This window comes from Leuciscus leuciscus (genome assembly GCF_965113295.1).
Source record: "Leuciscus leuciscus genome assembly, chromosome: 8".
In the NCBI taxonomy this organism is placed as follows: domain Eukaryota; kingdom Metazoa; phylum Chordata; class Actinopteri; order Cypriniformes; family Leuciscidae; genus Leuciscus; species Leuciscus leuciscus.
Window position 1 is genome coordinate 38,457,644 of NC_138732.1, and position 144,179 is coordinate 38,601,822.

Sequence of the window (144,179 nt, forward strand, 5' to 3'; positions counted from 1 at the left end):
CCGGCTCCCCCTTGGTCAGTCGCCACACCACCTTCGCCACGGACTTGCAGATCTTCCACTATGCTCCGTTCCTCCAGCCCTACTGCGGCAGCGGGCTCTTCCTTCCCTTCGGGTATGCCTCTGTCCTCCATCACACCGGCATCGCCTCAGTCCTTGGGCAGTCTGGCTGCTCCTCAGACGATCGTCACCCCGGCATCGCATAGGCCTTCCGTGCCAGCCGCCTGCACCCTGGGATCCATCGGCTCTGCCTCCGTCCATCGTCCCCCAGTTGACGTTAGCCTCTACTCCACCTTGGCTCCTCCCTCCCTCAACTCGGCCGTGGGCTGTCTATCATCATTCCTCCGCCACCTGCCATCACCATCCCTTCACCATCTCCTGTTACCATCCCTTCGCCATCTCCTTTTATCATCCCTGCACCATCTCCACACCCTCCTCCTAAGCCACCTCCTTCTCCTCACCAAGTCGCGAGGTCACGCCTTCTCAGGAGGGGCGTAATGTCACATTTATGTTCCTTTCAGTTGGTTTTCATCAGTCACATGTGTTCGTTGTCTTTGTTTCCCGCGAGTCATCAATTGTCATGAACACTCATCAGATCATCACACCTGTTCGTTATCTATTAATTAAAAGGAAGTAAACAGTGTAACAAACAAGGCACTCAGCCATCTGGCAAATTTGTGGCACTGGGAATTTTATATATAAATAGCAACATGCAATTGCCCAGGATTAATTGTTAACCTCGGGTAAATTATGAGCAATATGAAAACTGAAGCAAGATAACCCAGGATTCCCTTTACCTGGGGTTTAGAATGACCCGGTAGTTCAAGTGTGAAAAGCCCTAATAAGTGCATTTTATCAAATCATTGATTTAAATGTTCATACATATCCATGAAAGACACTTAATATAAAGTGGGTTTTACAAAAATTTTGATTTGTAATTTTGTGAAAAATATTTTCAAATAAATAAATGTTTATGCAGTCAACTCTAAAACTCAGGAATTGCAAAAGAGTCAGTCACTCATCACTGTGTACTAAGACACCGTACGCCCACCGCAGTGTCAGCTGATGCAAACAGTAACAGCAGAGGACAGCCGCCCATTTTACACTACTCCAGACAACTGACAGATGTGTAGACAAGGTATGCACAAACACAAAGTAGAGCGTCTTGCACATGTGTGGGCCCAGGAACATTTCAAGAAATATTTTGGCTTAAGAAGTTCTAGACTTCTGACAGACCACAAACCACAAACTCCTGGTGTCACTCATCCATAGACAATACCTGGAGAATAGTCCTATCAGATGTTAGACGCTGTTGATTAGGCTGAAGTGATTTAGTGGAATGACACAGAACAGTGTTTCCTAACCCTGTTCCTAGAATCCATTAATTACATGGAAGCATTTTCAAAGAAAAGCCTTACATCAACAATCTAGAACTGAAGTAAGAGAGAGAGAGAGGAGCATTCTGCAGGTAGTCAAACTGAGTGATGTTAGCTCAAGGTGAACAGTTCAGATGGACACCTGCTATGGGCACTCAAGGAAATTTTCCCCTGCAAAGTTTCACCAGACCATTTGCAGATGATACAGCTGGGAAAAATGAGCTCATTCGTAGTTTTGCACAAACACTGTTGTTTCCCAGAGCAGTGAGGACAATCCAGCTCACTCTAACTCTAGTTAGTCAGTCAACTCATTCGTTTTGTAAGTTTGCAATACACTTCAGAAAGAAGAAAATAAGGAAGAGAGTGCCATGATTTTGATTTTGTGGTGTAGTGGCTAATGTTCAGTGCTGGAAACCTAAATGGTTGTGAACTTTCTCCATCGTGCCCTTGATCAAGACACCTCGGATCGCTCCTTGGGCCTCATTTATAAAACGTGCGTATGCACAGATTTGATCTGAGGGTGTGTACGCTAAAATTCATACGTTCATATTTATAATGTCTTTGACGTGGAAAAGTGCTTAGCGCCATATCAAGGTCTGAGCAGACGTACGCACTTTTCCTTGTGGCAGAGAGTCGGAGTACTGTTAAGGAAATCTAAGCAATTCTTGCTGCTTGCCGTTCTCAAGTAAAGCATGGGACGTTGACTGGTGCTCTTTTATGTGTAAGTGACATTTATTAGGCACAGTTTACAAGGTGGAGAATTGAATCCATTCATCTGCGCACAATTTCAAGATCATTTGTGATTTATAAACGTAAAATCTGGAAGATAGGCGTACGCAGGTTTTTTGTGCATACGTTCTTACGTTCGCAAATGTGCACTGACTCACATGTGCACATTTGAGAAATTATTGTATGATCACATGTACGACGGTTTCTCCTCAACATTTTATAAACGAGGCCCCTGGAATACCGTCCCTGTACTTGACATAATTTCTAGATGACAGCGTGTGGTAAACAACTACTTACTTTGTAGCGTTGTATATTTGTACAATAAATAAAAATAAAATCATTTGATTCTCTATGATGGACTGGCCATCTTTACTGGGTTTCCCCCCACCTGCGGCCTGGGTGGCTAGATGGGGTTTGATTCCTTTATTTGAATTGCTTAACAGTTCAACTGTATATTAATGCTGACTTCACATGCTATCAGAAATTTCCTCCTTCCCACTTCTTAAGTCGTGATTACGAGCTTGTTGCGTTCAAGTGCTTTGTTGTCGGAAAGAACAGAAATCATGGAGGACACCAGGTTTATACTTGCCTATTTATTGGGAAAATCTTATTGAAGCCAAAATGATATTTAGCGTCCCATTCATTGACAAACATATAAACATTTGCCACACTATCTAGATAATCAGCTTGCTGGTGTTTCTGGAATTTCAGTGAAATACAGGCTATGTAAGTTGTGTATAAAACATACAATATGATTATTCATTTATGTAAATATGCACTATTGTAAAGGCAAGACAAGGCGATGTAGCTGTTGTGGAAAAACTGATAAAGTATAGCAGTCACAGCAGCAATCGTTCTCCCCTCGTCATCTTGGAAACGTAGGTATCAAAATTATCCCCAAGCTTCCCAGTGGTAAATACGACATGAGAGGGCGTTCAGGTCCCATTTTTAACTAGTAAACTTGTATTTACGGGTAAATGACAAGTAAAAGTGTATGGAAAACAAATAAAAGAAATGGAAAATATGATAAAGAAATACATGTGTCGAGTTTTTAAAAATGCATTTGTTTTGTATGGTTGTGAAAAATGTTTACACAACTTTTAACAAGTTTCAACAATTCAATGAATCCAACTTTCTTTTTTTTCCAAGAATTGCATCCTTTTAATTGTATCCATCCCCTGGAAAATATCAACATGGATTTCAAATCAGAAATAAAAAAAAAGCATGTTCAACATAGAAGAAGTCATTGTGTGTATGAAAAAATATAAGATCTGGACCAAAGAAATAAATGTCTTGTCAGTGATCCTAAAAGCAGTTTACACCCAGCACTCTGTCAGAGCCACTTACACCACAGTACTCCTGAAGAGCAGCGGTTAGTTGAGAAGAGCCACTGCCGTTCTTGGCTGATGTTTTGTGGTGACCGTCTGCAGCGCACTATACCACTCCTTTCAATGGAGACAGGGACATAATTAATAACTTTAGCACGAAACTCGCGAGCTGACAAGAGCACACTCCTACTAAAAATACATGTGTGGCCATGATAAACATTCCTCTTTTTCATCCATCAGGTCAGTGCTTTTTGACAAGCCAGAGTTAGAGCTGGCTGTGGACGTTCTCACAGGGGTGGCTGGCAGCTTCCATTGTGTACTTTGTAACGCAGGCCTATTAATTTATTGCACCTTTCTGAAACAGCTGTGAAGCCGCAGCTATGAGCAGCAGGAGTGGATGATTTTGAGCAGATTTTGGCGGAGCTGGTGAACTTACGAAGGGTGAAGAGGATTGGAGAATCCTGCTTGGTGTTTTCTTATTTGTGTTGCACTTTCCAGTGGCATCATGGAGCTTGACACAAGAGTCTTTGACAAATCTTTAATTGTTGCTCACCAAATATGCAAGTGAAACTAGATGCTGAGGGTTTCCACTTGCCCTGTATAGACCTGGAGTGAATTAAATAGGTTAACTAGGCCTCCATTTAAACATCTCTAAAAGCAGGTCTGGGCTTCTCAAAATAAAATGAAATGTAATGAACAGATGAAAAAAAAAAAAAAGGGAACAGGTGGAAAAATGACAACAGCTCAACAAAAAGGGGGAAAGGGGTTAGTTCAACTAAACATGACGACAGCATTTAAAAACTGCTGGTACGGCCACATGAAAGGTTGCTGACGGCATATAAACACTGATGAGAGCTCCTTACGCACATGGAAAGAGATATTAATAGACAGCAGACTGGAATACGCTGCATTCATGCAATAATAAACCAGACAAAAAGCAAATGGAATATTAATTATAGAACACATCATTGCTTGGCAGTTTATGGAAAATTAACCTTTCATCATAGCTGATTAATCACGGCATCTTTTTTTGGTTTTTATTAAAAGACAAACTTAGATCAACAGACATCATTTGTTGTTTTTACAATCAACACTGGAAAGAAAGCACAATTTTTGATGCAGAGATATCCACATTTTTTATTTTGCGTGCAATCTGACTATATGAAAAATAAAAGGGCAAATATGCACTGATGTATGTTTGAACTTTGCGTAATAAAACTTGGATGGATGCCTCATGTGAGTCAGTACTGTGCCACAGTGTGATTAGTGTCTAATTTTTACATTTTGTGAGAAGAGTCTGCATGTGTGTCCGAAAAAAAAGAGGCAACAGTTCCCTGGTTCACTAGAGGTATCTTATCTCTTACTGCATCTTTATCTGAATTTTATAAACATCGCCTCAAACATGGGAATGAAAATTTCTCCAGGATTCTATAAATCACTTTGGCAGTTAAACAAAGGCCATTCTCTGTTATTTCCAAATCATCCGTAGTGAGGGGAGGCTGCGGCTGATCATGTTACCCACAGTTACCGGACAGACAGAGCCAAAAGAGAATCCTGTCTATCCTCGGCTGAGATAGTCACTCTTAATTGTGCAGTGCTTTATAGCAGGAGTGTGAGGCAGAACTATTGCATAACTCATTGCCCTTGATGCAGGGTTGCCTACATTGTCTACGCAACAAACAAATCGGACAAAACCAATCCAAAATAGCCCAGAAATAGTCCAATGGTATCTTCGAATCTATGTGTTATATTTAAAACGGACGGAAAAAAATCAACCTGCTGCAACAATTTAAAAGTTGCCCAATTCCGCGACAACTCGGCAACACTGGCTTAATGTCAGATGACCCCAGCAAAAACTGTTGGGATTAAATTAATTTATCATATCAGGTGTCATCTTTCCTTTCTATTTATTTGAGCAAGTATGTTTTCGGTTGATGTACAATAAAAAATGTCATGTTTCCTTTTTTTGTCCTGTCTGCTATTAGGCCGAGTCAACTTATCCATATAGCACCTTTCAAAATTCACAAGTAATAAAAGTGATAAATGTACCTTTTAAATGTACTTTTAATAAAACAAAAAGAGTTCAAACATCATAATGGGGAAGAAATTAATAACTTTCAAAACAAAAGTTAGCATCAGCCCTGTTACATTCAAAATATTTTAAGGTTGAATATTACAGGGTTGCAAAAATTGCTAAAAACTGGTTTGAGTAGGAAATATCACACCACACTGTTTCATTGTTTCATTTTGAAACTTCCTTTCCATTGCATACCAAACAAATGTGATAAATGTATTAAATAGTGTGACTAAGTTCAGTATCCTGTAGGTATATTGGAGCAAAGTCATTGCACCACTATTTAATAAGGCATGACACTGTTTTCTGAGAACCGTTTTTTCCCTGTTAATTTTCAGTATTAGAATTGGTTTCACTTTATTTCACTAGTCCACTTTAGACAAACTTAACTTTTCTACAAACTATAACTTTGCAACTACATGTCAGCTAACTCTCATTAGTAGACTGTAGTAGGTTAGGGTTAGGTGTTAGGGTTAGTTGAATAAGTTGACATGTAGTTGCAGAGTCACTTACAGTCAGTAGAATGTCTGCTGGGGAGCATCACAATAAAGTGTTAGCAGATAATAAGCAGACAGTCTAATAATACTCTAATGACTGCTAGTTTACATGTAGTAGCAAAGTTACTTGTAGTCAGTAGAATGTCTAAAGTGGAACATCGAAATAACATGTTACCGTAGAATTTATCAGTCCAGTTGTGAATTAAAATATTTTGATTACTCTTGTTATCAAAAGGCCACACTATCTTGCGCCATATATTCTCTTACTATGCTCCACTTGAGAGCAGACAGCACAGAAAAGCACTGTGTGTCCTGAGGTGAAATATTTGTATTAAAAAACAACTTAGATGGGGGAAAAAAAACTGATTCGAGAGTCAAAAAGCTTCTTTTCTCTGATGTTCTATAGTTGACCACCCATTGATTGGCATTGAGGAATGCAGTTTTAGTCTAGTAAATATGAAGCTTATTAAGACACTATTGACAAAGCATGCACCACCATCCTTGTTATCACAAGCATTTATGTAAAAATATCCTAATCTTTTTGTTCGCGGTCTTGAAACAGGCCAGTCAATCCATCAGAGTCAAACAACAGGTGCCTTTGTCAAAATTTAAGGGCTAGAAAGAGGCAGCGGGGCTTAGAGTTTCACTCTTTGAAAGTGATACGGGCCGTACGTCTCCCCCTCTGAATGTAGTGCTGAAGGACAGACCACCCAACTCTCAGCACTTAAAGCGGGAGTAGACGGGCTTTCACAATACTTACTCCCGCACATCATGACCCCACTCTGAGGAAGTCATTCATTTGCAAATGACATACTCCCCTCTTGAGCTAGAGAAATAAAAATACACAAATCCAACGCAGAACAAATCATTGTAAATGCATGTATCCGCATGGGCATCTTAAATCAAAATTTTTCATCAAGACATTTTTTTATGGATATTTAAACAATGGCAGAGACTCTCGCCTCATCCACTGGCATGGATGATGTTTTTGGTGAGTGTTCACTGGGTTTGTCTGAGATGTGTGCTAGAGGGACTGTGGTGAGCTGAAGGGCGTGAGTCTATTGTCCCAGCCTGATTCTGCAGTCGGCCAAGATGCTCTCATTCCACTGGCTTGTAAAGTGAACTTCCATTGGTGACGAATGACTGTGGCATTTTCAACTCTGGCCCTAGAGGCTCCTAGGGGAACCTTTACACCATTTACAGTGAACCGTGCACAGGGCAGAGACCCATTATGTAGCTCCACCAAAAACACTGCATGTTAGAGAGCTCCCATTTATGTCCAAAATTTTCCATATGTAATCAAGTCACTATGTGGTATATACAGGGAATATGTGTTTGTCTGAACAAAATGGTGCTAATATTAAAAAGTACAGTTGTGGTACTAGAAGCAACATTTTGGGAGCAATTATTTAGGGTTATGATTCATTAGATTTCATCTGGAATGTACTGTTTAAAAAAAAAAAAAAGAATAAATACCATCTAAATAAATAAATAAATAAATAATGTATATTTTGCCATTCTGCAAAGTTAGATAGATAGCAAACATGGTTCTCATGGCTCTTCGGAGCAGCAGCAGTACATATGTATTGGCGATAGATCGGCTGTTGTTTATGAAACATTCAATGACAATTGCATTAATTTTCCCAGAAAATCAAATCTGATATCTCCCATCCACACCCAGTCATCTTCCTTTCAGCCAATCCAACTCCTGGTCTAGTTATCACCACACCTGCCACCCATCACCTCATTAAGGACTCATTAAGGACTGCACTTATAAGGACTACACAAACTCATCTTCACTTTTCTGTAGAGTTATTACCTTTTCTCCAGTGTTGTTATACTCCAGTGGATCTACTTCATTGTCTTCTCAATTTTTTTCTTTATCGTTTGGTTCTCCTCATCTCATGTATTTATCCTCAATAGTCCCAAGGCTGACATACCTGCAAGGACATTACCGTCACTCACCAGCTATTACTTTTTTTTTTTATGGAACTGTCACTTACCTGTGTATCACCATTCTGTAAATTAACTCCCAGATATTGGGTTCACTCTCCTGTCTCTTTGTGTAATTCATTACAGAAGAACAAACCTTCAAAACAAACCCAGTGGGAGTTACTTTTCTCACTGAGTGAGAGCCATTAGAGTGGTACGTGAGGGAGTTTCTGGAGATTTGTAACCTAACTACATAGACTGATGAGAGAATGGATATTCTGTAGGTGCATATAAGGTGTGAACTGAATGATTCCCTTTTTATTCCTATGCCTATGGGAAACACCTCAGAGTCCTTAGTCAATTACATTTCCTATGCCCTTATATTAGATGGGTCCTCCTTCATGGTGGGTGAACATAAGGAAGACAGCTTCCCTGTTGGTCCAGAGTCATCACAGCCCTACCAGTCTCCCCTGTACACACTCCATTCTATCTAGAACCTCCAGAATCTATTTCTATTTTCGGAGCTCAGTCTGGAGTCCATAACAGCCTCGGAGCTCAGTCTGGAGTCCACAACAGCCTCGGAGCTCAGTCTGGAGTCCACAACAGCCTCTGAGCTCAGTCTGGAGTCCACAACAGCCTCGGAGCTCAGTATGGAGTCCGCAGCAGCCTAGGAGCTCAGTCTGGAGTCCACAATAGCCTCAGAGCTCAGTCTGGAGTCAGCAACAGCCTCGGAGCTCAGTCTGGAGTCCGCAGCAGCCTCTGAGCTCAGTCTGGAGTCCGTAAAGTCTGGAGTCCGCACCAGCCTCAGAGCTCAGTCTGGAGTCTGCAACAGTCTCAGAGCTCAGTCTGGAGTCTACAACAGCCTCGGAGCTCAGTCTGGAGTCTGCAACAGCCTCGGAGCTCAGTCTGGAGTCTGCAACAGCCTCGGAGCTCAGTCTAGAGTCCGCACCAGCATCGGAGCTCAGTCTGGAGTCCACAGCAGCCTCGGAGCTCAGTCTGGAGTCCGCAGCAGCCTCGGAGCTCAGTCTGGAGTCCGCAACAGCCTCGGAGCTCAGTCTGGAGTTTGCAACAGCCTCGGAGCTCAGTCTGGAGTTTGCAACAGCCTCGGAGCTCAGTCTGGAGTCCACAACAGCCTCGGAGCTCAGTCTGGAGTCAGCAACAGCCTCGGAGCTCAGTCTGGAGTCCGCAGCAGCCTCTGAGCTCAGTCTGGAGTCCGTAAAGTCTGGAGTCCGCACCAGCCTCAGAGCTCAGTCTGGAGTCTGCAACAGTCTCAGAGCTCAGTCTGGAGTCTACAACAGCCTCGGAGCTCAGTCTGGAGTCTGCAACAGCCTCGGAGCTCAGTCTGGAGTCTGCAACAGCCTCGGAGCTCAGTCTAGAGTCCGCACCAGCCTCGGAGCTCAGTCTGGAGTCCACAGCAGCCTCGGAGCTCAGTCTGGAGTCCGCAGCAGCCTCGGAGCTCAGTCTGGAGTCCGCAACAGCCTCGGAGCTCAGTCTGGAGTTTGCAACAGCCTCGGAGCTCAGTCTGGAGTCCGCAAAGTCTGGAGTCCACAGCAGCCTCGGAGCTCCGTCTGGAGTCTGCAAAGTCTGGAGTCCGCAACAGCCTCGGAGCTCAGTCTGGAGTCTACAACAGTCTCGGAGCTCAGTCTTGAGTCCACAGCAGCCTCGGAGCTCAGTCTGGAGTCTACAACAGTCTCGGAGCTCAGTCTGGAGTCTACAACAGCCTCGAAGCTCAGTCTGGAGTCCGCAACAGCCTAGAGTCCGCAACAGCCTCGGAGCTCAGTCTGGAGTCTACAACAGCTTCGGAGCTCAGTCTGGAGTCCACAACAGGAGTCTGCAAAGTCTGGAGTCCGCAACAGCCTCGGAGCTCAGTCTGGAGTCTACAACAGCCTCGGAGCTCAGTCTGGAGTCCGCAACAGCCTCGGAGCTCCGTCTGGAGTCTGCAAAGTCTGGAGTCCGCAACAGCCTCTGAGCTCAGTCTGGAGTCTACAACAGCTCAGTCTGGAGTCCACAGCAGCCTCGGAGCTCAGTCTGGAGTCTGCAAAGTCTGGAGTCCGCAACAGCCTCGGAGCTCAGTCTGGAGTCTACAACAGACTCGGAGCTCATTCTGGAGTCCGCAGCAGCCTCGGAGCTCAGTCTGGAGTCCACAGCAGCCTCGGAGCTCAGTCTGGAGTCCGCAAAGTCTGGAGTCCGCAACAGCCTCGGAGCTCAGTCTGGAGTCTGCAACAGCCTCGGAGCTCAGTCTGGAGTCCGCAGCAGCCTCGGAGCTCAGTCTGGAGTCTACAACAGCCTCGGAGCTCAGTCTGGAGTCTACAACAGCCTCGAAGCTCAGTCTGGAGTCCGCAACAGCCTCGAGTCCGCAACAGCCTCGGAGCTCAGTCTGGAGTCTACAACAGCCTCGGAGCTCAGTCTGGAGTCCACAACAGCCTCGGAGCTCAGTCTGGAGTCCGCAAAGTCTGGAGTCTACAACAGCCTCTGAGCTCAGTCTGGAGTCCGCAACAGCCTCGGAGCTCGGTCTGGAGTCTACAACAGCCTCGGAGCTCAGTCTGGAGTCTACAACAGCCTCGGAGCTCAGTCTGGAGTCTACAACAGCCTAGGAGCTCAGTCTGGAGTCTACAACAGCCTCGGAGCTCAGTATGGAGTCCGCAGCAGCCTAGGAGCTCAGTCTGGAGTCTACAACAGCCTAGAAGCTCAGTCTGGAGTCTACAACAGCCTCAGAGCTCAGTCTGGAGTCCGCAGCAGCCTAGGAGCTCAGTCTGGAGTCCGCAGCAGCCCCGGAGCTCACCAGCCCCAAGGCTGCTGCGGACAGTTCCTTTCTCCAGCATCTCAGCCACAGAGCCTGTTCCTCTCTCCTCCTTCATTGTGGCCAGAAGGGCCATCCCTTGGTTCCCCGAGTTTCCTGTCATGATTACGCTGCCACAGCCTGTCCCAACTTTGACATTTCCAGCATGGTTTTCTATTCCATCGGCTCCACCATGGTGGGTTCTCCACCGTGGTCTCCTGCTCGACCATGGTGGTCTAACGTTTTGCTGGTCCCCCCGAGGTCCTCAATGGTTTGATGTATTTTTAATTGAAGCAGGAAGTCGAAATGTACTGAGTTTGTCAATAGCATTAAAGCCGCACTAAAGACATTGCAACAGCCACAGATAAAATAATAATAAAAAATTGTCTAATAATGTCTAATTGTCTCCTATTACAGTGGTTCCCGAACTTTTTCTGCCGGGCCTCATAAAATAACCCAAATAAAGACACATGACCTTGCTTGAAAAATTATATAGGATTTATTTGAAACATTGTAATTAATAAAGTACAACAATTTCTGCTTCACAATATCAAATTTCTAAAAAATTATAATAAAAAAGTAGGCTACTTCAAAATTTCAGTAGAGCATTGTGAGTCATCAATTTTATGATGGTATTATCATATATCATATTCACTGAATGCAGTTTATCATAATACACATGCTTATTTTCTAAAATCCAACATTTAGAATTACACTAACATGTCTGAGCCATATGCTTGTGGTCAGCTGTTCAACATAGGGTTCAGTATAGCTTCAGAAAAACCTTATTTCAAGCTCAAGGTCCTTTACCAAACCTGTTCTCCTGTCTCTTCCAATTGCTTCCAGTCTCTTCTACACTGTTCTGTCAAAAAAGGCAAAAGGTAAAAAATACAACTTAAAAAATAGACTAACATAGAGATGAACTTGAAGATAATAGGATTAAATTAAAAGCAACAAACTTCTAAAATGTTCAAAACCCTGATTTCATGGGAAAATGTGTAAAATGCCCTTGCACTAGTCAGTGACATTATTCCTTACAAATCACATAACATAGCTATGTAACAAAAATAATCAGCTGCTATGCGAGCTGCGTAGTGATATGGTGAACAGGTGTTTTGTGTCATAACTGTTACTATATTGTGTTTTTAGTGTGACTGGAACTGTTTTGGAATTGACTGACCAATGACAGTGAAGCACAAATCAGTATAACAACTATTCCATTATTATATATCCTACCATTTTACAACTTGACATACTGTGTGATAATCATGGAAAATATTTGCTTTCTAGATAGGCCTAATATATATAGTAAGCATCACACTATATATATGTGGCATTTATTGGTGAAGAGATGAGACACAATGTGAATGACTTTGAATAACTATGAGGTGCTTGATTTAGACAACAAATTAGGTGAAAACAGAAATCTCATTAATATGGTACTACTGAAAGGACACAAGTGAATAAACTGGGACATTAATCACTGGCATGAAAAACGATAGCTTTGGTCATGGAAAGTCATGTCCATGATTCATTTTTTTTTTCTTTTTTCGCTTACCTCACCATATACTTTGTTTCTTACAGCAAAAACATCTGGCTGACAGGTTTCTCTGGCTTTTAAAACGTTTTTTAAAGAGTCATTTTATTCCACTAAACAGGGAGAGGAAGGTACAAGATCTGCCAGAAAGGACTACAATCAATGATTACATCACAGTTTTGAGCCTTTGTTAGACAAGAAGTCAGAAGAACAAGGTTAAGTCCTGAAGACAGTAAAGTAAAACTTTAAAAGCACTGAATCTTCTGAAAATCTGTTTCCATTAATCTTTTCACCTGATTAACCTTATTATCGCAACTTTCACATGGTGAAACCATCACATGGATGCCAGCTGTGACTGTTTGACCTTAGATGAGACTTGTGTGTAATACACTCAAACATGCTCCAGGGAATGAACTAAGTGTGTAACATCAGATAAAAGTGACTTCAAACTGAAACAGTGTTGTAAGTATGTCTGCATGAAAAGAAGCAGTTTTCAAGCAAAACATTTTAAATGCGTTTTAAATGATATAATAGACCTATAGTTGAAAATGAAGACAAAACATGTTGTGACACCTTGTGGTTTTGAAACATTAGTGGAACATGTTCGCAATGAATGTGATGTACTACACCTGTGGTTACTTTGCCATCCGCAGATTTTTATGTGAAAGCATGGATTGCACAAAGCACAGACGTTTTTATAAACAAGTGTCCATCGATTTAAAGTCCCTCACTGACAACAACAAAGAAATTGCAATTACAAGTTAATTTCCTCCTTATCTAACGATATGGAGTGTGAGTTTTCAGTTCCCTCGTGCAAATGTTAATGAGAACTACCAGTACACACAGAACAATGTTAATACGCCTCATTTCTGCTCAACATCTGACATCCCGACACCTGCTGCAATGATCCGTGGCATCCATTACATAAGGAGCAACCTTTAATATCCACCACCTGCCTTTAAATGCTTGAAATCTTTTCATCTAAATCGCGATGCATTAACACTTCACTTTAATATCTCTCAATTAGCAAAGGTTACAAAATAAGGAAATGCTTAGACTTACATAAGAGCATTAACAAGAAGCAACATGGTATGTTAAGTACAAACTATGAAGTAATGTCTGTTTTTGATGCTGAGTTTTATCATAATGCCCTGGTACAATGGGGGAAATAATGACTCTTATTGAATATATTCACCCTCACCTTAAGTTCATATTCATGGAATACCATATTAAATCATTCAGTATCATGGTATATTAAACTACTATGGTATATTGTCACTGTACTATGGTTTCACCACAGTACTTTTGTTAGGGATATAACATATATCAGCCAAAAAGACAATCATGTGGATGTGTCGCATTTTCTATAAATGTACTTTCAACGAAAATGTAAGTTTTAACTTAATTTTTGCTTTTTCAGGAGACAATAGGAGTGGTTGTGGCCTATACAAAGCTAGCCACCATGATGCTATTGATTAAGGGTGATTGCAAGCATCAATTTGAAGTATGATTGCTTAGAAAAGTAATATCACCCAAAACATTAAGCGTTTGTACTCAAAGAAATGAATCGCATGTGCGTTCAGCTCAGATAAGGAGATCCTGGTGAGGAATCTACTTAGATCAACATCAAATGAAGAAACAGCTGTCTGAGTCAGGTTGTAGGCAGTGGTTAAAATGCTGAAGTGATCCAGGAGAGGCAGGACGCCGCAGATTGACCTTGGCTCTGGTTCAGTATTGTGGAACTTTGAATTCTCTAAAAATAAAAGGCAACATGAAAAAAAAAAAAACACAGACTTACATCACCCTTAACCACACTGAACATTCAAGTGGAATTAACTAATGCGTCTCTATTTGTCAAATGTTGACAGTTCATGTTTTTTGGGCAGCTTGAGAATTTGATTTATTTTTGTACAAGTCCTGAGATAATTTGCACCCTCTAGTGTCTGAGAGTCAAGTGTCAGGCAGGTTGAGCCCATATAAGGTAGAGCGAGTGCTCAGAACAGATGCTATTACCTGGAACAATGAAAAGCTTACTATTTCAAGTCTACTTGGACTGAAGTCAATTACATTAAAAGAAAAACTTTTTAAATATGTATTTCATATCCATGTAGTAGGGTCATGCGAAATAGTTTTGCTGCATATTTTCATTCCCATTAGAAAACAAAAATAAATTCTAGTTCAAAAACAGTCAAGATCCCACCACAACATGGACAGGAGGACAGAAATAATTTCAGGTTATTTTATTTATTTAGTTACAAATGTCTCAAAAAAATTGAAGGTGTGAACACTAAAGAGGTGCAAAATATTCCTGATTGTGTCAATTGATATAGACATCACTAATCGTGTTCTACACAATGTGTAGATCGTGTTCTACAATCTGTTCTACACAATGTTCTACACATCAGCTTTTGTATTAAATAAATATTTTGTCTTATTTAATTATGCTTTTAGAATCCATCCAAATGAAATGCAAATTCGGCCATTATGTATGCAGCCTCGTGTCTTTTTCCCGTGGAACACAAAATGAGAATATATGAAGGATTTTCATACAGCTCTTCTGTATACATAAACAGTTCATATTGATCACGTCGCAAGCTTCTAAAAGAATAGGAAAATGTCAAAAGTAGTCTGTATGTTATATGATAGTATTGTATGAGGAACAGAACCAATATTTAAGTATCTCTGCTTATCAAATGCAGCTGTCTGGTCAAATAAACACGTCAGCTCTGATATCAAAGGTGTTTGGTCACTAGACATAATGGCTGGTTCTCATACACATGATTTTGGGCTGTCCCAGACGAAAGATGACCAATCATGGTGATTTCTGATTTCTGTGGTCGTGGCTCTTAAACAGTGACTAGTGGCGTAAAGAAATATTTAAAGCCAAAACAAAAATTCTGTCATTAATGACTCACCCTCGTTCCAAACCCTTAAGATTTTCACTGATCTTCGGACTACAAATAAAGATTTTTAAAGATTTCAGTTTCCACCAAAACTTTGACGTTTCAATCCATATGAATCAGGCGGTTTAATCCAAGTCTTCTGAAGGGACACGGTCGCTTTATAAGATGAACAGATTTAATTTAGGCCAGTTTAAACGAATGAGGTTTGTTCCCACATATCAAGCAAGCACATCAAGTATGGTGAACAGAAGCTCAACCGTGCTTGCTTGACACGTGTCTCTGTAGTAGACTGGGATTAAACCGCCCGATTCACAAGACTTTCTTTCACAAACTTTTTGAACATCAAAATTTTGGAAGGACAGAAATTTCTCAGGTTTCATTAAAATATCTCAATTTGTGTCTCAAGTCTTAAGGGTTTGGAACAATATGATGGTGAGAAAATGAGGACAGAATTAGCATTTTTGGGCATTAGCATAAATTTCTCAGACAGTGTGAAGATTCTTGAAAGATTCTCCCTCTGTGTTCCACACAAGAAGAAGAAATAGCACATAAGTTTTAAACCACATGAGACTAAAAAATATTAACATTAACATAGATTGATAGGGTTTGATGTAATATTTGACCATGTTAAAACAGAAATGTATTCCAATTGATGCAAGAGCCTGAATAAGACATATGCAGAGAGAGAGAGAGAGAGAGAGAGAGAGAGAGAGAGAGAGAGAGAGAAACAGAGGGAGTGACCAGCTGGATTACCATGTAAATACTTGTGAAGATAGGTAGAGTCTGGACGTGTGCCAGGACTCTACAAAGGGCTCCTAACATCTGTTTGACGGCACATTTCTGCTCTGTGTTTGAGCAAGAAAAACACTCTTGCTTGGAATGAGTCGCTTGTACATGATCATGCATAGAGACGGTCGCATGAAAAATAAGCAGCTCTGGAGTAACACAGTCACACGCTGGCTTGAATATTTTAAAGGACACGTTGGCGCTTCCAGGAACACTGTGGAGGAAAACTTTGAAGCCGATCCAGTCTGTTGTTTTTCACAACTCTGAATTTATCTGTTTTACCAGTCATTCCATGAATATTGAACATTCCTTGATGTGAGGCGTTGGTACGCCATGGAAAATGCAGACCTCATAATTTATCAACCTGATTGAAATACACTGTAATCATGAGGCCATCCATTTGAGAGGCTGGTGATCACTTAAATCTGCCAATCAGCTTCAGTGTCTGGTTCAATGTAAGTTCATTCGCTTAAATTTGACATTGAAGGAAATGGGGCAAACCGCAAGTTAGGCAGAGAAAAATTAACCTGCAAACCCAAATTGTTAAGCAGCCATAGCGTATAAAAAGGCTCAAGTGGATAAAAGAGCACGAGTGGTAACAGTGGTCGAGGGGCAGAAATATGCGGGGGGTGAATCCCCCCCCTGTACCTGCAGCATATGAAACTAATTTGTATAACAAATGTTGGTTTTAGACGGCATTCCTCACCCACTGATGGCTCCTCAAGGCCTGGAGAGCCCCATTCGTTAGAGCTTAAGGCAAAGCAAACAAATTAATTAACACTATCTTTACTAGGGATGGCCAAGCCAAGCAAACCCTGAAACACAACACCATTACCTAAATTCGCATGCATCTGTCCATGTCTTCCCTCAGCTCCGGCTCTACGTGCCTCTCGCCCTTGACTGAAGTTTGAGGACCACCTGCATGAAAGAAGAGACCCAGCCTGTTATGTCTCAATGATGGAAAAAAATAACACAGAATCCAGCTCTGCAAACAGCTCATTGCACGGATCATTTTTCTGCACTGGACACAAGAGTAAAATAAGAACAGATGATATCATACGCGGGAACAGAGGTGCTTTCGCTTTGTCTGATTTTAGTCCGATATGGCGTCACCAGCCCAGAGTCGGTGTCAAGAGCGGACCCTCCACAAGACAAAACCAGACCAACATCAGAGCCACTACATCCCAGACCAACACAAGACCACTTGAGACCCAAATCCAGACCAAGACCTTGACCATTAACAGACCTCAACCGACCATTAACAGACCTCCTAACACCCCCCAAAACAAGCCCTGAATGCTGATAAAGTCTTGGCCACTTCTAAAAGGTGTCGATGTTAGTTCTGACATTCCTGCAGAGACAAGCAAATGATTTATATCAATAACTTTAGGGGCCCTATCTTGCACCCAGCGCAATTGACTTTGTACACCGACGCATGTATCATTCCTATTTTGCACCCGCGCAAAGCGGACTTTTCCCTCCTCAGACGCACGTAGGTAAGTTAGGAAATACACTTGCGCTCCCCAGGGCGGTTCAGCGCAAAGAGGAGGCGTGTTCCGGCGCAACCGTTCCTTCATGCTATTTTGCAGGTTTAGAAAACAATTGAGCCACTAACCAGGAAAAAATAGTTTAAAGTCAGTGGCGCGTTGCGCATGTTATTCATATGCTATTTTAAGGGCGCATGCTTGGCCATAATCAATGTAGCGTGTGCACAACGCGCACTTTGATTCTCTCATCTACACAGAAGCAGCAGTTTTCATTTTTGCAAATCATACATTATTACGATAGATAGATAGATGATAGATAGATAGATAGACAGACAATTTATTATAAAAGCATACATCTAGCTTACACATTTACCCAAATTATCATACGCCTGTTTAACCGAAGTTAATTTGGGTGGGTTTCTCCATCCCCAATGTCCCTGACGAGAACGTCTGTCTCCTCGGCTGTGAACCGCTCCTGTTGTGCGCCTGGCAAATCCGCCGTTATAATAGGAATCCGCTTTAGAACAAGCGCGCCTGCTCTTAAAGGGAATGTGAGATGTCGCTCTGATTGGTTTATTTCACGTTACGCCCAAACCACACCTATGAATAATGAAGCTACTTCAGACCAACCCATTTTAGATTTTCGCTGGGCGCAAGAGTCATTTATCCCGCCGGGAAAATAGCAACAGCGCCCAAGACCCGCCCACAAAGTTACTTGCGCTTTGCGCTTGACACTTGCGTTTCAGATCGTTAAAATAGGGCCCTAGATATACAAAGAAGTGCACTCTTATTACCTGTGAAGGGGGAAAAGTGCACCGCGCAATATGGCGGAATAAGTCCCGCCTTCTAAATAAAAGAGCCAATCGGTGATTTATACAGTCATTGCATCTCTGCAGCTGTCATTAGAAGCTCCGTTTGCTATAGAAGCAGTCAGTGTTCTGAGACACACTCCCACTTTATTTGAGCATAAGAAACAACATTTATGAGACAGTTGGGTAACACTTTAGTTTCCTTGTTACACGTGTTACATTTACTGTAGTAATAACTATAAATTATGCATTATTACATGCAGCTAACCCTAAACCAACCCCTATTCTTAATACCCTGTACCCTTACCCTGTAGGAAGTACATGTAGTTTATTATTATTACTTAACACGGACACCTTAACATAAAGTGCAACTGACAGTTGTTGTCAGATTTCAGTCGTGATTTCAAATATGAAATTGAATCGCAAGCTTGGTGAAGCGCTTTGAAGAATTTGATGTTTCCCCATTCAAAGAGAGAGAGGCTGTGACTGAAATAGCTGACCGAGAGGTGTTTCGAAGATGGCCGCCGAGTGAAATGACTTGCCTGAAATGGACTTTGTTTTTATCTAACATGCCGAACAAATAAAAGTTTAATAACATCTGGTGTATTATTCACAAGAGCATTGCGGTGCAACCTATGAGAGCGAGAGCTGCTGAATTGAAAATATCTGAAATGTCAAATCCCAAATGAACAGGTAAGATGCTGCCCCCAATTCAAGGCCTAAATTTGATTAACTTGCAAGGTTTTGGTCTCTGTGGAGAGCGAGCGAGGCGCTGGAGCATGAGCCATGATCTTGAGGTCGTTATCTTCACTATATGTCCCCGGAGCATGTGGGAACATTTTCTACACTCACTCATAAATCAACCAATGTCAACTATAAAATATAGCTGACCAGCAACAGATGTCGTTATAGATTTTTTTTTAAAAGGAAAGGGGGAAAAAATCTCATCTAAATTTTCACTAGTTCAAAATTTTACAGCTAACACCAAGAATGCAACCTGCTGAGTTCTCGCAAATGGTTCCTGTGCCTCAACACTGGATGAGGTGTGCAAGTGAAAACCCATAGACCACCTTCAGTTATCACTCCCTCCAGACTGAAGATGAACTGAGATCTCTCTTACAGGGTTCAGTCACTACTAGCAGGGTTTTTTTACTGTATGTGAGACTGGCACCACTTCTGAGAACTGACTTTTGATGAGCTAATGCATTCTCCATTATGTTTTCGACAGGATACCTAAGATTTGTTGAAAAGAACATTTTGATTTAGGTGGAAATTGAGTGTAAATCAGTGAGAAAAGTATAAGGAATATGTGCTTCATTCAAATAATGCACATGCACCTTTAATGTTTTAAGTGTTATGTATACTGTATGTGTTTCCATATCTATATTACACAATTTAAACATAGATGCTGCAAGAAAGTAAATGTTTTGCTGGGCTAGCTAGTTGTTTTTGGGGTGTACTAGAATATGTTTTCATGCTTGATTTTTTTTAAAACATTATTTTTCACATATTTTATATTATTACAGCTCCTCTCTCCTCAGTCTTGTTGAACGCGTCGTTTTCGAAATTCCCCTTCTTTCGAAATACAAAATGTGCTGTGATTGGTTAGCTGGCCCAGTGTGTGGAAATGTCCCGCCCCTTCATAACTGCGATCTCTACTCAGGTGTAAATATTAACAATGGCGTCAATTTCAAACCATTTCGAGCCGGATTCAGACCCTGACAATGTTAACAAATAAGAGGATTGTGCTGAACGGAGATCTGTGCAAGCACAGTTTTCACAGGACATTTCAGATTATGTTTTTTTGTTGTTGTAATTTTCTTATAGATAGGATGTTATCCACCATTTAATCATATTTGTCGGAATACTATGGTAATACAAAGATTAATAAGGGGCGTTGAACAGTCTTACAAAAGCAAGAGCTTACAAAAGCTACAGTAAAAACTACATCAATACTGTAATGTTAGTTAGCAGGCTAGCGGAGGCAAAGCTTTGCCCTTCGTTTGCATCTATCATAGCAACTACATAAAGATTATATTTGGAACTGTTAATTGAAAACACAACTGCAAATAATACGACATACAAGTTGTGATCCACAAACAACAGATTGTCTCGACAAAATGGGAATGACTCCGTCTTTCGGGAGAAGCTTTTGTGCATTGTACTCTGTCTGTCTGCTGTTCTCTGTAAAGTGTGAAGCGCATAGACAAATGTTGAGGTTATAATGTTCAGGAAGAGTGTTCAAATAAATTTTAGCCTAGTTCGTCAGCCCTAGGATTAACTTTTTCTGGGGTGGAAAAAAACAGTGACAACACTCTTCATCTTCTCTAGCGCAGCTCAACCAGGTCTCGCCAACATTTTTGCGCATTCCGTAGGCGGAGATTATTTAAATGAGGAACATTATGACTTCATAAGATCCGGAAAAAGAGCGTTGTAGTCCAAGCGAACCTTTTGTTGTAGTTCTTGAAAAGTGTATTCTGTTAAATAAAATATTTCCCTTTGGAGTGGACTTAGAGCTTTGTAACCTTGCAGATCTTTTTTATGCTAAAACAAGCAACATTACACACTAACTAAAGTTGAAAAAGTGAAAAAGCAAAACATCTTTAAATTTGTATTTTTGTGTTAGACCACACAATGCATTTTCCACTTTTTTTCATATAAATAAATATTTGTAAGGTATTTAAACTAAGCAGAGGTTAACAAGACATGCAAGAAACTAATTTTACATTTCTCACAACAATAACACCAACAAAAAATATTTTCACCTTTAGATTCAGTGTCTTTTTGAAGATCATGACATAGCAAGTGGCTATTGCTTACCAAAGTGTCCTTTATACAATTCTGACTATCTTAAAAAAAAAAAGTTAAAAATTTTTTTTAAAAAAGGATGGCACAGGTTTCCTGTATATATTAAAAAGTGGGAATTCCTCAGATATAACAATGCTTCAAAACTGTAGTAGCAAATACACTGTAAATTAATCAAATAAAAGACATAGCCATCAATAGTCCTTATGTTGTACCTATTGTATAAACAAACGTACCTATTGTGAAGGAAACACCAAGCTTACATGTAGGATCAACACTGACCTTTAACTATTCAGACATGAAACAGAGAGCACATATTTGACAAGCCCTATCTTTATGAGTGTGTTGGACACATCAGAGATATGTTTTATAGATTTGTGAGGTGCACATTTGCTGGTCGCCTCTGGCAGCACTCAGCACGCATCATCATTTCCTATAAGAACCCATATGAAGTTTGTAGTCATCTGGTGTACTTCTCATTGCTGTTTCATGTGACGCATACATTTCACATTTTATGAAATTCCGCCTGCCATGCATTCCCTGTACCGCTCAGCTTTAATAAAATACGTCATCAAACTTTTCTATTTCTTTGCTCCTTTAATTTCTGCAGGAGATGTCCACCAGCTGGTCTGGAGAGGAGGAGGAGGAAACACCTGCTTACACAGGGAAGGTGGAGAGATGAAATCTATGAAAACCTCAGTCTGAGGCTGCGTGTCAATATCTACAGTGCTGCCTACCTAGACAGCATTTTTTTTGGTATCAGTTGCATGCAGCAACTTCTACATGTAGCGAGTTTACTAATTAGGAATCACAGACATGTACAGCATTTTTTGGATGACACCCCAAAGTTTTGCAGACTCAATATATGCAGCTAAGGTCCAAAAATGATACACACAAATGTGATGCCAAAATTATATTTAGGTAGGCAGTTCTCTAGGTGTTGATACAGCTTTAAAAAAAAATATTTTATTGCCATAAATATTGGTGTACACCAACTTATGATAAAAAAAATAATAAAAAAATCAAGGTTTACTTTATTATGCATACATTTTTTTTTGTTGGAAAAATCATGTAGTATCAAATCTAATAAAAGGATATGTATGTATGTATGTATGAATGTATATATATATTATGCATTTTATTTAAGAAGTGTTATACTGTATAAATGTCTCACTGATTTACATTACAATCAGCATTTTTATTAATGGCCATATAAATATCAGTAACTGCACCAAATTGCATACTTTTGCTCAGTTTGGGCCTCTGGGAAAAAAAAAACAAGATGTTTATTTTTTTCTCCTTGAGTGTGAGCTATTTATTCATATCAAACTAACTCAGAAAGTGCCTGTAATGATAAAAAAATAAATTAAAAAATTAAAAAAATGAAATGAAATGCTGGGTTAGGGTTGTAAGAAATGTTGTACATACCCATAATATTCAATTATGTTGTCTAGGTAGGCAGTTCACTAGGTTTTAAATGTTATGATGCCCCAAACTGCTGGAACCACCTATCATTTTCAAAAATGTTGCAGACACTTAGGTAGGCAGCTCACTGTTACAGGTTGCTGCACGCACCTGTGATACCCACAATAATGTGTAGGTACGCACTTCACTATGCTACAAGTTTCTGCAAGTGCCTGTGATGCCCAGAACTGCGGCACGGCCAGAAATGCAATCTAGAGAGGCAGCAGATGAGAGTTTGAGACGCAGCCTGAACTCCTCTAGTGACTCGCAGTGAGAGAGACTGATCCTCTGTCAGACTCCAGTCACGCAGCTCGTGCTGCGATTAGACCCATAAAACACACAGGCTGTGTCAGAACTTTTCGCACTGAGAGGGTTTGATATTTTGTCACTGATCCTCTCTTTAGGACTGTTTGCGGGCTGGGAGTTATTTTACGCGCACGCACGGACGGACAGACTTCAGACTCGCGTGCGCTCCGACAGACACCCAGCATCAGTTGTGAAAGTCTCAGCAGAAGCTCTCCGTTGACATGCTGAAGGTGAAGCAGCAGGGATGTCATCCAGGCGTGGCTCGGGGAGGATATGGATGTCTATATAAATGACTCGTTCAGTCTGATCACAGATGAAAAGAGCGTCTCTCTCCTCTACGCTCTCTAAACACCCAAACGTTTCCTCGTCATGGCAGAGGTGGCTGGATTTCTCGGGAGCATCGATCTGGATTTGCAGGCTTTTCCAGCATTGGGGAATGTGCCTCTGTCGGATGGTTTGAATGAGAGGTTGGGTCTGATTGAGGGCAGACTGCAGCGCGGATCGCTGACGGATTTTGGCCACCTGAAGGGCATCCTGCGCAGGAGACAGCTCTACTGCCGCACCGGCTTCCAGCTGGAGATATTCCCCAACGGGACGGTACACGGAACCAGACAGGACCACAGCAGATTCGGTGAGAACTCCATCCACCCTTTCATCCGTTCCTCTATTCAGCCATCCGTCAGTCAGCAGTTTTGGGCATCATAGGTGTGTGTTAAAGTTTACCTGGGTCTCTCTGAGAAACTATTGACTTGTCTATTCCGATTTTTAGGGAGAGTCCTGAAGGATTAAAACGTTTTAATTTTTTTTTTATAAATTGCATTGGGCCATCTCAAGCTAAATTAATAAACATTCGGTAACACTTTATTTTACAGTGTCCTTGTTACATATGTTACATGTACCTACCATAGTAATAACAGTAAATTATGCATAATTACATGCAACTAACCCTCAACCAAATCCTAATCCTTCCCAAACCCTATAGTAAGTACATGTAGTTGCTTAATATTACTCAGTACTTAAATATATAATTACACTGTAACAACGACACCTCAAAATAAAGTGAAACCAAACATTCATGCGTTTGGAATGGTAGTCTATGTGCCGATTGACACTTAACAAGGATGAAAGTGTAGCATGACAAGACTTTCTACAAGATCAGGGCACATTAAAATGTTTATTAAGGAAAAAATAATGCTGATATTTACTCACACTGGCTTCTGCTTTATATATATATATATATATATATATATATATATATATATACAGCTATAGTTATAAATACTATAATCTAACCCTATCAAAGACTTTCTGCATTTTTACAATAAAAAAAAACTGTATTTACTTTATTTTTATATCGTTTTTACAAATGAGATTTTGAGAGATTGTCAGGTTTAGCTCACTTCTGTGTACACATGGGCAAAATATGGTTAAGTAGGTATACACACACACACACACACACACACAAATGTACACAAAAATGCCAATAATATAACAATTAAACTTGGATTACACTCATAAAATTTGTCATTAAAGACATTACTTAATTAGTGCCATAACTGCACCTGTTTATAATGTCCAAAAATGCTGCATGTCCCTCCTGATTCAGTGAGCGAATAATCAGCCAATCAGTCAATCAAATGCTGCAGTCATTGTGAAGGAAAGGACAACTCCACCTCATGAGAAATCTTAAAATGAACTGCTTCTTCACTATGAAGTTAAGAACAAACATTTTGAAATGTTAAATTTAGCAGATCTGGCTGTCATGAGTTTTCTGTCATTTTGCATGCACAAGACAAAACTTGTATGCATAACTTGGGCAGAACTCAGCGGAGTAGATTTCAAGTGAAGCTGCAGATCTGCAGTTAGGGGAGTACAAGTAGGACTCTTTCTTTACAATATTGATAATGCTTTGGGGGTCACGCGTCCCATGTCAGAATCTACACCCCATATACAGTGTCCCCTAGAAGTGCTTGAACAGTTAAGGCACACTTAATGTATAGGAATGCCTGAGCATTACATAACAAAATAACCAAGTGTCATTTATATTAAAGACATATAGCACAATAAACCTTTTAGCACGAATCATTAAAAGCAGAAGAAGAGGTTTGTTAGATTTAAAATAATAAAACAGATATAGTGTCGAAAATTTAGATGGAAATTGGTGATTGTGAAACCACTAAAAATCACCAAAACACCAGATAAAAAAAGATTGCAAAAGGACTCAGAAAAGAGCATTTGAGAGCAGATGACACTTTGATATTTGTTTTGGGACCACTGTATATCAGTCCACCTCTAGACGAGAGCAGCATATCTCAGTCTTACACTGGAATTGCCCTCGGCGAACTCCAGCGCAGGGTCAAGGGACGCAGGTGCTCCTCTGCAGTGGAAAACAAGCTCACAGCATGAGGCTGTTTTTCTCCGAAAACGTGTTCAAAGGACCCCGGCCGACGCAGGCACAGACACTACTAATTACAGCACTAATAAATCAGTCAAGGAGTTCTTGGTATTACAATGATAAACAAATGATAGCAGAGCCCAGACACGAGAATTTTTTGCATTGCTGTGATCCGTAATCATTGTGCAGGTGCAGCCCTCGCTTAGAAAACAGGAATAGCTCTAAATTAAAGCATGACCACTGTGGAATCCAGTTGTAATGCTTGTTTTTAGGCCGAGACAAGCTGCTTTACTGGATTGGGTGGTCCGCGGTCATGTTTCTGGCATCCTTCTGGCAAATGCGAGCCGTTTGTCGGTAATGTTGCAAGCTGGCAGTGTCTTTGATTAAACGCATATGAAATGTGCTTCTGCTTAACCCAGCTTCAGAGAGTTTTCTGTGTCGTCGTTTGGCATCCAAATCACAACATACTCGGTCCAGGTGGTGGTAAAAGGCCACAAAGGTGTAGTTTTTGCTTTAGTCTTTAATCAAGAGCGTGTGAACAGCTGGTTTCGGCCAAGATTGGGCTCATATCCTGAAAATTGACACGAAGGCACCGTGGATGCAGATAACTTAAACAATATTGATTTGTATAAGAAAATGTATTTCAAAAGTCAGCAAAATAAAGTGAGATGCTAATCAAATTCAAGCAAGAGCTGCAACAAGCGCCTTAACCAAACATTGCAGAGACTATTGACTTTTGTGTTGTGCACACGCTCTATGATCAAAGTGTTTGAAACAAGACTTTAATTTCCTGTCCTTTAGGTTATTTTTAGATTGTGCCACATTTTTAAGATGGTAGTCTGCTGAAAGCTTACTTGTGAGGTGAGAAAACTGCCATCTTTTAAATACCAAATTCTCAAAGTAGACTCCTTTTACCAGACAAACACAGAATACGGAGAGGAGTTATCAGTTATTCTTGGTGGAAAACAATAAAAGCAAAAACACAAACCAGTCAAATGTGATAGCATAGCTGGTAGCCAGGCCAGGTTGGTTAGGCTGGTGTGCTTTGGTGGTTAAAGAGGGGGTTTGGACATTTGTCAGCTCGTCAGACTGAGAGACCAGTTGGCTAACCAGCTAACCACCAGCTTGGCCAGCGGCTACAACTTGCGAACCACCTTAGGCTGGTTTAAGTTGGGAAAAGCTCTCTGAAACATCTTGCTTAAAAGACTCTCACATATACAGCACCGTTGACGTACAGCTGTGCTGCAGTTGTGAAGGTGTCTGGTCAATGTCTGACGAGTGTTGTTGTCTGGCAGGTATTCTGGAGTTTATCAGTCTGGCCGTCGGGCTGGTGAGCATACGAGGCGTGGATGCTGGTCTTTATCTGGGGATGAATGAGAAAGGTGAACTCTATGGGTCGGTAAGTCAAACCCCTGTAGTGCTCACACACACTCCAAACAACATCCACCAACAGAAGGTTCTGCTCTATGAAGTGTTTCAATAGGAATGCAGTCAAAGCTGGAATGAGGAGCGAACGACAACCCACCCACCAGCTCATAGTCTGTTCCCCATATGATGTAGATGTACAATAAAAAAAAACACTTAACCAGACAAAACAAGCAGTGTTTCCACTGCCCTGACCTCTGATCAGTGGGTAACAGCGAGGTCTGTAGCCCGTGTGGCTCACCTTGTTTTTTGTCTTTGTAACTTTCCACATAAGAACAAGCTCTCAGACAGAGCGTTCAATCTCAGAGAAGAAAAACTGCCTCTTCATTTCGCTCCATACTTAAAATATTTACATATTTTCCAGGAACACATGAAGCGTGTAACGTATACACACCCACATATCGTGGATATACGAGCTGAGAGCTCTTGGTCTCTTGCATATCTGCGTGTTGCGTGAGGACCACGCTCTTCTCTGCTGGAGTGCTGATTGTAACGGAGACCAGGAGATAAAAGCATGTAGCGGGATTTGACTGACTTTTTGCATGCTTGCATAGAGAACCATATATAGGAAAATGCGCCTGGCCTCCCCCTCTGCAGACTTTGCCATGCATGCGGGAGAAACAAGCTATCAGATTTCCAGAGACAATAATCCGGGGCCCCAGTAAGTTTCTGTGGACCCTAAGTTAAAACAAACCTATTTAAAGCAAGAAGAGATGACTTCACATGTAATGCGATAACATCCCATTAAATCAGACTGTAAATGAATGTCAGCATGCAATCGCACGGCAAATCACCTGAAGACTCAGGCCTAGGTTTACTGCACAGATTTAAATGCAGGTCCATTTCTGTTGCAGTAAGATCAAGTAGACAGTTAGAATTAAAGGAGTAGTTCACTTCAGAATTAAAATTTCCTGATTATTTCCTCACCCCCACGTTATCCAATATGTTCATGTCTTTCTTTCTTCAGTCGAAAAAAAATTTAATTTGAGGAAAACATTCCATGATTTTTTTTTCCCATATAGTGGACTTCAACAGGAACCAACGGGTTGAAGGTCTGATTTGCAGTTTCAATGCAGTGCAAGACGAGCATTTGTGGTTAAAAAGTATATCGATTTAATTTTTTTTTTGAAAATGACTGATGGTTTGGCTAGATAAGTCTCTTATTCCTCGGCTGGGATCGTGTGGAGCCTTTAAAGCTGCACTGAAACTGCAATTTGGACCTTCGAACCGCTGGACCGCATTGAAGTCACTATATGGAGAAAAATCCTGGAATGTTTTCCTCAAAAACCTTAATTTGTTTTCGACTGAAGAAAGAAAGACATGAACATCTCGGATGACGTGGGGGTGAGTAAATTATCAGGAAGTTTTAATTCTGAAGTGACCTACTCCTTTAAGACATTTGGTAATCCCGTGCATGGAGCAATATTTACTCCAATTTGCTTTACTTCTAAAATTAAGCAGCCATATATTCATTATTTTTTTTTACCTTAGGAAAAAATAAATAAATTCTTATTCTATTCGCATGGCCAACTGTTTAAACGATTTAACAGAACTTTTAAAGTTGACTTTATCTTAAAAACGAATTTTAAATGTATTGTCTTGACACCAAGACTTGAACCTGGCCCATTCCATGACTGTTCTTTGGCAGGAAACATGATGTAGCCCCAGTGTCTTCTATTGTTCTCGGCAGTGTAGTCAGCCAGCAAATGTTCACCTGCTTAACCCGAAGTCATTGCTCATGGAGTTCTGTCAGTGGTGTAGTAGTAGCAGCCCACACAGACTCTCTCAAGCTGCCGTGTTTGTGCGAGAGAGCTTGTTGCATCATGGGGGAAGCAGACAAAAAGGTTTGCAGTTTTGAAGAATGATTTTGGGTGTAAACTGCAAAGCTTGCCCATAATGACTTTCCCTTCTCTGGTGCAGCGAGCACCTGCCGTCTGGCCTCAAGATAGTTTCCACTCCACACATTTTGCGATGGTGACAAGGGTAAACTGTGCACTGTGAGAAAGAAACAGTACCACGTCTTCACACCCTCATGCTTTCCAGCGCATCTGGAGGTCTGGAAATGGGAGGTGCATTTTAGTTCTTAAACATGTGGTCAAATGCACTTACACTGGTCTCTTGATGGACAGAGCATGGATTTCCAGCTAGATATCACACCATAGGATGTTTTGGTTAGGATATTCTTGATTGAGTCAGGGCAGAAAAACAATTTTCCATTTAATTTCACATCTTAAACCTTGTCTCTAAAAGTTTTTGTTGCACAGGGGTGTCCAATCCTGCTCCTTGAAGAAACCATCCTTCCTGCAGTGTTTAGCTTCAACTTGCTGCCTGAAAGTTTCTAGTAATCCTGAAGGTCTTGATTAGTTGGTTGAGGTGTGTTTAATTGGGGTTGAAGCTAAACTCTGCAGCCAGGTGGCCCTTTAGGACTGGACACCACTGGTTTAGGCTAAGCTTATTTATCATGGATCTTTTCAATAATGCTACTAGAGTTGTCAAAAAGTACCTACTTTGGTACCAAGTCGGTATTGAAATTTAAAAATTGTGATGCTTTGAGCGCTGTTGAGTAGAATCGTCAACACCTCTGATTGGCCATTGTGTTCACGTGCTCATCGGATTTGTCTGTGATTGGCTACAATGATCAGCACTTCAAAAACATGTTGTAAATATACATCAATGACGCTCTTCACCGAGCGCTTACACAGATACAGACCGGAGCGTTTGAAAGCAGGCGTCTATCAGTGGACCGGTCCTGTGATAGACGCCTGCTTGTGCTTTCAAACACTCCCGTTCCCGCTTTCAAAACACTTTCAAACCCTTCCGTGCGTTGATCATTGTAGCCAATCACAGACGAATCCGACGAGCGCGTAAACACAACGGCCAATCAGAGGTGTTTATGATTCCGCTCAACAGCGCTCAAAGCGTCACAATTTTTAAATTTCAATACCGACTTGGTACCGAAGTCGGTTCTTTTTGACAACACTAAATGCCACTGTAAATGACCATATCCAGATAATCGAAACAATGTTTTTGTCTCTTTCTGGCTGCCTTGCAGAAGAAGCTGACAGCAGAGTGTGTGTTCCGTGAGCAATTCGAGGAGAACTGGTACAACACATATGCATCTACACTCTACAAGCACGCGGACACTGGGAGATACTATTACGTGGCTCTGAACAAGGACGGCTCGCCTCGAGAAGGCGGCAGGACTAAAAAGCATCAGAAGTTGACTCACTTCCTGCCCAGACCTGTTGAAATCGAGAAGATACCCCAAGCTTACAGAGACTTGTTCCAGCACAGGTGACCAGAGCATCCATCAGAGTTGCTGTGTTGGAGAGGTGTAGCAGAGTTGCTTGATGGGAAACACGGATTCTGTAGAACATTAAGAAATACAAGACCCTACTTCTCTCGCCTCACAGCTGTTTATATTTGGGTTCTGGTCCAAAATGAGGAGGCCCTCTCCAATGGTGATTGAGATAAACAGTACGTGTGTGTCCTGGATGGCTCCGTTTCCTCTTCTTAATGGGTTTTAAACCACAGAGAAGAGGGAACATTCCTGCATCCAAAGCTGGTGCCAAAAGATGTCTTGAGGAAGAGGTGTTGACTTCAGGGCCTCATCACGTGTCATACAATCGACCTTTCTTCAGACAGTCATTGTGTGAGCCACACTTTTTGTAAAGTGAACCACATTTTGGCCATTTTCTCACTGGAAAAAAACTATGGTCCAAAACTAAATTTATTGAGCAACTGAGCATAGGAAGTAAAACCCCCTGTGACTGTAAAGATAAAACTCAACATGCCAATTCTGGTGACCCTGGGGCGGATCTCATGTTGAAAGGTCATGACGCAGCACTTAGCAAGAAGATGGACACGGGGAGTTACCCCGACTTTCCTGTAGGACGAATGCAAAGCAAGAGCTTTTCAAATTAAATATACCTTTAAGGGCACTTAAAAGGAGAAAGACGCTTTGAAGAACAATGACCAGCTTCTACTGAAACTAATTTTGAACAGATAAATTGTGAGATTGAGGAAAATAACTATTAAGGCTTAATAATAATGGAAACAAACACCATTTTCTTAATGTAAAACATTAGAGGCTTAAATAGATCATTCTGTCTGCTTCTTTTGAAGCTTCGGGAGATGTCAAACCTTACACATTTTGTAGAAACAGCAAACACAACTAACCACTTTCAAAGCAAGCGGAGGAAATGTATGGTGCTTCGGTAGAGGCTTTGGTCATTTGACAAAGAGTGACTTATAATGTTCAGGTTGTCAGGAACATTACTAAAATGTAAGTGAAAGACATGTAAATATGGACAAACCTATTTATAAGATGTACAATATATTTATTTTCAACATATAAAGTATAATTATAAATCTATATATAAATCTATTTATTTATTTCAAAGGCTCTATTTTGTAATGAACTTGAAGTTATTGGAACTGTAGATTCTACTGAAATATACAGAAGGGCTCAACCATTTGATCTGAATGACTGACAATAAAATTGTCCTGCTATTGTTTATTGTCATTGACCATATTTGCAAGGATTCTCTGTACCAATTAAAATCTGAGAAACACTGAGCTGATTGAGTTTGACTTCTATGATAGTTTAGCTTCAGTTAAGCATTAAGCTACCGTTATAGCTTGAACGGTCGCTTTTCTCACAGTCTTAAGGCACTGAAGGCAGTGAGATCACTAGTTATTTAAGTCAACATGATACGGCATTCACCAACCATTGTACTTCTATCTATTATGTCATCTATTTTGCAAGTAAAACTGTGTGTGGCATTTCATCAGAGGAGGAGCAAGTTATGTTTTGATGAAAGATTACAAAGACAAACATGTTGTCAAGTAGGTAAAGTGAATTCTGATTTCATGTCGTCTTTCAAAGTACAACAAATTTGATACCTTCTTTCGGAAAATCTTCATGTCAGGGGTGTTCAGCACACTAGCGGGAGTCGATCAATCTGTGAAATGTTGTTTATCTAGTGCAGCGTAAATTCCAGAACATCACAGCAGCATTCACAGAATAATCCAGCTCTCCAGAGACGTGGATGTTAGCTGATGATGTAAAAAGACAGCTCTTGGCTCAGGAAACCTGTGGGAAAGTTCTCCCTAAGCAGTCTGTAGAGGCATAAATCAACGCCCTACAGAAAGCGAAACAATACAAGAGAATGTGTTGCATTGGTGGGCGTCAAACCTGTTCAAAAGTCGGCACCACAGCAATATTAATGATAACGTACCTAGAACCATTGTTTTTTTTTTGTATTACTAATATGATGCTTTGTAAATCACAGCAACACAAAACTCCCAAGGTGATTGACTCCCATGAAGATTTGGACCAGCACTGATGGACTCTATAGGGTTTCAGTCAACCCTTATAATCAGAAATGAACAATTTGGATGGAACAATCCAGATTTACAAACATTCACAACCCCACCCATCACCGATGCCTGACAACATCCTTGGCTCAGCTCCGTTCAGATGATCAATTGTTAGCCTTGCTGCCAACACGCTCTAATACTTTCAGATACGAAGTGTATGCTGCATATTCATGTGAACGGAAGGAGGTTTTCACATTGGGGGACAGATGAGGGAACAGCTGCCCGCATGGTGCTGCAAAGTTAGCCGAGTGGTAATCTGGGCATACCAAGGATGGGATCAACATTTCAACATCTGCAATAGTTGTAATGTTTCTCTTTTGGCAGCTTTCTGCAAGCTGTGAATGCAAGCTCCCCTCGGGAGGGAGACGTGGGCTTGAGGGGGCGAATGGAAAAGAGGGGGGAGAAAAACCCTGGCTGCTAAAGAAATGAAAATAATAGCAAGCAGTAGAAAAGACACAGCAGATGAAAGACTGAAGGGGTAGATTGGGGTGTACGAGAGGCGATGGATTCTCAGGGTGTGAAAACAGCCGTCTAGAGAAAGCACATCTGAAATGTGCTATTGTGCTCATGGACATGAAGTCCTCATCTGTTTACTCATTTACAGAAAATATTTTACTGTCAACTGCATTGCTGCAATCATGGGACGGGTGTGGCACATTTGAACACGCATGAACATCTAGTGCAGGGCTCCTCCTCTCAAACTCACCTGCCTGTAACCGTCTAGTAATCCCGAAGACCTCGATCAGCTTGTTCAGGTGTTTAATTTGGGTTGGACATAAACTCTGCAGGACCGCAATTAAAGAGCCCAGGTCTAGCCAGTATACATCTGTCCCCAAAAGAAGTTCCTTTACGTTGCTTAAAACCAATGTCTAAAATTCAAGGTGGCCAATATACTGTGTGTGTATATAGTATGTGTGTGTTAATTTTGATTATTACCACCCCAGCAACTAGTTTCCCAATTTTGCAGTCAATCCAGTGACAGCTGCTACTACTGGCAATGTGTCTTGCATATATATATATACACACACACACACTTTGGGCTGCTATACGTTAGCTGTCCGCCATATTGGGACGGTCAAATCCAGTCTATGACACTCAAGAGCAAGTTGACTGTGCATCTGCAACACACACACATTTACATGTATGAATATCTATATAGACAGACATTGAGATGATTTTCACAGCATTTAGTTTATCAGTTCATCAGCTCGGTGGTTTTTACAGCCATAGGCTGCACAATGCAGAGACATTTACAATGAACATTTATTGATTTGTTAGTGTGAGTGAAGAACAGTCTCATGTTAACTGTTCCAAGATGGCAGATACATTTGACGTGTCTGGAGCGGTCAAAATTCTCAATATTGCTGAAATTCAATATTAAAATCTAATATAAATGTAAAAATAACATAAAATTCTCATATAAAAGTTTTAAATGTTGATGTCCCCCTGTACTCAATCATTGTATCCCTTAAAAACGCATCTTTGATCACCAAAATAACTTTCCTGTAAAAAAAAAAAATGCATGCCTTAAAATAGCTTGAATGTAACTCGACACCCTTGCTTCATTTAGTATAAGTGATCCATAAATATGCAAATGAGCCCCGCCTCCACTCACTCATATAGGCTCATCTACAAGTCGATGTATAAATGGTAAAGTGTGTTATGTATCGCTCTCTTCAACGCTGGACACACAACTAATGTCACACAAACTATGTTCTCATTCACCATCTCAGTGGACAAAGGCATATAGTTCATAACATAATCTACACCATATACATAACTCACCTGTTATATTGCTAAATGTACCTGATTTTTCATACAGTATCATCAGAAAAATGTATCGGGATAACCTGGCATCTCTCGAGACTCCTCTGCTAGTTCGCTGTTAATGATATGCTAAAGCCCGCCGGCACGTTGATCTGATTGGTTACAAGGTAGTTTGTGACGTCAGAAACACCAGCGATTTCAAACCGTGTGTTTGAGACTGTCTTTGGTTCACTGCAGTTTTAAGGAGAAAATTCTCAGCAAAGGTGTCGACTTATGGCTTTAAGACAAACCATGTGCAAATTCATATTAAAAACACCACACAGTCAAATAAACAACATTAAAAGCTGGATTTTCACCACAGGGGGACTTTAAAATATTCCCACATTCACACCTACACATTTTTAAGACTTCCGTTGTCGTCATGATCATTAGATACATTTTAATAACAGCTATTGAAATTGCAGAGAATTTTTATTTTCCTGACAAAATATCTTAAAACTGTGCATAACTAGAATGATTTATATTCAACCTTAGAAAGGAAATACTAGGTTTTCACAGAACATAATTTTTGCAAATTCACTGTGCCCAAGATAGTGCAGAAATTGCACACCGCAGCAAAGAAATGACAACCCACAAGCAAGACCTGAATGTAACATCCTTTTGGTCACTTTATTTAAATGTGATATTAAATACTAAGTAGCAGATCATATTAATGGCAGAAATTGTTGGTGTATATGCGAACATTTGAACATTTTCAGGAGGGGAAAAAGTTCCTCTACATTTCTGAACGACACCCTGTGGATATCAAAGGGCTTATGTTTGCCAATGAAAAACATCTAATTTAGTGTCCGAAGTGGAGATGTGCCCAAGAACAGATCAATACAGCCCTAGCACTAACCTGATAAGGAGAGTGTTAGGCATTATCATTTCATCATCACCAGAACAGGTTGAACTTATGTTAAACCACACAAACATGTACCCAACACCTTCCAGACGCCAACTCAGGCACAAACCCAAATCAAGCGGGGAGAGAAACAGAAGGAAAAAAAAGAAGAAAAAAAAGAAAAAAAAGAAAAGAAAGAGAAATTATGAACAGTACTCACAACAATATGCTAGGCAACACTACAACGAGAAGTTTGATGTTACAAAAGTCCGGAGGAATTCAGCAAGCAGTTTTAACAACACAGACATTCCATAGCATGATTAGCAACAACGATTTTAAATACCTAAAAGCAGATTAGAAAAAGGGGTTTTAAAACGTTAGAAGAGATCTAGCTGCTTGATATAAGGCCATTTGATTTGACGTTACATTTAAGGTGTCCGCTGCAGTGTCTCTGGCGCACTGGCTATCACAGTACCGATGACAATCCACTACTAGGAAGATATTAACGCAGATAGTATTTACGGGGTGAAATCTTCTCTATGGTTATAGAACAGAAACGCTATGGTCCCTCTTCGATCACGCCGTTTTCCTCAATTATTCATATATGCACAGCCCTTATTTCAAGGGGAAAAAAAACAAAAACAAAAAAACCTGCAATGCCTAAAAGCATTTGGGGAGAATATCTTCTTTAATCTTTAAATACGCAAAGAGAAAAAAAAAAGATCTTGAATAACATTAAGGCTATATACACAAAATGACAAACTGCACTGCCAAAAACCCCTTAAACAAAGTCCCAGGATGCCCCTTTCAGATGGCCAGTGGGGCTCACGTAGGTGTCCTGGCTGTGTCAGTCCAGCTGTGTGTTCAGCGAGGCGTCTACAGGCCCTTGGACGGGCCCGGGTTCTTGCCCAGCTGAGAGGAGGGCAGGCCCTGGAGCGCCCCGAGCTGCTGGTACAAGCCCAGCAGGTCCATCTGGTTCATGGGGGCCGAGAGGCCGTTCTGCATGGCCAGCTGGTTGAGGAGCATCCCCTGTCTCGCGAGGGCCATCTGCTGCTCCTGCACCTTACGGTTGGCCACCACCTTCTGCACGTACATCATCAGCTGGAGGGAGACCGGGACTGGATGTTACTCTTTTGTTATGAAAGTCATGCTATATCAAGAGCTCTGTGTTATGTATCGCTCGCTACAATGTCGGACACATAACTGTAATTAATATGATTAGGTTTTGATTAGGCTTGACTACGTTATCAAACAGCTAATAATGTGTTGCTAATGTTACACAAATCATGTTCCTGTTCGCCATCTCAGAGTCAGAAAGAAGATCAGCATTATTAGAAACACTCTGAACATCATAGAAAGTCAGTGGACAAGGGCATATGGTTCATCATAAGATCATATTATACACCATATCAAGATCTCTGCTTTTCTTCTGAGCTGAACGAACGATGACTATGCCACTACATTACCCGTCCACAAACAAACAACGCGTTCTTTGATTACATTTGGGGAACATTTTCAGAGCTCGACATTAACACTTGTCCGGGACAAGTGGATATTTTTGAAGGGGGCAAGTGTAAGAATTTTACTTGGCTTTCCGGACAAGTAGCCTGATTAAAACGTCAATAACAAAAAAATAAAAGTAAAAATGTATAATAACTAGGGAATCACCAAAACAAGAGAATTACTCTAATTTATTACTTTTAGTGTCAGTGGTGATTGGTGGTGGATAATAATGTATAATGTACTGATGGTTGCTCTGTTGAGGCTCACGCAGAGATGGAAACAAACAAGAGTAGCAGCACTCACAGAAACTGTTAACATACTGCGGGAGTTTTTATATTTATAATATATGACACAGTTAAGAAACATCAAACGACCAAGAGTGCTGTTTTCCAGAATACCATCACGATTGAAAATGTGACACTGATTTTATACAATGGTTCAATAAATAAGTATTTCATATTAAGTCATTCTTGAATGAATTGGCCATTTGAACGAATCGTTTGAATTAATGACTCAATGCCTCATTTAGACGGTCACCTGCCGCCACCTACTTATGGTTTAGTATCATTATTTCCAACATTTCTTATTTGTATATTTAAAAAAATTATTTTAAACAATCTCATGACATTATTTAATGCAGTTGTAATTTTTCCAGTGTAAGTGATTTAATTTGATTGGTAACAGCCTTAGTGTCTTATTATTCTAATTAAATGTATTGATCAATTCTAAGAATTTGAAATGAAAGATGAAGCATTCATTTTAATAAGGTTAGGGAAAAAAAGCCCTTTATAAAAGGTTTTTTAAAAAATGGGTACCCTCAGGGTAAATTATTAAATATAATTCAGGACATGCTTGAAATAGAATGGGACTCTTATTTTGAAAGGCCTACGATTAAATACTGCCAGCTGCTCATTCAAAACGATGAGGGAGATCAAATACAACCATTCAGGATATATTGCAACACGATAATTTAGGCCCTTGTCCCAAATGGCACACTTCATGTGTCTCTGCACATCCTAGGACTTTTTATAGCCTTAAATTAGACCAAACATTGAGATTTTTCTCTGAATTTAAGGCCGAGACTTTCTAAGGATTCGTAGGGACCCTAAATTAATTCACACCTCATATTTAACTATTTTGGACGAATGGAGAAAACAAGTTGCCTCTGTGCAATGCGAAATATGCTGGGAAAGTGGTGCAATCCAGTAATAAAAGTCCCATTTCATTCTATTTAGGTTCAAACGTTCATGTCACTTAAACACAAGAAGAGCAGATGATGTCACGGAAACAGTGAGAAGTGAGCAAACGTACAGTTTGTTGCTTGCCGAGGACATCACGGTAAATAGCCTCCCTGTGTTTGATTTCCAGCTCGTAGCCGGCCTGCCTCCCAAGAGCCATGGACTGGACCTGGGCCTCCGGTAAACTCGGATTCTCCTTCCACTGCCAAAAACAACACACCTGTTACATCCTGTAGACCTCAACAAACAAACACTTACACGCTCATCACACACACAAACACATTTAGCAGTGGTTCAGAACTCAGTCCAACACAAGCTTAATACTGATGACACAGCAACCCACAGAGTCAATAAGCACAGCCTCAAAAGTGTAGGTTTTGCCCCTACAAGACTTGCATCAAGTTGTGGCTCGTTGTAATGCAGTTGCTAAGGTGTTCTAAGTGGTTGCTAGGTACAAAGAGTCCATCCACAAGTCTCTATAATAATCTGGTCTCCAAATATGACTCGAGTTCATCCTTCAATGTAAGTCTATAGACTGATATGTTTTGTCATATTATTATTAGTATTATTATAATAATTTTTTACCACAAAAGAGTTTTTTGCCCAAGCCAAATTAAGTCGCTTTTGTTAACAAATGTTAACATAAATTTTCACTATTGTCAGGGAAAGTGTGATAAGCAAACCTGGACCTGCACTGTTAAGGCCCCGATATACCTTATGCGGAGTGACGTCATTTCAACCAAAATCAGGCCAAAACCAAGTGTGTCGGCAGTTCGTTTATGGAGTTTGAAACAGCTTGCCAAAGTGAACTTTCAAGAAAAGTTTGCTCTGGCTGGTAAACAGCTTTGACCTACCATTGGTCAGTGGCGATTACATAATAAGTAGGTGTGGCTCTGAGGCTCCGCCTTCCATGACATGGAAAAAACACAATTTATTTCGGTTCATTCTGTCGAGGTCAGACGCGAGTAAAACCATGAACACATTGGTGAGCCGCTTTATAGTAGAAATTGACGTTGCACTTCAAACTGAGAGACACTGACACTTTTTTAAAATGTTTAATTCTGTAAGGCTGCTTGCTTTAAAGCAATCTGTTGTATAAAGTGCCGAATTGCAGAGCTCATGCACAAATATCCACGTCGCTATGATCAGATGCTTTCTCATTGCTCATTGCGTTTTTATTTTGTTATTGAGAGGAAAGCACATATTTGCATCTAAACGGCACTGGGATGTTCGCTGCTGAGGTACTTCAAACTTATTTTTACCCCTCGTGAGGAACGAAAAATAACTTTGCCGTGAGTATATCGGAGCCTTTATGTGCAGTCGTTCGGATGAAGTGCCTGAATGCAGGGACTCGCCCTCCTCCCGTTACTCACCACCTGCGCGATGATGTCCTCCAGTGGTTCCCTAGGCACTGACTTCAGAGCGCTAGTGGCCTCCAACACTTTCTGCCTGCCCTGGTTAATCAAATCCTTGAGCATAGAGGGTAAGAAATCAAGTGTGAGAAGAAACAAAGAACACACTAGACAAGATTAAAACAAACGCTGAATTTGATATTTTCACAGAGATGACTAGCATACATGAATAGCAGCTGGCAGAGCACGAAGCCAAATGTCGCTGCCTGAGGACGCATGTCACAATTAGCTGCCGGCTGAAGGAATGTGAAACGTGCATGTGGGGCTCATTACTTACCTCCAACTGTTGGTTGCTCATGGAGGCCAAGGCGGCCACGTTGAAGGGGAAGTAGGAGTTTGATGCTCCCACGCCCATTTGAGCATAGGCCGGCTGGTTGAAACGCATGGACAGACCCTGAAACAACAGCAGAGCGGGTCCATCAGTCCAACAGAACCAGACTAACTTAATTCAGGGTTCGTACAGACACTGTAAAATGAAATTCCAGGACTTTCAAGGACTACTTTTTTTTGGTTTTCAAGGACTACAATCAGAGATCTCACTTATCAAAATAATATATTTATCATCTTTCCCAAAAAAAAAAAAAAAGGTAAACCGATAAATAAAAATAGACTAATAAAACAAAATGGAACAAATAAAGTGCAACCCATGCAAAGTATGCAATGACTGTGGCAGAATTAACCATTGAAAGGATACTATGACAAAGATATCGCTTTCCTTATTCAATCATGAATATATAGACCTGATCAATGAAAGTTGTATCATATACTTGGATATTTATATGAGCATTATCACATTCGTAGTCATGCGAAATTGCTAAATGTCTTTATATCTTTATCAGACAGACTGCAACATTAATTTAGAATGAAAATATTGTATCACAGAAAAAATTAACCCCCTAATTTCATATATATTGTCTTTCGATAATTCAAGCACCTCTTCATAAATATGTTTTTTAAGGGTTTTCCAGGACTTACATTTCAAAAAGTCAAATTCAAGTACTTCAAGCACTTTAAGCACCTTGTACGAACCGTTAATTTAATGAGATGAGGTCACACAGAAGTATCCCAATTATAAATAATCTTCAAATCAGGTTCGGCCTGACAGACAAGTCAGTCTTCCATCACGCTAGCGCCTGCTGTACGGTAATCAAAGCGCCACTTTTGTTTTTTGGAGGGTGTTTTCCACTCGATTTGCGACTTTAGACATGATCTGTCTTCGATCTGGCGAAGACGCGCGGCGAACTATTATTCACAGCCAACAAATCACTGGAGGATCCAAAAAATCCTGATGTGCACCCATGTGAACCTCTGTTAGGGTCCTGCCCAAGCTGTGTTTGTCTTACGTCTCTAAACAGAGCGTTCCCCTCGCGAAGGTCAGCAGGATGGCTGTGTTTGTGTGTAAATGAACTACCGAGGCAGATGCGGCCGATCCCGCTCTCTAATTGGGTCTTTGGTGCACGCAGCTCGTAAACACACTCCACAGCTGAGTGTCCGGTGTTCAGACCTGGCACAAGCAGGTGTTCGGCAGAGAGGATCACAGCTGCGCCACAGACACTAAAACATCTAAACTGACGCTCTTTTAATCTGCTTTCAAAATGTGATGCTCACTGAATGGCCGTCTTCAACTAAATCATGAGCAGAACTCAATAGGGTTCTCTAATCACTGCAAGTGACTGTTTAAAATCCACCTTTAATGGCTCTGACATTGTTAATGATTTTCAGTAACCAAATTAGACAAAACTCTTCAAATCTCAAAATACACCAATGACTGAAGCGAAATGATCAAAAGCGGGCGAATTCTCTTCGCTCTGGCCAAGTGATTCACTGATGAAATTACTCTGATTGAAGCATATTTAAAACATCTTGCCAAAAAATAACATGAAATTTAGGAGACAGATCACATGTAGAGCAGAATGTGCGTGTCAGTATGGTATGAATCACACACACACAAATCAAAACTCATGTCTGCACTGTCTCAGTGCTCAGTACAACAGCTGAGAGCCAGCAGGTAAAACTGCTGACTACAAATACAGCTCCTGTGTTGGGCACTAAAATTATAGTGATACTTTCCATGTATGCGGTTTCCATGTGGTCTTTTTACTGCAATACTTGGGATGTGCATTTTGGTCATTTTTACTGCTTAAATACTCAGGAAAAGGAGCAGATTCAGTCTGTGGTTTATTAACTGTAGGTCTACGTGCGTTTATGTCAGACGGACAATGTTTGCGATTACATCGCATCTCATCTTTTTTCAGCAGAAAGCTTTTTTTCCAGTTTGAAGTCGGTTTGAAGATCTTTGAAGTAGCGTTTAGTTGACTGCGGGGTATCAGTCTAGATGTTGCTCTGATTTTGAAAGGGAATCATTACAGTAAATCAGAAATGGAGAGAAGGCACTTGTGATACAATTCAACTAGAGTCAGAGTCCCACACGGCAAGTCATTTCTCTCCCACTAATGAGCTGCTGACCTGAGTCTCTGAACTGAAGACAATGACTCAGATTGTTTGAAACCTACAAAGGATTCCAGGACTGGATATAAAAGCACACAGACTCTCAGCCATCGGACAAGCAGGTTTCACTGTGTTTATGTAAGGGTTATGATTATGATTTGACCCTCTGAACTACTAGACACTTCAGAAAAGCTGTGATTCAATGGGTTCAGGTAGAACTGTTACCACTCTTGCAAGGCTTTTTGGTAGCTCTCAATGTCTTTATGTAGCTATAAAAATAGCTTTATTTTTACAAGGAGCAATACTTTTGAAGCTTTTGAAAACTTTTATGTAAGCACATGTGTAAACAGTTAGACCTCTCTCATGGTAATGTGGCCATAACTAAAATGGGCATTTTTTTGTTCATTTCTTATGATGATATAACTCCAAATTATTATTTGAGAGTTGCAGTCCATAACTAGAGAAATAATACCTCACCAAGAATTCTTAAACTGCTATCAGTAACGGACAGACAGACAAGTTTAAAAAAGAAACCTGTAACATGCCTAAAATCTAACAAATTTTCTGACTGATATGCAGGTATTAGATGATATATTTTATCATTACATTTATATAACAGTAAAGGGTTTGTGTGGCTACACACCTTCTTCTCTGCCTCGTATTCGGCCCACGCTGCCTTGCGATCTTCCTCACTCAGAGCCTCTTCCTCCTTGTGGTCCAGCAAAGAGTCATGCTCGTGGTAGCTGACGATCTGATCTTTGTAACTGTGAAGCAGTTCTGCAAGGACAGGATCCTGGGACAGGGGAAAGAGATGGGTCAACATCCTACATCAATACACACACAGATAATAATTTACCACGATTATTGATCTAAACATACAATAATTAGTGGGTTAAATGTCTTGGTCAGTATTCACGTAAACACAGTCGGTTATGTGCTAAGTGAAAGTAAACAGTTGAGAAAGAAATCGGATGCGTATCATTATATTGGATCTGTGCATTCCCTCTTAAAGTGACAGCAGTGTATAAATACCAGCTGCTGTTAATGTCATTTATGTTAATCAAACAACAAAAGACAGCTTTAACAAAGCTTCATCTAGATTTAATTTATAATAGTGAACACTATGCAGTGTTATTTTAACTTTTAATTCTTACATTTCTGTACTACTGTTAAACTTTACTTTATTTGTAACTTTGTTGTAATTAGTGTTTGATCTTATTTTTTTTTACCCACTTTTCACTTACCATTGATAATGTTAGAACTATTTGCTGATCTGAAAAATGATCCTATTTTGTAATCCGTTGAACCACTAACAATAAATTAACATTTCTGAAAATTCACCCTCTATTTTGTAAATACAAGTTATAGATCTTATTGTGAACGATTCATCCATGTTTCTTTTTTTTAAACTTCGTTTGACCGCACAAGCTCATATTCATCTGCCTACACTTTTGAATGCCATGCCCACATCCAATCAACAATCCATCACCAGAACCATGTCCCGCCCTACATTTTTTCTTTATCGATAACCCATTACACTTATATTTACATCACAATACGGAAGAAAATATATATCACTACCTCACTGTAACTGGACGACCTAAGATTCTGATCACCTAACAGTACACGTGGACAGTCATGTGTGGACATATCCATTTACTTGATGACAAAAAGTTACAAAGGTTCAGAATGAGTCGTTATTTTACATCATATATACACGAGTCTACGTTTTGGGTTCCGAAAGTTACAGTATGTTTTCATAACACACGCTCTTTAATATAAATAAACAGCAGTTCGTTTGCACTACAAAGCTAAAATTAAAAAAGAAACAGCCTCGAGCCAAATGTTCAAAATAGGACATTTATAATAACTGCAGACGCTTCCATGCAATTCTGGTCTCCATGACTACACTGTTATTGAAAACAATACCTGAGTGGCGCATAATTCACATCCAGGCCTCTTTACAAACATGGTTTAAAATGACTCTACAGCTATTGTTTGCTTTTCTTTGTCTTGCCTGCACTTTACATTAAAAAGGTCCTCAAGATCTGGAAACATCTCCAGTGTACTGCTGGATCCCAACCATATGAGTATAAAACGCGTTGTAGTTACGTCATCACCCGACTGAGCAGCATCAACAAACAAAATAAAACAAAAACAAAATTAATCATAATCGTGACTAACGTTCAAAGGGAAAAAGCCTCACGTTTCCAAATATGGGACTGATTACTAAATTGCAACAGAAAAGGTTTGGATGAACCGAATCTAAGGAATGAAGTGAGAAAACCTCAATCATCCTCTGAAGAGCGTATCATGTATAACCAGATCAAGGTTCATTTCAAGAAAAGAAAGATAACAGCAGTAAGACAGGTACCAATAACAGAGCCATGCTTTCTGCATTACAGCAGAGTGTAATGGAGAGCGCAGCTACAGATCCATCCACATCAAGGCTTTTCAGTAAATGGCTTCGATAGCTGGAAAATAAAAACATGTGGCGAAAGCCTGCATAATCACGCCAGGCCTGGCCTTTGATGGCCTATGATGGTGATGGTAATTTCTGGCTAAGTGGCTGAATTAAAACATGGCTGGATGCTGCCATGTGAGAAACCCCGTCTACATCACAACCGTGAAAAAGACTCCACGGAAAAGATGACCTCTTGTTGAAAGTGTGCAGAGCGAAAGACAATTCGATGATGAAGCTGTTGTTTGAGCACATTTCAAACACTCGCCGTCATGAGGGGTCCGACCCGGGCCTGAGCTTATCTGAACATTGTCCAATTTTGAGCCGCCGGGTAATTGGGTCACAGAGCCGCTGGGTCAAATGACAGTGAAAGCCGTCCAGGGGAGCAAGGAATTCTGGGATTCCTGATTAATCTCCAGGCTGGAGCTCCGCGGGTGGTCTCGCCCGTCTCCGTAACCTGCCCTACATGTGCATCTCGACCAAAGGCACTAATGACGGTAACAAGAACTCCTGCATTGTCATAATGTGAGCTAACCCCGCGCATAATGACGGCTTAGGAAAAGGATATCGTTTTACTCCATGCATGGATGTGGAATAGGTTGGGTGGGGGGAATGGGGGGAATCAGCAGACTGCAGATTTTTTTCTTTTCTCAGGGAAATTGGGAGTTGGGATCCCACAGGAAGTGAAACGGGGGGAGGAAGCTTTTTTTGCTTTTGATCAAAGCATGGAGGTGCTTGAGCCAGACTTCTGCAAGGATAAATACAGCCCCAGGTGAGGAGTCGATCTGCCGTGTCTGAACACAGCGCCTTTTCACTTCACAACCACAGAAATCATTTCCTTGTGAGTCTTTGAATTTTTTTGTGCTGTTGTCCATGCATCCTTTTGAAAACAGACTGTTGACCCCCATAACTATAATAATAAAGCGCAGGTAAAATGACATACAAGTTTCTTTTGAACTATTGATGTGTATTTTCCCACTGTAATTCTCTCACTAGCTGGAAAAAGTGTTCATACACTGTGTCCTACCTAGCTTTAAATGTGACAAAAGAAAGATTTTAATGTAGAGCAACTGAGTTAGAAGGTGCACCAATCACAGACATTTCCAGAAATTCCCAAAGCAGCGCACATCAATATTACTGACAGAACTGGTTGTGTCTTGGCACTTTGAATCGTTCATTACTAAATTGTTCAAGAAAATTGACCTTTCGTTGCGCGACTTGCATCACGTCTAATTGTGCACCATTTCAATCGCTCATGTTGGCCAGTTCTACTCATAATCTATCAAGACTGCTATGCAAAGACCTTTCTGGCAAAACTGTCTTAAGTTTTTCCTGAACAGTGGCACTCTTAATGCATTACTTGACAGCTTGTTTGCTCTCAGCATGAAATTTTTTAAATTGGCTTGAACAGCTATCAATTAAAGGCTGACAGCAGTAAGTATGTTTCTTGCAAGTTTTCCTAAAATAGAAAACTGAAACAAAGACACGGCTCCCAAAATCACTGCTGGTGAAACAGAACATTAAAATAAACTTGAAGAGCTCTGCTCAACTACATTCATTTACGACTTGGCAAACAAAAGGCAATTTACTTAAGACACAGTCCCAGATCAATGCTGCTGGTGTGAAAAATGCAATCAGGTTCAAAGACGCAAGGCCCTTTTTCTTGCCATTTGGCTTCCTGATAAATCATTTTCAGCACATTTACAGCTATTTCAGCCCAATTGCCTCTCAAGGTTTTTGATCATGCCACCTTATATTAAAGGCAATCCATATTCTCAAACACGGTTTTACTTCACTCATTACCACAGCTATAAACTTCTGCTGTACGCTCTTTAGAAAGACAGGGAAAATTGAAGTGTGACAGGATAAAACCATAAAAAAAGCAAAAGAAACGGGAAAAGTGTGGAAGTTTTTTTTGTTTTGTTGTTAAACTATAGATGTCCTGTTCCGATTTAAAAAAAAAAAAAAAAAAAAAAAAAAAAGTGTGTAACTTGACCTTTGTGAACTGAAAATGGGCATCCATGTGGACAAAAATCGTACCTAGCATTTCAAAATGAAGAGTCTAATGCGTGCCTCAGATTTCACAAGACACTATGTTTGACATGCAGGTGCACAAACCAAAGAAACCAAGGGGTCCGGGGCAAGAGACTCAAGGAATGTGAAGGATTGAGATATTTGTAATACCTAACCTTAGCCAGGCAAAACGTACTCTACAGCTGCACACAAATTATACACATAACCTCAGTGCCCTGATAAACAGTCTGTGTCTGCAGAGCTCTTGATGTTTGGCACAGGACCGTATGTCAGATGTCCATCAGGAATATCATTCTAGACAACGTTTCTACTGTTTACTAAATGGAGGACTTTAGGTGAGAACTTCCACGACGTACTGCAGTTCACACCTTCAGGTCTTTCATCCAAGTTGGGGCAAATATCTAAAAATGTAGGGTTGAAGGCAACCACTCATTTAAGGAACATCTGGGGGACTTATTAAGGCCGGTTCCTGCACCTAATTACCCCAACTAAAGTCTGTTCCTTTGCTCAACGAGAGCCAGTCGGCAGGGGAGCCTGAGCGAAAGCAAATTACCACTTTCCCACCGATGGACCACTTTTGGGAAGTGTACACACCGACCTGACCGTGTCACTCGAGTCTGCCCAAGGGTCTCAGCTCTATAAAGGGCCTCCGAAGAGCCCGAGGCAGGGCCAGACCCCAAGCTGGGTGGCTCTTGTGTCTGGGCCAAAGCACTCTTCTTTGTCATTAGAGTGGAAGTCCGCTAGCTTCCTTTGTCTCCAATTAGTTTCTCTGAAAAGCACAAGAACATCCTAAAAGGGGTTTGGAATAATGACTGTTCATCAGGTCGGGGGAGGTTTACAGCGTTCCTTTGAAAACTTCAGAGACTAAATAGTGAATCAGCGTAACAGATGGCCTTCATGATGGCATGATGTTTGGGTGAGCTGAAACGGCACACAGGTTCAGAAGCGGGATGTGTGCTTTAGATGGAGAGGGGGTGGGGGAGTCTTCCCAGAAACACTAGGGAAAGTAACAGGGCAGTAACTTGGGGGGTGGGAGCTTTGCTATCGCTAGATCAGAGTAAGTTTATAGTGTACTATTACAGAGGGAATTGCTTGTACTCTGTATCCTGGAGGCTTTTAAGGAAATGTTAACTTAACTATCAGGTTTCATTTGAATTTTAATGTGTAATACTTATACAAACAAACAAAAATCGTATTAGCAGTGGGCAAGTAAATGTCTACCTCAGGCAAGCTAAATATTATATGTGGTTAGACGTTTTATGTTTATTTCATGAGATTTTTTTTCCCAGACCTTTTACCAAATTTAGGACATGCCTGAATACTTTTAAAAACATTAAATCAACAACTGAAATATATTAACAACATCCTAGGTTAACTTCTAAAGTTGTACACCGTTCGTTATTACGAACAATATTTGGTCGTGGCACATTTTTTTTTTTTCAAAAACTTTTTTGGGTAATGGGCTTGAATTGTTGAGATTATATGCAGTAAAAACTACAATGCATTTAAAATGTGGGGAAATTTAATGACTTTACTTTACTTTTAGAAAGAATCCAAATGATGTGTTACAATTTTATTTATTATTCATTAAATGGAGGGGGGAATAATGTAGTAACTGGGTTGCATATGCAAAGGCGGCAGCTAAATATTATATTTTTGGTAATTAAAATGAGTTTGTGATGTATGATAAATTGAAAATGGTCAAAATTATGTCGTCGCTGTAAGTTTTTAATAGTGTAATGGAGAATGTACAAATTGAATTGTAGCCTAGCTATTCAAATTATATTAACTAATAGTTCAACACATCTTAGTTCTCAGTCCAAAGTGGTTTTGTAACAGTGGTTACAAAAAAAAGTGCAAGTGTCATATTCTTTTGGCTTATTAAAAAAGGATCAAGGCATTGACAGACACATGCACAAGGTAAGGAAAAGGGCGATGGGTAGAGGTCTGCCAAGTTGAGAAATATTTCCTGTGTTCCATAAACTTGGCGAGGGCATTATGAGAAATAGAGATATGACTACAGGCTTTGAGGGATGACTGACTCATCTTCAGACGATTACAGGCAGCAGATTCCATCATAACAGCTGACTTGCTACATTCTGGTGCACATATGGCCAAATGTGGTCATCTGCAGTGTGCAAAGGTTGGCCTCCATCTCCGATTAAAAGCTTGATAAAGAACAACAAGCTTCTCAAAGATCAACTACAGCTTATGATAGACCAGGGAGACTTCAGCAGAGAGATGAAGGGGTTGCATAGCCAACATGACCCTTCTGTGCTACGCTGCTGTGTGCTTTATTACTTCAGTTTACAACAAAAATGAACAATCACTGAACCTACTTAAGCTGGAATATGACGCTATTTTCTTCTGGAAACAAACGTTGTTGCATTATATTCCTGTTCTCACTGTAAAGCTGCTTTGAAACAATCTGTATTGTAAAAAGCGCTATATAAATAAAGGTGACTTGACTTGGCTTTGCCTCCAATTACAGGATCCCAGCATCACCGGTTCTGCAATATAAAGCTCTTCAGTAAACAAGGGTCACGAGAGGTAGCTGTGTGCAGCTGCGAGCTGTTGTGAATGATTAGATGCACAATCGAAGGCCAATGTGGTCTTGTAAAATCTTCAGGGGTTCTCTCCTGTTATTATCTCTGAGCGTTTGTAAGCACAGGTGCACAAAGGGGACAAAACTATTAAGACAAGAGCAGAGCACCTTTCTTCCAATCCTCATCCAACATAAAAATGCAGAATGGTTTGGAAGCCAGTAAATAACAGTGTCTCATCCATTGAGAACATCAAAAGGAAACGTGCGTGGAACAAAACAGGCCAGGATCGTTCGACTTCAGCCCTCATGAGTGCACACATGATTCTGATTGTGGGGATCGTAGAAAGATTTATTTCGTCCCTAGTCTTGGATCAATCGTGCATCAAGCTCAAGACAGAGACTACAAGCTCAGACAACAGACTCATGAAGACCCAATAGGAGCACGGAAGTTGAAACAAAGGTATGTGCGAAAGATGTTCAGATAAAACTGACACTTGCTTGTCAATGATATGCAAGAAAAACAGATTGTTTTCTAATGTCACATTTTAATCATACTACCAAATGTACCTAGAGTTTGCTCAGAATAAGCAGTCCTCTGTCCAGCTGCAAGTCTCATTTGAGATGTGCTGTGTCATTTTAATTTTGTGTCTAAATGGTGAAGTCAGGGTGAATGCTCACTGATGACTTGAAACAGCCAAGACTTTGGTCACACTGACATGAAAACCATTTTTCAACTCACTGGGGTTGCAACAACTGTAAAAGGACAGATGCAAATTGCTTGATTGTTTACATTCTCGCACAAGCTCTATGTAGTAGGAGATTCAATCCAACTTTATTCACATTCATACAGTACACTCATGTAAAAGCAACTGCTTGATTGCTAGTATTGTCACAAAATGTAAACTATATTAGCAGCCAGCATTAATCTGCTAAACGCGACCACAAGGCACGGAGATATTAATATATTATACACATTAACATCATGATTTCCTATTAACCTGCTTTGAAACAATGTGTCTTCTGAAAAGCTCTATACAAGTAAATCTGACTTGACAAATCGAGACAAAACACCAAAATGTTTTCTGTTGGAGAAAGAGACGAACACAGGTGCAATGAAGTGGTTTTCACCTTGGGAAGCATGGGTGTGGTCCGCTTGCTCTTCTTCCCAGAGGGATCGTCCAGCTGGTCGGGCTCAAATGTGTAGAGCTCCGTCAGTTCGTTCATCGTAAAGTGACGTTCAATCTGCTGTTGGTCAACAACTCTGAAGGACAGCGACTGTTTGGTGACTTGCCGGTCATAGATCTTATCCTCCATGGTTCCCTTTAGAAACAAAAACACATTACAGATCTGATCACTGACCTAGTAATGGGCCCAATTCAGCAACATTTGTAGCCATTATAGGTGCCGTCATGCTTTGCAGATAAAGCAATCCCAGAATGTTGTATGCTCTCTTGGATGACGATATTAGTTGAGCTTGTTGCAGAATCAGAAAACAAGTGCATATAAAATTATTACTAGCTTAGCAACATGTGTTATCCAATTGGTGCTAGTTGAGTCTCTCAACTAACGCTCTATTCCAAAGCCCTGTCTGTAAATAAACGTGTGAATTTCTACATAGAAATGAACACAACAAATAAATTCATCCAAATATCGGAACTAAATTTCTCACCTGAGCCAAAAACCTGTAGACAAACACAGTCTTCACTTGACCAAAGCGATAGACTCTGAAAATACTCTGAACGTCGTAGGATGGGTTCCATGAGGCATCAAAAATGATGACCCTGTTTGCAGCTACCAAGTTGATCCCGAGAGAACCAGCTCTGGTTGAGATGAGGAACAATCGACCCCTGTGGAGAACAAGAACAAGAGTGCTTGACACTAGTGGGAAAAGTGAGGAACAGTTCCACTGCTTGCTACTCCAAAGGGAAAAGTGTTTTTACCGAACATTACTGGTGTCATTGAACTCCTCTGCCCATTTCTTCCTGGTCAAGGCGTTCGTGGAACCATCCAGGCGGTAGTAGTCAATGTTTCTGAACCACTTGCCCTCACCTTGAAGAACAACAGCATAGCTAGTCAACAAGCCATTTCTAGCAAAGGTTTTCTGCAGCGGTCATGACCCTGCAGGGTTCCCACACCTTGGTTAACTTCTAATTCAAGGACCTTTCAAGGACTTTCCAGGTCCAATACCCTCAAATTCAAGGACTTAATGTGGGGACACTTTTCAAGTGAGAGCAAGTTCAAATCGTGTTACCTTGTAAGATACATTGTTAATTTTTTGTGAGCGTGAACGTCATGGCAACACAAAGTACCTCACGCGGGAAACACTTAACGTAACGCGTAAATGCGCGTAACTAACGTAAATCAAGCAAGCTAGTGCGCATAGGCCACGAGGTGTTGGCGAAACAACACATTAGCGGATCGGAGGGAATAATATGGATTTTTTTCCAGAAAACGAACAGAAAAATAATAAATTCAAGCACTTTCAAAAACTTTCCAGGGCCTTGATTTATTTAAAAAAATTTTAGATTCACAAACTTTCAAGGATTTCAAGGACCCGTGGGAACCCTGGCCCTGGTAGGGTGTGTGCTGTGTATGAAGAGCTCTGGGGAAAGCATGCACCCTACATAGGTGGCAAAGTCTCGTGTTCAGCATCTAATATTGTGGCCTCCCACACTCGTGTTCATACCTAACATTTCAATATGTTTCCAATTATGCCTCTGTGATCTTTTCATTACAAATTACAAAGCCTTAAGCAAACATTTTTTTGCAAAATAAAAAAGGCCTAATCATTTTCAAAATTAAAGTAAAAACAGCTGTGAGGGTTTAATTAGGACCATGACCTTATTCCAGAGGCTTTATATTTACATGCGCATATTTGCGTGTTTCTGCAGACACTTAACCCAGATCTGTGTCAGATGTGTGCGCAAATATAAGATGAGTTTGATTACTACAGAACTACAGTTTGGTCACTCACTGGATCAGTGCTCACTTTGCTTTTTTATTTGCTAAAATCAATGTTAAATTTACAGCACATATAATAAACTCCTAATAAACACATGGGCCACTGTACAAACCATATGAAGTCATAAATAAGGAACAAAGAATATAAAAAAAATATTACAAATTTATATTATAATCCCACCGGCAAGACAAAGTCTAAAGGTGTTTGTTTTTAACATCCATTACTGTATATTAATATTTAAATCTATTAAATACTAGCATGCCTAAAATACTGGAATAATGCTTAAATGGCTATTTAATAACAGCTTAGCACGTGCCATCAGTCAAAAGGCAAAGTCGTTACATTTTGTACATACATACGACATTACATTTTGAAAGACAGAGACGCAAACCTGAGAATTAATTTATTTGGAAACATGGATTGACTCATTGACCATTTCTTGTTCATGGCATGGTAAGAATTTAAAATGATGCACACTGCACAAAATAGTAAATAAAGTATGCTGTCATTAACTGCAACAGAGTTTATTAAGAATGAGAAGCATGCAGACTTTGAGTGGCATAAATGTCAGACTAACCCTGAAAACAAAAGAGTTTATAAAGCAGTGTGCTCAAGGCTGAGGGAGAGCATTGCTGAAAGAGCAATAATTAACTAAATACCAGCATGTCTAACCTTTGTACGGCGAAACTTTCCCTTCCTCTTTGGCTCTGCCTGCCAACTCCAGAAAATCCTCGATGAGGTCCAGAGAAATGAGAGACTGGCTGAACACCAACCTGAGCACACAATCATAACATACATGATCACATGACACTGAAGCCAATGAGTCCTGAGATGATGCGACTATGACAAAACGTAACTCACACTTTTTCTTCCACGTCTTCAGCCATGCGGAGGATCTCAAAAAGCACCACCATTTTCCCAGAATGCTCCAGCACCTCTGAATCTGGCTCGGTCACAAACTCTTTGTACCAGTCCGGTGACGGGCTGCCAGGACCGGAGTTTGACGAGGCCCGAACTGAGGAAAACACACAGATACACACTGTTATGACTATATTTGCAGAAGACATGCATGGCAGGGATCTTAGATCCAAACTTTCAGTACAAAAAAGCCGTTAATCCGATTACTAATGGATTATTTGGGTGCATGTGAACGTAGCCAGTGATAAAGTCAATCAACCATTATTAGTAATACTAACACTGCCTAAAGGTCCTTGCACACCGAGTCCGAAATTACGTCCGACGAATACGAAAAAACGCATACGAAATTTTCGGACTCAGTGTGCAAGGACCTTAACTCCTATATGAGGTGGTGATTGTGTCAGTCATACCCTCCTCCACCGGCTCTGCTCGGTTCCTCCCCTCAGGGTTTCCTCCGCGAGAGCTGGTGTTCCACTCCTTAATCACTTCCAGGTCATCACTGTCAGACTTGTCTGAGCCCTTGTCTTTTCCTTTGCCTCGTTTCTTCTTCCTGTATGGGGGTTTAGGAAACCAGATTAGTCATAATAGAGGTAGGAAACGGGTCAATTGCTAAGGAAGAGTAAGGGCTCATTTCAAACCTTTTGGGCTTCTCATCTTCAGAGGTCAAACTCATGGAGGACTCCTCTGTCTCCGAGGCTATGAACTCCTCCATACTGTCCTCGTCGAAGTATCCCTGTTGGTACGGAGGGGGAAAAAAGCAGTAAAGAGTTAAAGGGGTAGTTAATAAAAAATAAAACGTGTGTCACCATTTACGTATCATCATGTCATTCCAACTTATACGATTTTTGTTCATTTTCGAAACACATATTAATGAAACCTGAGAGATTTCGGTCCCTGCACTGAAAGTCCAAGTAACCAAAACTTAGATCCAAAAAGGAGTTCAAATGAATCCACATAAATCGAGCAGTTTAATCCACGTCTTGTGAAGCGATATGATCATTTTATGATGAACAGATGTAATTTAGTCTTTTATTCACATATTAGCACACATACATAGTGCAAATCACATATGGTAAACATTGTTTTTTTCAATGATGCAAGACTCGCATTGACGGGAATATCCATGTATGTCCACTTACATGACAGACGCAAATGCATGCATCCGATTTATATCAGATTTATTTTATGTGAATGAGGCCTGAAATCGATCTGAGAATAACGGAATCCATGTGCTTTTGTCTTGCTTAAACGTTCGTGGTTCATATCCAATCTGTGCCACACGGGAGAAGAAAAGAAAATCGGGATTGGGTCACTTGAACCATGAAATGTGCGGCCTAAAGAACATCATGCAGCTCCCTAGTAATTTTTTGGGTCTGGAGTCCTGCATGTGCACAGAAAGTGATGATATTAGGGAAAGTTCTCCCTTAAGTAAATTCCCTCAGGTTGTGTTTTCAGAGAAGTCTGCAGTCCGCTCACCTTGTTTTCTTTACTGATATAGTCCAGCTGGAGGCACCACGGATGGGTCCAGATTCTGCTGAGCATCTGGAAATCCTGGAAGAGTTTGGTTCCCGCACGACCTCTTCCACTCTCCAAGGCAGAACCGACACCTGTTGAGAGGATTCAGACGTTTAGTGCCCGCAGCAGCCTCAATCCCAGCATGCCAGAGCACCCCAAATCCTGCATTCAGATTAGCCCGGAGGATTAACTGAGCAGGTAAACAAGCTCTCAGGACTGTGAGAGGCTCATGCTGCCTGTTTTCACACTGATACTTAGAAAAAGCCCCAAAATTCTTTGCAAAAAGGCTTTGCTACAAACATCTTAAAAAAAAAGAAAAAAAAAGAAAAAAAAAGTGTAATATCTGCAATTCACCGAGCGGATTTGCCAAACAAATGACTGCAATGTTCAAAAACAAACACTAGCATACTGTATACTGCACAGTGCCTGAAGCCCATGTTCTAGGGATGAGCACGAGTACCAATCAGTGATGATCTTTCATGAAAATGAAAATCTATTTGTCTTTTTTCTGATTGGTCATAGTAGCACTTTGAGATCTGATTGGTTACCGTAAGGACAGCATAACGGAGAACTAAAGTGAAGCAATGGCTTTGAAAGCATACAGTGATGCTTGGAATCACTATGATGATGAAAATACAGTAAAGTGCAAGAGATGTAGCACCAAACTGTCTTATACATCACATTATAATGAGACAATTCTTTGTCCATATGTCAGTGTGTTGTTAGAGAAAGAGCGCATCCACAACAGGAGATACACATTCTGAACAGTTGTGTAATTTTGTGCAGTTGTAGTATTTTGCCTGCGCATACATATCTGATTATTCTCATATAGGATGTGTTCGGTTGAGTTAATTAACCTAAAAGCTTGCAAAGTTTCAGTTTACTGGTGTTCATTAACTCTGCAAAGTAGAATGTACTTCTAAAAGTAATAATAATAAAAATGATTAAATTGTTAATCACAAAAATGTGTTCAATGTTTTAATATTCAAAGTGGACTTCTGTAGCATCCCATTGTTTGCCCAAAAAAGAAACAGAATTGTTCAATTTTAGATGATTAAATTGTTCATGTTTTATGCCTGAACAATTTATGTTTTATGCCTATTATTTGATTACCACCGTTTTTCATTATAAATTTGTATTAAATAAAATAAAATAAAAATCAAGAAGTTAATAACACATAAAAAATGTATCGGAATAAAAATAATTTCATAGGGCCCTACACTATTGCAAAAATGTTAATAAAAATCTTTAATAAGTTTAAAGAATTCAATTGCCTAGACATGCTTTTTGACTATTAATATTTAATTAAATCATTAAAAACTGAATACAGAAAAATTTATGGAATTAAAAAAAATAAAAAAAATTATAAAACAGATTTTATAGAGCCCTAAAGATGTGATAATTGTATAAGCTTTATATTTCAATTAATTAGATATGTTTTTTTGACTAATAAAATTTAATGTAAACATTCAAACAGAATCCAGAAGAATAAAATGGGGGGGAAATCGTGAAAAATGTAACGGAAAAAAATTAATTTATTAATTACGCATGTTCTTTTAAAAAAAGACAAATGATACGCAATTAATAATCTTATTTTTCTTTTCTCATTTTTGCATCCTAATACCAGGCGGACACAGGGCCAGAGTCATTGCTGTGAAATCTGGGATAGAAGAAATGTCACAGACTGTAGTGTTGTGAACACTGTAGTGTGTGTAAAACGCTGAATGCGAGTTCGCCTAAATGCAGCATGAAATTGGATCAGGGTTTGGGTAAAGCAGGCCACCGGGACAAAAGCCCAAGCATTAAGGGAAAGACGGTGTCTGGTTGGTGGTCTCTGGGGGTCTGCACCCACAGTCACAACAGCAGCGCAGGAGCAAAGCAGCGGCTCAGAGGAAAGCCGGACTAATGAGCCTCCGGCTGGGAAACTCTCCCCAAGCTCTTCATTAGATAAGGACGTGGGAATTTGTTCAGATAGCCTCACGGCCTGGTGCCAGCTGCCTTTCTCCCTCTCCCAGATGCAGAACAATCACGGCCTGAGCTATAACACCACCAAACCACTCCATTGAAAAAAAGAAGAGCCGGTGGGGAAAAGCTGGTTTCACCTCAGGAGACTTCAGGGTTTAAGCTGACAGACTTTACGAGGTGGATCACACAAATGACTTGATTAAAACTTAACACGAAACACATTTAACTTTCGTAATGTGACATTTTTGAGTGAAACTGAATATTCAGCAGGAAACAGATGTAGGGCTGAGACACTTTTCCTTCATGTTCACGTGGTCTGTCACATCAGCACAAACGTCATTTCATGATGATAACCGGTTATAAATATATTTACACTGACGAATGCAGGGACTTTTATTATGATAATAAATTGGGAAAATTTTGAATTCAAGTTGCTTTTAACAACCAAGAGCAAACATGCAATAAACAGAATGACGTAGAGTCGTACCTGTAAAGTGATCCAAATAGTACCGATAAAGCTTGCACTGAATGGGTGTTAACCGGATCTCTAACACATACTCGTGTTTTGGTGGGAGGAATTTTGTTAGGGCAGTGTAATCTCTTCTCTGTGGGACAAAAACAAGAACAACAGATTTTTAAAAGTCTTCTCATCTTAAACAAGCACTGAACATTTCACTCATTTATAGACCGGTGCCGTGTAAAACCATGACTTAAGATACATGACAATACTCAAGCCCTCATTGGCTGTGGTGATTTGGCTTACTTGGACACATCCCGCCAGCATCTCGTAGAGGATGTGTGCTCGTTTCTTCATGACACGGACGTCAACGAGCGTGGAGTCGGCACACTGGCCGTTCTGGATGGGGTTGATGAAGCGGTTTCTGAACTCCTTCACTGATCCCAGCAGGTTCTCCTTAATGAAGGTCACCATGCAGTGATCTGAGGGCAGAAAGTGACACTTTTACACTCCCACACTGTCATAACTGAAGTGTTTAAAGAATCCTTTCCAAATTCAGAACGACATACTTTTCACCTTAAATAGCAAAAGCATGAACCGCCCACTGACTATGAGGCATAAATCACACTCAGGTACTGAAATCACCGGGTCCACTCTGATTGGCTAGTTGCAACAGAATTTCTGGGTGTCTAGGAGCACTGAACTTTAAGGGCCATTTGGAAGCTCAATCTATTAGCTATTAATGACTAATGATCTACCAATATGTTAGCTGATACTTGGCAATTTTGAGATAAAGGCATTGGCTGATAACCACGTTCACTTAAAAAAAATTAAGTGTCATATTTTCGGTATGGGCCTTTCAGGTTCGGCACATGTGTACCATATGAATACAGTGTGGTTAATTAATTCAACCACTGCTTGTACGTAACTTCTGTGCGTGTTGAACGTCATCTGAAACTGTTTCTCTCTAATGATGGAACGATAGTGTATATATGATATTGATAAACTGTGTGTCTTGTTATTGTTCAGATGTGTTTGCAGCAGAGTGAGCTTCTGTGAGAAAAGTGAATGATCTGAGTTGTCCTTTATTATATTCAAATTCATACATTATACATCAAATTCAGCCTACAGTTTAAAGCGGCTTGCCCTCATGCAAGATGTGTGTGCCGTTTAATGCATTTGAGACTTGTTTTCCTCAGTGCATTTACATTTACAATCCTTATCTGTAAACGTTAGAAATCCTTCACAGGCTTCACTGAATGATCACTGGATCACGCATGCGTGCTAAACAGATGGAGTGCAATAATTCGGACTAAAACACACATTTTGCTAAAATATTTTGCATCCAAAAGCGGACGCACTTCTGCCATTTACAACAGCACTGCAGTACGACGAGTGTTGCAGCAGTATTGACATTTTTATGTAAAGACAGGACCATAGTTTGTTCAGTAAACCACTGTTTAATAAAAAGTTAAAAAAATCTGCTATACTGAAAACATGCAGAATTGTGAATTCAAATCAAGGGTCTGAACCGAACCGTCGTTTTACCATCGCACCCTTAACCACAAGCAAAAAGAGTGACTTACACTCGATGAGGTTGTTCTGCAGAGGCGTTCCCGTCAGCACCACCCGCCGACGAGTCCTGATGGAGTTCATGGCTTTGGAGACGGCAGACGCTTCGTTCTTCAGGATGTGACCCTCATCACAGATGACAAAATCTGGACCTGTGCATCAAAACATGAAGAAAACTTTACAGTAAATGAAACATTTAACAGCAGCATGTCAGTTTTAATTACGTCAATGTTATTTCCAGGACTGAAAATCCCAATTTCTACATTTTTACCAGCTGATATTTCCAGGTTTATCATAAATGCAGTAACTTCACCTGGATCAACTAGAGTTTTCTGAAAGGTTTCCTTCAGCTTCTTGCTCTTGATGTTGCGCCCTTGCGTGAGGTTGCGGTACATCTCGTATCCTATGATCATGACGCCGCCATCTTCCTGCCAGCGCTGTAAAGCGTAGGCTCTCTCCTGAGGTCTCTTCACTGTGGCCAGCTCGATCACCTGAAACAGAGGGAAAGACACCGACATAGGGTGAGATTAAATGGCAACGTTGAAAAGGAATGTGCTCTTTTAGTGATCTTTGAATCAGTGATTCAGGACTCAGATTTAAGGGGCAGAAAATGTTAAAGTCACACTATGCAGGGTTCCCACACCTTGTTGAACTTCAAATTCAAGGACCTTTCATGGACTTTCCAGGTCCAGTACCCACAAATTCAAGGACTTAATGTGGTGACACGTTACAAGTGAGAGCAAGGTCACATCGTGTTAAACACAACTATGCAAAAAAGCAGAGATCTGATGTTATATTTGTCGTATTTCTGTTTTGCATAAAACTGAAGAATATTCAGTACATCCTATACTATATTCTAAACTTATCTGATATTAACTTTTGCATGAAACCATGAAATATTCATGCGTGCGCGTGAACGTCATGGCAACGTACAACACAAAGTACCTCATGCGGGAAACACTTAATGTAACATGTAAAAGCTAGTGCGCATAGGCCACGAAGTGTTGGCGAAATGGGAATAATATGGATTTTTTTCCAGAAAACTTCTTGCACAAAATAAATTCAAGCACTTTCAAATTACAAAATTTAAATAACGAGTCAATACATAATCACTCCTTCTTCCAAAATGTGTTTTTGTCTTACCCTGATTCGCTATGGTAAGCCTATTATAAGCATTTATATTTTAGACCTGACGGGATGGTTTTCATGGGAAATTGCATACAAGCGTAGTTTTTTACACTTCTCTAAAGTCCACATATTACATACAATATGGCCACTTAAATTTAAATTTATATTTATTTGTAACATTCATTATAGAATACTTCAACATACTTTGTGTGGAGTTTCAAATGGACCCGTGTGATTAACAAATAACGGTAAAGCGTAATGGAAAGATCTACATGATACAACACCAAATCTCTACCTCTAAACTCTCCTCGTCCTTCAGGCCTTCTTGCCACTTCTCAAACTCATTGAGCCAGTTGAGCACAGTGTTGAGAGGACACACCACCAGAGCCGTGGAGAAGTTCAGCTTCTCACACAGAAGAAGAGTGTGGAGAAACGTCACCACCTGCAGGACACCGAGAGAACAGCAGAGTCACGCGCAGACCAGGCACAGCAGAATCACAAAACAATATCATTTACAGCTGTTCATAGCATGGTATTATAACAAGATGGTATGAATAAATAAATAACTAAATAAATAAATGACCTGGAGGGTTTTGCCCAGACCCATGCAGTGGGCCAGGATACAGCCGGAGCCACCAGACTTCTCTACCTTCTTCACCGACTCACAGCAGCAATCCCACATGAACTGCACACCTGCAAACAGAACAAACACAAGACGTCACCTGGTGTCTGTGTCTTTCCATGTGTCCTCCACTAAAACTAATTAAATATGATAAAGTCCTGCACCACTTAGCTATGCAGAAGTAAGTTGTTTTCTGTCAATGTGCAGAGACTCATTTTCAATTCGGAAGGCTTATGATTTTTGAACGGGAAGACAAAAAAAAAAAAGAGCTACAAACCAGTGTTTATGATCCCGAAAACCAATTAAAATAATATGATAAGTAAAAGTTTGCAATATCAAGCAAAATAACAGACTGTTTTTCTACAGCTAACATAACCGGAAGCGAATGAGACCCCGGAGACCTCGGCACATTTGAGTTAAAATGGCTTTGTCTGCTCTTACGTTAAGAATAAGGGGGACTTTCTGCACGCCAAACAAGTTACAAAGTCCAAGATCCATTGAGAAATAGATGTCTTTCCCATCCCTCTATTGTGGTTTGTTGCTGTAGCATGTGCAATGGATTACTCCACCCATGTGCGATTAGCATTATTCACTTATTATATCTTACTCGTTTGGTCAATTATCTGGTGTCTCCAATTAGTGCCTTGAACTATGTATGCAGTTATTTAAGATAGTCCAAGATGGACTGAAATGTTTGTTGTTTCTTTTTTCACTCTTTATCACTGAGTCACTCTTTATCACGTTTGTACTTTGCTGAATTCTTCATTAACTTTTGCTCAATGGATCTAGGACTTTGAACTTGTTTGGTGCACGGATTCCTTTTATATATATATATATATTTCAACAACTAATCAATGCATGAAAAAATGTTACTCCAAAAAAATAAATTAAATTAAATTACAAGTTGACACATGACATATTTCTGGGTAAATGTATTTATCAACATTTACTAGTTTTAGAGATGGACAAAGTAATTTTCTTGTTAAAAAATTGAACATTTAATAAGAAAGAAAAGGGGTAAATTTTTTTTTGATGATGACTTTAAACATTGATTTACTTCGGCTAACCCTTTACAGGGACATACTACAAATGCTGAATAGTCACTATAACCAAAGCATTTAAAAAAATACACGTGATGATTAACTCACCATCCACCTGATGGGGTTTGAGTTTGGTCACCAGGTTCCTGTGAACCTGCACTAGTGGCTCCTTGGTCTCCTCGTCCTCATCGAGCACCAGTTTTGTGGTGATGGGACACACGATCTGCGACGACTCCTCCACCACGATAGTCTGAAACCAAAGAGCCCCAAGCTTTGAGTTTTCTGTACAAGATGAAAACTACAATACAGAGGAACAGTTTGTGAGCCCTAAATATCTGCCTCTAAGATTTGTACCTCTCGTAGTTTCTCCCTCAAGCGCTCCCTCTCAGCGATGCGTTTCCTCCTCTCCTCCTCCTCCTTCAGGGCATCTCGGGTCTCTGTCCGCAGAAGGTCATCTTTAATGATCTTACGGATCTTCTTGCGATTTTTGGGTGTCCCTTTGTCATCCCCTTCCTCATCACCATCACCATCTCCATCCCCTTCCTCTCCACTCTGTAGAGCAGAAAAACAAACATACTTCCCTTTAAGACATCAGCAGTTTGTTTATTCATCGTGCTGAAATAGATGTGTAATATACGGCACCTTGGCACTGGATGAGGAGTCTTGAACCTTAATGCGCCGTCGCTTTTTCTTTTCTTTCTGGTAACTTCTCTCACCGTCTTTGCCTGCTTTCTTGGACGATCTACAAGTGATAACAGGACATGTTTGGTAAGTTTTGTTTACCTCAGCGAACAGTAATAGATTCATTAGTCATAAAAAAAATGCAATAATAATAAACCATGATTATTAATAATCCATAATAATTTAACAGAATATTTTACGAAAGGAGAATGTGGCCAGAGAGACCATTTTTTATTTGCACATTTGATTTGAGACTAAACATACATGACTATTAAAAGTTTGGGGTCAATAAGATTTCTTTGTTTTTAAAAGTCATCTCTTATTCTCACCAAGTCTGCAATTATTGGATCAAAAACACAAAAACCGTAATATTGGGAAACATTATTAAAATTTAAAATATCCGTTTTCTATGTGAATATATGTTAAACTGTAATTTATTCCTGTGATCAAAGTTGAATTTTCAGCATCATTACTTTACTTCAGTGTCACATGATCCTTCAGAAATCATTCTAATATGATTCATGATACCACCCATACAGATCATTTTTATCATCTCATAATTTGTGTAATTTTGAAGTAATAGCTTACATTTAGAAGAAAAAAACAATACTATTTTAAAACAATTTGAGAATTAAATTCTATTTTATATTATTATAAATATATATTTTATATTATACAATTGTTATTCTACACAATAGAATAAAGAGACTGAAATAAACACGGCTTAAGGCGTTTCAACAGTATATTCAGGCAAGAAATACTAGAGAAATGAAAGTAATCGAATGTAAAATAAAACTGGATAGTTTTCATTGTAAAAATTAAATACAGATTAACGCTTAAAGTTATTCAGTCAAGAGCAGAGAGTGATTTTCTTTGTCTTTTGTTCTTTGATTAACATGACAGACAGCAGCAGGAATATTAGGCTTCGGTCACTTTAAGAGCTTATGCACGGATCCAATATACGGTTACACAACAAGCCTATTCTCTAAACTATTTACAATTATGTTCCAATACTGACTGTATTTATTTACCTGAATACTCGGGAAGACGGGCATTTGACTATGTATTTGACCATTTAAGTGCGATAAGCCAAGAAAAATAAATCAATTGGGTACTTTGGTATGAGGGCGCCACTTAAAACTATAGATAAGTGATGCACACACTTTTGGTGTGAGTGTGAAACTTGCGGGAATGAGTAAAATGATGCGCAATACAAGCACTATTTAACCGGAGCGAATAAGACGAGTAAGTGAGAGGAAGAGGGCGTGTGTTAACTCGCCATCGGAGAGAAGAGAAAAGGAGCATTGAAACCGTTTCCAGATATTTCAGTATCGATACATTTCTAAATCCCAATATTTTTAACAACACTAGTAGAATGTCTAAAGTGGACCAATAGAAATAGAGAGCTTCCCACAACAACACTGCACCACTATGAGAAACAACAAATGTAGATGGGAATATGTCAGTAGAATTTCAAATCCACAATGATCAGGTATTTATTTTAGTATAGACCTAACTATACACCATAACAAATGCATTCAGTGATTGTATCTCGGTCTGGGTCGTAAATCTTAAGCACTATCTGACTGTAACACACAGATGTTGTCGAAAGGGAAGCGTTTCCCTCGTGATGCTCTGCCTGGTGGGCAGAAACACTGAGTTGCTCTTTGTTTCAACTGCATTGGGGTCAATTGACGGACATTAAAGGGACAGTTCAGCCAAAAAGTAAAATTCTGTCATCATTTACTCTCCCTCAAGTTGTTCCAAACTTGTTTAAATTTCTTTCTTCTACTTCTACTGACCACAGAAGAAGAAATTTTGATGAGTGTATATACATATTATGGAAGTCAATGGCTACCGTCAACTGTTTGGTTACCCAACTAAAGTAAGATGATGATAGAAGAGTAAAATGACAGATTTTGTATTTTTTATTGAATATCTTTGTTACATCCTGATGATGCTGCCTATGATTTTTGCATTAGTTCTTAAATATGGGACAGTATAGCAGGTCAGGGACTCAAACTCACGAACCAATAGTCGATAGCTACGCCATGGCATGGAACTACAGAACTGCTGCCATCCTTACCGTGTTTTGCGTTTATTGCTCTTGTTGTCATCATCTTCTTCTTCACTCACAGCCTCACTGAGCGCTGACGCATCACTGGAGCCCGAGAGCGACTGCTCAAAGTCTGAGTCTGCCGAATCGTCACTGTCCACTACACAAACATCCATCAATAAAACCATTCAACAACACTTCAGAGGAGTCACATGTGCCAGCTTATGTTTAGACTCGACACTGACCTTTCCGCCTGCCTCTCTTTTTGGTTTCTTTCTTTTTTTTGACTGGGGTCTCTTCATCAGAGTCACCCTCACTTAGAGTCAACTTCTTACGCAGCAAGCGGTGCCTGCGTCCACCTTTCTTCACGTCAACATCTGAGCCCGAGTCTGAAGTTTCGTCCTCTTCCTCTTTATCTGCACGAACATCAATGCATTATACATGACAAGAACACATCTGCTTTAAACTGCATTCAAATCTGAATTAATTCTTAACTCACCGCTTTCTTCTTGCTCCTTCGCACCATCTTTTCCTTTCTTTCGTGAATCCCTATCCTCTTTATCTGCGTTTTCATCATCCGATGAACTATCAGCTCCAGACGAATAGTTGGCTTTGATCTGCGCCAAAAGCATCCTCTTGGCAATTCTTTTAGAAGAGATAGAAACAAGATTAGGCCATAAAAATACTACTTATTTTAACTTCTGAATGTCCAGTCTGGGATGTTTTTAAGGTAACTAGTTTGATCATCTTAATCAAATGCAGAATGACATGCCTCAATGTAACTACAAACATCGAGATCATGGGTTCGATCCCCAGGGAATGATAAAAACTGAGTGGATTCTGCTTACTAACAGGAAGTCCAACAGTTACGGTCTTGAAATGCAGAAGGGCAGAAACCTTACATGTCCAAAACTGCTACTTTTCAGGAATTAAAAAACTCAGTATTTTTTAAATAACACCAAGTTGTCAAAGTTGGTACTGTAGCTTTATTGTCAGAAACTTGCTCATTACATCATATTATTAACATTTTACCAAAAACAAGCTCAAATAGAGCAAATACCAGAGATAAGCGTTTTGTCCGCAGCGTTTTGTTTCGTGTGTAAAAGTGTACTTTTACATCTCAGATCATGAAACATTTTGATCTTTGAACCTTTGCAGAGCTTCTACATTTACATTAAGAGCTATATAGCACAGCACACTACATGTAATGTCATATCCGAAAAAGCATAATACAGGCACTTAAATAACTTTCACTGGATAATATTTTTAAGACCCCAAGTGTTAGTGTTTAAACAGACAGAAACTTTAAAAAAAATATTCACAGCAAGTATAAATGATACCTATTTTCAGGGTCATCGTCATCATCCACCACCTGGGAGGATTCAGCCTTTAATTCCACTTCATCACCTTGAAGAACAAGAAAAAGCCATGAAATTCAATAAACACAAGTCCAAAATCGTATAGTTTTATAGAGCGCTGATGATGAACTGTCTGATCTGAGAGACTAGCTTCTCAAACTTTTACATTGTTCAGTGTCTTAGTTAGTTATAATCATTAATTCAGTTTTTGTTAGCTAGTCTGTCCTATATAATTTGAGTAAGCGCCTACATCTGTCCAAAACGGGTCCATATTAACTGCTCTCAAATGTTCTATCAGTCCGTAGCTAGCGATATATCGACTCGCGTCTCTGTCTAGTGATGTTTCACATATAGTGTGTGCGCAGGGCGTGAGCAGTTCGTTTTCAGTTAGGCACCCTTATTAACAGGAGAGCTACAAGGTGTCAGAAGTGACAGGAAGTAGATAGTAAATAGGTGACAGTGTGTCTATTTTTGCCCCACAGCTCACGCTCAAGGCAGCAGCTCCGACTGCTTCAGAAAACTAAAACATCAGGAGACCAAAAAAGACATGAAAGCAGGTCAAAAACATTTGAACTCTGATTGCAGATAACGTTAGATTGTGATGTAAATTAGGTCCTCATATTTACCGTATTTTTCATTATTTTAATAAGTCACTTCTTTACCATATGAAACGTGCTGCGATTTATCTCTGTTTTCCATGTTTGTGGAGGGGGCAGGCGTTTTGTAAGGTGCGCGTTCAGCCAGTCAACGTAGACTTACGTCACTGGCAGATCCTACTGTGATGGGTTTGACCTTGGCCTGAAGTAGGAGGTAATTTAGTTTCCCAAAAGGCGTTCCTATAACTGAAATACTTCCCAGTTCCTGCGGTGCAAACACGCCAACACACTTCTGCCTAAAGTTATGGGAACTATGAATCTGTTCCTCCAGTGATAAAAGCCCCTTTAGTGTGCTGAGAGTTATCTACCATTTTTATGCACGCCATAGTTTTAACGCTGACATTCCCGTTTTATGTATATATTTTACATTTTACAATTGTTATATGGTCCACCTGTTAGTTTGAAAGCTGCTGCTAGGACATGGCAGGACATGTTTCCCAAAAATCAAGATCAATTATTTTTATTATAAAGGGACAGTGGGTAATTTAGTACCACTCATTTTCTTCCACTTTCTTATTCAAAATTCAAACTCAAACTATAGGCAGCGAATACTTTATGCCATAAAATGTAGCTTAATTCAACCATTTTGTTGACTGACCTGATGACTGATGGAAACCATCAATACTGGCCATAACGGACTCGAGTATTGGTTTAATCTTCTGCTGATCACTGTCCTCTCCTGAGTTATCAGCCTGCTTCTCCTCCTCTTTCTCCTCCTCCTCTTCGTCACTGGAGGAAGACTCTTCCTTGGTTTTAGCCTTTTCTCTCTGAGATCTTCGTTTCCGCTCGAATGACCTTTTAGGCCCTTTTTTGCCCTCTTTACTGCATTCCTCCTCTTCCTTTTTCACGCCTTTGGATTTTTTTTTTCCACTACCCATCTTGGCCAGGCTTTTCATCTGCTTCTCAAGATCGGAGTTGTGGTTTGAGGAGTCCGATTCCCTGCCTTTCTTCCTTTTGGTTCTTCTTTTTTTTGCCGTTGACGACTTGTCACTCTGGTCTCCTGAATCCGAGGAGCCCATGTCGAGTTTGCGCTTCGGCTTCCCTTTCGAGGTTGAGCGGGTAGCCACTTTCTTCGTCTTGGTCCGTTTTCCAGAAGCCTTTCCGCGGTTTTCGGTTTCACTCTCATCAGAGCTTGCCTTCAAAGCCGCCGTCTGCAGGACCTCAGGGACCTCATCCGAGTCTGAATCACACTGCTCCTCGACTGGCTCACTGCGCTCTTCTTTTGCCTTTGACGACCTTGGTTTACGTTTGCTCTTTGCCTCCGGTGACTTGCGTAAGGGTGTGGTCTTCATCCTGGGGGAGCGTCGGCTATCTTGACTCTCCTTTGGTAACGTCTCCCCATCCATGTCTTCTGAAGGTGATCGTTCACTGCTCTTATCACGCTTTATGGTAATTTTAAGAGGAACGGGTGTTAGTTTGACAACAAGTTTTTTACCCAGTTTTGTAAGGCTCTTATTGGACTCCACAACCTCAGCGTTGGACGTCGATTTCCCATCACTGGAATCGGTCGAGTTACCAGCATCATCATCTTTCTTTACAGCGAGACTCTCGACCATCTCAAAGAGTTCCTCTGGGACAGACGGTGGAATAGACACAATGTCTTTATCCAGAGAAGCTTCACCCGCTGGCACAGAGCTTTCCTCAAAGTCAGGATTATCTGCCATTTCCTGATCTTTAGCTTCACTTTCTTCAGACCGGTCTCTTTCTTCAGGGTCTCTCTCTTCAGGGTCTCTTTCTTCAGGCTCTTTCTCCTCAGACCGTTCTCCTTCTTCAGACCAGTCCTGAGCTTCTTCTGGCGAGAGTGGAAGGCTCTCCTTCATCTCAACTTCAGCTGAGTTACTGTCCTGTTGGTTTTCCTCTTCTACCACAGGATTATGGTCCTTAGTAGGGCAATCTGAACTTTCCTCCCTGACAGTTGTGGGGTCAGCGTGGTGCGAGTTAACAACTGCTTTACCTGCAGTTTGACTGTCTGGTGGTCTTTGCTCCTCTCCATTCTGAAACTTGAGGCCTTTCTCTTCAAATTCTTTTTCAAGCGACTCCTCAAGAGCTGTATGAGCCTTTTTCAGATCCGCCAAAACTGATTTGAAGGCCTTTAAGTGTCTATAACTTACCGCCTTAGCTTCAGGGCCATTTGATGTGTGCTGGAGGAATTGCACAAAAGTACGGTTCAAACCGTTCGTGGTCTCGATTAGTTTTTTGGTCTTTTTGACTAGCTCTTTGGGAACCTTCAACGTCTTGCAGGAAAAGGTTACGGTTCCCGCTCCGTCTGAAGCATAATCCTGTCCGTTTACTGCGGGTTTTTCTCGTTTGGTATGCTTGTGTTTGCGATCTTCACGCTTTGTCTTGTCACTTTCTCCTCTGGGCTTTTTATAACGCGATTCCAAACTGAGCAAAACTTTTTCACAGGTTTTAACATAGTCTTTCAGCGGCTCTGGGTAGCACACAAAGCAGTGCCATTTGCTTTCTTCATTCATGATTTCAGACAGCTCTTTTCGTCCAAGGTTGCGCAAAATGCATTTTTTGCAGAAGGCATTGCTGCAGTAGTCACAGCAAATCAGATTGCCACCCTCTGCACACCACCTGAAAAGAAAATACATCCAATCTTTAAATTCATTTGGGGAAAATACAATTGCGTTTTCTAATGATTTTAAAACCACCAGGACTTTCAAGTTAATAGGAAAATGTTACAAAAATGTTTACATTAGCAATTCTTCTACAGTAGTTGAACTGTTTGAATCAGTGCGGTAAAAACAGCAACACTCTTTTATTTATTTATTTAGTCAAATTTCTGATTGTTAACTTGATACTGCTTTCAGAAACCTGAAAAACACTGTTAACTTAACCTGTATCATTGCTCTGTGGTTTTAAACATTTTCATTTTTATCTTATTATAGACTGTTTCCTTAAAATTCTTAAAGTTGCACAACACTGTTTTCATTTAATTTAACTTAAGTTTTTGCTGTGGTAAACATGAAATTACACAAATATTGGTATTGTCTACTAATATGTTGCTATCGTACAATGTTATAAACAAATAAAAATAAATGTTATGCACCAACCTGCATTGTTCATCCATGCCTTCATCATCCTTGCTGATATCGTCACTCATATAATACTTGAAACATGACTGTAGGAAAAAGGCATGCATGTTAATGAGAGATAGAAGCGCATAATTAGCTGTAACAAGTGAATCTGGCTTCTACCTTGCAGATAAGAACATGCAGTGCAGGATGTTGAAAGATGGAATCCCTCTGAAAATGATTGACTTGTTGTCCACATGCTGTGCAATTAAATATCTCCTGGAGCTTCTCGTCTGTCAGAGATTAAAAAATAAATGAAGATAATAAAACAGTAATACTGCAATGCTGCCTTAGACTCTTTAATATTGTAGCAGTTTCTCTCAATCCTGGTCCTGGAGCCGCCCCAACAGTGCAGATTTTGTATGCATGTATGTTAGTTGAAACACTATTACGTTCTTAAGTGCACTACTGATGATCAGGTCGATTTAATTGGGTGTGTTTAGGATGTTTTCACACTTGGTCCTTTTCAGTTCTTTTAAAGAGGACTCAAGTGTGAAAACACCCTAAGATTAGACGTACTTCAGGACCAGGGGCCTGATGTATAAATGTTGCGTACACACAAAAAAAGCATAGAAATGTGCGTACACAATTTTCCACTCACATATCAGGATTTTTTAAAATTAACCTAGACCTTCTTTTACTGGAGTGAGCGAAGTAATGAAGTAAAGAGAATGGTTTAAACGCTGTTTTACATCTGATCTGCACATTTAGATTAAATATGCCACTCTCGTAAGCACTGAAATTTCAATCATTATCCACAAGTTGCAACATTTTTTATAAAATATTTGTAGTGAATGTGCCGCTTTTGAACACTTCTCCTGTGGAATGATGCGTTTTAATGTTTTAACTACAGTGAGGATTAAAGGACACATGATAATTCCGCTTTGAAATGTTCTGAGAAAATATAATAATCAGTGATGTGAACTTGACTCTAAGCAGATGGCTTTGCAACATAAACGGTATAACAGACACCAAAGCACATATAACCATCCAAATAAGTGAAATTTAGCAAAAATTAGAAAGGCAATGCAATAAATTCGAGAGGTGAAGGTGTCATGATCACAAAACAAAACTGCTTTCAAAATCCTCCCATTTTTCGGCCAAACAGGTTACACTACTCTACTATCTGGGCTGCAATCTTTAGATTCATGGGAAACTTTCTTAGGACTATTAAATTCATGTTATTTGAATATGTGCAATAGGTGTTAGATAACAAATAAATCGACAGCCAAAATTTCATAACTGATTTCTGATAATTCGAGCTCACTCACCCGAACGTTTCCGTGGTCCGTCCTCTTTCACTTTATTTCCTCGGTTACGAAACTCCGGACCTCTGAATTCATCTTTAGCTTCATTAGCAACCGGCTCCGGCTTCACCACCACTGTGCCTGGCAGATGAGAAGCCAGGAGGTTCAGTGTGGCTCTTAAACTACACGCTTCAGTAGACACTCAATCATCTCTAAAGAGGACTTACCTTGTGGTAACTTGTTAATATCCAGGCCACTCTGCATGCTGTCATCTGTGCAGTGTTCACCTCCACTCTCATTTGCACATTCAGGTTCATCTACGGCCGTGTGCTTGGTCACAAATGAAGGTTTTCTTCAATTAAAAAAGAGGGGGGAAAGGTCAACAGGTTTGTTCTGATTAACAGTATCAATTAGGGGTGTAACAATACATCGATATGAATCGATGCATCGATCAAACGTCTAACGATACGATGCATCGATACCACACATAAAATATCGATATACGGTACCTTTATTTTGACACACTCCACATCCTCACGTAACTTTTCTCAGCTGAAATAGACGCCTGACAAGATTGACTGAACCCTTTGTCACAAAAGCCGGTATTTTCCACTGTCAAGGCATCGCGAGTACATGTTTTAATTTACAGCAGAAACGACAAGCCCCGAAAAGTCCGTTTTAGTAGGGATGCACCGAATATTCGGCCACCGAAAATTTTCGGCCGAAAATAGCCCAAAAGTGCATTTTCGGTTTTCGGCCGAAAGACTTTTATCACCGAAACAATACGGCCGAAATGTTGTGATGACGCAAACAGCAGATACCGCGACCTGCACGTGCTTGTCTGAAGCAACATATCTGCGGTGTGGACGTATTTCAATATATCTGAGAGTGACCCACGGACAGCGATTTTCAAAACACAGACATCCCAAGTCTTCCGGAAGTTCCGGGAGTCTCCCGCGTATTGATAGCGACTCCCTGATGCCCGCAAATTAGTTTAAATCTCCCGGAATCGCGAGCGAGCATGAGCGCGCAGACGTAGCGCGCGCGCGCGCGGCAGAGAGAGGGAGCGAGAGACCTTGCGTGTACCAGAGCAGCCGTCATTTCTCAGAGGTGTGTGTGTTTACCTTAGCTGTTTATGGTTTTTGCAACTCACGTCCATGAGCATATAGCTGCAGATATTATTATGGGCTATGGCAGTATTGACCTAAATGCACTTTGTTTTTATGAGAGAACATTTCATTTTTAAACCTTTCTGCAGGCCAGTAGGCTTTTACATTATTATTTAATGTACACATGAGTGGGGTCAAGTTAAACATTTAATTTTATACTTTGCAATGTGCTAAATAAATATTTGCATAAAATTTTAATTGATTTATTCTTTGAAACTTTAATATTAATTTATGCAATGCCTTGATTATAGTAAAGTTAGTACACAGGCATAGCCATAAATGCAATGGTACTAATAATTGGCATAATTTATTTCGGTGTTTCGGTTTTCGGCCTTAGTTTCCTCTTTTTCGGTTTTCGGTTTCGGCCAAGAATTTTCATTTCGGTGCATCCCTACGTTTTAGCGCATCAGTGTGCAGTATTCAGGTCAGGTGACAAGGCTGCTTGCTTGTCACTTTGAAAAGACGCGCTAGCTGAGAGGAGTTTCGTCAAAGCTGACTAAATGTGATCGAGGGTGGATTTCAGCGAACTTGATGAACCCGTGATATCTTCTTCGGGCCGTAAAAGGAAAATAAAAGCTGAAACTTTTTCACGGAATCTTGCTAAACCAGCACATTAGTGGTGAGGGAAAAGCTCACTGTATTGCATGTACGTTAATCACAACAACAAAGTTTGTCAGGCGTCTATGTCAGCTGAGAAGATTAACGTTACAAAGATTAACCAAGTGTTTTATTATGTATCATAGCAATTATTTGGCTTTATTTAACTTGAAATGAAACATGAAATGTGGAGTTATCTGCTTTTTCCACAAAAACAAAATAGATATAAAAAATACTTTCAATGAACTTTAATTTTATAAGTTACCAGTATTTTTTTTTTTGTTATTATTACTTAATCAAAACAACCCAGCTGCAGTTTGATTGATATTCAAATGCACAATATAAAATAAAAAAAACATGATATATGAAAATGAACAAGAACGGAGTTATCTGGGTTTTTTTTTAACTTGTAACAAACAACTTGTAAATGTCCCAATTGGGAGAGGGTGTGCAATTTTCAAAGAGTTTAATTAAACTTTCATGTTATATATTTTTGCATGTATTAGTGTGAGTTAATAAACGTAACTGGTTGTGTACATTTGGCATATAATATCTAAATATCGATTAATCGATCGATATAGCCCTGAATCGAATCGTAATCGTATCGTAGAATTTTTTTAGGTATTGGCAAAAATCGTATCGCTGCCTGAGAGAATCGATATCGTATCGTATTGTGATTAACTGTCCGATTTACACCCCTAGTATCAATATATATCCCTTTTCCCTCCCAAACACACAACACCAACAAGTAGGGCTGTGCGATTAATCGTAATTGATTTTCCGATTTCGATTTTGGCTTCCAACAATTATGAAAACAAAATCAATATAAAATGATTATTGTGGCGCTGCCTCGTCCAGCGCACCTTCCTTTCCTTCACAGCGGTGCACTTCCGTTCCTCCCTAAAAGCCCAAACTTGACATCCAAATCAGCCAAATAAGTGAGTGTTGTAAAATGCAGACTACTGATGCTAAACTGCAGGACGAGCTTAATATTAAACGGTGTTATTAGAAGCACTTTAAGCCACGAAAGAGATGCTGTTCCCCAGGCGGCTTTCTGCGCGGGGCAGATAAACCATGGCCTTCAGATACTCGCCTAAACGATCAAACAGCCTACACGCAAAAATGTCGAAATGCCGGTTTGGTAAGTATCCTCATAAACACAGTTGGTTATGTCTTCAGTGAATGTAAACACTGAGAAAGAGTGTGTGTGTATCAGTATATTGGATCCGTGAAGCTCTTAAAGAGACAACAGCCTAATAAACCTGCTGCAGTCTGTCATGTTAATCAAACAACAAAAGACAAAGATAAAATCACTCGCTGCTCTTGAATGAATAAACTGTAGTTTTAATACGGATTAGTCTATATTTAATGCATTTCAGATTTGATTACTTTATTCAATTTCTGTTGTAGGCTGTTACTTATCTGAACACCACTGTCAGTACATCTTCCTGAAAAACTTAAAGCACCATTTCATTTGTGTTTTTGTTCTGTTCTATTTTTGTCGGTTTTGTTTGTAATTTAGTTTCTTAGTTCTTGTTGTATTGCTGACTGTTTACATGTCTTCTGTAACTGTTCTGAGGAGGACATTTTTAAATTAATTAACCTAGTATTATTTTTTGCTGAAGTATCAATAATTGTTTGAAATTTCACAAACATTTAAAATTACCCATATCATGAAATAAGGCTTTGGTTATATCGCCCACCAATAATCGTGATTTCAATATTGATTTTTGCCATAATCGAGCAGCCCTAGTCTAAAGGGAACTTCTCAACACAAACGACTCTTGTCATGCTTGCCAGCTTGGTTTGTCTTTGCCTAACTTGGTATTTTTTATAAAACAATACACATGAAGTCAAGTTGCTAATCAGAGCTGTGTTCCTTTCAAATTCAGGAAGTAAGAATTTCCTATTAGGAAAAGTGCAATAGAAAAATCATAAATCATGTCAGAATTGGAAACTTGTGTGGAAATCCATAGATGAAGGCAGGGGTGTAACGGATCGTAGTTGATCCGTGATCCATACGGAACAAGCCCCACTGTTCGGAAAACGTGATTCACGTACTAATTAACCATCATAGAGTGAAAGTTCATAATTTGCAGGTGTTTCTAAGTCTTGTCAATTTAAACAATCAATCGATTTTAAAAGTCATCAAAGTCAAGAAGACGTGAACCAGAACTCAATTCAGTTTTTTGTGCACACACACAAGCGCGCACATATAGCCATTTTGCATTCCTTTTTTTTTTTTTTGGTCTGAAAAATGAACCGTTCTGTGACCCAAAACCTTAATATGATCCAAAGCCTGAGTTTTGTGATCCGTTGCACCCCTAGATGAAGGCATGACAACACCTGTACATGACATGTACACACTAGGGGTTGAATCGAGATTTATGTGATGAAAGTCGAGTCGACTAGTCTCTGATGACATCATTGATGAGCAAATAAGCCTGAACCTCGAGCTGAGACTTGAACACGTGTTGCCTTGTGCACAGCTATGGTGTATGACACAGCGAAGGCTATTGCTCCTACATAACAGCTCATTTTTATCAGTACTTTTGCTTCTAGGTCATTATATTTCTCACAGATGTTCTCGTTCTGAATAAGATACAGATAAAGTAGCAAAGTAAAGATTACATTTATATGAATGCATTAGTGAGCGATTGCGTGTGAATTAATTCTACCTGGCAGTGTCTCTCTACTAATAGTGAAGCTGTGGGTTTTAGTTACTAAGTAATATGCAAGAACTTTTCAGTTTCGAGGCTATTTTATTGATAAATCACAGAACAGTTGTTGACAACACATTTCTGCGCTACTGAATGACTGTGTGCGCGATCTTCACTCATGTGCGAACTGTGTGTGTGTGTGTGCATTACAATGCAGCAGTGCATTAGTTTAAAACGGGGATTAACTTACCTGTACAATAATCTGTGTAAAACGTATTTTCACCTGATAAATTGAGCATCCAGATGGTATAATCAAACATATCGCGTGGAGCGCACTCTGAGAATGCATTTATTTATTATTTTAACTGTTTGGAAACGGAGCATAAAAGTGTATTTCAAAGATTTATTATGCTGTTGCGCCCTCTATAGGCCATGAATGATCAGCGACTAGTCTGTGCAACCCCTAGTACTACACAATTATGAAACATGCACTTTGAAAGAAATTAAGTGCATAATGCAGAAATGAGGCCAAGTTCATACTGTGATAAAATCTATTTCAGAACTGTCTGCCAGAGACAGATGTGTAAAACAGAAAATACATTTCTCTACTTATCATTTATAATACCAATTCTCCTGCGAAAGAAACTAAAGCTTTCATTTCTTTACACGTAATCATCCAAGCATTGGACAACAGAAAACTTGATAGACATAATTCGGTAATGTCACGTAGAGTACAGGGTTGCAGCATTGACATTTTTAAGACCTGAAGAAATAAACATTAATACTGTACGCTAGGGGTGGGCAATATTGACAACAATTATATCTAGATATTTTCTGTCCTTTTGTCGACAGTATTTTGCGGAGGGTGTTTCTGGGCTGGTACCTCCAGCTGACATTTCTTTCAGTTAAAAACGGGTTTAAATGCATAAAAATATATAATATACTGTATATGTAGTACCTCTCCCATCTATGTACTCACTTTAACTTTTTAAAAACAATTAATTTTTTTTTTTTTTTTCTGTTATTTAAAGTGTCAAAATATCATGTGGTGCGACCATCCGGCCATTTTTGTGGAAACTGTGATACATTTTATTTTTCAGGATTCTTTGATGAATAGAAAGTTCAGCATGCGGGGAAATCACTCTTGAATGTGGGTTCGCTTTTCACTTTCGCCTTCGAATTCACACGTACATGGAGATATTTGTCAACGTCAGTCATCTCTCATTACTCTCGTCTCGTAAATGAACCGTAAATCTGACTCCTGCTGCGACGCTTTCAGTTTATTACTGTAAACACCGAAGACACAGACTACAGCAAGCCTAGTAAACAAGACTAAGTAACAATGTTGATTTTAATGCTGATTAAAATCAGATGATCAAATTCCCTGGGGAATATCCCACATCTGATGTTGAACTGAACCCAGCATAAGACAACATAGAACATATCAGTTCAGTCCAGCTATTTCACTGGATAAGAGCCAGAGCCAGAACAATGAGCGTAACCCAACTCACCTCTTTGAGCGTGAAGATGAGGGTTTGGTCATTTCGGAGGAGCAACCGGGCTGAAAAAAAAGAAAAGAATTTCATTTTCAGTGATTTTAAATCCACGTCACTAACTCAACTCTCCACACTGCAAAACACGCATTTAGTACTTAGTTACTTACTTAGTATTTTTTGTCTTGTTTACAGTCCAATTACCAAAATATTCTTAAATCAAGATGCATTTACTAGAGGAGTAAAATGCCATAAGATATGTCTTGTTTTCTGGGTAAATAAATCAAAATTAAGCGAGTTGTTGCTTAAAATAAGCAAAATGATCTGCCAATGGGGTAAGAAAAATAATCTTAATTCAAACAGAAACGAGATTATTTTTCTCACCCCATTGGCAGGTAATTTTGCTTAAGCATTTTTTATCTCTGGACAGGAAACAAGACAAAAATACGAAGTAAGAAAAGCATTTTTTAAAGTGCAAATGTTTTAAAAATAGATTTGTAGAGCACAGAAATAACATCTGAATAAACTGTGTCCACGGAGTAATTTTTCAAGCAACATTAGCCTCATATTTTAATGTTGCATAAAAGGGTCCTAACCACAATGCCCACTGGGACATCTCAATACCTGTATATTTTAACACCAATTCAGAAATCATTACAATGGTGTGATGAGCGTTCAGGAGATTTTGGACTTAGCATTGTTGGAATAAAATGTATGTGCTGGATTTCAATTTAACATGCCGATGTCTTTTATACACTTACTGAAAGAAAAAAGAAAGAAAGACAGGAAGCCTCAGTCCAACAAACTGAAAATCAAGTATGTGCATCAGTTGTGCAATGGATGCTTTATCTATGCAGAGAATGATGGGAAAAGCTGTTTTTTCACGAAAGCCTGTTGCTAAACGCCAAGCATTATCGCCATTCTTTAACACATGAAACTTGTCACAATAGGACAGAGTGTTACAGTAAACAGCAGAGAAACACAGAAAAAACAGGCTCTGTGGACACACACCTCACTCATTTTCTCATCAGGGATGTTTAAGTCACTGGATGCCATTTTACCTGCAATATGAGAAAAGCAAAAGTTACATATCAGTATCATTTTCAAATACAATCGCAAATTAAATGCAAACAATTATTGGGGAATATTCTGTCAGCTCGGCCACCACTGGAGTTGATACAATCGGCTCCATCTACTTTACATCAAAACAGGCTCAGGAATAATACAAGATTGTAGTTATTACTAGGGGTGGGGGAAAAAATCGATTCTTCGATGCATCGCGATGCGGACGTGGACGATTCTGAATCGATTCACAAATGTCAAAAAATCGATTTTCAAAAAAAAAAAAATATATTGTTTTTTTCTTCTAATAACGTAATATTGACGGAACGCAAAAGGCGGAACTATAAGCGGACGTGCAGTGCGCGGACAGTCTGTGGCATGCACATAACAAACAGAGACGCGCACATAACAGAGTCGCGCACATACATAACAGACTCATGATGGCTGAGCGCCAAATTCGAACGGCACCTTCTTCGTTAAAAGCTAACGTATGTAAAATTGGCAATTTCATTGTTACCTATTTAGTATTTTTGTATGAGAGCTGCTTTCTGTATTGTTTAGTTTTCACATCAGTACTGTGTAAACCGATATGTTATACGTACGTTATACTGCAATATGTGCAATTTCAGTCACAAAAAGTTACATTTTGACTGTGCTCTCTGCAGATCACATTCTTGTTTTTGATTGTAGTATACAGCAAACATTTCAAGTCATAACTCTTTATTATTTAGTTGTGTATAAGAGTGGCTTTGTATGTTACTAATTGAAGCTACAGTAAGTTGTTCAAAAATGTTCATTTTGTCTTCTTAATGATTAAATTGGACAATTTTCTTCTAGAAAGACAAGGTGTTCAGGTGGAGAAAAAACTTTTTCTTTACCTTGACATGTTTCGACTGCAACCTGCAGTCTTCTTCCACCTGAACACCTTGTCTTTCTAGAAGAAAATTGTCCAATTTCTACAGTATGTTGGTTCTGATCTACTTCCTAAAGGAAATAAGCCTTTCATTTATTTGTTATTGTTTAGTTCAACTTGATGAGTCACAACACAATGTGATGTATTCATTTCTGTGTTCTACAGAACATAAACTACATACAAATAATTCTGAAGTTATAACTACACGACACAGAAAGTGCTTTGAGTTGTTGTTACTCAATAAAAGAGTTAAGTAATTCAGCAGCTGACTTTTTTTAATACTGCAATCACTTTGTAATGTATTTTCGTTTACTGTTGTGAAATGGAAAATCAATAATCGCTAATCGAGAATCGTTAATAATCGAAAATCGAATGTAATCGAATCGGGACTTCAATAATCGTAATCGAATCGAATCGGGAAATCAGACAGATTAACCACCCCTAGTTATTACACACTAACCTTTTTTTTCTTTTCAACACAAAGCCTTAAATTCCCCTTATTAAGACAACGCAGTTTTAGCGCGACTGTCCAATTTAGACAAACGTATTGATGACATTTTATCCTTGAAATGATAAGCCTATCAACGTCGTTACCTAGCTGTTCCGATACCTAATTTTACAGCGGTAAAAGTCACAAGAAACAGCCGTGGTCGAATATTATATCAGAATTAAATAAATGAGAAAGAAGGTAATGTATTTAAACAAATTCATATTTTTATAATGCTAAATGATGGTGCTAAATGGCCATGATCATCTCTAGGCTAAAAGGACAGGAGAGTTAAAGTTACTAAAAATAATAAATACAAAAAATGTACACTTATTGATGCATTTAAGCTTGATGTGATTTTTCTTAAATGATTTATGGTTATAAACGATTATGAACATTTACTCTACAAAAATTACAAACTAAAGTGACTATGACTGGTGTTTCTAAAATAATCTCCATGCAGGATAAAAGCATGTGAGTTGTTTCTGCAACAGCTCCTCTCGCACTGTGTAATACGTCAGTGTCTGAATTCCTCGCTGTATTTCCTTCCTCGCTGATATAGTGCACTCAACTGCCACGCACTAGATAGGGATCAGAGAATCAGTGAGAGATTTCAGACATAGCATGAGTCAACAAGAGTTGATTCAAGGGCTGCCCCCTAATAGTCGACGAACCGTAAGTCGACTAGATGAGGTTTTGTCGACCAAAATTTTATTAGTCTGTTCGTCACAGGAAAAAAAACTCCACAGGAAATGGCGAAATCACACAGTTCGTGACGGACAGATCACTAATGCCAGGGAATCCAAACATTCGCCTATCATTTATCAACCTCAAATATGGCTTATCACTTGAAACATGCAAGTAGCAGCAACTTTACAAGTCCGTTCGCTCTAATGTTTTGAATAATATGTAATAAAATGTACATTTCCTGAAGACAATGAGTGGTGCTTGCAGGGGTAAAGCTCTGCTACATAGATAAATGTGCGCTATTATTAGCCGCATATTCCAGTGTTTGTGTGGAGAGAGCGCGCTTATACTGCATCGTTCATTCAGGCTGATGATCAGAAAATGCTCCAGCACAGCCACCGTACACAGCTTTTAACAAGAGCCACTCCTATAAACTTTATTTCACTAATAAACATCTAAATAATTACAGCTCTGTGGAAATATGATCTATGCGAGAGAAGTTCTGTGTAGACGCACAGATAAAAACAGCGTTCTGTCAGCAGCTATTTTATAATCTAGACTGAAAAAGACATTATTAATAATTTTGATAACATGCCAGATTAGATGGACTCTGTAATTGCAATGATGTATTCATTATTTGGTTTATTTTTCTGACAATGTTTGCATATTCCAGCGAATATACATGCTTATTCCATTCTCCTCACTTTTAGCCTATTAAACAACACATAAACCTTTTAAAACTGTAGTTTAAAACGAAATGTATTCATGCAAAGTTGATAAGACTCGCCTGTCTTTTATGTTCTCCGTTTGCAAACATAAGACTTTGTACATTTATTTAGCCTACTGTTAATTTTACTGCTGTTGTAATAAAATAAAAATATGCAACTGGGATTACTAAGATAAACTAAAGTAGCAAAGTTGTATTTATTCATGCCGTTTCGAATGATTTATGCTTTTTTTTTTATATGTCAGAATTATTTTTACCTGATCAAAGCTTAGCTTTTATTTTAAGACACTTTGGTTACAGTGCTTTTTATTTTTTAGGCCCTCTTTCAGACTCCTCTATTAGAAGTGTGTGTTTTGTATGCAAGGAGGGAGTGAAATAACAGAAATTACAGTAGTGGTAAATTAACCGGATACGGTTCTGTAGGCTATATCGGTTGTCGGGCACATAAACATGCAAATAATCCATATTGGTTATAAAAATATATATATATTAGTCGATCTCTACTATTCAGTGTCCAGGAATCGACTCTTTTGGAGAAGACTTCCCATCACTTATCCTCACCATTAGAAATGTCTTGAGAATCAATGCTTTCGTCGTCCGGAGAATTACCCAAGAACTCATGAAGTTTAGTCACCAATGTATTCAGCTTACTGGACCTGAAAGAAACACAAGATATAGTATGCATCAAGAAACAAAGACATACGAAGACAATAGGCCACATTTACACACAATAGTACCACAGACTGAACTGAGTAAGGAATATCAGTGTAAGAAAAGCTAAAATTTATTACACAAAAAAGGACATCACAGTGGAGGATAATACTATAGTACCTACTATATTGAGGCAGAAACTACAGCACATATTATGAAGATAACTAGTAATAAAACAATAACAAAAATGCAAGTACAGGAAGCAGAATTTACACTCACTGTCCATTGATTTATTAAATGTGTGCTAAACATGCTAAAAAAAAAACTCGGAAATAAACCGTAAACAAAAGTGACTTTGCAGTACGTAAAACCGTCAATTTAGGTTTAAATAAACACGAATAGCTGAAATGAAAACGAAACACTAACAATGACCGAAAAGGAAAGCCGTTATTAACGTGAGGAGAGTTTTTAGCGGTCTCTGTTGATTGGCAGGTGGCGTCATCACTGAGCCCGTCTCCTATTAGCGCGAAACACAACAGCCGGTAACAGGACGGAAGACACGCACTGATAACAGCGAACATAAACAAACCGAGCAGCTCGTGTGCCTCACATTAAGAGCAAGAAACATGCCACCAGACCAAATACATGAATAAGTCAAGAGAGTGGAAAAAAACAAATCGTCTCGCTACAGATGACTGTTATTCATGATGTTTTGGCTACTTGTTTGACACTGACTGTTATCCACTGATTCGTTTTCAATACACGAGCTGATGTTACAAGAAAACACAAGAGAGAAAGACACAACAATAATACGCAAATCCCCTAAATCTACGCCAAAACAGCCATTTTAATGAAGTACTGAGAATTTGGTGGAGAAAGGCCTAGTTTTTGCACATGACCAATGCAGCTATATCTGCACAATAGGGTGATTAATGAAAACTACTTGTAAAACAAAAGCAAGGCACTTCATTATGATTTCATTCATCATAAAATATCCTTATGACTCCCCCTAACTATTCACCACACTTGGGCATAGATGTAAAGTGCACAAATGCACGCGCGTAATAACCCGGCTGCATCCCTACACCTACCTGGAGATCTCAATGCTCAACTCACGCGCAGATCTACGAGATGTCACTGTTGAGGCCCCGCGAGGAAAGCTGATTTTTCATTCGATCCGGTCAATTTTCACGTGTGTGGTAAAAGTAAATTGTGTTTAACGCCGATCAGGACAGACAAAGCGAGAGCGCCATCTTGCCGGATGGCTCGAGACGCGCTAAAATGGCGCACGCGAGACTCCTCGCATCTGCGCGCGCGCTCTGTGAACACACTGGACGCGGCGAGTGGTCACATGCAGTTCACTTTTGACACGATAGTCCCGCGTCCTCTTTGCGTGCTCACTGAATGCAATTTTAAAATGCACAGAAAGATAATATATAATGCATGTGATGCAAAGAAAGTGCAGCATGGAAGGGGGAACTAGGGCATGAGTTCTATGATGCATTCCGGACGAATGCTTGCTGTTATACCGGCGCTTGCTATAATAATAAATGTCCAGAAATCACGGCATGCATTTTGTTTCATATTATGTTATGACCCCAATATGCTTAGCATCTGTGCTATTGCAGTTTGTTATGCAAGCATCACAATGCAGACTTTGCACATTACAGACAGACTCGTAGTTCATGCTACATACAGACTGCATGCATGTGGAGAGGAGTGTGTGTTCTCCGCCACATGTGTGCATGATCGCATCCTCAGTAGTGCACATACCTGCAGATATCGGTGGTCATTTCGTCCCCTTTTTAAACCCGCGACCTCCTTTAAAATATGCTTTTTATTTTTATTTTACTTTTTGAAATTATTTCCCCCCCTAGACGCAGACTTGGATTGCTTGATATTAAACAATGCCAGGATCCATGTTGCTATGGTGGAGCTCCATGCAGCTGATTGGCTCGTTTTATCTCATAACTGTAAACCAGGAAGAGAACTGCTTTACAGATGCATTCTTCATTTTAAATGTAAAATATAATAATACTAAGCTGGTCTGCCATTGCAATGACTTGATCCCTAATCTGTGTGAAAATTAATCATTCAGCAAAATTGCATCAACATGAATACAAAGAAACTTAAGGGCGAATCAGGTAAAAGAAATGATTTTATTTTGAAGCAAATAACAAAAACAATGACATTCATTTACATCTGATTGAAAATCATATTTTATGCATGTTCACTGGAAGTTTAAACGAAAGCTCTTCTCCTGTTCCTTGCTGCGGCTTTCACACACCTTTGAGACCTCCTCCACTCGCCTCTGGAGTAACACTACACAGAAAAAGTGCACGTTAAACATGATGCAAAGTAACACTTCATAATGGACTGGCAATTTATTTTTATTATGTCTATGGGTGTGTTTACACTTGTAGGTCGGTTCACTTGGTTCATTTGGTCCAGAAATGTATTTATTTTTGTCCTGGTCTGGTTAGTGTTCACATTGTAATTTTAACACCAAACCTAAAGGCATCGGGATACGTTCACAACCTGATTGGTCGGCTTTTATTACGTTTATTTTGCGATGGAACTTACCGAACATCCAAAACAATGCTGTGTTCTTGGATAATCACACTCGTTGTATGAGCGTAGCTACATATGATGGTATTTTGACCAGCTGAGAACTCGTGAAGAGCTTATAAAATGTGTAAATGAGTCAAAACAGCGACAGGAATCCCTCAGTCAAACACAAACACAGATCTGCTGTGAGATTCTTGCCTTTCTAGCGCCATATCTTCCTGTTTTTGGTTCGTTTACATGTCTTTGGTCAGTGTAGCATTCATATTTCATTCGAACCACACCAGAGTTTTCAGCATCTCGGTCCGCTTGTTTGGTGGCACCAGGGTTCAGATGGCAGCGTTCACACTTATTCAAATGAACCACACTAACACAGCAATCGCACCAGGGCTCGTTTTAATCCAACCAAACATGCCAAGTGTGAACAAAAGACTCCATAAAAAGACTCCTCTAAATCCAAGAAGATACTAACCAGAGTTTTGTTCTACCCACTGTAGGGAGTCCATGTGTGCATTCAGGATTTTGCAGATCTGCTGAAGCTGAAAAAAACAACACCACCCTTCATTCTTTGCCCAGATCGCATGACGATTCATAAAAAAAGCGTTTCTCTATCAAATATAGATCACGTTTTGCATACCGGGTCAGTGGTGTCTCCAGGTCCGCTGGATGTGTTGAGGTGTTCAATAATCTCTTTCAGATCTTGGGACATTCTCTTGAGTTGGGCATCCACATTTTCTGCCAACTTGTACCTGGATAAAAGAGATCATTCAAATACTCGGTGACGTCACAGTGCATGCAGAAGAAACATGAGCGGACTGCTTTTGTTCTTACGTTCTTTCTCGCTCTTCATCTGCATTCTGCATGTAAATGGTTCCGCTTTGCTCTTTCACAGACTCCTCTAGCGGACTGAGAAGATCCTCCAGCTCTTTCTGCTGGGACAGGATGAAGTCCAGCTCTTGATCCAGCCTGTGGTACAAGAACCGAGATATGAGTAACACAAAGTTCACATCAAACACAGCAAATTACAGTATGCATGTTGTCTGGAGATTTCTTAGATGGTTTGTTTCATGCAACTTAATGAGCACGACTTATTACTCGGCTCTCTGGAATACTTGACTGTGACTGGTCAAGTGCTGTATTTTTTTCAATATTTTTGTATAATGAGCACTAAACTGTATAATAAACTGTATAACTGTTGCCCTCTGGTCGGCACTACAGAGCACCAGATCAGCCAGACACAATCTCCCACATGAACAAGCAATAGGATACTGCCAACAAGGTCTCTTCATTGTGCAATTAATCGTGATTGATTTTCGAATTTGGTTTGGTTTCCAAGGATTATGAAAACAAGATAATCAAGGTAAAATGATTATGGTGCTGCTGCCGCATTCAGTCCAGCACACCTTCCTTTGCTTCACAGCGGTGTACATTCGCTCTTCCCTAAGACAAACTCAGCTTTCAAATCAGCCAAATAAGCTAGTGTTGAAAATGCAGTCTACTGTTGCTAAACTGCGGGACGTTTTTGATATTAAACCCTGTTATTAAAAGCACATTAAGCCACAAAAGAGACACTGTTCCCCAAAATGCCCATTTGAACAGTATTCACATAAATCCAGTCAGTTCTGTCACAAGTAAACGTACACCGTGTATCAGTATATTAGATCCGTGCATTAGGTCTTAAAGTGACAGCAGCCTAATAAACCTGCTGCAGTCTGGCATTAATGATAATCAAACAACAAATGACAAAGGAAAATCACTCACTGATCTTGCCTGAATGACTGAAGTAGCTCTAATAAGGACTGATCTATATTTAATGTGTACAGTGAGACTATGCAATGTTATTTTACATTTGATTATTCAATTTTTTGTTGTAAGCTATTACTTACCTAAATAGCATTGTTAGTACATCTTCATGAAAAACTTAAACCACTGTTTATTTGTATTTTTCATTCAGTTGTATTTCTTTTCTTTGTTCTTATTGTATTGCCGACTGTTCTCTTGTCTTATGTAGGGTGAGGATCCTTTTCTTACATTAGTTAACCTAATAGTTTTTGCTGAAGTATGGATAATTGTGAAACTTCACTGATATTTAAATTGACTCATATCGTAAAATGAGACTTTGATCATATCACCCACCAATAATCATGTGAAATAATCGTGATTTCAGTACTGACCAAAACATATCGTGATTATGATTTCTGCCATAATCGATCAGCCCTACAATAATAATTTTATATGCTTTCTTATTATGTACCTCATGTACATTCATACATTTAAATCTGTAAATAGAATGTATTATATATATATATATATTGTATTACTGTGTATTGTACAGTATTATATTTAATTGTATTGTCTATTCTTTATTATTGTGTTATATTCTTTTTACTGCCTTATCTATCTCTATGTCTGTACTTTATTCTGCACTGGAAGCTCAACCTGTCACCAAAACAGATTCCTTGTGTGTGTGAACATACTTGGCATTTAGGCGACCTTGAGTGTCCAGAAAGGCGCCAAATAAATAAAATGTATTATTATTATTAAAGTTTATTCTGATTTCCTGCTGTGCTAGTTTCTCTTACATCACTCAGTGCCGTCTCACAATAAATGATCTCAACTATAAGTAGAATAATGTACAGTCAGCCAGTCACTGCAAAAAATAAACTCCTTCATTTGACTCCTTACCTTCAGCTTTGTGTTATGGTCCTGATCACACTTTTGGGATTTGAATTGTAATAAGGACTGGATGATGGTACATTATCTCTTGCCTATTAATGCTCTTCCACCACCAAACCAAGCTTTAGTGAATTAGTCAATATACATTGAACCTTTTAATCCAAGTAAAACATTGATTACCTTCGTTGATCCAGTTTCACTTTCTCCATATCTTTATGTAAAGAAGTTATCTAAAAGAAAAAGAAAAGAAAATTGACTGAATTGTTACTGGAAACTTGTTCAGGCAGAGTCTCATCAACAGGGTTGGGTTTACAGTTGATCAAGTTAACTACATGTTTCTCTAGACCAGTCACTTCATTCATGCCAAAGAAAACAGCCACCTGTACATACATGAACACCTGCAACTCACTGATGAGTTTAGTTCATATACACTGGCAGTCAATAGTTTGGATTTATCAAGATTGTAAGTCTCTTATCCTCACCAAGGCTGCATTTATTTGATGAAAAACGATCTTCTCATAAATTATAATAAACATCACATATCTAAATTCCCTGTAAGCATATTTTCAAGCCAGCCTTTCACGATCTCTCATTCGTCGAGGTGTCTGGGCATCAAGTCAATGCTTGTTGTGCGTTTTCTTACAGTCTGCACTGAAATGTTTTTTCCCAACTTTCATCAGGTCATCAGTATATCAAGGGTTTTTCTCGGCTGCTCTGATCAAACATCTTATTCCCCTTGTTCATGTAGCCATAGCCTTTTTGATGTAATAAAACACCTTCTCGTAGCTTCTGTGAGAGCTCTTCTGTCTTGGCTATATCTGCAACTAACATCGTTGAATACACCAAGCCGTCAGTAGGCGTCGGGGCCTTTTTGAGCGTCGGCCGACTTATTTTTTTCGGCGTGTTCTGCACCATTGGCTCAAGTCGGACATTGTTGTTTTGGGTTTTTTTCTCGTCGGGCCATTGATGAGAGAGAAAACTCTGATCGGCTGTTCAGTTTAGCATACGAGTCTATGAAAGCGAGCCAAGACGGTACAGACAGAAAGTTATAATTTTACGTCAACTTACTTGAGCAACACTGCACGAATATTTTCATAACATGAGTGGAATAAAGAACGTGATCAGCAAGATTTATATTCAAAACGTTAAGCAAGCACTGTTTTGTTGATGGTTTGTATTCCTGCAGTCTTAGTTTCGCTTTCCCTTTTTAAATGACTAATATAGACAAATATATCTGCAGAAATAGACAATTGTCTCATTTACACACAGACGCAGAACGTGCGTGCTAGTTGACAGTCGGCTGTGGTCCTTTGGCGTTCATTGACCTTAAAATGGTATATATGCTTTTTTGTTTTAACTGGATCGTTAAAAAAGCTTACATTTGTAAATTGTTACAATCTCTGTGGGGTTGAATAAGTTTGAATAAAGTAGTTCCAGGCAGGTCTCGACCGCATTACAGTTCCACATCACTTCGCGTAGTCAACTGTAATAACGGAAAATAGGATACAATTCATAACAAGAAAAAGCATTTCGCCCCATGCGCTTGATCTGCAATTTTCAATGTCTAGCTTCACAATCAATAGAAACATGCAGTTTAATTTGAATAAATAAACTATAAAGTCCTATCTATAATCAATAGAAAATTAAACTGAATATAGGCTAAATAAATGGATAGTCCTGCAGCACGGATTTTTATTGCAGATAATATAACAAATAAATAATTATTGATAGGCCTACTTGTTAAAAGGGCTTTGGGTTTCATTTATTTGGCTAGTCTACTGTCATCTGTCAATAATAGAAAAAAAAAAAGAATTAACGAATTAAAAAAATAATAATATTGACGCACATGCTTTTCTGTCTCATTATTGCAACATCTCTCTCTAATAACTGCATTAATAACTGCATAAAGCCGGGAACACACTTTAAGGCCGGTTATGAATGTAATTTGATACTTATGACTGATCATGACCAAACGTGTGTTCAGCGCGTTCAGTCTGTGTTCAAAGTCGGTGTTTAAAATCTGCTGCAGTCGATGAAACCAGTCAGAGAATGTGTTCGTGTGTCCCCAGCATTAGTCTGCTATCAGCGGCTCAAACCTCCGTTACTAACTCTACCTAACCCTAACCCTAACTCAGCATTAGTCTGCTATCAGCGGCTCAAACCTCCGTTACTCTGAAATGACGTTTTGGAATTAGCAACGGAGGCATGGGATTAGATGCGTAAGAAATTAGTCCTACATACAAGAGCGTTTTAATGACAAAAACTTTACAAACGTCTTGAAATACATAAGCTGAAAAATGTTTCGAGGTGTGGTAACTAGGGATGCACGATATTGGATTTTGGCCGATATTCGATATGCCGATATTTTCAAACTCATTTTGTCCGATACCGATACCGATGTATATACACATTTTTCGCCTGATATATTTACACTTTAATTTTACTGAAGAGAAATCCAAATCAGTCTCCTGTACTGCCTTTACCGTATTACACTCATGTGTTGTAGATAAGGCAATACACAAGACAAACAAAACATTTGATTCTACCATAAATGTATCATTTTACAAATGTAGACAGACATTCACCCCTGAAAAATAGGTAAATTATTTCACTTGGAGAATAAATGATATGCCAGTGCCACATTTTATTTTTAAGTTCAGACTTCAAACTTCAGTTTTTAGGAGTAAAATAAATAAAAATTAAATTTTAAATAAAAAGTATTGCCTAACAAAAAACTAAAAAAACTAAATAATGCAAACAAGTCATTGGATAACATTGGGCTGCATATAAAGAAACAAAATGCATGTGCCATGGATAAATACAATGGAATCGCCTCCGCACGGACAATAAGGAAATTATTTGAATCAAACCATATTGATGATGAAAATAATACGAGAACAAAAAAATGATAGTTATTAATAATGCATCAATGTTTTTGAAAATAGAATAATTTTTTTTTACTATTACAGTAATAGTAAACATCTTTAATATTAGGCTTACTGTTTCAGATGACATCATTGCGGTTTGAGCTGCGCGCACTGAAGCAACGAACATTAAACTGAATCGCTTTGCCAGAAGGTTAATCAACTCAACGGTTGCTGAAGAATGCAACTAAACCAAGGAATGTACAACTTTTTATTACAATAGAATAGTGTATACAATTATAATAATATGACAGTCCCAATCATATCTTTTAATGTTTTGCATTGCCGTTTGATCATGCGCGCGATGAAGCTGAAGAGAACGAGCACCTGGAAACTGAATAACTTTTCTAGCAGGTTTGTTTAAATCACCGAAACGCACCCTATGTGAGATTAATCAGATATTTATGTTACATAAACAAAATATTACGACTTATCATATATCTGCACAAAATGACATGAATGCACAAGCGAACTTAACCCTGTTCTGGACGCGCTATTCCCACAACAACGCGCTGAAACACGGCAACTAAAACATCGTTCATTAACTCAACCAAACGCATCCTATATTAGATTAATCAGACATATACACACATAATTAACATATTACAACTTACAATGGCACAAAATGCTGTGAATGCTCAAGCGAACTTGGCTGTGTTTGTCATGAAGGCTTAACTCCATACGCGCTCTTTCCGCCACAATGCGCTCGTCGCGCTGAAACACCGGCGAACACGAATTCACAACATTATTTTACAGGCGTGTTCTTATTATAATGTTATGATGCCTATGTGACAGGTTTGTGCTGCACATGTTGCACTTAAATCTTCGTTTTCGAAGTGATTCCAATCATTCAAAACCATCATGGCGAACAGCGCGCATCTCTCAACTGAAGTATATAATCTATTATATATCGGCTTTGATATATCGGCCTTATTTTCTTATCGGATCGATAACGATAACATCAAAAATGACCATTTATCGGCCGATATCGAAATGTGGTCGATATATCGTGCATCCCTAGAGGTAACTGTAGTATAAGCGGAATAATTGACTTCAGGCCGTTGAATTATTAGAAAAATAATGCACACCCGAGGTGTAACGGCCACTCCGCTTCACGTCGTGACCGCATTACCACCTCGGGTGTGCATTATTTTTCTAATAATTCAACGGCCTGTCGTCAATTATTCCTTACATATAAAAAGAGAGAGAGAGAGATCCTTTCATGAGTTCAGAGAAGGCTCTTTATTGGTCATGTAATCATTAGGTGTTGCTGTAACTGTACCAGTGTAAAGATGGCGTATGCAGTAAGAGAAAACGGTGTATGTCTCTACCTTCTCTCCGTTCTCCACCAGCATACGGTCCCAGGCGTTGACCTGAGTGGCCTGCTGAAGAAAGTGTCGTTCTTGGTCTTCCAACTCTGAGCTCCACTTGTTAATCAAAGCCTCCAGCTGAGCATATGACATCACTGGAGCAGTGCTGACAGAAGACAACACAAGAATGTCATTCTGCAACTTGACAGAAGAAAACATGTGGCGTGACACGCGTGAAAAGCTTTGTACCTGGTAGTGATGGCAGCAGTCGAGGTGGTAGTGCCTGGTGCAGTAGATGCTATAGTCTTCAGCCCCAGAGAGAAGCCAGTAGTAACTCCAGTGCTAGCAATAGCTACAAAAGACACACACACACAACAGAGGAAAATATCTATAACGAGAGCTCTTTTAATAGTTGTACTTTGGGCTGAATTATTTGTTGAGTGTGCATTAATGAGCGTGAGTGAGGGCACCTGAGGTCACAGCAGGAGCCGCTCCCAGAGGCTTCAGGGACAGGCTTGTGGGAGCGATGGATGCTGAGGTCATCACAGGAGCCACGGAGGCCATCGACGAGCCCACTGACAGAGCACAGAGAACGACAACACACATGCATTATATAATTGCATTGCATATAATGTGTGCTGGTCAACTAGTCTAAAATTAAGAAACCCCTAGAACACAGTAAAAAATAATAATAATAAAAAAAAAAAATATATATATATATATATATATATAGGAACATAGGAACATTGCGTACAATTAAGATAGGCTAATTAATTTAATTTCCAATATCCAAATATGATACTAAATACCACAGAGAAAAGGGCTTCTATCTGTGACGTGCTCTCTTTGCATTTGAACATTGCACATTTTAAACAGGACACGCATTAGCTGAATAAATGTTAGCCAATACAAACATATTTATATAAAACATTTGACAATGAATAGACAGGAGTCCAATAATAGCATAACAAATCACTTATTCTAAAAATAATATAAAGTATAAGTTCCGAATCCGACATATAATGAGGGCTGTGTTAACAGTAAAACGCCCGTCATTTAACGAATTTTAAAAGCAGGGATGAATAATACAAAATGCTTTTTGACAGAAAAAAAACAAGCAAGAACAAAATTTAAATTTAGCCCGTCAATTCTGTGCGCGCGCGCGTCCGTGTTTGAGAGAGAGCTCGCGCAGCACTGATACAACGGTACTTTTTAATCCATAAGTAACTAACGCGCTAGTTTTCATACAAAATAAATATGTAACATAATTAGGTACTTTAGTTATAATGAACACAATAACGTAACACATACGTTTCTCAACACTGAGAATGAATGAATAAATAAACGCCTGTTTCTCCAGACTCGCGCTTATCAGTAATCCACAAATCACAGCACTTTCATAATCACTAACGTTAAGCCATAGCGATTTCAAGATTTATAGTTCAGCATTACTTGAGCATTTTATTATTTGCATGACTGAATGATGTCTTCCTCTTTTCTGAGTGACCATGAATAACTTAACGGAGTATTTTAAGATAATCCATGCGATCTGTGATCATCGAATCCATAAGATTAAGTTAACTCAACAATCATCTTTCCACATCGACCCCAGGCCGTTTACCTTCAGGAGTCAGAAGTACCGTGACTACTGTACTGTACTGTCCTCGCTCATGACATCAGTCAGACGGCGGCCGCGGGAGTGGAAGGGGGATCGAGCGGGAATCTTTATTGGTGTCGATTTTCAGTCTCTTTTTAATGATAGGCCTTACGCATCTGTCAATCATCCCCGCTTGCTATTTGGGGAATGAACCCAGTGCTATGATTGGTCGAACTCTTCTTCTTTTGCTGTAGCTTGATTTGAGGACAGCGCGTGCACAGAGGCGTCACCAGGTTTTTGCGTAGTTTAAAATGACAAATCGTATCAGCGTACTTTGAAGTCAAAATGCGTATCCGCTACGCAAAATGCGTACAGGTTGGCAGGTCTGCAATGAGTCATGTTTACAGATATAGTTGTTTATATTTCAAATGTATTTAAATGTGTTATTAATGTTGCAATTAACATTAACCAAAGTTATTAAAGGCTGTAAAAGTATTGTTCATTGCTAGTTAACTAATATTAGGAAATAAAAACTTATTGTGTGGAACTTTACAAGTGTTACAAAGTAATTTGAACTGATTTAACTGATATTGTAGACCTTACCATCGGAAAAAACAGGTTCTCTAAGAGATTTTGCAAACGCAGATGTGCTTTATATTGTTTTGCTTTATCTGAGCCAACAGATTCACATTCAGTGTGGAAAATGTGATGCAGCGCTGCAATAGGAAATCACGCTCGCCTATGTTAGACTACATTAACTTTTAGCAGAAGCTTTTATCCAAGGAGACTCATCACAAGAACCAAAGATACATATATGGTTTGTGTGTGTAATATATTATATAAAGCTTGGCTTGGGAATTTGACTGAAGTAGAAGTTTCTTCATGACAAGAGGTGGAGGAGGGACTCACATGTGAATCCTGTGGCTGTTGTTGAGGCTATAGGATTCGCGAACAGAGAGGATATTGGACCCGCCATGGACTGACTCGTTAGAGCAGAGCTGGTGGGAGCTGGGGTGGCTGAACAAGAACAAACATGTTATACAACAATTTTTTTGTCTTTTGCCAGTTTTTCTAATATTTGAATACCGACACAACATATTACATACCTGAAGTTTTAATTCCAAAGTTAATTGCAGTTGTTGAGGCTGTGGAGGCGGTTGAAGCACCAAGAGTCAGACCTATAAACCAGTAGCACAACAAATTATTACATATACAGTACTGTGTAAAAGTCTTAGGCATGTTAATTTATGGGAGAGAATTTAAATGAAACATGCAAGGTGATTTACTATTTTGGTGATTTATTATTAATAATGGTGATGCCATTATTTACAACCCAAAAAAAGCATGTCTTAAACCTAACGCTAATTTGCGCTGCTCTTGGTATATTGCGTTGGTCATTATGGAAATGATCCGCTGCGTCTGTGTTCTTTAATGTGTGTGTCGTCAGTAGATCACGCACTGAACTCTCCACTCCCATAGGCGCTTTTTGGGAATTGCGCTCTCATGCTAATTTGCCCTGTTTAGTAAATCTGGCCCATGGACTAAAGCCCTATTTGGACGGGACTAGTTTAACATGGAGAGGAGGGGTAAAGTCATTATTACCAGAGCTTCTCTGTGATTTTAGTCCCGTCCGAATGTGCATCTCAGTGATCATTACGGACAATGTCAGTAAAGATTACGGCGACTTTTACCTCCAGTAAAAGGTTCGGAAAAATGACCTCAGGTAATACTAATCCCATGCGAATAGACCCGCTGTAAATATTTAGTAATTTCCTGTTTAAAAGTAGTTTTCCGCTGTTTTTCAAGTATAAAGATGCTTGAAAAAGCATTCAGTTGCGTTCTAGACGCTGGGACGAGTCTGTGGCAAAACTCAAGTGTTTTCCACACATCATTCAGATCAGAAAGAAGATCGACAGCACTTGTTAGAGGCACGAAACATCTTTTAGCGTTTGGTAAATGCCTTTTACCAACACAATCCAATCTGAAGTTAACTAATACATTGTTTGACCGGACATACCTGTTTTATAAATATCGGTTATATGTGTTTGCGCACGTGATATCACGAAGCAACGTAATACACACATGACGACAGGTGGAGGACAGCGATGCGCAAATCGAGTTACTCTCACACTTCTGCTAGTTTTACTGAGATATCTTATCCCGTTCGAATTGGCCATTAATATTACAGACGTCCTGTGGCAAAATTACATTACTCCATCTACCCTTGTAAAGTTAATCCTGTCCGGATAGGGCTTAAAAGGAACAAAGCTGATGAACTGGATGTCAGAACATATGTAACTCTGTATGACCTGTAGGCTGAACCCCCAGTGAGAGCGCAGGGGTGGGCTGTGTCGGGGCAACTGAGGCTGCCTGAACTTTGGGCGTCCCAAAGCTGAATCCCCCCATAGGCTGCTGGGCCGCTGTAGTCTGAGGAGCCAGACCTCCGAGAGTGAAGCCCGTCCCGGCAGGTGAAGCCCCCAGAGTCATGCCTGTGGTTGCAGGTTGAGATGCTGCAGGTGTGCTGAGTTTAGGAAGGGAGGCGCTGGATGCAAAGACATAAACAGACTTTAAATATAAATATTACATATATCAGTTACTTTAAATATTACAGACATGTAATTGTTTCAAATCCTGTTGTTCCACTATCATTTTCCAACTCAAAAATCTGACAGGATGAGGCACGTCCAAAGTCATCATAAAACAGCCGTGATGGATAATCACAATTTTGAGGGTTTAGAAAGAGCCAGTCTACTTTGAAATCAAGCAGGAATACAGGAAAATTCCTAATGTGTCATGGTGTCATAGATGACATTCAGGTTAATTATAGAGTGAAACTGCTCACTTTTATAGTGGCCTTGGTTTCAGAAGAATATCCCTCATTGGTCCCCAATGGATTTTTTTAAAAGTCTTCATTAAAGCATTATAAGTACAAAGGTACAAGACTGTGTCCTCAGTGAGGGAAGGAACTACAATCCCATGAAGCACCGAGAATGAAATGGAATGAAATGGAGAAATAAAAAAGCTATGCAGTGTTCAACAGGAATTCTGCTTTTTAACAAATCTTTTTTAATTAGTTGAAATAATGCTAACAGATGGCTTTAACAGAACCATATACCATCGATTTACAATATTGCAGCTCACAGTAAGTCAGTCTTCAAAGGTTTTAAAGTTAAAATAATTCCCTTTTGGAGAAAATTATTAATTATGAAATTATTTTTATTTCCGGAAGCCGGCTGCTCCACTCTCTTCCTTGGAATAACAGTTTACTGTTGCTTTATTAAAGGGATAGTTCAAAAAAAAACAGAACATGCACCTTTCATACGGATTAGGTACATAATCAGAAGGTATTAGCTTTCGATTCGAATTTGTTCGTTTTAAAGTGGACATTTCAAGCTTTAGCCTACATAGGCTATATTTTGTTTCAATTCTCACGCTCCAGTTTATGGAGATCATGAAAGTGCGTCTGATTGTTTTATTTTATTTGACAAAAGCACAACGTTTTCTTGTTATTGTGAGTTTACACAAATAAAAGTAGTTGAGAATAATGTATTATTATTTTCTGTATGACCAGAAATGATAGAGTATTTTAAGTTGTTTCCACTGTTAATAGGAAAATGCAAGTGGTCACGCCCGCACCTCCGTGCCATGCAGTGCGCGCTCCACACTCAGCTTTGTTCCTTTTTTGCATAAAAGCGTCTTCTAAATATAGCTTATTAAATGTTATAATATAATAAAATAATATAAAATGATTATTATTTGCGTAGCTATACATGGACCTCAAACACACCGCGTCTTCTAAGTCAGGTGACTGCAAATGCGCAAAAACTCTTTCCATTGCAATTTTGTGAAATATTCCTTTTTCGAATTGCCTGAAAAACCACTTCATGCGGAGCATAAAAACGTTCTTGCGATAAACGGGAGTTTTTGCGAAATTAGCGTGTTTCCATTGTGCGTATTTTTAATTCGCAATTTCAATTTGCGCAATTTGAAGGGTAGCCTAACGGAAACACGGCTAGTGTCTCTCAACAACTTGCAATGCGCATAAGCCGCGTAACCTTGTTTTCCGCAAGGCGACTTCGCTGCTTCGTCTTGATCCGATTCTGCTTTTTCTCCGGTGGTGGTGGAGCTGTCTGGACATCTGAGGCTTCAGGCGTTCCTGATTCACCATCGTCCGTCGCGTCTGGCCTCTGAAAAAAGCTTTTACGGCTAGTCTGCCTGGGCCTGGCCATATTTGAAACGTCTCACTCATTCGTTCATTGTTTAGGTCTATATTACAGCCGTTTTAGGCGTGCGCTTTATTTGAAATGCAGCATGCGATGTTGTTTAATAACTTTCAAACGGTAGAGCCTGTTCCTTTATAACATAGCCAAAGGTCGGTGTATTTTTGTTTTATACATTTTAGGCTTATTCTCAAATTCAGATTGTGTTAGGGGGGCGGGATTATTAGGTACAATACGGACAATTTGACCGGAGAGATTTAATTTTGTCGGACATTTCATTTTTTTTTTTTTGGCCAATGTCCGGTAATTACCAGACAACGGAAACCCTGCCCCACACACACACACACACACTTCGCCCCTGATAAAGTCTCACCCAAAAGAGAAGCCTCCCCCAGAGGTGCTGCTCTGAGTCTGCGCTCCGAAGCTGAATCCACCTTGTGTGCTTCCATTGTTCTGCGTGGGCTGTGCGAGCAGTCCTGCGATCTGAGACTGCGGCGGGGGGTTTCCGAAGGTCTGGGTCTGGGGTTGGCTAAAGGTCTGACTCTGGGGTTGGCCAAAGGTCTGAGTCTGGGGTTGGCTAAATGTTTGAGTCTGGGGTTGGGTAAAGGTCTGAGTCTGGGGTTGGGTAAAGGTCTGGGTCTGGGGTTGGCTAAAGGTCTGGGGTTGGGGTTGGGTAAATGTTTGAGTCTGGGGTTGGGTAAAGGTCTGAGTCTGGGGTTGGGTAAAGGTCTGGGTCTGGGGTTGGCTAAAGGTCTGGGTCTGGGGTTGGGTAAAGGTCTGGGTCTGGGGTTGGGTAAAGGTCTGGGTCTGGGGTTGGGTAAAGGTCTGGGTCTGGGGTTGGCTGGCCCCGAAAGAGAAGCCCCCCCCTGCAGGAGCGCTGGTCTGCAGCCCGAAGCCCGTCGGGGCCGCAGCCGTGGTTTTGGGGGGTCCAAAGCTGAAGCCCCCAGTGCCCGCTTGTCCGAAGTTAAACGCCATAGTGCCTCAAAAGACCCTGTAAATGACGACAGGAGGGGAAAAATGTGTGAAATAACAGTAACTATGTTTCCATCCACCTATTTGTATGCAAATTTTGGAATATCTCATAAAATAACGCTGGATGGAAACACCAAGATGCACAATTGTGCATAAATTATAAAAGCGGACCGATCTCGTTTCACAGCATCTGAGATGAAACTATTATATAGTGGCTTCTCCCATTGCAGCAATTTCCTTTTTTCTTGGTGATATTTAGTGCCAGTTTATCAGGAAGTGACAATTTTGTTCTCCTCGGCTCACTGGATGGAAACGATTTGCAAATGTTTTATGCGATACTCCAATTTTGGCACATAAGTTAATTTAGCAACTTTGGATGGAAACATAGCTATTTTTATGGTCCTTGCTTTCCTGACAGTGGACCTGTAAATGACTATAATATGTGCAGGGATTCAAAGTCAAGTCAAGTCAAGTCAAGTTTATTTGTATAGCGCTTTTCACAATACAGATTGCATCAAAGCAGCTTCACAGTATTAAATTAAAATAATACAACAAAGTTTGTTTCAAGAGGAATTTATTGATTGATAAAATTAAATTAAATATCCCCAAAATATCCCCAACTGAGCAAGCCAAAGGCAACAGTGGCAAGGAACCGAAAAACTCCATCAAGTGACCTAATGGTGTCCTAAAACTCCATCAGGTGCCTTAATGGAGAAAAAAAAACCTTGGGAGAACCCAGGCTCAGTCGGGGGCCAGTTCTCCTCTGGCATTGGATAGAGGCCGGATTGTAGTTTGAACTGTAGGATTATATGAATGCCTGGCTGAAGAGATGCGACTTTAATCTAGTTTTAAACTGGGAGAGCGAGTCTGAGCAACGAACAGTATCAGGAAGACTATTCCAGAGTTTTGGAGCCAAATGTGAAAATGCTCTCCCTCCTTTGGTGGTTCTGGATATCCTAGGTATGACCAAAAGCCTTGAATTTAGTGATCTCAAAGAGCGCGATGGATTATAGGGCGATAGAAGATCCGTTAAATAGACTGGAGCTAAGCCGTTTAGGGCTTTATAAGTCAGTAGCAATACCTTGTAATTAATACGGAACTTTATAGGTAACCAGTGTAGAGATGATAGAATTGGTGTTATATGATCATATTTTCTTGATCTCGTAAGAACTCTAGCGGCGGCATTTTGGACTAACTGTAGCTTGTTTATTGAGGATGCAGGACAACCAGCTAATAAAGCATTACAGTAATCCAGTCTCGAGGTCATGAATGCATGAACTAACTTTTCTGCATCAGAAACTGATAGCATATTACGTAGCTTAGCAATGTTTCTAAGGTGGAAAAAGGCTGTTTTTGTAACATAAGAAATATGATTTTCAAAAGACAGGTTGCAATCGAGTATAACACCCAGGTCTTTTACTGTAGAGGATAAAGTAACAGGACATCCTATGATGTTAAAGTTGTATTGTGCGAGGTTTTGTGGGCGGTTTTTTGAACCGATAAGTATTACCTCTGTCTTGTCTGGATTTAATAAAAGAAAATTACGCGTCATCCAATCTTTTATATCTTTAACACACTCTGTCAATTTGGAAAATGTAGCGTTTTCATCCGGCCGTGATGAAATATATATTTGAGTGTCATCAGCATAACAATGGAAACTAATTCCATGTTTCCTTATAATATTTCCAAGTATCTGTTGCTACAATGAATTCCCATCAATTTGATTGCAGAGGAGATATGTATGAGATCAGTGCTGATCGGGCGCATGGGGCAGAAATGCCACACACACAAAAAAAGAATTTATGCTTTAATGTCCCTTTATGACCACTTGTATCTTAGGAAAAATCCACCAGGTTAGATTCTAATCTTCAATTCTTCAATGTTAAGAATAGTGGTTAAACACCACTGTGTGATAATCAGCGAACACAGTATAAACACATGTAAGTCAAATGGAAAGCTAAATGTGAAATATATTATGACATAGTTGACAGAGTTGCTGAGACTCAAATCATACTTTAGCTGCCTATTATAATGTTTGTAATGGCCATAGTACTGTAGATGTGTGCTGGGTCCTCTATTAGCTCATTAACTTAGACTATGATGCCCAAAAATGTTATCTATGTAGTCAGCTCTTTCATTACATTACACACCAAAATGCATCTAGATATACAACCTGAAACTAATGGCACGAAAACGCTGCCGAAGTAGGCAGTTCACAAGGTTTTGCGTCCAAAAAAATGTGTTTTATGTCCACTAGGCTTTGAGACTAAGATGAATCATACTGTCTATGAAGGCAAATCACTAGGTTTGGAGAAAGCCAGTGTTTTGGTGTCCAACTAGCCTCTCTTTTATATTCAGTGATAACATGATATTAAAATCAAATGATAACAAACTAAAGCATTAGATCAGCTTATGTGCTTCTTTAGAGATAAATATGTATAGAGTTTAATATTGTTGGTTCTTTAAAACTGATGAATGCGATAAAAGAACCGATATTGTTTAACATCAGTGATAATACAGCTAACGTTAGCTGACAGCTCATTACGTTCACAGAACTCCCTCTTCTGCACAATCACATCGCCAACGTTCTTATTTTAAAACTATGCCAGACTCACTAAACTATGTATTATAAGGTGGAATAAAACACTTTATATCGGGGGAAAATACAAATAAAACTTACGTACAGTTCTTCACTGCAGCTCACGCGCGCAATATTCGTCGTCACATCACATGCGCTTCCGCTCTGAGGACCTCTACTTCAACTGTCTAAAATACTGCCTGATCGAAATTACAGATCTCATCTCACACATGTAACTGGCAAGTTGGCCCTATCAAACATAGACAGTATATAAAGCTATCAAACTACAAAGACAAAATAAACTGGCGCACCAAATATATTTTTTTGTCTTTTTACTTATTGCAGTATTTAGTTCAGTTCCGATTACACCAAAAAGAGCCTAAAGTAGCAAACATGATAATACTATGTTGTTGTTGTTGTTGTTGTTGTTGTTGTTGTTGTTTTACAACAAGTCAGTATCTACACACAATTGAAGTCAATATTAAAAAATGACGGATTTGAATGGATTTACACATTTTATAGACAATAATGACTGTTGATGAAGCAATAACAACTAATATAACTGAACTTATATTAAAAGCCTAAATTAAGTTAAAGTTTAAAAAAAAAAAAATTATAATTAGTGTTTAGACAGCTCATAAGCATTAGGGACTCCCTAAGGACCGAAACAAATAATTATATACTATTATAAAATAATAACATAATTATAAAATAATAATACTTAGGCCTATGATGTTCTTTTATTTTATGCTACAGACTATGATTCTTTATTAAGTTCATTAGTCCAGAGTTTGCTTGAAAGCACAAATAAAATAATATGAGTATCCAGTAAGTCTTCAGAAACTCCACCCTTTTACAAAACCTACCAGGAAGTGACTAGTCATTATTTCTAGCTTTCATTTTCACTGAAAGCTAAAACGAGTTGTGAAGAACAGAAGAGGACACATTATATTAGGATTGTTGTGTATTTCTGAATGAACCCAGATTCGATTTTGATTGTAATAGTGATTTACTTTTCAAACCAACGTTCAAAAAGTGAAAGTAAATTGTAGATCATTGGATCTTTTTCAAGACGAGGAAATGGATTCACAATCTGCGGAAGAGCTTTCTTGTCCTGTTTGCTGTGAAATCTTCAAGGTTCCTGTTTTTCTATCCTGTAGTCACAGTATTTGTAAAGAGTGTCTACAACAGTTCTGGAAAACTAAGAAAACTCAGGAGTGTCCTGTCTGCAGGAGAAGATCCTCAAATGATCATCCTCCAGTTAATCTTGTGTTAAAAAACTTGTGTGATTCATTTATAAAGGAGGGAAATCTCCAGATCTGCAGTTTACACAGTGAGAAACTCAAACTCTTCTGTCTGGAGGACAAACAGCCGGTGTGTTTAGTGTGCAGAGACTCAGAGAAACACACCAATCACACATTCAGACCCATCAGTGAAGTGGTTCCATCTTACAAGGTAAGACAAATGTCTCTCATGCCATATGCTAAATACAGTGCTAAACTGTAAATATTCTCTAACTCAGGTGATATTTATATTTATATTATAATTCATACTACTCAACATACTGTAAATATGTTCATAATCTGTAAATGTTTATTCAGACTAAACCCAACTGTGACCCCTTTTTTTACTTTTTATACTATTTTTATTTTTTTTAATATATTTTATTCTTAGAATTTGTATTACTATGTTTCTTGTTGTATTTGTATTTGTATATGTGCACTGGAAGCTTCAGTACCAAGAAAAATTCCTTGTGGGTGCAAGCACACTTGGCAATAAAGCTCTTTCTGATTCTGATTCTGATTCTGAAACATAAACAGTTCCCTTTCGATTCGGTTCACTTCGACATTGCGTTTGCTAACGCTTACTCCAAATACTATTGAAGCCTTTGTAACGTAGTTCGTTGTTATGGGAAGAAGGAGGCGAGAACCGGCGAACATTTAAAGACTTTAATAAATAAATAAACACAAAATGAGAGTAAAGACAGCAGCCCCTCACGGATAACTGCCACCACACATAATAAAACAAAATATCAAATAAAACAGTCCAGGCCTGGTCCTCTCTCATCCTTCATGATCGTCGCTCCTAATTTAATGCCTCCGCTCCTCCGTGAGAGATACAAGACCGGTGCGGTGTGCCGGTGTCACTCATCAGCAATCACACCACTGGCCTTGTGCCGTTCTCGGCCTCGACCTCGTCCTGCTCACCACAGCCTTATTTAATCACTACAGTAACACTGGCCAATGGTGTTCAAGCGTGCAAAATATGTGGGGCTTCCTTCTCTATAAGGCGGCGTTTGGAAGTCATTCATTATGAATCTTTTCCTTTAGCCAACCTTCTGCAAGAAGACTATCATCAAGGGCACATTCCAAATGGCGTTTTTGCACCCTTGAAGGGCACTTTGACCATTTGTAGGGGTGTTCCAAACGAAAGTGAACAACTGGTTCCCTTCACAAAGGGCCCTTCCACAAGGCCATTATAGCGAAGGGTACATGCGATGATCATTTCAAGGAAGTAATTTGATCATTTATGGTCATGTGACCCAGCGAAAACTCATGATTCAAGCTAGATGGCGGGAGAGTTCGAGTTAACTTACAAACAGAGCGAATCAAGTTTCATACATTTTTGTCATGTTATGTTTAAATAAGTTTTAAATAAGCTGTCCCTTCTGCTGCTGCTCGGTGCGAGCATGAACCGGTGGTGAGACCAAGATAGCCGTGGCCGAAGCATCGTCATGGCTCGAAGAGTCAGACGTGGTTCCCAGAACTGGTGGAGATGCTGACAGCCCCTCTGTGGACTATCCCCCTGAGGAGAGACCTCCTCTCTCAAGCACTCCCTCCCTCATGATATGGAACCCCAACCCAGAGTCATGAAATCTTCATGTCTGGCCGCTCGACGGAGCTCTCCAGCCTCAGATGGGGTCTCTCAGAGCTATTGAACAGTATCTTTGAGGCCAGGGCTCCTTCCACAAGGTGTCTTTTGTTGTGGCAAAATTTCTATTAAAGCAGGGCTCAGTAGTTTCGGGATTTCTTTGCTGTATTCTCGCTTTTTGCTCGCAGGTTTCTCTCTAGAGCTCCCCCCACAGCTTCGGAATAGATATTTGACAACACTGTTGTAAAAACTCGTTGGTGATTCTCAGACACCAGAGGCTAGTAGATCAACGACATCAAAGCAGATGGGACATTCTTTAAAACGTCTTCTTCATTCGGGTTCGAACAGCGTGAGGGAGCGCAATAATGACAGCATTTTAGCAGATTTCTTTTGGCCGTAAAGCAATTGTTTACATCGCGAGACCTGATATCACGCGAGACTTCCTGACGGTGGCCCGCCGGCTCAAAGTTGCAAGTGCGGATTTTCCGCTCACGGGTACCAGGGGGGTGCGAAACGACCACCATTCAACCCGAAATAAGTAATATAACCATTCCAATGACTCCGAAGCTGTTCAGTTAAGGTAAAAAAGTTACTTAGTTCACCTTTAAAGGGGTGATGAACTGAGAAATCAAAATTTCCTTGAGCTTTTGACATATAAGAGATCATCATACTATAATAATATCCTGTAAGTTTCAGAACTGAAAACTACCTTGTTAGTCCAATAAAAGCTTTTATAGACATCAGGCTCAGCAAATGACTCGTTTTTCAAAGTGGGGAACTATGACGTCAAAGAGGATAAAACACCGCCTCCACAAAAGAAGATCAACGCCTACTTCAACACGGCCTGTTTAGCCCCGCCCACCGATTCGCCCAAACATGCTAAATAACATAGGACGACATGATAATTGCTAAACCGGATCGAGCTACTTCCAAGCAATAAACATGCTGTTTACTAAATATTGTGCAGTGCCTGTTTGTGGAAGAAGACAGTCTGCATAAGCTTCCTTCGGATTCCAGCATGGTTAAACTTTATTAAATCAGTCAATCACAATTTCCCGACACGGATCTGCCAGCAACATGTAAGTAACCATGTGTATTCTAATGCCTGATCTGCGATCAGTGATTTCTGTGTAATTATTCAAGTTCAGATATTTATCTTAAAATCGTTCAATACTGTTTATGCATCAGTGACTAAACGATCAACTTCACATAATTTCTCGTAGAATTATGAAAATAATATTTTTTAAACTGAAAGCGATCAAAGAACGATCCCTTTCCAATCGCCCAAGCTGTCAATCAAACAGCACAGCGCGAGAGCTTATCTGGACACTTACCAAACTCGTGATGAAATAATGACACTGTTAACACTACACAACGAAGCTCTTACTGTGTATTCACATCGTGTTTGCATTGTGATTTGGTGTAAGCATTTGTGAGAGTGCAAAAATTGCGTTGCAATGATAAGATCTTTATTCACACGATCAACAGACTGTCTGTCATCTGCTCATCAGTGCTCATCATGCTGCAACCTTTCATGTGATGGAATAGATTTATAATGCTTTAAACGATACTTTTCACGATTTGTTAATCTCGATAGCTGTAATAGTAAAAACGTAGTAAAAGTTTTCGAGAGAGTTCATATAATACTAGCTATTTCATATGCAAGCATGTCAGCCAATCACAGCAGTGGGCGTTTGCACTGCAGTCTCACAGCAGACACGCCCCTTAAAACAGAGCGTTCAAATCTGAGGCTGAAATCAGGCTTGGAAAAATGGCTTTTATTTATAAATTATGAAAACATTTTATGTGAAAATCATACTAACATTATAAGGGCACCCCAGGCAACATTATAAAATAATAAAACAATCCAGTTCATGACCCCTTTAAATTATCATTACTGCATAAGAGACACTCTGAATCAAATGGTCTTTTAAAAGTATTTATTCTTGCAAGAAGGTTCAGTCTACCAAACAGAAGTTACGCTGTAGGGTGAATGACACACAGACAGGAAGAGATGGGCAGCCTTTATACCCTGTTTAAAGGTTCCTTCCCAGCAGCTGTTTCTTTGACCCATATAGATAAGGGACCCATTGCTGTTCAAGTTTCTATACCTAAAGACACAAACTGTCAGATACTAGGATCAAAGTTCCTGTCCCATATGTTCCTGAAGCGTCACACCAAGCCCCTCCCCAGGCACGTACATACATATATCTTGTTTCAAACATTGACAATATAGACATGTGACACATTACTTTGCAATATATGTTGAAGATCAATGGAAATAAAAAATTTCCATTACACTTTACACACATAAATTGAGAGTTTTCACAAATTGGTGCAGGTCATGGGTAGAAGACCCATTTAACTGCCTAACACCAATAATTATTGCCCTCCTGGACAGAGGCCGTATGCCATCCACAGTGAAAGTGTATGTGGCCGCTATAACAGCATTCCACGTGCACGTCGATAATCGCCCAGTCGGTAGAAATTACCTAGTGGTACGATTCTTAACTCTTTCCCCGTCATTGACGAAAATTTCTGCCATTTGTAAAAAAAATAAAAAAAATAAAAAAAAAGCTTCCCCGCCATTGATAGAATTTCCTGATTTCCGTGTTTTCACTGTTATACGTAGGGGTCACTATTACGCATCTTCTGAAAGAGTAATGAATCTCCTGATTAAAACACATGCGAAGAAGATGCAGAAACAAGTGATCTCATATGCAATCATATGCATATGTAAAATGACGTGATCACCGACATTAAACAGCATATAAATCAAAACTGCCAAATCTTACTGAATGAAATGTCGACCGAGGATGAGGTATAGGACTGTGCAAGCATTAGGGGTGTTGATGGACTCGACGTACTCCATCTGTGTTTTGATCATCGTTCTGAATCGCCCAGATGTAGTCTTAAACAAAAACATGATTTTCTCAGCTTTTTGCTCAAAATTTAGCTTTTTTCATGAAACTTGCCCACATTCAAGTATTGATAAAAAAAGAATGCATGAAGATAGAATAAAATGGTTTTATTTTTTATTTAAAACCAGAGGGTCAGTTCTTTCTATTGATATATTGCATTTCTATTCAGATATTTATACAAACAAATATTCTGGGGGCCACGAAATGTTTGTGAAAATGATCAAAAACACTGGCGAAGGCTGGCAACTTTTTTTTTTTAAACGTTGGCGTGGAAAGAGTTAAAGGGAGCAAGAAAGCTGAACCGCCACCCTCCTCGACAGCCTCTGTAGTCCCATTTAACCACTTAGCAACAGCCTTTTTCAAGATACGTAACAGCTTAAAAAAAAATCCACAGTTCTGTCTGTTCACCACAGACCTTATTTCAGGCATTTAAACAAAATCCCATTCAAAAAATCCATTGACTTCGAGACGATGGAACCGGAAGTGCCAAAATGCAACTCGCTTCCACGTTTTGGCCTACAAAGTGTTGTCATACCTGCACCACTCTATTGCCACGCTCATTTCGATCTGTGTGTGAAACTTGACATACTTAGTCGAGCCAGGATCCCTTGCTGTAACACAGCGTGATTTTATACGTTCCCCACAAGCGTTAGCAAACGCAATGTCAAAGTGAACCGAATTAAAAGGGAATGTCTCCGGTTACTCACGTTACCTCGGTTCCCTGAGATGTGGAAACGAGATACAATGCCAAGTTGCTTCAGTCAAGATTCTGAATGAATGACGTCCAAGCGCACTGTGTGCAGAATTATTAGGCAAGTGAGTATTTTGACCATATCATAATTTTTATGCATTTTTTACACATTGATGTGTATGAGTGTAATGAGGGAGGGTGTGTGACCTAAGGAGATCAACACCCTATATCAAGGTGTGCATAATTATTAGGCAGCTTATTTTCTTTTCCTCTTAAAAAAGAGATTTAACTGACTCTGAAAAGTCAAACATTTAAGATATTAAGATATTGGGATGTGACCACAGAACCATCAGAACCATTTTGTTGCAAATAGTCAACAGAGTCGCAAGAAATGTGTTGAGAAAAATAAAGCAAATTAACTGCCAAAGATTTGAGAAGAATCAAACGTGAAGCTTCCAGGAACCCATTATCCTCCAGTGCTGTCATATTCCAGAACTGCAATCTACCTGGAGTGCCCAGAAGTACGAGGTGTTCAGTGCTCAGAGACATGGCCAAGGTAAGGAAGGCAGAAACCCGACCACCACTGAACAAGAAACATAAGTTGAAACGTCAAGACTGGGCCGGGAAATATCTAAAGACAGATTTTTCAAAGGTTTTATGGACTGATGAGATGAGTGAGTCTTGACGGACCAGATGGATGGACCCGCGGCTGGATCAGTAACGGGCACAGAGCTCCACGTCGACTCAGACGACAGCAAGGTGGAGGTGGGGTACTGGTAGGGGATGCTATTATTAAAGATGAGCTAGTTGGACCTTTTCGGGTTGAAGATGGACTCAAAATGAACTCCCAAACCTACTGCCAGTTTTCAGAAGATACTTCTTCAAGCAGTGGTATAAGAAAAAGTCTGTATCCTTTAAGAAGACTATGATTTTTATGCAGGACAATGCTCCATCGCATGCATCAATGTACTAGCCAATGCCTTAAAAATTAAAGAATAATGACATGGCCCCCTTCCTCACCTGATCTAAACCCTATTGAGAACTTGTTGGTCCTTCTTAAACGGGAGATTTACGGAGAAGGGAAACAGTACACCTCTCTGAACAGTGTATGGGAGGCTATGGTGGCTGCTGCACAAAAAGTTGATCATCAAGATCAAGAAACTGACAGACTCCATGAATGGAAGGCTTATAACTGTTATTGAAAAGAAGGGTGGCTTTATTGGTCACAAATTTTTATTTATTTTTAAATGTCAGAAATTTTTATTTGTAAATTGAGTTGTTTGTTTATTATTCTCACTTTAACAGATGAAAATAAACAAGTGAGATAGGAATTTTTTTTCATTTTCCTGCATAATAATTCTGCACACTAAGAGTTGCCCAGTAATTGTGCACACATAGATATTTGCTGAGTCCCAATTCGCATACTATCCGTCCTAAATAGTATGCGAAACTAGAATTAGTACGTCCCAAATCGTAGTATGTTTAAATGAGTATTCCCAAAGATACCCGGATGGTCTACTATTTCCGGTTAGAATTCGAAGTGCAGATCAATCATAGACAGTATATAAACGAGATCAATGCACACTCTAACGGCTAATATTGCCCACAACCCATTGCGTGCGGGAGGAGCTTTGTGGTGATGGTGGTGATGTAAACATGGCAGCCGGATGCAGCAGTGGAGATGCGCCCTCAGTTTTTAAGTGTAAGAATTCAAATGTTATATTTAAAGTTTGTTAATTAAAGTTATATTTTATTGTCTCGTAATATTAATGGGTTTATGTTGTGCCAAAAAAGTACCGTGTTTATCTTGTAGGGTCCGATGAAGATACTGAGCGCCTCATTGGGGTTATCAGGCTACAAAACAATAAATAAAAAGGCTCTAGTAACTTTATTTAGTTTCATAAATTATGAAAGTAAAAAACAAAAAAAAGTTTACAAGTTTGAGTTTATGAGTTTATTTTATATAAAATATATATATTACAAAATATATTTTACTCTAAAACTGCAAGAACATTAAAGCCAAAAATCTAAAAAAATTGCTTTCACTAAGATTTTATTTGGGCGCAGTACCAGACTTTTTCACTAGATGGACAGCCAAGCTTCCTACTGACCATATAAGGGCGCCTCCATTTTCATATATGTTTTGAGTGTTCTAACTAGTGTTGTCACGATACCAAAATTTTGACTTCGATACGATACCAGACCAAAATACCTCGCTACCGATACTGAATCGATACCACAGCAAAAAAACTAAAACGGTAAAAGTAATTGAAAAATATGACAGAACTTAATCATTGTTTTATAAATTGATTTAAAAAAGCTAAAAACTCACATGACCAGCATGTTCCTGCCCTTCTTTATGACCATTCCCTCCCCTTTATTAAAAATAATAATAATAATAATTATGTCAGTGTGAACGTCCTTACCAAGATGTTTGCAACAATCACATTATTATCAATCATGCTAACATTTGCAAACCTTTCACAACTCTGAACAGGTTGGGATGACCAAAATCTTATTTCATGATACGAGTCATTTAATATTTTTTAAATGTAATTTTATAATTATAATACAGATATTTAATTTAATTGTATCTTTGTAATTAAAAATAAGCAAAAAAGCAAATTACAAACAATATGACAAATACTATAAGAGACAAATAAAATAAACAGTGCTTAATTTCTTTTTTGAAAGCTATAGACCTTCTGTAGCTGAAACAATAAGGTCCTCACTCTATAAATTAACTATAAACTGATTCTTAATAAATAGATTAAATTTATTCAGTCAAGCATTGGGTGACTGACTGTCTATTTTCTTTTGTTGTTGGATTAACATTAATCACACAGAATATTACGCTGCCGGTCCGGCCCTTTAAGACCTGCACGTATCCAATACATTGGAACATGATTTATTTTTACAGACGGTTTACGTTCACTAAAGACATACCCGACTGTGTTTACGTGAATACTCGCCAGGACGTGCATTTTTACATATCATTTTGACTATTCAAACCTAATAGTCCGCGAAAGAGAACTGAAGTCGCGATCGTATGCTGTCTGAACGGCGTGTGCGCGCGCTTCAGGAGTGAGCCCGGCAGCGCGAACACGTCCCGCGCTTTATTTTCTCATGCATGCACGTTTCTTTGTCAAGTGCTGCGCGTATATATTTTACTGTTCTGCTTCCGTTGTTTGGTAGTGAATGTACACGTCCTGACTCCTGCTGTCACACAGCTACGCAAATTAAGAAATACTCCTCTTATTATTTACTATCTCTCTTAAAGTACCGGTACTAATAAAAGTTAATATCGTATCGTTTTTAATAGCTGGGTATCGCGATACCTTCCTAGTACCGGTACATCGTGCAACACTAGTTCTAACCATGTATTTCCATAATTTTCATACAATTTATGAAGTATACATCCTATTCAGAAATGGTATGAGTGGTTTGGCAGTATTTGATTTGATTTCAACCTCGAATAAACACATTAAAAGAGCACATGTGCGTTATAGTCCGCTGCCGCATTACAAATCGAGAATCCATAATATTTTTCTTTATATTCAAAACATTTTCAGACCTTTTTTTTCTCTCATAAAATTGAATTGGTGTTATCTTTTGAACTCTTGCCATGAAAACAAACTGAGGTTTCTACCAATCTTTCATGATTTTTCATGTTTATCTCTATTTCAAAATAAAGGCCTAAACATGCCTAATGATTATGAAATATTCTTGTTGCAAATTGATAAACTACTGCTCCTCTGTAATTTATTTTAAAAAACAGCCTCCAAATATGAAAACTAGAGATTGTAAGCTTTCAAATGATATATAGTTTGTCAATATTACTTTAGGTTTTTACTAAGATATTATTGTTCTAAAAATATATGGATGACACTTATTCAGGTTTAAGATTTATTAACATTTTGGATTGACTGAGAGCACTGTGGTTGTTCAATAATAAAATGAATCCACAAAAATACAAGCATTCTTTCACTTTCTGTATTTGTATTTGCACAACCACTAATTTATAAATGCATGGATATAATAATTAAGAATTGGCCAAATATGGCAAAACCATATTTGTTTAATGAAAACATGATTTCTTGATGTTCATCCTTTCCAAATTAAATAATTAAAAAATACATGTCCTGCAATTCTGAGACACGAAAGCTTCCATGAGAATGATACATTCATCATATAAATAATATAACAATAAAAACATCCAAACATACAATGTTTAAACCTCTTATAACTGCATAAATTTCACATATTTTCATCTTAACCTGTAGGAGGAGTTTAATACAGCACTGACGTCCTTACAAGACAAGCTCAAACATGGAGAAGAAATGAAAGAAGAGTGTGATGAAACAATCGAACACATCAAGGTGAGGATATAAAGAGTTAAATACTCAACATTCACACACAGAGTTTATTATTGACATTAGTGGAGTGTGTGTTCGTACAGCGCTGACTGAAGTGAATGTGATTTGATTTCAGTCTCAAGCTGAGCACACAGAGCGTCAGATTAAAGAAGAGTTTGAGAAGCTTCATCAGTTTCTCAGAGATGAAGAAGAAGCTACAATCACTGCACTGAGAGAGGAAGAGGAGCAGAAGAAGCAGAGGATGAAGGAGAAGCTGGAGGAGATGAACACACACATCTCAGCTCTTTCACACACAATCAGAGACATGGAGGAGATGATGAAAGACAATGACGTCTCGTTTCTAAAGGTGACAAATCAATCTGGCTTCATTCTTTGTGCAGAAAACAACTTGTATAGAGAGACTCATTGACACTGAGAGGGTTTGATAAGATATTAAAATGTTTTCAAACTCTATATTTTCCAGAACTTTAAGGCCTCAATGGAAAGGTGAGTGAGCGGCTCGTATCTCTTCTCTCAGTGGATCTGAACTCAAATTCACTGCAGTTCTGACTCCTGAATGTTCCTCAGAGTCCAGATCTCACAGCCGGATCCACGGATGAGTTCTGGAGCTTTGATTCATGTGTCGCGTTATCTGGGTAACCTGCCGTTCAGAGTCTGGAAGAAGATGCTGGAAACTGTCCAACACAGTGAGTCTCAGCAGATTTGACACCAGTGCAGAAGATAGTTCAGATATAAACACACACAACATCAACATTTGATAGAAATATATTTAATAATCAAAGTGAATCTATTTCAGAAAATACAGCGAACTCATAATGAAAATGTTTATTCCTCATTATCTACGTTTATGATGCAATAGTGTTTATTGATGATATTAAACCTGAAACATTAACATTTGATAGAAATATATTTAATAATCACTTGAATTTCTAAGTGAATCTGAACTGTATTTCAGAAAATCATCAGATCATACAGTGAACTCTTAATTAAAAGTCTATTCCTCATGATCTATGTTTATGTATTAGGATACAATAGTGTTTATTGAATACTGATATTAAACCTGAAGCCTCAATCCATTCTGACAGTAACTGAGAGACCATTGTTATGATTTATGAATTCTTTCAACAAAGTCTTTATTTGTTTTACATTTACATTTCAAATACATCATATTTCATCCTGTAATCTGATGTTATTCTCTTTGCAGCTCCGTTGACTCTGGATCCAAACACAGCAGCTCCTTGGCTCACACTCTCTGCTGATCTGACCAGTGTGTCGTACAGTGATGTATATAAAACACTTCCTGATAATCCAGAGAGGTTTGATGAGTATCCATGTGTCCTGGGAGCTGAGGGCTTTAACTCAGGAACACACTGCTGGGATGTGGAGGTTGGAGACAATACACACTGGGTTCTTGGAATAACCACAGCATCAAACCAAAGGAAGGGAGAGGATTTCTTTGACTCTAATGTCTGGTGTGTGCGATACATGAACAGCAAATACAGCTCAAAATCCGCAGAGCAACTCGGCACTTACTTTACTGTTAAACAGAAGCTTCAGCGTGTGAGAGTTCAGCTGGACTATGACAGAGGAACAGTGTCATTCTCTGATCCTGTAACTAACACACATTTACTCACATTCACATCCACCTTCAACGACACAGTCTTTCCATTCTTATATAATCACTGCACAACTTCTCCTCTGAGGATCTTACCAGTTAAACTGTTTATTACAGCAGAAAATCTCAGTTAAATCTGCTTTCTATATTAATTCAGTTTTGTAAATTATTATTCAATAACAACACTGTAATAAAAGGTGTAAAACAACACTTAAATGTAAAATTTAGAGCCAACTTAACCCTTGTGCCTCCTTAAGGACAATTTTGTCTTTTTCAGTTTAAAAAAAAAATGTTTTTCCTGTGTTCCTAAATTTTGTTTATTGTGTTTATTTTTATTGCAATTTTCTTATTTCACCCTCATCTTTTTCTTTCATGAATCAATTTTACACTAGTAACACAACATATTTACACTCAGGACCTTAAGGACAAAAATGTCCCCACTGAAAACTACATTTCTTTGTTTTATCCCAGGGCCATTTAACAAACAAACATTTAACATTTTTATTCTGTTGGTAAAGATACAAAATGTATATTTGGACTTTTTCACAAGATGGCGCCATTTTCTCAGGTTTGGCCTATAAAGCAAATACTCGCTTTATTCATGTTTTCTTCTTCTGCGTATCAATTGGATAAATAATGCAGCTATAATCAGTGTGGTTTGTATGCATGTACTAGAAAAATTGTCTGTTTGTCTGTTTGTGTGTGTGTGTGTGTGTGTGTGTGTGTGTGTGTGTGTGTGTGTGTGTGTGTGTGTGTGTGCGCGCGTGCACGTGTGTAATATTTGATAGAGACAATTTCTACTGTACTGCAAATCAGTGCTGGCATTTAGTGGGGAAATTTTAGTACAGTTTTTGAGTTTAACATGTTTTATTAAATATACATTATATATATAATTTTCATAAATTTAAACCCCTAACTTTTTTCAACAATAATCTTCCAAGATTCTTCTTCTTCTTCTTGAGGGTCTTCAGAATTAAATTTGAGCTCCGAAGCTTCAAATGTTTATGACATGTTTATGTTTATATGTTTATTTTTTCACACGGACACTTTTGTCCTCTAAAGACCTCAGAGTAACTTTATAAACTGAAGCATAAAGGTTAAAAATCTGATTTCTGTATTTTTGTTTATGTATTTCTGTATATGTTATTATTATTATTATAATAAATTTGATAATTAAGTAACCATTAAATAACTCATAAAATAATGAAAGTGTTTAAATCCACATTTATAATATGTAAGACAACATAAAGTGTTTAAACACATTTTAGTCATAGACCCTTTTCAGATTTCCAGGTTTCTCAGAAGCAGAAGTCGTCATATTTGGGGAAACTTCTATAGCGGTGAATGAGAGACTACATTAAATATATATTTTGTGTTTCCATTTGCTCAAATGGCAAAAGAAAAACTCTACAATAGAGTTTTCACAACTTTCCTTATTTTTCCTTTTACAGAAATCACTTTAAGGACTACAACACACGGCTATGACACTGTTGTCTTTTTAGAGCTGCTTTACAGCAGAATTGATTTCTGTTTGCATCATTGATCATTATTTTCCTGTTTATCACTGTAAAGCTGCTTTGAAACAATCTGTATTGTATAAAGTGTGGTATAAATAAAGGTGATTTGACAAGGAAATAGTGACGGATCTTTTCTTACATATTGTGACGTACATCCAAGTTTATCAGATTATCAGAAATGTAGGGCAGGTTCATCAGTTGTTGACTGGATGTTGAGATGTGGATGTTGCACACAAAAATGAATGTGAGCTTACAGTCGATTGTAGAGTTTAAGGAGAATAAATGATTGGATTAAATATGACAAGGATGAAAAAAAAATGTGTACATGGATGAATCGTTCACAATAAGATCTGCACTTTTTCAAATGCTTGGAAATTTCACTTTCATTTTTTTACTTTTATAGCCTATGCATTGATAACAATAATCTCGTGTCAATTTAATTTTACAGAAATAAAAGTAAAATACAGTCGTTAATCAACTTGTGAGAAAATAAATCAACACATGAAGAGAAACTCATAAATCATCTGATATGACCATCAGTAAAATAGATGTGAAATAGTTTTGAGAAATCACACCAGTCTCTAGACCAGCGCTGCCAACTTTTGAGTTCAGCTTGGAGTGAGAATTATAGTATTAACACAAATTTCACAAATAGATTTGATTCGATAAGTTTGCGGTTTGATTTCGATCTTGATTTCAATTACAGTAGATTCAATGTTGATTCATTTTGAAATACTGTATATCAGGTACAGTGTGTTATTTTGTTTCTCAAGGAAAAACATCTGTCTAAACTAATGCTGTAAAACAATAGCCTACAGGGAACCATGTCAGCCGTACATTAGTATAAAAAGTTAAAGGCACAGTAAGTAATTTTGTCCATAATATTCAAAACAATAACACAGGCGTAGTGTGGAATCATGGGAGTTGTCGTCTTCACCTCCACTGCCGATGGGAATCAATCCGACGGGACTCAAATCATGTTCATGGATGAGGAAATGAAATATAGTTTTATAACCATTACATTTGATCACATGATTTTATTTTATTCTAACGAATTAGCCGCAAGTAACGTAATGTTTAATGCTAAATTACTTTATTTGTTGAATTAAATAGTGTGGTAACACAGCACAGTTGTACATGATAATTCTGGGGATGGTGTAGTGCTCGTTCTGCAGGGGATGGTCGGCTCTTTGAATAGGTGTGGTCCTCCTTCTCTGGGTCTGAACACTGTGTTTGGGCATCACAGGAGGGCTTTAATGTAGAGCACGGCTCGTCATCCCGATCCATCTCATCCGACCCATCAAGCTCATCTGAAGTAACAATACAGATCACGGGCATCAGAGATATTATCACTTTATCATTATTGGATTGTGCTGCTAACACATTTAGTTTTTATGATATGCATTTTAGCTTTAGTTTCTGAGAAGGGTCATTCTGTGTCAAATCAAACAAATTTCAGAAACTTTCCCGGCTCAATTTTTTAAAATTTTGTTCATATTATTTTCTGAAGAAAATCAAACATAAATAGTGATTAAAGTCAAAATATGAAATGTCACAGATGTATATTTTCTGAATTTTCTTCAAGTCCCACCGACTCTTTTCCATAATTCCTTGTGTCTTGTTGTCCTGCGTGAAATTCTGATAAGAAAATAAAAAGGACTATAGTATCTTATCTAAGGACTCAGAGTAAAGTAATAGGTTCAGACATTTAAACATTAGATTGCATATATTCATCCAAATTATTCCACACCTGCCATTTTTTCTTTGAAATCTTTGAAAATGTCTTTGAGAATAGATGGTATGGGGGTCCTTCACCACGCCTGCCCAGGTCCCCTGAAGAAACAGTATAACATTATTTTTAAATCTTGTTTGGTCATATTTTAGGGAAACTTCTCTGCATACTCTACATCATATCTATACAGTACCTAAAACAACATCTGTACAAAGCTGAAAGTTATCCCGATGGTGAAAGCAGAGGAAAGGTAATGAGACCAAAACTGACAAGATCCACATCCCTTGAATAATTAATTTGCATAACAAATTTACTGTGAATGTGATTAGTAGATTGTGATATTTGCTTTGGAGAAAGCATTTGATGGGCTGACTATGTCCATGCCTGGCAATGGGCCAAAAGTACTACAGACATCTGACAAACTGTAACTAAGGGCGTTTTTCCACTGGGTTCGTTTGCTGCGGTCCGAACCCGAGTGCGCTAGTTCCCGGCGCCCCCCGCAGCGTTGGTCTGGTTTCACACTCAATTAGTTGTATCGAACCCAGGTGCGTTTGCAGTGATCTTACGTCATCGCAAACGCACACAGAAAACGCATGGAGAATACAACTCGACTGAGCATAGCTGTAATTTGTCTGTTTTTTTGGTGCTATTATGCACAACATAGTGAGAGACAACTACGTTTATGTTCATTACATGGTGTAATTCAGCACATATCCAGGGGACGCCGTGTTTCTGCTGCTCGCAGAAGATTTTTCACTGATGCGACAGTGATACGCATGCGCGGGATACTATACTTCCTGAACAAGCACGCACCCGAGTCCGTGTTGCTTGCACATTAACGCGAACCGCGCCACGGTTCGGGAGCAACCGAGCTCAGACCACCTCCTCCAGGTAGTCTCGGGTTCGGTACTCTAGTGCGCACCCGGGTCCGATGACAGCGTTCACATTAGCGATTTTTCATGCGAAACGTCCCCCGGTCCGCACTAAACTGCCAGTGTGAAAGCGCCCTAAGTCCACTGAAGCAAGCGTATGTAGAACCCAAATGCAGTTTAATGAAAATCAGAATCAGACATAGAAACAAAAGAACATGGCAAGGCGTGGCGAAAACAATCTCAGAAACATGAACTTACTTAGTGGTTACATCAGCAATACAAGACCCCGACACATGGCAAACATGAGGGCTTAAATACACACAAGACTAATGACTAGACAAGGGACACCTGTGAACAATGATCAAACAATCAGACAATAAACTCATGACAAGACACATGGCAGGATCACATGACTACAAGGGATCACATGACAGACAAGGAAGCAAACATGACAAGAACAAAACCAGACCAAAACCGTGACACAAACATTCTACATGGTCATGTCAAGTACAACTTTACACCTAAATTATTGTAGTAACCAAAGATATGTTTAAGACTTTCTCTGAGTGACTCTTTCAATCACAAAAAAAGTGTAACTGACCCAGCATCATGTTGTCCAAAGAGCTTCATGAGGCAAGAAGTAGGCAGCCAAAGTGGAGATGAATGTCTCACTGTAGGACACATTTGGATCCGAAAAGTCCGAAAACATGCATGGCCAACTTGTAGTTCTTGGGTGCACTGAGAGAGAAATAAAAATAACAACATTGTCATAAATCATCATGAATAATGTGTTGCCATTCATTTGATTATCTGTTTTATGAAAAAAAAAATATAAAGGTTTTTACTTACTGCTTTTTACACAGGGATTTAGCATTTTTCATGATATGGCTTAGACAGCGGTGGCCAATAGGAAGACTGAAGTCTTCAGTGGTGCCTTTCCCTGTCAATATTTGGTAATAACTTTGGAGCAAGGCATTGAGGTTAGTTTGGAAGAAGACGAGTGAGGACCATGGATCCATCACATATTATCATGAGTGGACGGATGTTTTTGTGTCAATATTGCTTGGCATGATCTGTCTGGAAAGCACTGAGAAAATACATTATAGATGAGGTGGTGTGGTCACAGGTCACATACGTTGCTGATGGAAAAGGAGAGGAACCCTTATTTGGGTTTCTGACCACCAGCTCATATTCTTAACAAGGACCTGTGCTGTGTTTACTTTTCTTCACAATGCTTCCTGTTGCATCAAGATATACTATGTCGTCTTTACATCTTTGGTGGAATATGTCAATGCTTTTCTTTGACCAAAGCATCACACCCTTAGGATGAAGGATCACTTTCTGGATAACCTCATCCGGCTCATCTCTTTATTCTTCCACCATCATCTGGAGACTGAGTGTTTCATTTTTATGTTTCCTGTCCTTCATTCTTTGTCTCCAAGAAATGGATTTCAGAACACCTGGCGATGGAGCCTCATCTCGACAGCCAGACTCTACCACAGATTCTTTAAGGTTTCCCATTTTCTTAAGATAGAGAGCCCTTGTTAGTGTTGTTTGCAATTGCTGATTTATTTCCTTTTGGTCATCAGCTCTTACCGGTCACCTTTGCAGCTCTGTTTTATTGTGAACTACCATGTCACCTGTGAACGACACCTGTGCTTTAAGTGTGTTCTCACTGTACACAACAACATCAACTTCTACTGGGCAGTCAGTGAACAAGCAATAGCCAGAGCATTTAAAAGCAGGTGTGTTCCTGGTTGATCCCTGTATTTTAACCCTGTGGCCTGTAAAAGCAAAACTGCAATGTGGATGGATTGTGCGAATGCCTGAAGAGATAATGTGAGTCCACTGCAATCCCTTGAAGTGATCCTTTTTTTGTTTTTTTCTTGAAAACGTATATTTGTCTCTCTATTTTGGCCTTCCGTCCACACTGAGACAGCATTTTTATTAACGAAAACGAAGCTTTTTTGAAAACGCTCTCCAAAGTGGATACATTTGAAAATGTCGTTTTCACGTTGTAGTGTGGACTGTAGTGTGGACTGTAGTGTGGACTGTGAAAACGGTGGTATTTAAAAACGATGACGTAAATTTAGTCATGTGACGCATATTGTACCAATAGATATTCATGTTTATACCAGTATTGTGCCTGTTATGTGCTTCACTTTCACACTGTTGCTAAAACTATTCTACATTGCACACTCTTCATATCACAGTCCTGCAAAGATGACAGAATTAACTCACATTTGCTGTCCTGCGGCGATACACGAGAGTGGTTGTGTTTTAGACCAAACATATGGTGACTGCGTGTGACCTGGACCGCATCAGTGAATGGTGAGATATTTTACTAAATAAAATGATCCTGTCAGAAGAAATGCGCGATAACTTCATTATTTATTTTTCCATCTGAATCATGTCAGTGATCTTTTGTGGGGTTTTACGCATGCGCAGTAAAGGTGAATTTAGCGTTTTCAGCCGTTTTTCTAAAGTTTCTCATCCACACTGAGACGTCCGAAAACGCCTGAAAACGCTAGTGTGGACGGAGAGCGTTTATAAACAAAAACGCCGTTTTCAAATGTATCCGGATTAATGTAATGCCTTAGTTTTTTTTCCAGGCAGTTTGAGGAATAAAGAAAGAAGGTGGTGCAGGAACACTCTCTGTAAAGGATTACTCTTCTTTGTTAAGACGGACATCATCGTCAGTGTCACTCCGACTGTCTCTGTCTTCCACCTTGGGATCTTTGTTGTGGACCTAAGAGAATAAACAGTAATAAAAGAAAGTCATTTAATAGATCATTTTAAATCATTTAATTTTGTTTCAACATCTGTGGTAGTTTTCTAAAACACCATACTGGTGGTATGCATAGTAGTAAATGTGTATAAATTTAAATGTAAATAATATAATCTCATCCCTTACATCTTCCTCCTGCTGACCAGTTTTTATTTCCTGTACAGTGTCCACTGTTAAATCTTCATCCTCTTGTATTAAGACCTTCTCCCGTGTATGTTCTTTTCATCTTCCTTTTGAAATGTAGTCATCTCTTGTGTAACTTCTTCCTCCTTTGCGGCTTCAATCTCTGGTACATCTTCCTCTCCATCTTCCTCTTTTAGCGCTGTCTTCACCTCCTTTGAGTCCTCTTTCTTTACATCCACCGGCCCAAACTCTTTCTTTTTTCATATTCTTTCTTTCCCTCTTCTGCTTTTAAATCTTCCTCATCTTGTATGATGTCCTTCTCTTTAATGTTCTTTTTCATCTTTCTTTTGAAAATCATTAATGTCTTGTGTAACTTCTTCCGCTTGTGCAACCTCTGCAATCTTCCTTTCAATCTCTGGTGCATCTTCCTTTACATCTTTGTCCGTTTGAACCTTTTTCACATTTTCATCTTTGTATGCCCTTTTTAGTTAATATCTATTTGGGGATGTATTTGATACACCCAAATCTGTGCAGAGTTCTGCCCAGAAACTGTGGTCTTCCAGAAGACATTCCCACGTTTTTTGCTCAGATAATGACTCCTGAAGCTCTTGAATTTGTTTGAAAATATCTTCAAAAGATATATATCATTTTCTGGACTGTAAAAGCAATTTTTTTGGTTGACAAGTGAGTTTTACATACATACTGTCAATAACACAGCAGAAATGTAATTTTAAGCTTACAATTTAATATAGGCCTAATGCTAAAAATGCTAAATTACTTCCATTAAAATAAAAACATTATACTACAGTTCTTACCTTTCCAAATGTTTTGAAGACAATTCTGTATGTAAAATTGCAATAAAACACAATTAATGTTTTTCTTTACTTGAGTACTTGAGTATTTTTAACATTTTAAAATATGATCCTATAATGTGGTTTAGTTGGGGTGCTATTTGATATAGTGCTAGTTACATTATCTACAGGAGGCTATAGTATATGTCACAGGTCGGGGTGGAGCGCCAGCGGGCCGCCCACCCCTCCGCTTGCGTGCCGCCCCTGAGGAGCTGGCCGTGGACACGAAGGAGACAGACACGGTTTTAAAAATAAATGTTCTTTATTAATATAAATAAAATAGTTTCTCTTCAGCATGAGTAGGCTCTTCCAGCATTAACAGGCTCTTCCAGCATTAGCAGGCTCTTCACTAGCATTAGCAGGCCCTTCCAGCATTAGCCGGCTCTTCACTAGCCTCAGGCAGAGGGTGGAAGATACGTGTTTACAGCATTAACGGGCTCGTCCAGCATTAGCAGGCTCTTCCAACATCAGCAGGCTCTTCACTAGCATTAGCAGGCCCTTCCAGCATTAGCCGGCTCTTCACTAGCCTTAGCAGGCTCTTCCAGCGTTAACAGGCTCTTCACTAGCCTCAGGCCGAGAGAGGAGTGGATACAGGTAACTCACAGCATTAGCAGGCTCTTCCAGCATTAGCAGGCTCTTCCAGCATTAGCGGGCCCTTCTAGCATTAGCAGGCTCTTCACTAGCATTAGCAGGCCCTTCCAGCATTAGCCAGCTCTTCACTAGCATTAGCAGGCCCTTCCAGCATTAGCCGGCTCTTCACTAGCCTCAGGCAGAGAGTGGAAGATACATGTAACTCACAGCATTGGCAGGTTCTTCACTGGACTCAAGCAGAGAGTGGAGGACACGTGTACTCACAGCGTTAACGGCTCTTCCAGCATTAGCAGGCTCTTCACTAGCCTCAGGCAGAGAGTGGAGGATACATATACACACAGCGTTAGCAGGTTCTTCACTGGACTCAGGCAGAGAGAGGAATGGATATGTGTAACTCAGCGTTAGCAGGTTCTTCACTGGACTCAGACAGAGAGAGGAATGGATACGTGTAACTCACAGCGTTAGCAGGTTCTTCACTGGACAGCTGTGACTGCGAGTGAACAGCAGAAATAATTCCCACACTCACATATCCACCACACACTGTAAGGTTTCACTCGTGCTCATTTCCACAATAAAACTGCAATTCAACAGACTCACGGTGCAACCAAGGCTTACACCCGCAATCCAGCCGAAGTCTTTTCTCTCTCACTTTCTCTCTCTCACTTTCTCTCTCTCACTTTCTCTCTCTCACTTTCTCTCTCTCACTTTCTCTCTCTCACTTTCTCTCTCTCACTTTCTCTCTCTCCCGCCGCGGCCGCTCGCGTGCTGCGTGCCTCACCTCTCCTCGAGCCCTCCTGCGCGCCTTCCTCACTGCCAAAGTGTCCTTTTATCAGCCACCTTCCTCCTCCATGTCCCAATCACCACCCTGTATCCTCCCCTCTCACACCTGCCGCGAGTTTTCCTCATCAAGCCTCGCCCGCCGCCATGACACTCACGTGGGAAACCGGAACCGTCCTGGTGTCACCGCGGAAGCACTCCCCGTTCTCAAAAAAAAGGTTCCCGCCTTCGTCACCCCGTGACATATACTGTACGTTCTCGCACCAGTCGGCTCAGGGAGAGCTTCTTCACTCGGGCTGTGACCCTGCTGAACTCCATACCACCTCTCACTCATACAGCACTGCTTCAGTACTTTACTGGACATATTATTTGCACTATTTGTATTTTGCACAGACTGACTGAACACCTGTTTAATATTGCTCTATACATATAACCAACTGTATAAGTTGCTATACTCTGCAAACTACATGTAGCCTACTTTGCATAATGACAATGAAGTTGAATGTAATCAAATATGATCTGTGGTCATATTCTCAGGAAACGAATGATAACAATCATATTAATTAACAAAGAAGCACTAAACATTATTCAAAACAACCATAGTGAAATATATTTGAAATAAGCAAAAACGAACTCACCCATTTTTTCGTCCCTTTGTCATTACTATCTTCTGATCAAGTCAGTTTCACTCGGTAACATTTAGGCCACAATAGCCTTAGGTTTCAAAACTAATAGTTTTAACAAAATGTAAATTTGAAAAGAATTTTTTTTTGAAAATGAACGGTAGCCTATTCGTATCTGAAAAGATAAAGTGAAAAATAAGGAGGAGCTGTCGTTTAAATAACTTAACTTACTCCATTAAGCAAAGTTATAGGAGTTATGGGTTATAAATAATAACACCTATCTTTCTAAAACCGTAAGCTTTCCTCTGACCAGCAGATGGTGGACTTCTGCATCTAACACCTAGATCAGCGGTTCCCAAACTTTTTGCAGCATGCACCCTTTTCTAGTGTTTGACACCTGTCAAGCACCCCCCAACACCTTACTCTGGTTAAACTTCACATTTTTATTTGCAATAACTAAATACAAATATTCAGTGTAGATTAAAAAAACATAAAAAAAATCAGTTATAAATACAAAAATTTACATGTTTGCACACAGATCATCAAAATTCGGGGTAATGGATGACAGTTTTACTCTCAAATCATTCTCGGCATCTAGTCTTTGTCGATGTTTTGTTTTCAACAATGTCAGTGCAGAAAAGCCTGCCTCGCACAAGTATGTGGTTGCAAAGGGCATCAACACTTTAAGTGCTTGCTTTGACAATCTTGGATACTCCACCATTGCTGAAGCCCAGAAATCCACCAGTGACTTATTTTTAAAAAGTATGTTGTGTCTCCCATGAGATGATAACTCCAGTAACTTTTCTTGCTCTTGAAATGAGAGATGTGGGATTGGAGGGGTGACATCAAAAGGATTCCGAATCCATGTCTGAGATTGGTCCATAGGGGGGGAGTAAGTCCGCAGATTTTGGCTGAGCTGGTTGAGATGTTCAATTATGAGGCCTTTGTTAATCACTTAGCACAGATTCCCGGGATTGCAAACATTCAGATAGAAGAGGAAAGCACTCAGTGGAGTTTGTATTTATCCAGTTGGCCCAGAAAATAAGCTTTTTAATAAGTGCTTCAACTTTGTCCGGTGGTACTAAGACCCTGCAGACTGAGACTAAATTAAGTTCATTCAGAGTAGAAAATATGTCTGCCAGATATGCCAGCTTCTGAAGCCAGATGTCGTCTTGCAAGCATGAAGACAAGTGAAACGGGTTGTTAACTAAAAATTCCTGAACTTCACTTCTGCCAGAAAGACTCGGGAGAATAAATACTTGTAACAGTTATGCATTTATTGACAGCCCAGCAAGCAATGTATGCAATAAAGTTCTTTGGCCGTAACTCGCAATCCGAGGGTACGGATTCAGCATTTCCTGCCTGAAGAATAAGGCAGGGGCGCAGCCGACCCCCTGTGAGGTATTGGAAGGGACCATCCTGGTGGTGGTGGGGAGGTTGATGGGGAAGGGACCATCGTAGGTGATAAGGAGATTAGAGGGAAGAACCCGTCTTGGTGGAGGGCAGAACCATCTTGGTGGTGGTGGGGTGGATGGTGGCGAGTGAAAGCGTCAGCATCTGCGAACTCAGACAAGTGTAAGTACGGGTCTTTTATACTTCTAGTATTAGAACGTGATTGGATAGATGAGAAGGTAGTAAGTGACGCAACAATTGAGTCTTCCTGACAGAACTTTACGCTAAGCTTTCATATCTGAGCTCAAAAATTCTTGCTAAAACCTTTTCACGTGATAACCAGCGCACTTCTGTGTGCAGTAGAAGTGTTTCATGCTCGCTGCCCATTTCGTTGCATATAGTGCAAAAAATCCGCGAATTTAATGGACGAGCCTTGATGAAGTTGACGATTTTCACGACGTCATGAAGTACAGCCAAAAGTTCACCTTGCATGTTTTTCGTCGCTAGGGCTTCTTGGTGGATCCTGCAGTGGACCCAGGAAACTGATGGTGCAACTTTTCGGATGAGAGCTACTGCTCCTTTCTGCCTCCCCATCATTGATTTCGCCCCGTCTGTACAAACTCCAACGCAGTGCGCCCAGTCAATTTCGTGTACTCTGAAAAAGCTATCCATCAATTTAAAAATATCTTCCCCTGTTGAACGTGTGACAAGGGGACGGCAAAACAAAAACTCTTCATGAACTGTGTTCTCAAATAAATAACGGACATACACCAGAAGATTAGCTAGATTCGCTACGTCAGTAGACTCGTCGATGTGCAGTGAGAAGAATTCACTGTTTTTTATTCTGCGTATTCGCTGGCTGAGGATGTCAGTAGATATCGAATCAATGCGACGAGCCACAGCATTGTCAGAGAGAGGGATTTTGTCCAGTGTCTTTGCTGCTTTCTCCCCTGGCATACAGTTTACCATGTCTTTGGTAACAGGTAAGCACAGATTTACCTTTTTCATACCTTTTTTAGCTATGCGGTAGCTCAGTCTGTGCACCACTAGGCGGGCACGCACCCCAGTTTGGGAACCACTGACCAGATCAATATCCAGAATTTAATTATGAAAAAAACATCATTAGTGTATGTAAAAACCGGTAACGCTTTAGATTACAGCCCGGAAAGTACTACGTAATTAAATTGAAAGTACAGTGTAACTTTCTGTAATTACAGTGTACCTATAAAGTACTTACGTGTAAGTATAGGGGAACAATACGTAAAGTCTTGGGAATAAAGGTGTAACAACCAGGAAAATACTGCGTAATTAAAACAAAATTACAGTGTAACTTTCGGTAATTACAGTGTACCTATAAAGTACGTACGTGTAAGTATAGGGGAATAATATGTAAAGTTTTGGGAATAAAGGGGTAACAACCAGGAAAATAACAAATTATTTAGGCAAATTATTTAGACTGTAAGTATTCCATGTAGTTACAGGGTAAGTGTGACATTGCGGGCTGTAAATTAAAGTGGTGCTTCTTACCCTCTTGTTTCATGTAGTTACAGGGTAAGTACAATAAAAACACATGTACACACACACAATCTGATATCACTCGGAAAACTTTATTTAAAAAAAAAAAAACGTATTTAAAAACGTATTTACAGCACTTTCGCTTGCTTGGTTTCCTCCTCCTCTTGTTCCTCTTCTTTTTCTTTCTTTCCACTGATGAATCTTAAGAAGGAATCCCATGACATGTATCTTGCTATTCTGTATTATGTGTTAAAAGAAAATAGCCTACAGTAGGCTACAGAAATGTCCTCACCATTTACTCATCTTTTACCCTGATGTCATCCGAGATGTATACAAATTTCCTTCTTCAGATTAACACAAACAAAAGTTTTTAGAAAAATAAATAATCTCTGTAAATGCATAATGCAAGCTCATGTGTTCCTAAAAGTTGACAACAGCACATACAACAATAACTACAGTAATCCATACGACCCCAATGGATGAATCAATGTCTTCTGAAGTGAAACGATAAACGTTTTTAAGAAAAATACCAAATATTTAAAAATTTTAAACTGTAGACTATCGCTTCCGACCAACTGTCACCTGCGCGTTCATGAGAGGGTTGAGTACGTTTACGCTTGACAATTTAAAGCGTGACGTAAGCGCACCGAAAAACCGAATGTCGAATTATTCTTTTTTTTTTATGTTTTTATTATTGCTCACAACAAAATACAAACAATAACAGATAATACTAATGAAAAACAAACCATGCAGAAGAACAGAGACACCTGGGGCCTATACCATGAAGCCGGTTTAGGTGGCTAGCCAGCTATGTTTCAGTTTAGTTTCCGCCAACCCTGGGTTTTAGGCAGTGCTCGAATTGAGGGGGGGCTGGGGGGATCCGGGACCCCCCATAAGGTATTAGGGACCCCCCATAAGAAGTAAAAAATAGAATTAGGGGGGTCCCTCGGATATTTTTATTTTAGTAAAAATAATAATGACAAATCAAAATAAATGCATGCAAAGGATACAGTAAATATCATGAATTGATTATTTACAATAATTTATTTTAAGTGTGTTTATAGGCTAGTTGTCATGTCTCTTTAAAATGTAAACGCCCCGCCTAAAGAGCGCTGTGCGCGCGCATGACATCGTCGACTGACAGGACTGTTTGTTTGGCGCCGCTCCGGTGAAGCTAATTTTAGCTTTTAAAATATGGAGAAAAATAAACCTCCACTCGCAGTCGGGAAGAGAAAGCTTCTTACTGACTTTTTTGAGGGGTAATTGTCTCTCGCTATATATCTTTCTACTTTATATCTAACAGTTATCCACTCCATGTCGGGGCTTTTATATTCCTAGCATATATTGGAAACATTTGGCTTACGTTACTATTTTTTTCATAATTAACAGTCCTGGTTCTACAGGAGTGCTAGTGCTAGAGATCTCGATGAAGATGGATAACAGATTTTTAGTAATTATAAAGGGAGCGCTCGTTGTGCGCTTTCTAATATCCATTCAGAATTTGTATTTATTTGTATATGACTTGTTTTTCATGCTGCTAGGACCAAAGGCTGTATAAACACGGCAAAGTTTTGGGAATTACATACGCATTTATGCGGGATTCACTCTTGAAATAGCAATGATTTATTTTGATTGCCATAGTATTGTTTGTTTATGAATAAAGCAGCCTTTTTCACTGAAATGGTTGAATAGTCTGCTGACTCACTCACTCATGACAGTGCTTTGCCGCCACCTACTGGACGTAACTATTTAAAAATCGTATGTGCTGAAATAGTTGAAAAATCCCAACCAACACACAGGCTGACAGCCTGTTTTGCCACAATTTATAATAAACAAGTTTCATGCATTTAATTAAGTCTTTTGGAACAAACATTATCACAGTGTCACATCAATCATCCAGTTGTTTTTAGGGTAAATACTACATTGGTAAATAAAGCTAGAATCATTCTGTTGGATGTACACTATTCAAAAATTCAAGAGTCTCTTCTGTTCACCAAGCCTGCATTGATTTGATCCAAAATACAGTAAAAACAGTAATATTATGAAATATTATTACAATGTAAAATAATAATACAATAAAATATAATTTATTTCTGTGATCAAAGCTGAATTTTCACCATCGTTACTCCAAGTGTTCATCACATGATCCTTCAGAAATCCTAATATGATGATTTGATGCTCAACAAACATTTATGATTAATATCAATGTTGAAAACCGTTATTTACAGTATTTAAAAAAAATAGTTTGATGAATAGAAAGTTTATCTGAAATATAAACTTTTGTAGTATTATACACTACCATTCAAAAGCTTGCGGTTAGAATTTATAAAAAAATGTTGGGAAAGAAATTAATACTTTTATTCAGTACGGTTGCATTTAATTGATCAAAAGTGACAGTAAAGACATGTATAATGTAACAGAAGATTCTGTTTCAAATAAATGCTGTTCTTTTGAACTTTCTATTCATCAAAAAATCCTGAAAATAAAATGTATGCTGCTTTGTCACCCTCTAAATCCATATTACTCAAGTAAGTAATTTAAAAGAAGATATATATATGTGAATTCAAGCGTTTTTAATAAATAGTATATATTTATGCATATTATGATCAAATATATTGTATATTTTGTATAAAGTGTATATTGCGAGACTAACCAACCCCCCGCCCAAAAAAACTTGGGGACCCCCCATAAGACTTGACTCAATTCGAGCACTGGTTTTAGGTACTATGAAAGTAGCTTGGCTTTAATTGGTGTTCGTTGCCATGGTATCTTACGCTGCACGGCTAACCTGCTCCGGGGCAGGTTATGTTCTGGATTCAAGATCTCAGACTGAAGTTTGACCAATCAGCTGAGAGCAAAGAAACATATAGGTGACGTAACTTATTCCCAGTGTCTGTTACAACGACTTCACCTTTTCTTCCAAATCCTGTGACATCTCAGCGCAAATTGTTTGACGAGCACTTCGTAGAAAAAGAGTTTTTAGCCAGACAAAATCCCCTTGCCTTTCCTGATAGTTACTTGTATGAAAGATACAGATTTTCCGCGGAAGGAATGTCTTATCTTTGCGAACTTCTTGAGCCGCACATAAAGAATTTAACACGTCGAATTCATGCACTTACTGTACCGCAAATGGTATTGCGTTGCGTTTTTTTGTTGTTGCAAGTGGTACATTCCTGCACAGTGGGTGACGCACAGAAGCTATAGGGGAAAACACGGTTTGTCGAACCATTCGTAAGGTGGTCCTCGCTCTGCAGGAGTACATGAATAGTTTCATTAATAGTGTTCCCCGGACATTAATCGGCCATGTCCATAAAAGAGGGCTTTTATAAAATTGCCGGTAAGATATATTGATAGGGTGACATCACATGAACACATATTATTTTATTTTTTTCAAAAAGCAAATTGCACAAATGTACTATACAATATAATACATGTTAAGAATTATTTTAAATCTTTATTATTATTCTGTTAATCTTATGATAGGATTCCCTAGCTTTCTTAGTAGTACAAATACGTTCTATATTTATGTATATATGTATGTGTAGCCTATGTGTAATATAGCCTATAGCCTATTTTTATAATATATAAAAAATGTGCATGTATCATTTTTTATATATTATAAAAATAGGCTATAGGCTATATTACACATATAGGCTACACATACATATACATAATTTTACATAAATATAGAACGTATTTGTTTAACTTACACATTAACAATCAGCAATCTTTCTACAACAGTCTTCTCTTGCTTTGGCAGCAGAGACCATATTGTTTCGAGCTTGAAATACATATTTAAATTCATCGTAATTCTGAATGATTATCTCTTGCTCCTCCGCGGGAAAATATATCGCTCTCGCTCTACCCGCGATTGGTTGTTCAGTGTCGACGTCACTCTTTTATGTGCACGCGCGCGTGGAGTATCATAGCTTAAGGATCAAAGCCTGAGTTGACAGAGAAAGTTGATGAGCTGCATCATGGTACCAATAAAGCCTGATTGCATCGGTTTGGTTTTGTCAACTCAAAACTAATCCTGTAACCCCGAGTTTGTTCAGCTACCTTCATGGTACAGGCCCCAGTTCTCGCGCGAGTTTCACATCAAACTCCCGCGAGGATGCAATGGACGCTTAAAGCTTCAGCAAACGCGAAGCCATTCAAGCCGACTCTCATGCACTCGCTGGTGACAGTTGGTCGGTAGCGAAAAGATGAGTAAATTATGAGAACATTTTTGGGTGTACTGTATTTTCTTTTAATACATAATACAGAATAGAAAAATACTCCTTCTTATGATTAGGCAAATCAGTGGAACGATAGAAAAAGAAGAGGAGGACCAAGAGGAGGAGGAAGCCATGCAAGAGAAACAAAACAGGACAAAACATGCTACTTTCTATCAGGACTTTAGTATTTGAAATGAAAAGTTGATTAAAAAAAAAGAAAAAAAAGAATAAGAAGTGTAATATGTTGTAAATCTGTTTTGAAATAAGTTGTTTTTCAAATAAAGGTTTTCCAAGTGATATCAGATTGTGTGTGTAGGCCTACATGTGTTTTTATTGTACTTACCCTGTAACTACATGAAACAAGAGGGTAAGAAGCATCACTTTAATTTACAGCCCGCAATGTCATACTTACCCTGTAACTACATGAAACAAGAGGGTAAGAAGCATCACTTTAATTTACAACCCGCAATGTCATACTTACCCTGTAACTACATGGAATACTTACAGTCTAAATAATTTGCCTAAATAATTTGTTATTTTCCTGGTTGTTACCCCTTTAATCCCAAAACTTTACATATTATTCCCCTATACTTACACTTATGTACTTTATAGGTACACTGTAATTACCAAAAGTTACACTGTAATTTAGTTTTAATTACGCAGTATTTTCCTGGTTGTTACACCTTTATTCCCAAGACTTTACGTATTGTTCCCCTATACTTACACGTAAGTACTTTATAGGTACACTGTAATTACAGAAAGTTACACTGTACTTTCAATTTAATTACGTAATACTTTCCGGGCTGTAATCTAAAGCATTACCTAAAAAACTACTAAACTACTTAAAAAGTAATTCATATCCTCCAAAACACAGATGGGAAGTAAATGAAATTTATTTTATTTAAGTTGGCTTGAGAATGCCAACTTACTGAAATCCTATTTAAACTTATTATTATTATAAATGACTTGCTTACATTTTTTTTTTATGAATTTATAAAATATGTCTATATGTCAAGGTAAATAGGTAGTCGTTATTGGTCATGACATTGGCAGGCTATTATTACAGATTAAAACAGTAAAGCACATGAAATTCTGCACAGTGGTACTCAGGGAGACGGACAACAAGAATCTGGTAGTGTTTGCAGAAAACAATTTGATTTCTTTTTTTTTTAAATTAATTTATAGCACAGATGGCGTGACCGCAGTCACCAACGCCACCGGGACTAACTATTTTACTTCTACTTCCGCTATCTCATGGAAGTTTCACCCATAATCATTTCCACAGCAGTGCCCCAGGAATAAGGTGGATAGTGTTTCATTGAAAATATAATTCTAGAAACATAAAATAAGATGTTTCTTATTTTTGTTTCATTATTGCTGACAGGATACGTTTTTTCCACGTTTCTGAGGGATGCATTTCCCTTTTCTGACGGTAGATGGCAGGGTTGCTCACGCTCTCACGCCACACAGTAAATAAACATGCGACAATACGCTGACAGACAAGACATAGCAGGATACTTTCGATAAGCAACAAAGTCTCAGCCTTTAAATTTTGTAAGTTTTATTACGAAATTCAAACAATAATAAACAGAGCAATTCCAAGAGGGTCCTCACACCATCGGTGCTCCGGCCCTAAATAGGCCTGCTGTTTTGCCACTCTTAGGGCCCTATTTTAACGATCTGAAACGCAAGTGTCAAGCGCAAAGCGCAAGTAACTTTGTGGGCGGGTCTCGGTGCTGTTGCTATTTTCCCGGCGGGATAAATGCCTCTTGCGCCCGGCGCAAATCTAAAAGGGGTTGGTCTGAAGTAGCTTCATTATTCATAGGTGTGGTTTGGGCGTAACGTGAAATAAACCAATCAGAGCGTCATCTCACATTCCCTTTAAGAGCAGGCGCGCTTGTTCTAAAGCGGATTCCTATTATAACGGCAGATTTGCCAGGCGCACGCGAGGAGCGGTTCACAGCCGAAGAGACCGACGTTCTCGTCAGGGACATTGGGGATGGAGAAACCCACCCAAATTAACTTCGGTTAAACAGGCGTATGATAATTTGGGTAAATGTGTAAGCTAGATGTATGCTTTTATAATAAATTGTCTATCTATCTATCTATCTATCTATCTATCTATCTATCTATCTATCTATCTATCTATCTATCTATCTATCGTAATAATGTATGATTTGCAAAAATGAAAACTGCTGCTTCTGTGTAGATGAGAGAATCAAAGTGCGCATTGTGCACACGCTACATTGATTATGGCCAAGCATGCACCCTTAAAATAGCATATGAATAACATGCGCAACGCGCCACTGACTTTAAACAATTTTTTCCTGGATAGTGGCGCAATTGTTTTCTAAACCTGCAAAATAGCATGAAGGAACGTTTGCGCCGGAACACGCCTCCTCTTTGCGCTGAACCGCCCCCGGGAGCGCAAGTGTATTTCCTAACTTACCGACGTGCTTCTGTGGAGGGAAAAGTCCGCTTTGCGCGGGTGCAAAATAGGAATGATACATGCGTCGGTGAACAAAGTCAATTGCGCTGGGTGCAAGATAGGGCCCTTAATGTGGCATTGACAGATCGCTGTAGCGCACATGAACCAATCATCTCTTTCTCTTTACTACTAGTTACAGTTCAAAATAACATGAATGAATACATGAATGAACATCAGAAGATGTGTTGAAATAACTAGTACAACTTACTGAAATAAATCATGTCTAGTAATCGCTTGATCAGTGCTTCAACCACTGATAAAACAGCTTGTAAACAATGTGTCAATGCTACATTTGTAGCCCAGATGGGAATCTGTTAGAGGTTTCAGATCTAAATAATTTTCTACAAAGTTGTATACAAAAATGTATAAAGTTAGGTTAAAATGTACTGTGGAATTTTTTTTTTTGAGATAACCTAACTGTTTAGGCCTGACAGTTTTCTTTCTTTATAATGTGATTGGGTACTTTGTGAATAATAACCAGATATCAGGATATGAGGAGGGGTGGGACGAGAAGCGGGAGGAGAACCAGAGAATGCACGAGATATAGATGAAGACAGGTGTGGGATGTTGGCGAGACAACTCTCTGGAAAGTGTGAATTGTGTATAATAATGTATGCATTATAGTTCATCTCAAGGATATTAGAGTGGACTTTGAACTGAGTTGCCTTTCGAGAGGTCTCTCCTATTGCGTAAGTAGCTTACGCTATGGGGAAAACTCCTTTTCTCGAGAATATTGAAGCCAAATTTTTGAAACGCAGTGCAGCTGCACAGCATACATAGATGAGCGGCGAGAGCGGCCATTGGCTGTGCTGCAACTGCATGAACCTATGACGGGGCGGCTCAGATGCGTAGTCCAATCAGGGCAATTCGCGCCCTGACACGTCAGAGCCCGCCAAGATGGGCGTGACCAGAGGCTATAAATTCAGCCCATCGTGCTGTCAAAGTCTTAGATTTAATCTCCTTCAGCGAACTTCCACTTCGCTGGATCTCCGGATTACAAGCCTTTTGCCACCGTCAACAAGCATCCAGCGGAACAAGCCCCTGCTTCGCAGATCTGAGGACGCCGGCTTCCTTCTCCGTCTTCAGCCCGCTGTTCTGCTGAGCCATCCGGAGCGCCGTATCCTTTTTGCTGTGTTCACTGCTGCGACACTTTTTAAAAGAGGAAAATTGCAGCACTCGCCAAGGGCGGCTGCCCTGAGTGCGACCTGATGGATCTCCCCACACTGCGGGCTTGCCTTGCCGTCTTCACCGAGGATGACCCCTCCACTTCCGCTCTCTCTCGCCCTTTGCTCGAGCTGCGCAAGAAAAAGCGCCGTTCGCAAAGGATGCCTGAGCGGACAGAGACCAGCGATTTCACGCCGGCACAGTCCCCACGTGCTTCGCTCTCTCTGGATGATTTCCCCTCGCCAGTTCAGTTTACGCAGGCAGACCAGCGCCCCTCTTTGCGAGTGGCAGGTCTCGTCTCCTTCGGAGCGTCGGACGACGAGGAGGACAAAGCTGACAGCCTTTCTCTTGCTGCATCTGACGACTGGACGGGCTCTGCTTCAGACCCCGTACCATCACAAGGGCGAACTTGGACTCTGAGACCATTAGTGTTCTCTCCAGGGCCGTCGAAAACCTTGGGATCGATTGGTCTTCCCCGGAAGAGCCTGCACGCAGCAGGTTAGATGAGTGATTCCTGCAGGGGCGCCGGCAGGCCCCTCAGCAGAGACCCTCCCCGTTTTTCCCGGAAGTACACGACGAGCTCACTAAGTCGTGGAAGGCGCCACATTCAGCTCACCTGAAGCATTCCTTTTCCTCGACGCTCTCCTCCGTAGACAGCGCGAAGGATAAAGGATACGAGGCAATTCCTCCCCTCGAAGAGGCCGTGGCCGCTCACCTCTGCCCTCCCACTGCTGCCGGATGGAAGGCCAAAGCTTCTCATGCGTCGAAGCCCTGCCGCGCTACTTCAGCTCTCGCCGATCGCGCATACACAGCCGCCGGCCAAGCTGCATTGACGCTTCACACAATGGCTGTCCTCCAAGTGTTTCAGGCCAAGCTTCTCCGCTTTATGGACGAGTCTGGACCTGACCCAGAGGCTTTTAAGGACCTGGCCCTGCGAGCCACGAAGTTGACGGCCCAGTCCATTGGGCGCAGCATGGCGAACCTGTGGCTCACGCTAACGGACATGAAGGACGCAGATAAGGCAGCGTTTCTCGACGCGCCTATCTCCCCGAGTGGGCTGTTTGGTCCAGCCGTCTAAAGGGTTTGCAGAGCGCTTCACCGAAGCTCAGAAGGCGTTGCAGGCTATGCGCCACTTTCTGCCAAAGTGCTCTGGCTCTGCGTCGAGCCGCCAGAAGAAGGCGCCGCCACCTCCACATGTGAAAGCAGCGCCGACGGTCACTCAGCCCCGGCCAGCGACTGAAGTCCGTCACCGCTCTCGCTCCGCCACGCGCCGACAGTTCCCCGAGAGGCAGGGACCCTGACCCAAGATTGCGTTGGACCCCGAGCCTCGCAAGACTTCCTAGCCATGCGAAGGAAAAGGGAGAGTTTGAGTCCCGCAGAGGCCGGACCGATCTCCCTAAAGTTTTTCAAACATTCCCCAGTCCCCTCCTCACAGGCGGCTGGAAATGTCTATATTGCAGTCAATGGGCCGGTTATGAAACACGCTCATCTGCAAACAAACGCCGTTTTAACGGCGACACACAGAAAGCACAAAAAGAGCCCTTTTCTGTCTGTGTCACCTGTAGGTCACGTGCCCACTCTTCAGTGCGCACCTCTACACATGAAAACTGTTCCCGCATCAGTTTCCCCTCTAGCTCATGCTGGAAATGCGACTATGAGCACACCCGCTGTGCAGCGCTGTGCAGCGCTTATGAGCGCTGTACACACGGCATTAATAGCTCAAGACGGCCTGACGGCCGGGTCCCTATCTCACAGCGGCTCGTCCCCAGCCTTTATTCAACCCCTAACTGTACGGGCCAAAGCCTGGGAAGCTATCCCCGACATATCAAAATGGGTGTTGAACATAATAAAATACAGCTACTCGCTACAGTTTGCTCGCAGACCGCTGCGCTTTTCAGCAGTGGTCGAGACGAGAGTGAGAGAAGGCGTTTCGCACGTTCTCCCCACCGAGGTGCTCAAACTGTTGGAGAAGGGTGCTGTCGAAACAGTTTCCCCCTCACAAAGCGAGTCAGGTTTTTACAGTCGCTATTTCCTCATCCCGAAAAGGGATGGCGGTCTCCGACCCATCATAGATCTCAGACACTTGAACAAAGCGTTGAGCGAGCGCCCGTTCAGAATGCTGACGACCAAACATATCCCCGTACATTCATGAAGTGTATGGATGCAGCACTTTCCCCCCTGAGACAGCGGGGAGTGCGAATACTGAACTACCTCGACGATTGGCTGGTTATAGCACAATCAGAGGCACAGTTAATAACTCACAGATCTTGGATCCTCAGCCATCTGGAATTTCTGGGCCTAAAGATCAATTTTTCCAAGAGCGAACTATCTCCCAGCCAGAATATCTCCTTTCTGGGTATAGTAATGCAAATGGGAGCGCGCGCTCTCTATTCGGCGCCTAGCGGCATCTTTCAGAGCGGGGCGCCCGCGCCCCCCTCAAAAGATTCCAGAGGATGTTGGGTCTCATGGCCTCAGCAACAGCAGTGCTCCAGCTTGGATTGCTGCACATGCGCCCTCTCCAACGCTGGCTAAAGAGCCGTGTCCCAGCTCACTCGTGGCACTCCGGCCACTTACTGATCAGAGTGAATCACGGCTGCATAAAAGCCCTGACTCCCTGGAAAGCTATCGACTGGTACCAGTCTGGCGGGAGTTTAGATGTGATTTCGAGATTTCGAAAGGTGATCACGACAGACGCCTCCAACCTAGGTTGGGGAGCCCTCTACGAGGGCAGGCCCGCCTCTGGCCTTTGGTCAAGCCCAGAGAAGCGCCTACACAAACTGTCTGGAGATGAGAGCGGTCGCTTTATCACTCAGAGCCTTTCTCCCATACCTAAAAGGCGACCATGTCCTGGTCCGGACGGACAACATGGCAGTGGTGTCTCACATAAATCGCCAGGGCGGCCTCAGGTCGAACACCTTGCACGCCATGGGCAAGAGTCTCATTCTATGGGCTCAGCACAACCTGTGCTTCCTGAAGGCAGCGCACGTGCCAGGCATTCTGAACCAGGGTGCGGACATGTTATCCAGAGAGAAGGTTTCCCTAGGGGAATGGTCTCTCCACCCTCTGACGATTCAGCTGATTTGGAGCACCTTCGGCGAGGCAGAGGTCGACCTCTTCGCCTCCGAAGACAACGCTCATTTACAAATATTTTTTTCAAAGAGCACGGACGCACTCGCTCACGAATGGCCGAATCGCCCGCTGTATGCTTTTCCCCCGGTCACGATGCTACCTCAGGTCATCAAACGGATCAGGGAGAGCAAATGTGCAGTACTTCTTATAGCCCCTCTCTGGAAAACCCAGCTTTGGTTCTCCGAGTTGACGTAACTGCTGAAATCGGCCCCATGGCCGATTCCGATGAGGAGAGACCTCCTCGCGCAAGCGAACGGGACAATCTGGCACCCCTGTCCCGACTTATGGGACCTCCACGTATGGCCCCTCAACGGGTACCCGGGTCCCGGATAGAGTGCTGAAAACCATCACTGAAGCAAGAGCGCCTTCAACCAGGCGTCTCTGTGCTCAGAAATGGAAAGTGTTCTCTGGCTGGTGCGCCGCTAGGAAGCTGAACCCCCACTTTTGCGAGATACCAAGTGTACTCGCCTTTTTACAGGAGCGTTTGGACGCGGGTCGCACCCCCTCCACGCTCAAAGTATATGTGGCGGCCATAGCAGCATTGCACGCTCCCGTGGCCGGGCAATCATTAGGAAGAAACGACCTCATTGTCCGCTTCCTTAAAGGGGCAAGGAGGCTAAACCCTCCACAACCCCCCTCTGTGCCTATCTGGGATCTCTCCACGGTCCTGGAAGCACTAAAGGGTGCCCCGTTTGAGCCACTTCAGTCTGCCGACCTGAAGTATCTCTCGCTCAAAACCGCTCTTTACTGGCACTCGCTTCCGTTAAAAGGGTGGGCGATTTACACGCGCTGTCTTCGAGCGCATCCTGTCTTGAGTTTGGACCTAACGACTGCAGAGTCGTCCTTAAGCCAAGGCATGGGTATATTCCTAAAGTGCTCTCCACTCCCTTCAGATCACAGGTTATTTCCCTAGCAGCTCTTTCCTCACCAGAGGATGATAGAGACGCGAATTTACTCTGTCCCGCTGGCTTATGAGTCCAAGGGCCTTCACTGCTCCTTAGGCATCAGAGCTCATTCCACAAGAGGCATGGCCTCGTCTTGGGCTTGGTCGAGTGGAATACCCATCGAAGATATCGGTGCGGCGGCCAGCTGGGCCTCGCCGTCCACATTTATCAGGTTTTATAACCTACAAGTCCCTGCTCTGCATTCCAGGGTACTTTCAGTATGAAATGTGTAAGCACAATACCCCATGAAGCGTGGGCCCGATATTATCTGGTCCTGTTTACGTGAACTTAGTTTGTATATATTATACATCATATATATTACTTATATATCATTTATTTAGGTTTGGCCCTCATTAGGCCCACTCCTCCCTTTCCCTTATGAAGCCCGTCACTGACCGGCTTATTGGGTTCATCCTTTACTCTTTAGGGCTTCAGGCTTTTGCCTCAGGCTTTATTAGAGCGAAGTCAAGCACGCACGGCGTTTCAAAGGGGGTTCCCATAGCGTAAGCTACTTACGCAATAGGAGAGACCTCTCGAAAGGGAACGTCTCGGTTACTAACGTAACCTCGGTTCCCTGAGATGAGGGAACGAGTATTGCGTAACTCGCCGTGCTTGTGCTTTGGTCAGGGAATCGCTTCAGTCGATTTAACCTAAGACTTTGACGGCACCATGGGCTGAATTTATAGCCTCTGGCCACGCCCATCCTGGCGGGCTCTGTCGTGTCAGGGCGCGAATTGTCCTGATTGGACTACGTGTCTGAGCCGCCCCGTCATAGGTTCATGCAGTTGCCGCAGCACAGCCAATGACCGCTCTTGTCGCATATCTGTGTATGCTGTGCAGCTGTACTGCGTTTCAAATATTTGGCTCCAATATTCTCGAGAAAAGGAGTTTTCCCCATAGCGTAAGCTACTTACGCAATACTCGTTCCCTCATCTCAGGGAACCGAGGTTACGTTAGTAACCGAGACGTTACTGCTGGCTAAGCGTGACAGCGAAGTTCAAGTTTATTTAAAGTGCATCACAGACATGCACGGACGAGCCAGTTCATTCTGAGTGAACTGTCTATGGTCGCGTTCGTTGTGAAGGAGATTGTTATTTCGGGAGACTTATTTCGGGTGACTTGAGCCCCGTGCACTGCTGAACGGAGCGAGATACCGCGTTGGTAAGCGTCCGAGCTGCTGGATGAGTAACGCACTGCTGACGGCTGAATGTCATTTGAAAGAGAAAAGTTTTCCTGCCGGCATAAAAAAAAAACAAAAAAACATCTGAATTCGGAAGACCATACTAGTATACTACTCATACTACATTTACCATATTTCTATGGCAGAAATAGGAAGAGTGGTATGTTAGTATGATGTTCTGAATGCAGAAACTGATACCATCCGTGAACTCCACCCTCTTACAAAACCAACCAGGAAGTGACTAGTCATTATTTCTGCCTTTCATTTTTACTGAAAGCTAAAACGAGTTATGAAGAACAGAGGAGGACACTTTATATTATAGAATTTTTGTTTATTTCTGAATTAACCCAGATTAGATTTTGATTGTAATAGTTATTTACTCTTTAAACCAAATTTCAGAAAGTAAAAGTAAATTGTAGATTGTTGAATCTTTTACAAGACGAGGAAATGGATTCAAAATCTGTGGAAGAGCTTTCTTGTCCTGTTTGCTGTGAAATCTTCAAGACTCCTGTTATTCTGTCCTGTAGTCACAGTTTTTGTAAAGAGTGTCTACAACAGTTCTGGAAAACTAAGAAAACTCAGGAGTGTCCTCTCTGCAGGAGAAGATTCTCTAAAGCTGAACCTTTAGTTAATCTAGCGTTAAAAAACTTGTGTGATTCATTGATAAAGGAGGGAAATGAGAAACGTTCATCAGGATCTGAGGAGATCTGCAGTTTACACAGTGAGAAACTCAAACTCTTCTGTCTGGAGGACAAACAGCCTGTGTGTTTAGTGTGTATTAATTCACATAAACATGACAATCATAAATTCAGGCCCATCAGTGAAGTGCTTTCATCTTACAAGGTAAGACAAATATCTCTCATTTCATATGCTGAATACAGTGCTAAACATAGAAACATTATTATTTGTGTATACAATAGACCAGTATTTATTTTTACTCAGACTAAATCTCTGACTTTCTACTGATATAAAATTCTACACAAAACTTTGACCCTCTGATGTTCAAATCTTCTTGAATGAAACAGCATTTGCACAAAACATAGAAAATAGAAATGTTTTATTAATATTTTTTCATTAATAATATGTGATTAATTACAAGACACACCAAAAAGTGACTGATTCTAACATACTTTCTCTTTCTGTATTTGTATTTAAAATGTACAACTGCATGAATATAATAATTAAGAATTAGCCATTGCAAAAAAACACTTTTGTTTTGTAAAAACATGATTTATTGACGATCATCCTTTCCAAATTATATAGTTAAAAAATATATATCCTGCCATTTTCAGATACGAATGCTTCCATGACAATGACCCATTCAACATATGAATAATATAACAATAAAAACATCCAAACATACAATGTTTAAACCTCTTAGAGCTGCATAAGTTTCACGGATTTTCATCTTAACCTGTAGGAGGAATTTAATACAGCACTGACGTCCTTACAAAACAAGCTCAAACATGGAGAAGAAATGAAAGAAGAGTGTGATGAAACAATCGAACACATCAAGGTGAGGATATAAAGAGTTAAATACTCAACATTCACACACAGAGTTTATTATTGACATTAGTGGAGTGTGTGTTCATACAGCGCTGACTGAAGTGAATGTGATTTGATTTCAGTCTCAAGCTGAGCACACAGAGCGTCAGATTAAAGAAGAGTTTGAGAAGCTTCATCAGTTTCTCAGAGATGAAGAAGAAGCTACAATCACTGCACTGAGAGAGGAAGAGGAGCAGAAGAAGCAGAGGATGAAGGAGAAGCTGGAGGAGATGAACAGACACATCTCAGCTCTTTCACACACAATCAGAGACATGGAGGAGATGATGAAAGACAATGACGTCTCGTTTCTAAAGGTGACAAATCAATCTGGCTTCATTCTTTGTGCATAAAACAACTTGTATAGAGAGACTCATTGACACTGAGAGTGTTTGATAAGATATTAAAATGTTTTCAAACTCTATGGCTGAGTCCCAATTCGCCTACTTATACTACGACCTAAAAGTATGTACTTTTTTTGTGATGAAAAAGTACATACTTTTGAGTGTGTAGCAAAAGAGTATGCACGTTCTGGGACATACTTCGATGACGTCATGCAACGTAAACGAGAACGTGGTTGCCTAGTTACGCACACTGCGACTGTTAACAAAACATTTTACATTTCATTCATTCTTATATATCCAATATCATTTTATTTACTATTCCCATCTTTTTTTCCACAATACATTTACAATGTGTTTTACCAAATGTAGGAGTGAAGCAGGGCGTCGTCGTAGATCAACCAAACGCAGGTCGTTTGTGAGGCGGCTGGTTCTGACGTTCATGTGCAAATGTGTGTAACGAAAGCTACTTATTTTCTGAGTTAAAATATTTAAAGTTTATAGTGTAACTATTGTTTAACGTATTTTATACTTAATCTTATACTTATGTATAATACTTAAAAATACCCCGATGAAAATGAACCATGCTTTTACTATAGTAAAAGTGTAGTAACCATGTTTCTTTGGTTGGACTGATAAAGTTAACATTTGTACAGCCACAGTATTACTACAAATAAGTCAGACAGAAACATCAGAAGAAATACATAAAAAAGACACGCATGACACTGTACTAGAGACTTTTTATTTATTGTTTTGTAGCCTGCAATGAGGCGCTCAGTCTCTTCAAGATAAACACGGTACTTTTTTGGCACAACATAAACCCATTAATATTACGAGACAATAAAATATAACTTTAATTAGGGTTAAACATTTGAATTCTTACACTTAAAAACTGAGGGCGCATCTCCGCTGCTGCATCCGACTGCCTTTACATCACCACCATCACCACAAAGCTCCTCCCTCCCGCACGCAATGGGTTGTGGGCAATATTAGCTGTTAGAGTGTGCATTGATCTGCACTTCGAATTCTAACCGGAAATAGTAGACCATCCGGGTATCTTTGGAATACTCATTTCAACATACTACGATTTGGGACGTACTAATTCTAGTTTCGCATACTATTTAGGACGGATAGTATGCGAATTGGGACTCAGCATATATTTTCCAGAACTATAAAGTCACGATGGAAAGGTGAGTGAGCTGCTCGTATCTCTTCTCTCAGTGGATCTGAACTCAAATTCACTGCAGTTCTGACTCCTGAATGTTCCTCAGAGTCCAGATCTCACAGCCGGATCCACGGATGAGTTCTGGAGCTTTGATTCATGTGTCGCGTTATCTGGGTAACCTGCCGTTCAGAGTCTGGAAGAAGATGCTGGAAACTGTCCAACACAGTGAGTCTCAGCAGATTTGACACCAGTGCAGAAGATAGTTCACGTATAAACACACACAACATCAATATTTGATAGACATATATTTAATAATTACTAAGTGATTCTGAACTGTATTTCAGAAAATCATCAGATCATACGGCGAACTCATAATGAAAAGTCTATTCCTCATGATCTATGTTTATGTATTAGGATACAATAGTGTTTATTGAATACTGATATTAAACCTGAAGCCTCAATCCATTCTGACAGTAACTGAGAAACCATTGTTATCATTTATGATTTCTTTCAACAAAATCTTTATATGTGTTTCACATTTACATTTCTAATACATCATATTTCATCCTCTAATCTGATGTTATTCTCTTTGCAGCTCCGTTGACTCTGGATCCAAACACAGCAAATCCTCATCTCACACTCTCTGCTGATCTGACCAGTGTGTCGTACAGTCGTGTAGGTAAAACACTTCCTGATAATCCAGAGAGGATTGATCAGTATGCATGTGTCCTGGGATCTGAGGGCTTTAACTCAGGAACACACTGCTGGGATGTGGAGGTTGGAGACAATTCACTCTGGATTCTTGGAATAACCACAGCATCAAACCAAAGGAAGGGAGAGGATTTCTTTAAGTCTAATGTCTGGCGTGTGTGGTACATGAACAGCAAATACACATCAGAATCCCCAGAGCAACCCGTCACTGTCTTTACTGTTAAACAGAAGCTTCAGCGTGTGAGAGTTCAGCTGGACTATGACAGAGGAACAGTGTCATTCTCTGATCCTGTAACTAACACACATTTACTCACATTCACATCCACCTTCAACGACACAGTCTTTCCATTCTTATATAATCGCTGCACAACTTCTCCTCTGAGGATCTTACCAGTTAAACTCTTTATTACAGCAGAAAATCACAGTTAAATCTGCTTCTGCTTCTAGATTAATACAGTTTTGTAAAATATTCTTCAATAACAACACTGTAATCAAAGGGTCTCATTGATCAATCACATTTATATGTAAAATTTAGAGTTAACTTAACCCTTGTGTGTCCTTAAGCCGGGGGTGCACACTGTGCGATGTATAATAGTCCTTTACGATTGTTGCTTTAGCGACTGTACGAACATGATCATCGCTGTAACCCATGTCACACTGTAAGATCTCAGTTGTCATAAATGTCAGATTGTACGACAGTCGAGACGCGCTAAAAACGGACACGCAAGAAAACTCGTCTGGAGTTTTACATCATCAATCAAAGACCCGTTCGGTGACAGTGAGCTGAATCACACACCGGATTGAAATGGTGACTAAGAAATCTCAGTTACACTTTATTTTAAGGTGTCATTGTTACAGTGTAATTATACATTTAAGTACTGAGTAATAATAATAAACTACATGTACTTTCTATAGCATTAGGGCAGGATTAGGATTTGGTTGAGGGTTAGTTGCATGCAATTATGCATAATTTACTGCTATTACTATGGTAATGTAACATACTGTGTGTAACAAGGACACTGTAAAATAATGTGTAAGCAAAATCTCTATTGTTAATTTTGTTCATGGCTTGCCTTGAAAAATTAAGACAATATGACGTCCGTCTTTAGGAGAAGCATTTTTTTTTATTTCACCTTCATCTTTTTCTTTCATGAATCAATTTTACACTAGTAACACAAAATATTTACATTTAGGACCTTAAGGACAAAAATATCCCCATTGAAAACTACATTTCTTTTTTTTCACAGGGCCATTTAACAAACAAACATTTCACATTTTTATTCTGTTAGTTAAATAGTTAAATTTTAATTTGGACTTTTTCACAAGATGGCGCCATTTTCTCAGGTTTGGCCTATAAAGCAAATACTCGCTTTATTCATGTTTTCTTCTTCTGCGTATTTGCGTATCAATTGGATAAATGATGCAGTTATAATTCGTGTGGATGTCAGTGTGGTTTGTATGCATGTACTAGAAAAAGGGTGGGTGTGTGTGTGTGTGTGTGTGTGTGTGTGTGTGTGTCAGGGTGGCCGCGGGTCCTTAAAAAGTCTTAAAATGTCTTAAATAAAGTTTTCCTAAAAAAAGGCCTTAAAAAGTCTTAAAATGTCTTAAATTCAGATTCGATAGGTCTTAAATATTTCTGGTCACGTTACCGCTAAAATTTCTCCAGTCTGACGGACCTAATATCCGTCAAATAACAAGTGAAGCATCGAATCGCGAGAATGATTCAGATTTTATTACATAAACAGCTAATGATAATGTAGGCTTTTTCTGGTAACGCTGTTGAGGCTCGCGCTGCTTGTCTCTGTGATAGATTTTATAGGAAGAAATCAAAACAAATGAGCATAACGGCAAACAAAAAAACTCCCAGAGGAAACATTCTGAGGTAAAAATACACTCACGGGTTTCGGGAGTCGGGATAGACGGAATTGTCACTTGCATAATCGGGCCAGCATTGCATCATAAGTAACTTTACCATTTGCACGGTTTTTAAAGTTTTACCTGATTAAACATTCACGCGATTTGAAACTATTCAGTACTTGCGCGCTGTCTGAGAGAGATGGGTTTTTTTCTGCACACATACATAGAGTAAAGCCGCCTCACAAACAGCTCGCGGGTAACAAAAGTTATTTTTCGTGGATTTTATCGCTTTAACAGTCAACAACATGCGAAAATGATGTCAATTTCGGTCTTGGTGAGTATCCTCTAAACACAGTCGGTTATGTCTTAAATAAGCATAAATCGCACGTGACCGTATAATGAACACAGGATCCGTGCACTAGCTCTTAAAGGGACAGCAGACATATGTGTCTGTCATTCATTTGGTTGTCAAAACAACAAACCATAGCTTTCATTTTAAGGAATCAGGATTAATAGCCTATGTATTTAATTTAGTCAGGACTAAAATACTACCCAGTGTTATTTTACATTTGATTACTTTATTCAGTCTCTGTAGTATTTCTGAATACTAGTGTTAGACCTAAGCAAAAACTTTTCTCTTTATTTCTATTTATTGGTATCTTTATTCTATTGTATTTATTTGTGCTACTTTTTTCAATTTAATTCAAAGATTGAAATCAAGCTTCCTTGTGTTGTGTACATTCTTAAGACCAAAATTACCCCATTGTAAAAATGCAATGAGTGAGCAATACATTTAGGCGAGATACATGTAATAAATAAAAGAAAAAGTCTAAACTCCCCCCTCAAATTAAAAATCTAATACGCATGTAATATAATATGTATTTCCATCACAGGTTTGGTCTTAAATTTCATTCAAAGTGGCATTAAAAAGGTCTTAAAAAGTCTTAAATTTAACTTGTTTATATCTGTAGACACCCTGGTGTGTGTGTGTGTGTGTGTGTGTGTGTGTGTGTGTGTAATATTTGATAGAGAAAATGTCTACTTTACTGCAAATCACAAATCCCATCGTTGATTATACCAGTGCTGGCATTTAATGGGGAAAGTTTAGTACTGAACCCAAACTAAATCTCACTGAAAGCTCTTTTTTTTTCTTCTTTTTTTTTTTAAACACAACTTGTTTAGATTCATTCATGGCTTTTATTCTGTGGCAGTTTTCTTCAGTTTAACATGTTTTATTAAATATACGTTTTTGTATATAAAAGTTTATAAATAATTTTCATACATTTTCATAAAACTCTCTTTTTTTACTTTTGTAACTTTTTTCTACAATAATCTTCCA

At 39.7% G+C, this 144,179-nt stretch overlaps 5 protein-coding genes and 2 long non-coding RNA genes across 10 annotated transcripts; 3 read left to right on the plus strand and 4 right to left on the minus strand.

Annotated features, from left to right (window-relative positions):
* Positions 1 to 22,653: 22,653 nt before the first annotated feature.
* fgf16 (fibroblast growth factor 16) lies at positions 22,654 to 31,207 on the plus strand. The gene is made up of 3 exons (XM_082177819.1): positions 22,654 to 23,440; positions 26,500 to 26,603; positions 29,682 to 31,207. The coding sequence occupies exons 1-3, from the start codon at positions 23,179 to 23,181 to the stop codon at positions 29,925 to 29,927; spliced, it is 612 nt and encodes a 203-aa protein (XP_082033945.1). The 5' UTR covers positions 22,654 to 23,178; the 3' UTR covers positions 29,928 to 31,207.
* A 3,215-nt stretch (positions 31,208 to 34,422) lies between these two features.
* On the minus strand, positions 34,423 to 81,917 carry atrx (ATRX chromatin remodeler). 3 transcript variants are annotated; one of them, XM_082178255.1, is made up of 35 exons: positions 81,779 to 81,917; positions 79,916 to 80,010; positions 76,490 to 76,539; positions 75,497 to 75,546; positions 69,787 to 69,911; positions 69,584 to 69,694; positions 68,436 to 68,545; positions 68,292 to 68,359; positions 65,831 to 67,812; positions 64,559 to 64,625; positions 63,718 to 63,863; positions 63,464 to 63,634; positions 63,249 to 63,378; positions 61,124 to 61,223; positions 60,836 to 61,033; positions 60,590 to 60,731; positions 59,403 to 59,512; positions 59,115 to 59,261; positions 58,005 to 58,182; positions 57,706 to 57,843; positions 56,426 to 56,601; positions 56,150 to 56,267; positions 53,659 to 53,789; positions 52,821 to 52,915; positions 52,593 to 52,732; positions 52,126 to 52,279; positions 51,937 to 52,037; positions 50,243 to 50,351; positions 49,972 to 50,149; positions 49,431 to 49,622; positions 41,906 to 42,055; positions 39,092 to 39,208; positions 38,776 to 38,871; positions 37,476 to 37,604; positions 34,423 to 35,762 (listed from the first exon to the last, which is right to left on the minus strand). In XM_082178255.1, the coding sequence occupies exons 1-35, from the start codon at positions 81,796 to 81,798 to the stop codon at positions 35,538 to 35,540; spliced, it is 6,249 nt and encodes a 2,082-aa protein (XP_082034381.1). In that variant the 5' UTR covers positions 81,799 to 81,917; the 3' UTR covers positions 34,423 to 35,537. The 3 variants fall into 3 exon arrangements, with proteins under 3 accessions (XP_082034381.1, XP_082034380.1, XP_082034382.1); XM_082178254.1 differs by having other exon boundaries at positions 69,584 to 69,700; positions 81,779 to 81,916; XM_082178256.1 differs by lacking the exon at positions 81,779 to 81,917 and adding an exon at positions 81,097 to 81,301 and having other exon boundaries at positions 69,584 to 69,700.
* Positions 81,918 to 82,145: 228 nt separating this feature from the next.
* Positions 82,146 to 99,068, minus strand: nup62l (nucleoporin 62 like). 2 transcript variants are annotated; one of them, XM_082178338.1, is made up of 13 exons: positions 98,954 to 99,068; positions 95,671 to 96,288; positions 93,387 to 93,619; positions 92,184 to 92,255; positions 91,987 to 92,094; positions 89,951 to 90,055; positions 89,730 to 89,832; positions 89,502 to 89,646; positions 85,427 to 85,476; positions 83,402 to 83,536; positions 83,208 to 83,319; positions 83,043 to 83,109; positions 82,146 to 82,327 (listed from the first exon to the last, which is right to left on the minus strand). In XM_082178338.1, the coding sequence occupies exons 2-13, from the start codon at positions 96,270 to 96,272 to the stop codon at positions 82,236 to 82,238; spliced, it is 1,824 nt and encodes a 607-aa protein (XP_082034464.1). In that variant the 5' UTR covers positions 96,273 to 96,288; positions 98,954 to 99,068; the 3' UTR covers positions 82,146 to 82,235. The 2 variants fall into 2 exon arrangements, with proteins under 2 accessions (XP_082034464.1, XP_082034465.1); XM_082178339.1 differs by having other exon boundaries at positions 98,950 to 99,036.
* A 641-nt stretch (positions 99,069 to 99,709) lies between these two features.
* Positions 99,710 to 111,732, plus strand: LOC309505020 (nuclear factor 7, brain-like). The gene is made up of 6 exons (XM_082178374.1): positions 99,710 to 100,302; positions 109,614 to 109,709; positions 109,822 to 110,052; positions 110,170 to 110,192; positions 110,274 to 110,392; positions 110,911 to 111,732. Exons 1-6 carry the CDS (start codon positions 99,928 to 99,930, stop codon positions 111,453 to 111,455), a joined length of 1,389 nt encoding a protein of 462 aa, XP_082034500.1. The 5' UTR covers positions 99,710 to 99,927; the 3' UTR covers positions 111,456 to 111,732.
* A 2,177-nt stretch (positions 111,733 to 113,909) lies between these two features.
* On the minus strand, positions 113,910 to 116,128 carry LOC309505115. The gene is made up of 4 exons (XR_014208290.1): positions 116,044 to 116,128; positions 114,587 to 114,671; positions 114,434 to 114,476; positions 113,910 to 114,148 (listed from the first exon to the last, which is right to left on the minus strand). It is a non-coding gene; the product is annotated as an uncharacterized lncRNA (long non-coding RNA).
* Positions 116,129 to 116,135: 7 nt separating this feature from the next.
* LOC309505117 lies at positions 116,136 to 118,742 on the minus strand. The gene is made up of 3 exons (XR_014208293.1): positions 118,563 to 118,742; positions 116,292 to 118,191; positions 116,136 to 116,180 (listed from the first exon to the last, which is right to left on the minus strand). It is a non-coding gene; the product is annotated as an uncharacterized lncRNA (long non-coding RNA).
* Positions 118,743 to 137,497: 18,755 nt separating this feature from the next.
* LOC309505015 (nuclear factor 7, brain-like) lies at positions 137,498 to 141,498 on the plus strand. Its single transcript, XM_082178367.1, has 6 exons — positions 137,498 to 138,067; positions 138,645 to 138,740; positions 138,853 to 139,083; positions 140,275 to 140,297; positions 140,379 to 140,497; positions 140,868 to 141,498. The coding sequence occupies exons 1-6, from the start codon at positions 137,672 to 137,674 to the stop codon at positions 141,410 to 141,412; spliced, it is 1,410 nt and encodes a 469-aa protein (XP_082034493.1). The 5' UTR covers positions 137,498 to 137,671; the 3' UTR covers positions 141,413 to 141,498.
* Positions 141,499 to 144,179: the final 2,681 nt, after the last annotated feature.

Excerpts from the sequence above, each read along its gene's own strand:
- fgf16 (XM_082177819.1), top strand. The coding sequence starts at position 23,179 with ATGGCAGAGGTGGCTGGATTTCTCGGGAGCATCGATCTGGATTTGCAG. Across the intron at positions 23,441-26,499 it reads ACAGGACCACAGCAGATTCG|GTATTCTGGAGTTTATCAGT; the intron begins GTGAGAACTCCA and ends GTTGTCTGGCAG. Across the intron at positions 26,604-29,681 it reads AAGGTGAACTCTATGGGTCG|AAGAAGCTGACAGCAGAGTG; the intron begins GTAAGTCAAACC and ends GCTGCCTTGCAG.
- atrx (XM_082178254.1), bottom strand. The coding sequence starts at position 81,798 with ATGACCACCGATATCTGCAG. Across the intron at positions 52,280-52,592 it reads AGCAGAGCCGGTGGAGGAGG|TTCGGGCCTCGTCAAACTCC; the intron begins GTATGACTGACA and ends TGTTTTCCTCAG. Across the intron at positions 38,872-39,091 it reads TGAGCAACCAACAGTTGGAG|GATTTGATTAACCAGGGCAG; the intron begins GTAAGTAATGAG and ends TCTATGCTCAAG.
- nup62l (XM_082178338.1), bottom strand. The coding sequence starts at position 96,272 with ATGGCGTTTAACTTCGGACAAGCGGGCACTGGGGGCTTCAGCTTTGGA. Across the intron at positions 92,256-93,386 it reads ACTGGGGGTTCAGCCTACAG|GTCTGACTCTTGGTGCTTCA; the intron begins GTCATACAGAGT and ends ACTGGTTTATAG. Across the intron at positions 83,537-85,426 it reads GTGAAACTGGATCAACGAAG|GCTGGATCAAGAGCTGGACT; the intron begins GTAATCAATGTT and ends CTTGTACCACAG.
- LOC309505020 (XM_082178374.1), top strand. The coding sequence starts at position 99,928 with ATGGATTCACAATCTGCGGAAGAGCTTTCTTGTCCTGTTTGCTGTGAA. Across the intron at positions 100,303-109,613 it reads AAGTGGTTCCATCTTACAAG|GAGGAGTTTAATACAGCACT; the intron begins GTAAGACAAATG and ends CTTAACCTGTAG. Across the intron at positions 110,053-110,169 it reads ATGACGTCTCGTTTCTAAAG|AACTTTAAGGCCTCAATGGA; the intron begins GTGACAAATCAA and ends TATATTTTCCAG.
- LOC309505015 (XM_082178367.1), top strand. The coding sequence starts at position 137,672 with ATGGATTCAAAATCTGTGGAAGAGCTTTCTTGTCCTGTTTGCTGTGAA. Across the intron at positions 138,741-138,852 it reads AAACAATCGAACACATCAAG|TCTCAAGCTGAGCACACAGA; the intron begins GTGAGGATATAA and ends ATTTGATTTCAG. Across the intron at positions 139,084-140,274 it reads ATGACGTCTCGTTTCTAAAG|AACTATAAAGTCACGATGGA; the intron begins GTGACAAATCAA and ends TATATTTTCCAG.